This window comes from Platalea leucorodia, assembly GCF_965183815.1.
Source record: "Platalea leucorodia genome assembly, chromosome: 3".
In the NCBI taxonomy this organism is placed as follows: Eukaryota; Metazoa; Chordata; class Aves; order Pelecaniformes; family Threskiornithidae; genus Platalea; species Platalea leucorodia.
Window position 1 is genome coordinate 46067077 of NC_138825.1, and position 144179 is coordinate 46211255.

Sequence of the window (144179 nt, forward strand, 5' to 3'; positions counted from 1 at the left end):
AGTGTATTATTTGAGAAATGTGGCTATAGATTTGTCTTCAATTTTCTGCAAAGACTAACAAATTGGTCTGCTACCTCTTGCTGTGACTAATACTGTTAGTTCTATCTAATTGGCATTTGTTTGCGAGGAGTAATATTTGGCTTAGTTTCAAATATTTTAGGACTTCCACATTGATTATTGGAATGGAAGAACTGATTGACTCATGAGTTGATAGGCCTTTATTTCTTTCATGTGGAGTTTTATTAGTAAGCATAGAGAGAGCCCCATTTTCATTTAATCAGTGGAGGAATTGTTTTGACTGGAACACCAAGTCTAGTCCTTATTATTATTAAAAGGTATTTTTGAAGTGTCTTAGCAAGAAAAAACTAATTCCAGTTAACACATTACTCCTTTTATGAAACGCAGTTTTCAGGAAGATGTGGCAAAATAATATAGCATTCCCATTTCATCTACAAGATGAGCTCTTGCATTCATAAAGTACTTTGATCAACAACAGTTATTTCAGTTATTCTCTTGATACAGGTGTTATTACTCTTTTTTCTCCATACATGTTCCATTTGTTCAAATTATTTTGTGGCTTTGATATGCATCTTTGAGGTTTGTACATAGTAATCTGTGTTTAAAATCAAAGGTTAATTGAACACTTGCAAGTAGCTTTAGTCAGCTTCTAAAGTATTTAATTATTATTATTTTTTAAAAGCAAAGGCTAAATATTGCTATTATATTTCCTCTAAAAATAATAGCTGAAAAGTGAAACAGTTGTTTTTAAAAATAATTCTAGTTTAAAAAAAATGTATGATACAGTACCACAGGGCTACTATACATTCTGTTTTCCATAGTAATGTCTCAGTTTAGTTTATCTGTACTAAAAATGTGTAATTTGTGATCTTTAAGATCTTATTTGTGTTTACTCATTTTCTCACTAGGCTTAACAGTTTTCGTAATTGAAGGAGGGTTGCTGACAGTGTTCTCTGAGGGGCTTTGTTCCATGGAATTCTCTCTAGGCTATTGTTTGAAGTAGATCATTTGCAGACTTTAAGGACAAATTGAGGTACATATTTGTTTTGCCTTGGTTTTGACAGGAGATGGATGGATGGATTAGTACCTAAGTGCAATGCATGGTATTAACTGTTGAGCGCAGGTACACACCCTTCTTATCAAAGGAAAAGAAACAACATTTAAATACTCATAAAGGATAGTGGACATTTTAAAAAGTTCCATAGCTTCCTTACTCTCCTGGAAAGAAGGATAGAGGAAAGTAACGTAATTGATGCTAGTAATGTTGTGCAGTATCTCATCTGACTGTCTTGGGTACCACAAAGATCTATCCTGGTAGAATAGAAAGGACTGATGAATGATACTTTAGGAAGATATTAATAAGAAGGAAAAAAGTATTGAGATAAAGGAAGCAGCAGTAGAGGAACAATAGTGACACCAAAGAGGACAGAGCATTCAGTGAGGAAACTAGTAGTAAAACTGCAGAATGAAATAGAACCTGAAGTGGATGTTTCTAGATAAGAAAGCTAAAACAAAGAGATGTGCTTTTAAAGTCAGCTGAACTTAAATGTTCTGTTGGAAAGCTGGACTTTTGTCAGGGTAGTAGACCTGGGAAAGGACAAGGAAAAGGATATTTATAAAAGAGGAAGAAATGGGCTTAGGGGAAGACAATGATGTAGGCTGCTTCTTTTGATTTCAAGATGTTATAGGAGGCTGAACTTGCCAGGACGAGAGAGATCACTTCTTGATAACAGATGATTTTGAACAAGGGGTTGGATTAATTCTGAGTTTTCCTGGATGGTTTTGGGAATCAGTGAGCAGAAACCAATTGATTTGGGTGGAAAACAGAAAGAAGATAGTGTGGATGTGTGGGAGCTTTTGGCTGCTAATTAGCAAAGCTGCTAGCTTTTGCCGTCTCCCTAATTGCCTGCAAATTAAATAAATGGTTGATGACAACCATTACCATCCTAACTTTGCCTGGCATCTTAATTTACCTTATTGGCCTGTTTGCATTCTCAATAGCTATGCCTCAATAACTGTAATCTGTGAATGCTCTCATTCCATACCAAAGGGTGTTATGGTCCCAACACATGTAGACTAGCTGGTTTGTGCTCCTTGAAAGGAGGATGATATAAGTATGGATTGAGAAGGAAAATGTTGTGTGAATTGGGTATGAGTTGGTGAATACATGGTTCCTAGTATATGGAAATAGAGAAAAGGGGAAGTGAAGAAGCACAGAGCATCCTCAACATACAAGATAAAAATGGGAGACTGAAAGACTCCTGCATTAGAAGGAAAATACTGGAATAAATACAGATGGGAGCTACATCATGAGAGGCAAAGAATTCCTGGTGTATGCAGCAAACATGGCATGCTGATGCACACCGTCACTTTTATGGAAAGTTAACAAATCCTTAGAATGGAAGGAAAACCGTATATATGCTATTTGTTTTATAAATATAAATTTGCATAATGGTATCTTCGTAGTGAAATGTGGACAACCTTGTTAATGATGTGATGAAAGGCTGCTATATGCTGAAACTGCAATTCATGAGACTTTGGCACTGTTTTTTTCCCTCAAGACTTGGCATTTTGGATAGAAAATGTGAGTGGATTCCCGAATAAGACTAATAAGAAAAATAAGACTGAAACTGTGCAACCTTCTTTTAAGCGGAATGACATGGTTCCTTAAAACATAGTTTTAGCGGGTGTCCCCCACACCACCATTCTCAGAGCAGTCTGCTACAATTTACTAATTTAAATTTGTGTCACTGCCAATGCAGACCTCATGTAATTAAGCCTTCTGAAGTGCAAGTAGCCTTTTAATTTTTCTAAATATGGCTTTAGATGATTACTTAACAAGTTTGCACCCCTCTGTTTTGGCCCAGATTGCTGCCTAGCTTTTTATTTTAACATAGCTCTCTAGCTAAGGAGGGGAGGGGCAGGGGGAAGTTTTGCTTCATGTAAAATCAACACTGTTGACCAGAAATTTAGTCTGCATTTTCAGAAAGCTATCCATCCTCTAGGAAGAAGAGGTGTTTTTCCTCCTAGATACCATAGTCTTAAAAATATTCTAGAGTCTATAAAATCTCTGCTTAGTTCAATTTAAGCCTATAAAACAGTGCTTAGAGTAGTTAAAGAATAAGATGAGAGGGTATTTGTGATTATATTTAAAGATGGTACTATAATTTACATATACTTTTTTTGCAAAGTCATTGTTAACATGGACTTACAGACTAATGAGAGTATGGATGCATTTGTACACAAAAATGTTTTTGCTTACTTTATGCATATGCTGTAGCATGAGTGTCTGTATTGAGGAATGCAGCCTTGAACATGCACAAAAATTTGCTCCCATACAGTTCAGCTGGAAGAAATTCAAACAACTGAACTATACACTTGCATAGAAACATAAGTATTTATTAAAATTCTGGATATCTTTGGGTTTTTTGTTTTGTTTTGCTTTTTAAAGTGAAAAATAATTTATCACAATTGATGGTTAGTAAGTTTCACACTATTTTGATTTTATTGCCTTTTGCATTACAAAAGACTACTGGTCATACTTTATTCAAGCCAGTACAAATTCATATTAAGTTATTGTATGGATATTTTAGTGCATCTTTAATTGCCTTGTTTTTTTGGGTTTTGTTTGTTTTGTTTTGTTTTTTATTCTCAGGTACATTTATTTGTTGAAAAATGCAGAAAAGCTAGCTGAACAGATTCTGTAGAAAATCCTTTAAAATCACTCACATTATGAATTGCTCTAGATAAGGATGCTTTTCTTAAAGGGTCATACATAATGTTGACGCGAATAGCTAAGACCTTTTGTAAGCAGTTTATAATTTGTTGACAAATATGCAGTCAGAGTTTGGTTTAGGGGAAGACATTTCTCTAGGTCATAAAGAAAATAGGATTTATTTGATAATGTCCTGAATTTTGGGGAAAAATAATCTGTGGATTTTACTGATAAAGTAGGTGAGTATACATTGGGAAGGAGAAGGAATGCCATTTACTTTGGTTATATGTCAAATGTGTAATTTCTCTTATAATCTAATACAAGCTTTCTAAGAGTCAGAAACTTAGCAAATGTGGTTGTTCCTTTCTAAATTCGGATTTTGAAATAAATCTGTAGCTTCTGTAATGCAAATATGCTGCAAAAAAGAGGGAGATATACACTGACACCAAGTAAAAACACAGTTCCAGAAATGTGCAGTCTGTGTGAATGATATACAGTTTGTTGGCTGACCAGAAACTTTGCGCTAAATCAGGGCCAATAATGAAATTCAGAGGCAGTTTTTTTTACAATGCCTACACCACATTACTATGCCTGTGTGTGAACACTTTGGATCGGTTAATTATACCCTCCTATTTGAACGTTTTCATTTACATAAGGAGCAGAACTTGATAAATCAAATATAAAATTCAGTGTCTGAATTATTGGATGGGGTGTTATGTAATCAGAATTTTAAAAGCAAAAGTTAAAACAAAATTGGCCCTATAAAAGCACCATTCCAGATGAATGTGAATTTATAATTAACATTCTCCATGCTTACCAACAGTGGACGACAGTTATATTTTTCATACTTCCTAACAGTGTTATTTCTTATTAGGGTGTTTAGAGCTATATAAAGGTAAATTACTGATTATTAAATCACTGAGTATTTCAGTAAGTCATCTTAAAGCAAGACTTCTTTTTCTAAAATTTTTGCCTTTTGGCCCTTTGTCATAAAGCAGTAAAGACAGGAAGATAATCACACGCTTTTGATAGCTTGTGGCTATCATCTCATGTGTCACCCCATACAAGATTTTTTTTCAGAATCCAAAGAAAGAGATAAGACAGAGTAGCATGGGTGGAGGAGCAAAGAAGTAAGATTCCTGAATTACTAAAAACTTCTTTTTAGGGTTGTAGCTTTTAAAAGGCTAGTTTACTCCATTGTCATCAGGCTAAGAATCAAGAAAGGCCTATAGACATTTATTTAATGTCTTTCTAACAGGACGGAATACAACATTGAATCTGCATTCATTAACCCCAGTTATGATGATGACTTTGTCTGGAAAATGCATATATATGATGAAGTCTTCTTTTCAATTTAGGAAAATGAAGTCTTGCTGATCTGGCTTACAATTTTTGAAAGATGTGTTTCCACACTATAATTTTGAAGACAATTATTTTCTTCCTGTTGCAAATGAAAATATATGGCATATTTTCTCCGCAGGACAACTCCAGAGAGTTCTTTGACGTGTGCTTTAACTTAACAAACTAAAGGCAAACCTGTAGAGCAATGATTAAGCTATCTCTTTTTTGTTGTTTTTTTTGTTTTGGGTTGGGTTTTTTTGAGGGGGGAGCGAACGGAAGTGCTCCATAAAGTTTACATAAAACTTCAACCAAAATTATTTTCTGTTACGACCCTTCTAAGTGTCACTGATAACAAGTTTTTTAGTTTGAGAGCAATCTGATTCTAGAAAAGATATCAAATGATCACTGAACAGATGGCAATGACTTTTTATTGCTGTCAAGTTGTGCTGAATTTGAGTGGACTGCTGAAAAATGAAGAATACCATTCCGCTAGCAACACACTCACTCTGGCTGCTGTTCTTCTGTTTATGTCTAGAATTATGTGAAAAGGTTTTATTCATCAAAAAAGAACTGTGACTCTACAAAGCTGTAGAACAACTGGCCTATAGGTTGGCTGTCTCAGAGAGGCGCTTCTTTGCCCAAGCTGTGTTGTTCAGTGCCAGGTGGTCCAGGCTCAATTGCATGTGCTTGGAAATGTCACGTGGACACAAGTTACCAAGTTATTTGGTAACGACCAAGATATTTAATGTATTTTGTTAATATTACGAAATATGCTTTCCAAATTTACGTTGTCAAATTAAGTACAAAATTGTTTTTTATGTAGTAGGATTGTATGAATTAATTGTATTATGGTCACCGTAGATTTCAACATATTTTCTTTCTATATGGAATTTCTGCTCTTTTGATTCAGAGAGAAGCAATAGAAAAAAGTCAAGTCTCTGTTCTCAAAAAATAACTTCTTGAAAAGATTTTGATGCGCAGTGATGTGAAATAATACTTCAGAGTTCCAAAGCGATGCAAAAGTATGTGGGAAGTTACATGCTGACATCTGAAACTGCAGAACCCCAGTCAGTTTGAAAGATTCAGAAAACTGGCTGGTAATATTAGGTTATGGTACCTCACAGTTCATGTCAGTTAATAAAGAACCAAGGTCAAACTAAAAGTTTCCATAAAAAACAACAAAGATAAAGGCTAATGTTCCCTTTTTCTTTAAAACTTATTTTACTTTAATCAACCACTTCCTTCATTATTACTAAAAATGATTCAGAACTATGACATCAGAGACATTCTACTGCCAAATGACGTGGCATGAAACTTGTTTTCTGTTTTACTTTCTTGAAAACATAAGAAACAGAAGCAAAGCTAGGATTTCTAGTTTTTCCACAAAATGTGCCTCTGTACTCTCTTGTTAGTGAATATTTTAGATGTCTTCCACACTAGAATGTTCTGAGTTTTTGAACACTTCATCTGTTGTCATAGGCAGTGTTCAATGTTTCTTTATTAATTAGTGGGAGAGCATGTTCTTTTAGTTTTTTTTATTGTTGTGATGTTTTATGATGGGTGAGATTATTCAAATTCTCCTTTGCTTTAACAGTGAAGTGGGCTTAAGCTCTTTTTTTTTTTCCCCTAGAAATAACTTGAACCTCTAAAACTGCATTTATCCACTTTGTACTTCCCTCTTTGCCCAGAGGTTGCAAAGTGTTAGAAAAAGTGGTGTTAGCTGCAGCAGCTCCAGAGCGTGTGAGTGAGTGTCTACAGTTGCATTTAGTAATTACAGGCTATTTTCATCTATCCTGGAGGAACGCAGCTGGTCAGGATGGCAACAAGGCAGGGCTTTTAGCAGAAGCCACACTCTGAAAAATTTTGAGAAACCCTGTGTTCATTATTGTAAATACTCACTTGGTAAGAACTAGGTAATCACGGTATGAAGCTGTAGAACAACTGGCCTGTAGGCTGGCTGTCTCAAAGGTGCTTTTTCAGCCTCGCTGTATTATTCAGTGCCAGGTGGTCGGGGCTTACTTGCATGGGTTTGGAAATGTCAGGTGAATGCAATAGGTCTAGCAGAAGAAGGGAAGGGAATCAACACATTGCTTTTGTACATTTTGTTTGGAAACTGTAGAATGTTTGAGGAATCACTGGATGATGCTGCATATATGCAGCGAGGCTGTATAGTGCATTTGTGATTTGCCTACTCACATGACAGGGTAGGAGCTGGAGGATGACCCTCTGCTGTCACAGGCCTACAGTTGTAAGGCCTGTCTATAGGACTTCTCTAGACCATCACCAAAATAGTGTTTTTCTGGAATAATATTTTTTTCCTAAAATAAGCTGTAATAATTAACTTTGTGTGCGCCTTTCTAATAGGTACAGAAATTACAGTCCTGTGGTAGACCAACTTGAGTATCATCAGGTAGCTTTATTACAGGAAAACTCAAAAAGAACACGAACATATCTCTGATGCTTCTTATATTGGGGCAAAATCTAAACAAAATCTATATCTAGCAAGGTTTCTCAAGTCTAATTCTAATCATTGCCGTTTCCTGTCAAATACCTGCATACGACAGGGAATGGGATAAAATAGTATGTGTAATAAAATAGTATAACTTTGCAGACACAGAGCATTAATGTCATACGCAGATGTTCTGTGCTATGCAAAGTTTTATACAGTTGATGGACCTTTGAAAGTTTATTTATAAAATCTATTCTTGTACATATGCCTTCAATGCAAAAATCTGATTATTTTGAGCCAGCAAGGTCTGTTGCAAGTAAGTATATGGAGGCCTGTAGTATGCCATATCCATTTCTCATGAAGATAAGTAGAATGAGTTCAACCTTTTCTCAGTTATCACTTACAGTCCTTACCATTTATACCTTTGAAGCCACTCTGGTATCTCTTTCTTTCAGGCACTAACAGTCTTATTGATGGTAATTTGTCAAAACAGAAGATTTTTGGAACGGAACAAGAAGTTTATTTCTCAGACTTAAGCTGTTGTGTCCCCATGATTAAAGTCCATGCACCCTCTTTTGTTATCTCTTTTACTGATGGATGTACTGGGTGTGTCTTTTGCTTTAAGTAGGCTCTTTCTACTTCAAAAAATTAGATGCCCTTAAAAGTTATATGCAGTAAGTCTTGAGAGAGTATTTCTGGTGGAAGTAGCATTAATATTGTTCTTGTGATGAGTGTTTTGCTGTTTAGAGGAATTTGATGATCTCTGGAGATGATGTCCCATGTCTGGGTTTGTGAGCCAGTACCATGGAATCCAAGTACCTGCTTAGGACAATGCAAATAGTCTGACCTCTCCAAAGTGAACACGGCAGGCTTAATATCTGCTCCTGCCTGGAGCAGCATTTTACTATGAAACACAGTTATAATAGAAACATATAAAAGAACTTTCTTGTTCTGGCTAAAAATGGCTTTGTACATCTCAAAAGCTCTTTTGAGTCCTGTGTCAGAATCTGAAACCTGCTTCATGGAATAGGCAGCCTCAGCTGTTTAATAGATTTATTGTTTTGTCTTTTTACTGAGTGGATGAAAAAGCTTTATTTTGGGCCTTACTGTAGTAGACCTCTAAAAAGTGGAATTGCCTCATGAATTTTTGTGGCATAGTGGCTCTGAAAAGTCAAGGCTTGCAGTCTATTTCTCTCCTTACTGAACAGTTTATCCTCTTCCATTACTTGACTTCTTATTCAGCTTCAGTACAGCCTCTGAACCTGCTGCCAAATTTGTACCTGCAAATGTGAAATAACAGTCAAAATGTTAGCACATTTCTCCTTTCTTATCAACCTTTCATTAAAAACCATTTCTTCAGGTACCTCAGGAGGCTCCAACTCCAATATTCTTATTTTTTTTCAGAATAATTGAAAATAATTGTATGCAGTATGTGAAAATAGCGTTACACGCATATCCCAAAACAGATGTGAGACACTTTCTCTAGAAAAAACAGTGCTAACACAGTCAGAAATTTATCTAAACATATTTTCTATTAGAAATCACCTTTTGTTCCTGAAGTTTTAAATTTCTGTAGATTGACTTAGATATGTATAGATAATGATGTTATTTAACTACTTTAATTTTTCTGTATCATCATTCCATCTGTTGCAATTTTTTATATATTATGAGGGCAAAAATTCCTGCACTGTTACTTTTTTCTTTTATGAAACTGGACAGGACATTTCTTAATATTGTGTGGGGTTTGGGGTTTTTTTTTCTGGTTTTCTCTATGCCTGCTCTTGGGCAGAGTGCTTTTCTATTGAATTTCAGTAACCATTTTGTGCACTTAGCTAGAATTATAACAAAAAAGATAATTTCTGATGTGACTAATTCTGGCAGAAGGTAGACTATGTTCTTTTCATTGTTTTAAAATAATGGAATATACTTCCATTATTTCTTCTAAATTGCTGAGTTGCTCTTTGTTTCTGCCAGTATTTTACAAGAACGATATTAAAAACTTTTAGCATTCTTAGTATTCGTTAATGTGTTTTAACAACTTGAAGGTAAAAGGTTTTGAAACGAAACACGTGTAGTATGTTCCTTTGTCAATATATAATATGAATATTCTCCTTCCTGTGTAATCTTCTGCTATTCATCTTACAGATGCTGAATTTCTCTTTTCAGCGTTATCCCAATGCATACAATTGGCTGTCAAAAGCTCATTTTCGTGCGACAGGTTATTCAGCAACTACTGACTTTCCTTTTGGATTATGCAAATGGTTGCTTAGAGTTGTGTTTGAATAATGTGAATGTGGTGCAGAAGTCCTGTCTTTATCTTTCTAAGCTTTGCCTCTGAAAGTGGCTTGGTACACTTGTTGTTTACCAACTGGATTATCATAGTATTTAGCATCCTGTACAGTGGGGTCATCATAGGAGGATCCCATTGGGACAGGACAAAGACATAGTCCCTGCTGTGGGGATTGTAAAATTTAAATTAGAATACATGTGTTCAATCAGGAAGGGGCAATTCAAAAACCAGTGGATGTATGACAATTTCTGAGCCTGTAGACAGTACTGTTTTTACTGAGGGTTCCAAGGTTGCTAAACTTGCTTGAGAAGACCACTGAAAATTACTTGTTTTGTTGTTTTGATTGCAACTTGCTTCAATACAATATTTCAGTATTGTAACTGAAAGTTATTCTGGAAGAGTAAAGATGATTCATTCGCGCTTTGTCTAATCTGAACTCTCTTACTGAATAGGTTCTACTAGCTGAGGAAAAGTATATGTCATGCAAACAGCCGTTAACTCCCTACTTTGTAAGCTCTTGAACTGCACTGTAAAGTATTATACAAAAATTACCCACGTTTATCTGCTGACTGGTATTTCTTTGTATGAATCTTGTTTATGACACACCTATATCATTATGTGTTAAAGACTCTTCATTCTCAAAGATGAAACTGGAATGAAAATTCTATATTAATTATCAGTGTTTTAAGGACAAATATATTTACAAGGAAATTGTAATTACTATGAAATGTTGCAGGCACAGAGATAAGTACATCTAAATACTTTAAGGTAGGGAAATGTCTTAGAGTCATTCAGTCTGCCATACTTCTTTCTGTCCTGAAGAGATAATGTGCATGCATGTAAATTATGTTCTGGATGTCATTTTAGTTTCCCTGTATAAAACAGATTATTTAATGCTCAGTAAGTAGTGTTCTTTTTTTGTTATCCTGCCTTTTGACACCTAGATTCATGAATGGAAAGAATGAAAGGAAACAAAGACACTTTGTTCTGTTTATTTAAAATTTTCACTGATACAAGAACTTGACTGACGGGTATATAGCTTCTATTTGTGATTAGTAAAGAATCAGACTGCCAAAAAATGGTATTGGTTAATAATAATCTATGAGGAGTTTGGTGGCTTTTTTTTTTTTTTTTTTAATCCTCTCTCATGGGATAATAAGTGATCAGTGCTTGCAGACGTTTTTTCAACCCTTCTCTTGAAAAATTCCTTGGTCTAAGAATTTCATGTTAAGATCTTTCCTTTTTACCTCATTAATTTTATTATGTTGTAGGCTTCAATGTATTTTGTTAGGTTCCAGAATTTCAGTTAAAAATGGCTGAACTGAATTAGAAGAGTAAAAATGAAAGATCCTCAGTTTGTGTCAGTGGTAGTTTTGCTATTGATTTCTACATAATTGTGATTTCACTCTGCTGCTTTACATGGTTCAACCTGAACAAGGCACAACTTCAATTCCAGTTTCGTAGGTAAACTCTGCATAGGCTGCATAATTGAACTGTTTATAATAGAGCTGTAAGAATAGGAGGATATCCAGTTTGTTCTGGAAATCGAATTAGCCTTAATGCATCTCAGTGTCAAAACTTGTGCTAATGGAACAATAGAATACTGGTATTAATACTCTAAGAAAATACGGTGCTAAAACAGTCACAAAATTATCTAAACATATTTTTCAGTAACAGAAGGTGATTTCTAACAGAAATTTCAAAATCAGTGACAGTAATACTAGAGTCAGTAATAGCTTTATGTAAAACATGGGTATTCACTGAGAGAGAACCTAGGTTGCTTGATGAAGAACTTCAACAGTGTTTTTTAATGAAACAGCATGAATTAAGATATAATGTGTAAGACCAAATATTCAGGGAAAGTAATAGAAGATATACTAAAGAGAAGCTGCTGGAACTTCATGATAGGTATTCTTTGGTATAATGAGTTACACCAAAGAAAGTATATATTTGGTAACTGCCTTTTTAGTTCTTTTTAATAAATGGCTGTAGTATATTAAAAACAAAAACAAAAAACAAATTAAGAGTAGTGAGTTTCGTAGTTGGAAGGTGTGATTTTTATCAAATGATTTTCTCTGGAAAAGCCAAGATGACAGGGTGAGGGATCTTGACCATAACACAAACTCAAGTCTAACATTTTTGAGGGGTCTGTGTTTTACTGTTAAATCTTATACAATTATTCCTGTAGATGCTGGTGAGATTTTTTCCTCAATCTGTGACTGAAGGAGAGCAGGTATGATTGGAGGTCTTTCTTTCTTAAAAATAAAACACCTTTCATTGAACAATACCAAACAGCCATGGAATTCAAAGTTCTGTTCTAAAGATCCATTGCTCCAAAATTACATGTTGCATCTCTGTCTCAATATTTACATGTAGCTGCCATTTTCTTTGCTGGAGAAGGGAACTGTATTTGAAGAACAGAGTATAACTTCTTTTTTTTTTTTTACCCTGAATCTTGCACCAGTCCCAAACTGGTGCAATTCCACTGTTTTGATAAGAAACGTGATGGTCTTACAGCAGCATTGAGAATCATGTAGGCTGTTGTCACTCTTAGTTGTAGCTTCTTCCCGCCAACCCCCAAATCAGCTAAGCTGTGGTATGATTGTTGGTGAATTCTTCTGTAGATACATTTCTGTAACTATGTCATTTCAACAAAGGGTTCTTTTCAGTTTCAACTCGTTGTATTTCTCTGGCAGGCAAAGACTGTAAATATGAAGAAATACAGCACAACTAAGGAAGTGTGCAACAAATACTCACTACGCAGCAGCTCATATGTATTTCCATTAGTCAAATGAGGAGCTTCCCACCCTTCTTCTGCCTCTTGTCTATATCTGCATATTAATCAAGTATCTGAAATATGCATATGAGAAGTAACCATTTATACTGTAATAGTTATAGCTGTAATTGTAAATTTGATGTATAATAATTTGAACCATTTTTTTCATGAGCTGTGCTCATAATTTGTTCATTGTATTATTTCCAATCCATTTTCCACAGCTGCAATCTGAATACGTGGCTCAATTATAGTTACTGTTATCCTTTAATATCCACTGTGCCTCATGAAAAACTTTGAAAGAAATATTCTATTTAAAGACAATTATGCTTAAATATCATGGTTTTCTAAAGACATTTGCATGAAAACAAATGCATGAAGAACTCATTTTCCTCTTCCATACTCCTGTCTGCAGTAATAATTCTCCCATGTGACATCATAATCGACTGTCATATGATATATCACATCACAGTTCAGTGTGACCAGAATTTTCTGGCTTGGGCACAAAAATACGTAGCATGGCATGAAAACCAGGCATAGCCATCATTTTGCTTCTGAAAATTGGGTAGTTCTGATTTAGGAATTATTAAGAACTAAGTGCTGTTAATAGACACACTGAAAATACATCAGTCTAAAAACATTTGTTAATGTAGTCTGTTTTTTTTAAAAATAAGCAAACAGAAACAAGTTTGAACTTGTATGAAAAAACTTCTTTGTGTGATCTTCTTCTTTTTAAAAAATTAGTTACTTTTTTCCTAGTGGCAACCATAGTTTTAGGAAATGATACCTTGTGACAGATTTGTTCAGTGGGTTATCTGGTCCAGAACTTGTGATAATACAGGCAGTTTATGAACCATGTTCATTTTGCACTGTTCTTTTTCGTTGCACTTACAAGTATGGACCTGAAGGCAGAATTTTCTTGCAGACTTTGGATTCCCATAAAGTAGCCGTTGTGTAACTGCTGCTCTTGCTATACTGCAAAATACAGAACACTGCTACGCTACTATGTGTTTCTTTGAAGAGTGGAAACTACCCAGACCCTGAGCACACAGAAGATGCTGTGTAGAATCAGTTGAATGCAAATTAAATGCCTGATCTTCAGCTTTTGGCATATGATTCCTGCCTATACTCCTATTTTATCAAATTGCACTTCACATTTTTTAAGATTAGTAGAGCTTGAGAGTCATGGTTTATAGAATTGTCATCTTGATAAATACTAGAGATTAATGCTTTCATCCAAATTATGCATTCTTTTTAGGATGATAACATTACATAATAATAGGGGCAGATTTCCAAAGTCTTGATCAACAAAATGATCACAGAAAGGCTTCTTAAATAATTCATTTCCATCTATCAAGGCTGACATGAGGCAGCGTTACCAAACAGCCTCCTTTTGACAGGATAGTCCAATAGTACAGTTCTTATTCATTGCTCTGCTACTGGCACAGGAACATTTGTGGGCATGTATCCAGGTCCCCAGGAAACTTGGAATCATTCCATGTTAAAGAACTGTAACTGGGCCTAACAAACCAGCTGCTGTATTGAGCTCAGAAGGAAGTCTTTGTAGCTCTGTGGAAGGAACTTAAGTTATTTGCATAACATCCAGCAGCCTTAGTGGGAAGGATTGGCTCCAGCTTTTCTTTTCTGACCATATCTGTCAGTGATTCCAGTCTTAAATGGTACAAGGAGACAAAAAGAGAGAGAAGTGAAGAACTTGACCAAAAGGACTGTACAGGTCTGAAGAGAAGGGTGCTCATGATCATATTGACAGCATTCTTTGTGGAAGTAATAGTTTATTGAATTCAGCTAACAAAATGGTTTATAATAAATAGTATCAACAACTATAGGGGAATGTTTGTGAGTGGCTAAATTCTTACTATGGACAGAGAAAAAAACTTTAAAGAACAAAGAGTACAGGAGAATAAAGTGCTGTTCATCAGCATAGGTCAACTGTCAACCAAAACATGCTGTTGTACTGAGTTACAGGAATTTACAGGAATGGTCAGTACCAAAACACACACATTTATATTAAAAATAGGCAGATCTTGTCAATTAGGCCACCTTCAGATTTAGGAAAAAAAAAATTACTAGTATACCTGAAATATACTGCATCACATCTTCAAATATTAGTATTTTCAATAAAATGTCAATCTGCAGTTCCAAAACAGGCATTTATTTGGTCTTCTGTCACACCAGTTTTACACTGTAAAGAAAAATAATTCTCTCTTTAAATACTACCTTTTGCAATGTACCTTTGTTTTAAAATACTCAGGCCATTCTTGTATCAAGTATTTAAACTACCACTACCAAAAAAAAAAAAAAGTCTTGCTTTCCTGTGGTCTTCAGGCTCTCTCCTGCCTTCCACAAATACAGCCGTTTGTGAGGCCAAACAGTAAATCGCATTGTGGATTTGGATTGAAAATAAATGGGGTGGTAGTGTGCATTTGTTTGTTTAAAAAATCCTACAGGCAGCTTTTGGAATATTGTTTCTCTGAGCACATCAGTTGCTTAAACAATCTTCTGGACTCCTGTAAGAAAACAAAACCTTTGGTTTAATTGACACCGTTGTCCATCAAACAGGAGTTCTGAGGACCTCGTATGTAGCAAAAGTAAGCTGCAATGCTATATTTTTATCCCACTACCGTAAGTCTAACTTGTGTTTATTAACTCATTTCAGTAGAAGAGTCCTAAAGTTTGCTGTATCAAACACAACTTTGTGTTGATTTCTGACAAGCAGAAAAAATAATCTGTCAAGTTTTAATGTATATTATTCCTTTGCCCCCCTGCCTTTTTTTTTTTTTTTTTTTTTTTTTTTTTTTTTTCTCCTTGAGAATTTTTATGGCATTAAATGTAGGGGAAAAAAACACTTATCTTCTGAGCTCTTCTTACCACCTCATATCTTCAATGAAATAAGGGGAGAATTCATATTCCAGGCTAATTTGACCTGACCTTTTTTTAAACTCTGGTAAATGCTTATTGTGCTTATTTGCAACATCTTAAAACATCATTATGTTGGCATAATACATGTTCCATGTACAAGGAACAAAAACTGAAAAGGAAGTATATAACATACCATCTTGTCTCTTATTTTAGTCTAGCTTCACAGCATGAGTCATGGTCATTCCTAAGGCTATTAAAGCCACCGAAGAATATTTTTATATCCTAACAATTCCGATTTTGTAAGCAAATTAACACTTATCAATAGGGCTACTATCTTTTCTTATTTGTGAAGGCAGCTGACATGTTCTTTAGCACAGTAACTGGGTTAACAGTCTAAGTTTCCAGCCAGAGGAATATAATGTAACAGAAACAACTCTAACTGTTTTACACAGCTAAGTAATAGTTTACACTCCAAATAAAGGAATGGAAGTAAATCCCCCTTTGGGGAGAGAGAGAGAAGAAAAAAAAAAAAAAAAGGCGAAATACATTTATTCACTGAACTAATCATAGTGGAGAGATTACTTACCTTTAAAATGTTCTTTTAAATGGGACAAAACACTTTTCATTGTCTAAGGTCCTATCTGTTTCATATATTTTGCTTACATTTTCTACCAATCTTGCCCCAGTAACTCCTGTGTGTATTAGACCTTTTTCAAGTTTGCTTGAAACTGGATCTTAGAGATGGCTGTGTTCTTTCATGTTACGTAAAAACCCCTAGTGATTAAACAGAGAACAGACATCTAAGTTGCTGTCAGCATTGAAGGAAACGCAGAGAGAATTGTAAGTGGCTATTCTGCTTGGCAGGACCTGGTCTGCTGTTCAGTGTGTGTGTACTGGTTAGCCCATGAGAGATATGCAGGTTCAAACCGCTTGTGTCCTGTGGGCATCATATGGGAAACTGGGATTATTGCATTTTTTGACTCTTAAGAGGGCAGAGGATAGAAAACCATAGAAGACAAGTCTCCAGTTTCATGGGGTGTTGTGTATATCCAAGCAACATTGGAAGCTTACCGTTATTGATTATAAACATTTTAATACACTTTCTCTTTTTTTTTTATGAACAGATAAAAGAAATTTGTCTGGATTAATATTGAACTGCATGCGTCTGAACTGAAGGAAATGTTTTAAGATTGCTCTCCTGACAGAAGTACAACAATGGTACACTGAGGTTTCTGCTTGCACTTCTGGGAAGACTGTAACTGTATTTTTATATTGCAGTTTATTGGCCCATAAAAGACAATGTAATAACAAAAATAACAGTAAATTTATGCAATAGTAGCGGTTCCCCTCCCACTGACTGGACATGAGTGATCAAAGGTCTTTGCAAGAAGATAAGCACAAAGTTAGCAGAACTTCCTCAAAGTTCAGGGAGTCTTCAAGAAGCATGCAATCTGACGATTATTTTGCTAGAAAACTTAAAGCTTTGAATGGTAGCATGGGTCCTCCTGTTTCTTCAAATGCATCCAGCAAAAATGAAAATAATCAAACAAATGGTACACCAGCTGTGCCTAAAATGGGTGTTCGAGCAAGGGTATCTGAATGGCCTCCTAAAAAGGATTGCTCTAAAGAGCTGAGTAAAGCTGCTTGGGAAAACAGACCTCCAACCAGTTATGAAAGTGTTGGCTCAGTACTTCCAAATGGACAAAATGACCAAAGTGATGGACAGCAAGAAGAGCTAGAATTGGAATTTACGGAGGGAAAATATTCGATTGGAGATCTTTTTGTTCATTCCCCTCAACGGGGACTTCATCCCATAAGGCAAAGAAGCAACAGTGATGTGACAATAAGTGATATTGATGCTGAAGATGTGTTAGACCAGAATGCTGTTAACCCAAATACTGGAGCAGCTCTTCATAGAGAATATGGCAGTACCTCTTCAATTGATAGACAAGGCTTGTCTGGAGAAAATTTTTTTGCAATGCTAAGAGGGTACCGAGTGGAAAATTTTGAACATAAAACCCTTGCTCCATTTGGATTTTCTGAGTTTTTCCACTGTGATCCTACAGTTTCTCCAAGTCTACACGCTGCTGCGCAGATTTCCAGGGGAGAATTTGTCAGGATTTCTGGCTTGGATTATATGGATAGTGCCCTACTTATTGGTCGAGACAGGGAGAAATCTTTCAAGAGGAGACTAAAATCAGAAGCAGTAGAAACATCTCTATTTAGAAAATTACGAACAGTTAAAAGTGAGCATGAAACTTTTAAGTTTTCAGCTGATCTGGATGATAGACTTGACAGAAATGTTCGTTCTTGGAACTGCCAGAAATGTTTTGCACATTATGATGTTCAGAGCGTTTTGTTTAACATAAATGAAGCAATGGCTACCAGAGTAAATGTAGGAAAACGAAAAAATATAACCACTGGGGCTTCAGCTGCGTCACAAACTCAGATGCCAGCAGGCCAAACGGGAAACTGTGAATCTCCTTTGGGAAGCAAAGAGGACCTCAATTCAAAAGAGAATTTAGATGCTGATGAGGGTGATGGGAAAAGCAATGATTTAGTATTGAGTTGCCCTTACTTCAGGAATGAAACTGGTGGGGAAGGAGATAGACGGATTGCACTTTCTAGGGCGAATTCAGCATCTTTTTCTTCAGGTGAAAGTTGTTCTTTCGAGTCCTCTCTAAGTTCCCATTGCACAAATGCTGGTGTTTCAGTACTGGAAGTACCAAGAGAAAACCAGTCCATTCACAGAGAGAAAGTGAAGCGTTACATCATAGAACACATTGATCTTGGAGCATATTATTACCGCAAGTTCTTCTATGGAAAAGGTAAATTTTTCTAATGCAACTGTTCTGAGATATTCATGCATTAGATTTAAGTTGCTTTGTAAAGATTCTTTTTTTTTTTCTTCCTTCTCTATAGAGAGACCTAAGTATTACAGGGGATCCTTTACTAAAATTAAGCCTGTTATTCTTGCTTTCCCAGAGGGATATTCAACAACCAGTGGGTTATGTATAAAGATGTGCAATACTTGTGTAAGTTGACTAAGTGTGGGGTCATTTAAATTAGTGCATAAACTAACTTCTCTGAACTTCAAACTTTCTCGGTGGGCAGGAGGAAAAGATGACATTTATATCCGGTAAATGCATTGGAAATACTGATACCCAGATTGGAAATAGTTATTTCCTAAAAGGTGCCTCCAGAAGAGAAGATTTTATTATTGAGGCTTCTGACTCCCTTCTTCTAGATTCTGCTGTCTTCAAGTGTCTCTTGGGGCCTTTCATACTGTATGCACATATACGTACTTCTTAAACAGAGAGCTTCTGATTATATTTAGTTTTTCAGCTTAAAGAAGGTTGGTTTATGCCTTTTTCCTAACCTTTTACCCTATTCTTTTGGGGTATGTTCAGTGCCAGGGTACTGTTTTCAGCAGAGTAATTATCTCGGCTTGAATTGTTATTCAGATAAACTATTTCCACTTCGTGATCTACTTTGGCTATCTGTATTCAGTACTGCATTGTGCAATGTGTGTGAAATCTCTGTTTTTGTGGGGAGAACTCCAAAATACCTGTCTCGGTCCTTTCAGTGTTACGAATTACAGCTCAGTCTTTTTGCTGTTATTAAAAGAAAAGAAAAAAAAAAATCTGCTTCTGTCCTTAAAACTGTTTGTTACTGCCTGAGTCTTCCTGAAACCATACATCCGCTGCTTTCTAACTATGTTTGAACAGCAGGAAATAAGTACTGTTCTGTACTGTACTCCTTCCTCCTGTGACCCTTTACAAGGGACGTGAAAGAGGATCCAGTCCAGTGCTTGTATTCACAATACGTAGACACCTACAACGTATTGGCTGTAAAACCACTGTATATAAAAGGCAAGGAAGAAAAGAATCTGGATCTGTCATGGAAGAGGAGAAAAAAGACCCAGAGCTAAGCAAGGAAGGGGCAGTAAATTCAGAGGTTCAAAATGGCTTTTAAGCTAGGCAGGCTGTAAAGGATCAAAAAGTGCTGAGGGAGTCAGAGTGGAAGAGAATGAAGGAAAACTTGTAACAGAAGGGTGGCATATTTTTTGAGGGGCAGAGAAAAGAAAGGATTTGCATAGACAGAAATGAGAGGAAGATTGTCAATGGACAAAGGTGCTGGCAGGACGGGGGGGGGGGGGGGGGGGGAAAGATGGACAACATTAAGCCAAATGAAAGAGGACTTATTTGTGAAATGCTTTTATCATGGATGAGTTACAGGTTCTGAAGGGCTGAACATTTTTTGTGAAGAAAAATCTTGTCAGAGAGATTAAAAAAAGAAAATACGAACAGTATTGAAAAACGCTTTAAATAATATACTATAAACAAGCCTAATGACTTTTCTGGAAAGTTGATGCGAATGTAATTAGTTTTAATTAACTTCTGATATTATGTATATATGATCTCTTGATTAAAAGTAAAGTATGTTTATAGTGTTAAAAAGTTAAGAAATAGTATCTGAGAGTTTTATCCCACATTGTATAATACTAGCAAACTTGAGTTGTTATTGTCCTTGTTACTAATTGTTCTGTAGGTAGAGTTCTTCAAAAGTAAATACGATGTGATGCATTTGATATCCAGTGATAAATCATTACCCTCTTACCTTTACGATGATATATAAGCCATGCCCTGTTCCACATTATCTTTCTATAGAGCTGTAACAGAAGCTGTGTGAGAGAAATCTGTATTGGATGGCTCTTATGAGACAGATAGCAAGTCAGGGCAAACATGTTGATGGAACCGAAAACTTAATTTTCGATACCTGTTATCTCGAGGGATCAAGCATGTAAGGAATCTCCAGATTATTTCCAGCTGAACACAATTCTCACCTAAGCAAAGTTTATTGTGGGTAGAAGAAATAAAACAAGCATTTTGCCTTGGCCACCAAAATGTCTTGTTGCTGTGCTGATATCCCATGTAAGAAAAAGTGACATTTATATGCATACTGAGTCTTACTTGATGCTCTTCCATGACAGTGACCTCTCCTAGCTGATTGTTCATTGAATCATAGATTTAATAGCAGAGTAGAATTTAGCAAAATAATTGTGGAAGGATGAAATAAAAATTTAGCAAACAATAGTCACTTGTATATAGAGACACATGTAATGCCACCGATTTTCTTTGCCTTTAACAAGATATCTATGAAAAAGAAATAACTTTCTGAATATTTGATTTAGTTCACAGTTTTATAATTGGCACTTGTCAGCATACAAGTTTTATTTCTGTTTTAAGATGCATGGAAGAAACACCCTGGCATGTGTAGCACTAATTATTCCATTCCCTTTCAAGAAATGAGAGATTTGGAATTCAATGTCTTCTGAAATGAGCTGTAGTTTTATACTGCATATTTATAAGCTTTCTAACTATTGTTAAAATCAAATCCAACACGACTGATGTAAAATATGTTAATGTTTATGGAAAATATCTTCTCAGTTTTCAGTTAAGGTTTGTAAAAGCTAGAATATTTTATTTTATCTCATGGTTTTGATTTATTAATGGTGTCCTCTAGTGAACTGTATTTTTGTGGGATAAAAGGGGATGAGAAGGGAAAAAAGCTATGTTGATTTTTAAAAAGGACAATTGAAATATGCTTTTATTATTGTTGATTTGTCCTTTTCACCTTGTGCAGTTATCCTCATAATACCTTGAGACTTGACTATTACTACCATGCTTTTTATCTGAGGGATTCTTGCAACCATTTCTTAATATATCATTGTATCTATCTGCTGATATGAAACTGAAAAAATGTCCTAGAAGAAGTATACAGGCTTAGTAAGCTTTTGGTATTGACTCAGTTTTGTATAAGTAAGACTTTTGTATTAGAAGAAAAGTTGACAATTATTCCTTAAAATGAAAAAGTAAAAAATGAGGAATATTTTACCATGTCTCTTTAAACAGCTAGAAAATAGCACTTATTTTCTTCTCTTATCTCCAGTCAATACTTTTAAATCAACATAAATACATCTAAATGAGCTTAATGAGTTTGTACGTTATGAGATCTAAAAAAAAAAAAGGCGCCTTGAATTAAAAATGTTTTCCCCAATTCCCAGAATATCAGTAGCCATGCTATTCTTTCATTTACATCAGCTTCTTTAACTCCCATTCTTGAAACTGTTGTATCTGTTTTATTTTTAATGTACATAAATAACATCTTTGGTTTTGTGTCTTTCATATTGTGCAAGAAATAAGAAGATATCTGCCAAGCTTGCATTTTTCTGCTCAGAAATACTGCAGCCAAGAAATCTAGTAACTGTGTAATAGATTTACATCAAAATGGAAGGCTATAGAAACCCTAACTGAGAACTTTACCTTTTGTCAAAGCCTGAATATACAGCTGTGGGGAGTTTTTATGTTGTTGAAGGTGTTTGGCCTCTGAATCTCTCTCTGATCTGTAAAATCCTGTTCCATTTGATAAATTTGCCCATTAAGGCTCAAAGTTTTAATTTAATACTGGGAAATCCATGAGGTATAATTTATCCATGTAGGTACAGTGCTCAGGCTGGGGAAGGAATGTAGTTGGTGAGCATGAGCAAATAATGTCTGTGCCCCTTTGATCCCAGGTGCTCCAAAAAAAGGGTGTTAGTTGTAATGTGCTGCTACTCATTTTCTCTCTACTGGGAGATGGACTGTAACCACCAAGATACTTTATGGATAGATTTTTGAAAGTCTACTGGAAGCTCAATTTAAACTTGATTTGACAAATAAGACTGTCATTTATGTAGAGGTAACTTTATTTTTTTTGTATCCATTTGGAGAGTATGGTTGACTTCTCAGTGGAAGACATTTTGTGAAAACCTCCTTACACATTTCTATAAATACATTGTAAAAAAAAAAAAGTATCAAACTAGCTCAAAAATGCTAGCAAAGTGGTTTTTAATCCAGACAATCTTAAAAGGAGAAATTAGTCTATTACTTCATTGTTATTTAAAGTATGGAATTATAGCATAAATTGGATTGGAACACATTTCTGGAGGTCATCCAGCCTAATTCCCTGTTTAAAGCTGCCTTTAAAGGTAGGTTCTGAATAAATTGCTCAGAACCTGTTCCCCTTCAGCTGTACCTTTAGCTTTTGACCATCTCTAAGGATGGAGGTTTCACAAACTCTCCTGGCAACCTGTTCCTGTGTTTGGTTCCCTTCAGTGAGGGACTGCATCTTGTGACGGTTGCATCTTGTCCTTTCTCTCTGTACCTTGGAGAAGAGTCTGGCTCGCCCTTCTCTATAGCCCCCCCATCAGCTAGTGGGATCCTGCAATTATTTGCCCCCCTTAACCTGCTCTTCTCCAGGCTGCACAAGGCTTCATCTCCTTTAACCTCTCCTCATCTGTTACATGTTCCAGCCCCCTAATTGTCTTGGTAGTTGTCTGCTGGCCTCGTCCCACTCTGTCCAAAACTGGACACTACTCCTTATGTGGCCTCAAAAGTGACAAATAGAGAGGCATAATGTCATCTCCTGACCTGCTGGTATGCTCTTGCTAGTGCAGCCCAGAGTGTGGTTAGCCTTCATCTCTGCCAAGGGGTTCTGCTGGTTGCTGTGCAGTGTGTTGCTCACCAGGGTCCCCAGTACTTTTCTACACAGCTGTTCCTGAGGCAGTGGGTCCCCATCCTGTGCTGTTGTATGAGCTTGCTCTGTTCCAGGTACAAATCTATGTTGGTCTTCATAAGGTTTTTGTCAGTCCATTTTCTCAGACTGTCAGAGGGAGAGTTTGTTTTAACATGTCAGGTTGAAAACTTCACTGGTTTAGGAGTTGCTTCACATGCAGCTCAGCTGTCCCATCTCAGCAGCAGCTGCCTCCAGGGGAAGGGGAGAGTGGGCAGTGAAGCAGAGAGACCCTACAGCTATAGGACTCAACCTGTGTGGATGAGTTAACCTCCTTTGCCTACTTTTGTAAAATACTGCAAGGTTTATGCATTTCAGTATCTGCCCTATGCACATATTACTCATTTGTTAAAAACCTGACGGTTACTCACCTGGTTATTGCACCCAACTACAGCCCTAACCTCCAATACAGAACTGTTCTGCTTGAGCTTGGTCATGTACATGAACTTGTTGAGGATGCATTCCATTCCACCATTTAGATAATTTAAAAAAAAATATTAAACAGTAACAGCTCCACTATCAACTTTTGATAAACCTTTTAATAACTGGCCACTAGTTGGAATTTGTATTACTGATCACAGTCCTTTGAGGCCAGCTCTTCAGCCACTTTACGTCGACCTTGTAATTTGGATGTCCAAACCATGTCTTTTCAGTTTAGCTACACGGATACTATGGGAGACTGTGTAAAAAGCATTGCTAAAGTATAAGTAAGTGACATTCATTGCTCCTTCCTCATCCATAAAGCCAGTCATCTTATTGTAGAAAGCAACTGGGTTGGTCATGCACGATTTGCATTTGGTAAATCTATTCAGGATGTTTCCAAGCATCTTTTTGTCCTGCATGTGCCTGGAAATGTCTTCCATGAGAATTTAGTCCTTAATCTCCCTGGGAACTAAGGTTTATGGTGACTAGTCTATAGCTTCCCAGACCCTCATTCTTGCCCTTTTTGAAGGTGGGTGTAACCACTCACTATAGTTCTCTCAACATGTTGACCTGTTTGGTCCCTTGGACTTGAGTGTGTCTAGTCTGCTTAAGTGGTCTCCAACTTGATCTTCCTCTTCTGTCAGTAGTGCTTTACTCTCCCAGACTGGGCCAGTTGACTCAAGGATGAATGTAACTATTCATCAAAGACTAAAGAGTTACTAGCCTCAGTTTTCACTTGTTAAAACCGAGTTGCTGCTTTGAATGTAAAGCTTTAAATAAGAATAAGAACAAATTGAATGAAATGAAGGAAGCTACTTAGTGCCTTATTTGTTTAAAGACTGTTAGCTTTTGTTGAAGACTTTATGTATATAGTTTCTCCAAAGTAGTTTCTTACACCATCAAGCAAAATGATTAATTTCTTAGTAACAAAGAATACAAAAAATTATTATCTCATAGTAGCAGCAGTTGCAGTAATTTGAGTTATGTGATATGAGTGATAATTCTGCTCATTAAAATTAGCATTTTGTGATTTATGTACTTATTGTGCAGTTCAGAAGATCACAAGCCAGTGTATTTACAGATCTCATAGCTCAATTAAAAATAATTTTTTTTTCTTGCTGCATTAATGAGATTTGATGGACATTTTCTAGGAGACTCATACTTCATTATTCTCTTGTCTCTTCATTCACCTTTGTGCAAAAGAGCATCAGAACTACTTTGGAATAGATGAAAATCTTGGACCTGTAGCAGTCAGCATCCGGAGGGAGAAGGTTGAAGATGCCAAGGAGAAAGAAGGATCTCAATTCAACTATCGTATAGTTTTCAGGACAAGTGAGGTAATGGTCTTTCAGTAATGGAAAAGTTAACTTAGAGCTTAGGATACTACCTCTTCGTCTGTGGATATGTTACTAACTTTGGAAGTAAATCTGTTAATGGAAAGTGATGTTTCTTGTACTGTTAGTAAATGTAGTTGCTCCTGGAACAAAGTTTTCCTCTTGTGTAGTGCATAAAATTTTTCTATTTTTGAGCAGGCACCTAAAAGGAGGTAGGTTGGCTGAAGGGAACTGCAGGGGGCAAGCAAGGGAACAGATGATAAGAACAAAGCTGAAGATAAATTTGTATCAAGCTGTTTGATGTTAAGTTTCTAATGATAGAAATAAAAGATTAAGAAGTGTAGGGGAAAAGGGAGGGGAAAAATATGGAAGCTAGTTCTATGGCTTATTTGTATTTTTGTGTTTTGTTTCAAAATACTTTCTTAGAAGCTTTTTTCTGTACTTCTACATACATGATTTGTGGAAGGAATATTAATATGTTGGTAAAAATAATTGTCTTATTTGGAAAAATAGCTTGCTTGTAATCGTTGTGGAAGGACATGTCTCATAACTTCCGTTTCAAGTTAATTAGTATCTCTTGCAAACTAATTTCTTTATCACAGCAACTAGCTTTGATTTGTATGAAAATACACGATGTTATCATTGTAACAAGCACCTATACGTTTTCATGATCCTTAGGACTATTGCTTTTTATTGTGATTAGGACATAAAGAAGTGTTAGCTAGACCTCCTGATATCTCTGGGCTCATGTGCTTTTACAAATAAATATAGAAACAGATATACAGAAAATTTTTTTTAGGCTAGGTTTTTCTTTCATTGCCAGAAAAAGGGGTGTCTGTGCATGTATGTGTGGAGAGGTGATTCAGCTGACTCACTCCCAAGAAACTACTCTCTTTTTGCCAAATCCAATGAAGCTAAAGCAGCATGGTTTAAAAAATAGGTGGATGGGTTAAATGAAGGTGCCATTAGCTGTAGCTTACCTCACCTGTCCAGCCTCACATTCAACTACTGTCTCTGCTAGGGTAGTATGGCATTAACAATTTTTAGTTTTCCTGGTGTTTTAAATATTTTTTTCCAAAAAAAGTAAGTCTTAGGAATTAGAATAAGTTAATAAGATCATCAGTGAATTTCTTTAAACAAAAAATATATTTGTCACTGAGACAATAAAAGCCTGTCTCCTCTTTAAAAATTATTTAATAATCTTTTTGCTGGTTAAAAAAATTAAAAATAGGGATCTTTTTCTTCCCATTCTTTCTTCCATGCTTTTGCTAAAGTTTGTATCTTTAAAAGTCATTGTAGTACTAGAATTAAAATTTTTTTGTGTCTTTTACCTTTACTGCAGCTTACTACACTTAGAGGAGCAATTTTAGAAGATGCTATACCATCCACTGCTCGGCATGGCACAGCAAGAGGTCTGCCTCTCAAAGAGGTACTGGAGTATGTAATACCAGAGCTGAGCATTCAGTGCCTGAGGCAGGCTTCCAACTCACCCAAAGTACCTGAACAGCTGCTTAAACTGGATGAACAAGGGGTATGTAGCACATGACTTTTCTTTAAAGACTAGTCATTTAAAAAAAAAAAAAAATCTTAAATATTTTGCAGGCAATGTTAATAAACATGGGTCTCTAATGGAAACCATTCACTTTCTTGGTTTTGGAGATACTTGTGCATTTTCATTTACAAAATGATGTTTGCTTTCCTAAGCAAATTATTTTTAAAATACATTGCAGCTTAGAAAAAAAATTATTGGTCTATGGAGATTCTCTTTAGATGACTGAGTGAGAGAAAGATTATAACTAAACTTTTAACATCAGTAAGAAGTGATTTTCGCAATCTGTATTTGCACTTTAATGTATACAAATGCTGGATGTAAATGAAAATAAATCTAACATTTTATTAATATTGTGTATAAGGAAGGAGGCAAAAGGATATAATGTATCAAGTCTCTACATCTAATATTTTGGGTTGTTTTTTACAATAACATTTTCTAATTAACTTGCAGTAGTTGTCTAGAATAGAATGCTTCTGGATTCAAACAACTGAAATTGTGATTGAGACTAATGAATTAACTGCATGGCAATGAAATATTCATATAGCTTAAATTTGGTCAGAAAATAGTGAGGCTTATTGGGTTCAATAAAGTGAATCTGCTTAATTCAAAGCTAGTGACTAAACCTATAGTTTCTGAATATTTTGTGAAGGACAGGCTTGTGATGGCTTTTAAATCAACTTTAAAACCATGTTTTTAAAAAAATGTTCATTTAAAGTGAAGATTGCACTTTCTAGGCAAAAGTCATTATTCAACTTCATATTATTGAAGTTGAATCAGCTAATGGATCCGGTTGATTATGATGGGGGTATAATTAATTTTTTTAATGCTAATTTGGTTTCGAATGTAGTGATTGTGTCTAACATTGGTGGTGACTACCAGAATTCTTCTGTCTTCTCTTGTGGCTGTAACAATTGCTCAAAACCAAGTAAACGTAGACAGGGGAAGAGAATTGCTTTTTTGGGTGGATTGTTAAGCTAGTTTTGTATGTATATTTTACTACTCTCTCTGACTGTAGTCTTTGAGGAGGACTTTTAATTGAAAATTCATTTTGCCAAATGTCCTTACTTTTTCCTGTGTTTGTCAGTTCTTCTGGTAAAACAATAAAGGGAAATGAGAAGCACTCAGTTCTGAATCTAAGCGTTCCTGATACACTGTTGCTCTCTGTCTTTCCTCTTGGAGCTCCAGAGTGAGTTTAGGTTAATCTAATAAATAATACTCACTTCTCAGAGGGGCAGTATGTTCTAGGCAGCATAGAGTACTACTTTATTTGACCTGACCTGAATATTTCCCAAACTCACTACAAATATTTCCCAAAAATTGGAAACGGGGATTGTCCATTGAACTGATCAAAGTAGTTCTTTCATCATCAACTCCTAATTTTGAGAAACAGCAGTACGTAGCACTTCTTTTTATTTTGGGTGATCAATTCTGAAAATTCAATGCTGTTGTGAAATGGGCTGTCACCAGGAAAAATGTAATATTAATGTATCTTATGTGCTGCTTATTATGAGGTAATTACTTGAACATAGACAGAAAGCTGTGCATGTAACTGGCATGAGATCCATTTATGCTTTTAATCCTCTTATGTACTTGATGCTTTCAGTTTATTAATCAAGCAAATAAAAAGAGTTATGCTTGGCAACTGAAGGTGGTGACTGGCTGAAGTGTCATGAATTTAAAAATATGAATCATGATCTAGAGGATTAATACTGTCATCAAAACAATATTCATTTGGTGTAGCAGTGTATTAAATGTTTGCATAGTTCCTCAGCAGACTGAAGACTGTTTCAGTGTTTTGATTTCATTTTCTACCTGTTTCATAGTTTTCAGTGAAATCTGGTATGGATTATGGAGGAAACATGTGGGTAAAACTTTCTCTCTAAAATGACAGTAGAAAGTAGATGCAAATTGGATGGTTGAGCTAATTTGAATATATAAATAATCTGAATTTTCCTAATTTCTTCTGGCATATGATGATCAGCATTAGATTTGACTGTAAATTTACAAGAAAAGTCAACTATTTATCTATAATCTGGACAAGTTTTTTTTTGGGGGGGGGGGGGGGTGTTGTCTTGTTTTGTTTTTTTCAATCTCTCTCTAATTCCCCCCTAGCTCCCCCTCCCCATTTCTGCCAATGGTTGTTTATTGTATATATGCTTTTTGGTTCCCCTCACATCCCCCTGGGAATGTTCACTTCTCTCTAGGCCAAAGGCTGAAGCTTACAAAAAGCCCAAAGAAATTGGGAGCTTTGATTGCAGTAATATCTAATGGCTATTGAGTGTCTAATATCTTGAGGTTCCCTCCCAGAAGAACTCTAAAATCTTCACATGATGAAAGTCAACAACTTGTTACATAATAAAGAATCTATACTGTACAAGAAGACAAGAAGCCAAGATTCAATAGTGACTGATTCTGAGTAGAGCATAGTCATTTTGACTGAGGAAGGACTGCTATGCACCTTTAATACATATCATATACCCAATGAGCTAAATAGGTTTAGAAATTATTTTCTGATGTCACGTTATTAAATTGTTCTCAGTGTTAGATTAAATGTAAAATTTCTAATTTAGAAATCATCAAATCAGAACCATGTCTGCAATTATTTACTTAAAAAGACTTGAGTAAGCATGCGGTACCATTTCAAAACTGGCAAACTTTATCAGTTTTAAATATTTTGGTAGTTTTTCATGGCAGTTAAATGTACCACACAAGAAGATCCTGCCAAACTTATTTAGTTACTTCTTTCTTAGGCATTGACGTTCTAAAGGTACCTTGATTTCTGCTTCTGCACAGTCCCCATGATCTTGGCATGCGAGTTCTTAAGTCTTCTAATTTCATAGTCATGATCGCTCCTAGCACATGGGTAGGAGGTTCAGATTACTGCAAATGAGCTTGCATAGGAATAATGGTATTGGTAGAATCAAATTTGTACATAATCGCCTAGTGTTTACAGTACTTGTCCATGAAGTGAAAACCCAGGATTAATTCTTTCCTTGGGCTGAGGAGTTTCAGATCCTCCTCTTCAATGTCGCCTAGGCCAATGTTTAAACCATGAGATGGTAGGTTGTTTTGGAAGATAGAGATATACTTCACTCCTGTTCGGAATTATATTGATATTAATGAACAAATTCAGGAATGACTGGTGCCCTCAGAAAGAATGAAGGAGTGTGACTGCATATTTCTAGACTGAATATTTTGCCCAGGTGCTTCTTTACTGTTAGTTGTTGCCCCTGTTGTTGGTGGCTCAGTTAGCATTTAACTTCTCCATTCCTCAACTCTAGTGTGAAGTCAAGGAAATTAACTTAAATTCCCGGTGGTTTAAGCTAAACTATTTGACCCAGGTCTGGGACAGAGGTGGCAGTGTGCTCACAATCATTTTAAGTCTCTGCTGGGAAGCGTCAAGTAACGGTAGTGCTTCCTGTGCCCTAATGTTTATATGACCAGTTCTCTTCCAGTTTCCTCCATGAAATGTTCATGCTAGCTTTCCACTGAATAAAATAGTCACCGGTGTGCAATCTAGAACCTTTTGTTAAATACCTAACTCTTTCCAGACAGTGCTTCAAAATGGGGATCAAACAAGGAAGCACTCTGGATGGATAGCATCTCATGCCAGTCAAAAGGAAATGACAAGAACAAGCTGGTATCGTAACCCTGCCCTGCTCCAGAGTTCAGCAGTCTGACTCAGGCAGCTCCTACAGTGCATCCATAACCCAGAATCTTCTTTTATTTCAGATGGTCACCCCTCCCATTCCACATCAAACTTTGGCACAGCTCCTAGTTCTTCTGTGTTCTGTGCTGCCCAGGTGAAACCTTATTGCAGCACCATTCCTCATTCCTGTCCTTTCTAAGACTGTTCTTTGTTCCTAACTGCTCCCTGGTCAATGGCCTCCTGCCAGAGTATGTTCCACAAGGGCTCACCCCTACATAAAGCAGTTGTCAAAGGGAGAGGATGGATTGGGGCTCACCAGAGAGGCGGGAGGGCTGCCATCATACATTGCTCTTATTCCTGCTGTGCTGCAGGTTTTCTACACCAGTAGACCAAATTCTGTACTGTGTGTTGCTGTGAAAATAGATCTACTAAAATCATGGAGCTAGGCCTCTTATAATGAGAAGAAATTGTCCTACTGGTAGGCTTAACTTCAGAGTAAGAAAAGAACTCCAGGCCCAATTGATGTTATGAAGTGTTTTGCTATTGACTTTAATAGTCTAGCATTTCCCTGTTACTTCATTTTAATACATTTACCTTTCGGGCACGAGATTCTTAGTGTCAATGATTCTATCTATGGCCTTCAAAAGTCTTCATTAACTTGGACATCATGGGGATTTTTTGTGTGTTGGTTGTGCATGAAGCTAAATAGTTAAACCAAGAATGCCGTCAAGTTAAATCTTGAATTGCATGGGAGACAAAGAAAGAATACTAGCTTAAAAAAGCAGTAGCATCATGAAAACACAGAAGACTAGGTTAGTCAAAGCATAGTGAAAGCTTTTATTTCTCCAGGGATGATGACGATTTGGGTAGTGGTTTTCTTTTTTTTTTGTTTGTTTGTTTTTTTTTTTTTTAATTGACTGTTGGCAACTGCCTTATATACAACTCTCCACTTACAATGGAGAAACGCAGCATTTATTGAAGAGGGAAGGTTAAGGATTATTTGAAGTCTGAAACGATATTTTTGACACCTTCTTTCATTTATGTTTGTTTTCTTGATTCAACCTTTTAGTATTCTCATAGCTTTTCGTCAAAACTGCTGTGGTAAAACATCGGTACAGTAGCATTTCTATGGATTTGAGTTTTACAATATACTTAACTTGGCAGACTATGTGTTACATACGACTAAGGTGAAGTAGAGTGTTCTTGTTGCTTTTGCTCTAATAGGAATATATGCAGTCTTTGCATAACACACGTTTTAGACACTAATGCTGAAGTTTGATTAAGAGAAGTCTACAGCTGGAGAGCTGATTTGAGTCATGAATATAGATAACTGTCTTAAGGGAATCTGGTGTGACTGATGGTCTCTGTTTGTGAAGCTCTAAAAGTTGTTACTTAAGAATAATAGGACTAATCCATTCACATGGAGGTTTCCTGTTTGTCATCTTAAGTATGCATAAAAGCTAAGAAAACAAGACGATACTCTCTGCTCAAGAAGTAATCATCTCTTTTTTTATACTTAACTTTTTATCGTTTTTATACTTTTTTAATAGAAGTAATTTGTCTCTTTTTAATGTTCTAGAATTGAGACTCTAGTTTGTTTAACTGCAATCTGGTTTATAGCTGGAAGTATACTTTTGAAAATGGGGAATAATTTTTAACAATGGACAATTTTATGGAGAGGGCAAAAGATTACATATAACAGAAATTACTGTTCTGAGGGCCTGTTTTAAGTGAACTGCACTGAACTTTAAAGGGTAGAAATAAGGGAAAATAAACTCACCTTGTTTGACTCTGAGAAAGAAGATAGTTATGCAAAAATTGCCAATTAAAGTTCTCATAATATACAGTAGAGTGTGCTTTTATAGATAACTAAGTAAAAAGACTTCATGTATTGCTTTTATCTGTGTTTGGATAGTGACAAACCAGTTTTCTTTCAAGATGGTTGTTGGGGTTTTTTGGTTTGGTTTTTGGTTTGGTTTTCATTTGTTGGTTTGTTTTTTTCTTTCTGTGGTGACTTAATTTACCAAATCAGAACACTCTTTCACTTTCAGATAACTTCTGCCAGGGGTTATAACAGTGTTAATATTTTAATTGTTAATATTTGTTCTAGTATTGACTTTCCTTTCCTTCTGTAATTTTTCCTTTCTTTTATTTATTTTTTTTTCCTTTTTATTTCAGCTGAGTTTTCAACATAAGATTGGTATCCTTTACTGCAAAGCAGGCCAAAGCACAGAGGAAGAAATGTATAACAATGAGATGGCAGGACCAGCTTTTGAAGAGTTCCTTGATCTGCTGGGCCAGAGAGTACGGCTAAAAGGATTTAGTAAATACAGGGCTCAGCTAGATAATAAAAGTAAGTTACGTTTCCAGCCTGTGGTAGAAAATATAATTATCCAGTTGATCTTCTGCAAATCCTGTTTTGTCTTTTCATTCTCTTGACTTTGGGTTTTGGTTAGTGAGATTATATGGTAAATAAGAAAGATAAAGCATATGATAAAAGCATGCGTTACACCTTGTCTGAAAGGTTATTTACTTTTTCCGTGGCATTAGTAGAAGTGAAAATCAAAGCAACTTATTGCATTTGTTTGCACTTAGTTAAAATCCTACTATGTGAGTGATATGTTTCATATATTTCAGAATTTCCCAGCTATACTTTAACATCTTACCCTTAAAAAGGCAAAAGAAATGTATTTCAAAATATGGAGTCATGACAAGGGACCATTTTCCTTATTTCAACTAAACTTTTGTGCTTCTTTTTAATCAACATACATACTGATGTTTGTATTTGAGGAGCAATCAAGTTTTCTCAGTTTTCTAGTTTTTCACACATGCACAGTAAGCATGTTATCATTTGGCAGCTGATAAACATTCATCTACCTAACCATTGTGTTATTACTGCCGTTTCCTCAGGTCTTTCAGTTTCCCTAAGTGCAATAGCATAATAATTTAATTGTACAAATTTGTTGGGTTTTGTAGCAAAAACAGGAGCTTAAGTATTGCTGTTAAAAAAGTCAATGATATGTTAACACACTTCTTTATTAGCACTGCTTTTCACTGCGCTTAAATTGAACTTAACTCATTCTTAGTTTAATGTAGTTTTAACGGGATTTTGACAACTGATCAGTATGAGCTGTGATCTAAGGATATCTAGGTATTCATTATTATTCTTTATTGTAAAAAGCTATTTTTATAGGTATAAAGACTAGATATAAGGAAGAAATTTTTTACAATGAGGGTGGTGAAACACTAGAACAGGTTGCCCAGAGAGGTGGTAGATGCCCCATCCCTGGAAACATTCAAGGTCAGGCTGGACGGGGCTCTGAGCAACCTGCTCTGGTTGAAGATGTCCCTGCCCATTGCAGGGGGGTTGGACCAGATGGCTGTGAAAGGTCCCTTCCAACCCAAACCATTCTATGATTCTATGATTTGATTTGTATCCTTATTTTTGCTGTAGTTTGCATATTGCATCCTGAAAATAGAACTTTTTTATATATACTGTGTATGGACTGTGTATAACAGAAAAGGAATATTTTTGTTAGCGAAGTACATCTTTTTAAACTGTTAAATCCTACTACTGTGTGTGTATTCTACTTACTCTTTTAATCAAATGGGAAAGGTCCTTGAACTGTTAGATAAGCTGCCAGGAAGGAAGCTTAGAAAGATGCACTTAATTTAAGGGAAGATCTTCTTTTCTTGCAAGGGATATTCTGCCTTTCAGATAGTCACAGAGATCTAGGAATCATTAAGTCCTCTTACTTGCTTCTCTGTTCCTCCTGCCACTTATCCACGTGATCTAACCTGATTCTTAGGAATCTCTTGCATGTTTTTGCTACTTTAACATCAGTCTTCATTTAACTGGAATACATCTGGATTTTTATTTTTTTTTAATGGTACATTTGAACACTGATCAGTGTCATAGTCATAAAAGGATTTCTCTTTTGTTATCAAACTGGTAGTACCATGATGGACTGTCATCTCCTGTACAGCATTAGGAGAGAAACTTAGTGATTCATATTAGAAGTTTTTGGAAATGTCTAGTGCGTATACATTGTGGTTGGTACCCGTTGCAGATAAACTGTCCATAGGCCAATTTCCAGTGGGAAATGAGATATGCGAAGTTGGTGATAAAACCTCATGCATTTGCAATGAAGGGAGACCAGCTTTCCAACTCAAGAAAACTTTCACATTCTCCGTATCTAGTAGTGGTGGGAAATGGTGAAAAAAAGTGAGCTGAATCCTATGACAGATTCTAATTTATGACTTACAAGGTGGGAAAACTGCAATTCCGTAGCCCTGTCAATCTGCATAAGCACCACATTTATTTTTATTAACATTATTGCCTCTTTGCTTAAATCCATGCTTGTTTCACTTTAATAATTCAGGCTTGATAGAGACTATTGCATGCTATTTCAGTACAGAATAATAACTCATTCTTCAAATTAATGAAGAAATATTTATTAACACACTATGGATGTCAGACTTCTGGGATGAATTGATAAATAAGGATGAAAAATTCAAAGGAGTAAGGGGTGTTATGGTTTGGGGTTCCCCCCCCCCCCCCAATCGGAGCGTGACCAAATATCACCTAGTAATTTTTACATATGAAAATACATGCTGATCTGTCAAGCAAATTCAGTGTCTATATTTGCCGTGCTTCAGTATGAATGTACATTGCTGATTGGCATTATATACATATCATTTAGTAACATAATTTTAATGTTTTACTAATGCTGTGTGCCATTAATAATATTGGCCTGTCATAATATGTTCTCATAGTTTGCAACAAACAGAATGGAATTAAGAGAGTTCACAAAGATATCAAGTCTTCAGTTTTACATTAAGTGTAAAATACTGACTTAATTATCATCTTTTTTGTGTTATTCTTGTTATGCTATTATATTAAAAAACCCAAGTATTACTGTATGTCATATTTATAGTTGGGTAATACATTGATCTGACTGCCTGCAGGTTCAGAACAGTGTAATAATTTCATCTCTAGTAGCTACATTTTTGGTTGGCATAAGGTTTCAGTAATATTTCTTGCTTAGTTTTTGTAGGGTTCACATTTATTAAGTTTTTCTATTCTCAGATGTTTGACTAGCTGTGGCTTTTTTCTTTTAAAAGTTTTTTTAATTTTGTTGTTTCTTTAACATTTTGATAAGTAATTAATTGGTCCATTTCTTATGGAATATAGAATGTAGAATATTGTGGTGGAATGACTTGTCTGACAGGTAAGCCCCCACCCACTTGCTTGCTCACTCACCCCCAAAAAGGATGGGGGAGAAAATCAGAAGGGGAAAAGCAAGAAAAACTTGTGTGTTGAGATTAAGGCAGTTCAATAAATGAAGGAAAGAAAGGAAAAAACCAAACATGGCCCCATGCAAAAAAAAGAAAAAAACAAACCACCACCAAAACAAAAAATAACAAAAAAACCCCCAAACCAAAAAACCCACAACACCAAAAACACAACTCACACCAAAAAAACAACCCACCACCACAACAATCAACCAACAAAAAACCCCCACAAAAACAAGTGATGCAAAGGCAATGACTTGCCACCTCCCATCAGCAGACTGATGCCCAGCCAGATTCTGAGCAAGAGCCACCGTGGAAAAACTCCCCCCTGCTCCAGGTTTACTGCAGAGCATGACGTTATATGGTATGGAATATGTCTTTGGTCAATTTGAGTCAGCTGTCTTGGCTGCGTCCCCTCCCAAACTCCTGGCCACCCCTAACACACTCCGCGGGGCTGGGGGACAGTGTGAGAAATGGAGAGAGCCCTGATGCTGTGCAAGCACTATTCAGCAATAACTAAAACATTGGTGTGTTATCAATGGTGTTTTGATCACATCTGAAAAACACAGCACCATATGGGCTGCTATGAAGAAAATTAACTCCATCCAAGCCAGATCCCATGCAAATGTGAAGAACATGTGGAATATATTAACTACAAACTCTTTTCTGCCCTTCTTTAGTGCATTTTTAATGGCATGCAATTCTAAATCCCAAGATCAAGAAATAAGAAAATTAGAGGAAACTTTACCAATTCAACACTATATAACTTATCTAGTATACATTTTAAAACATATCAACCTACCAGAAATGAGGAATTAAAATATTATTATTGGAACATTAATACTCTCATTTGTAATGTTCAGACTTTAATTATGAATTATATTATGGATATGTTTGCATTGATTTCCTTATGCCTGCAAAGAGAGAAATGAAGGTGAAAGAAATTGAGGAAACATTGCAATTTTATATCTACAGAGAAATAGTGCTGTTTTACTTTCTTTTGGTAAAAGGTGCTTTTCTGCAAAAAAGCAGGAATGTTTCATAACTGAAAAAAAAGTTTAGCCAATTTTTCTCACGTTTTGTGAAATAAAAAATGTTTAGAAAGGAATGAGGTGCAAAAATGTCAGCCCAGGTATAATTTTTTTTCACTAAAATTGTCAGCAGAGTAATGTTTGTGGTAGCCACCGCTATGTAAATTTAATCACAGTGGGCCTTAGTGGGTGTTCAGTAAAGCATCTGTTGAGTTAGAAGATTTCAGCTTGCATAGTGTAAGGGACTAAATTTCAGAAGAAAAACTTGCCAGCTCGTTTCCAAAGTCAAGGTGCTAAATCAAAAGTGTTCAACTAAGTAGGATGTTGTATTAGGAAAGCATTGATTTAAGGGTGAGGAATCTGCCTTTCTGTAATAAGCATTTAAAGGGAATGTTTTGTACAATATCTGTTCAAGATAATTTGACCTTATTTAATATCTAATTGCAAGAGGGGTCAGGGAGTAGGGTTACTCAGATCGGTGTAGTTTAGGCAGATATTTGTATTTCACAATATAATTTTCCTCCTTCTGTCTTTCAGAATTCTGTTTTTCTAAAATGCCATGGAAAGGTTATAATGGAATTACATTTTCAACAAAGATTTTAAAATAGAGGAGTGCAATAATGTTTGCTTTTTTTTTTTTTGCAACATTTAAGTAAGAAACTTCAGTGGAAATTATGCTTCCTGTTTCTTATTTAACTGTAATTTATATTACATCAATATTAATAAATGAGTTAATTTTATTATTGTTCAAACATGACTGATGAAGCCAGTTGTAATATGAATGTGTTCAAAATTATACACGCACATAAATATTTTCAGATTTAGGGCTGCAGGTACAGTATGGTTACTGTTGAATTTTACACTTTACGTGTATGTTTATATACTTTTAACTGGAGAACTAACATGGCCAATCAGTTTCTTTTTGGAATACAGTTACTATTTAAAACAAAACAAAACCCCAAAAGCTTAAACAGTGTGTGGAAGAGAGTGCTGGAGAATGTTTATTGGTGTAGGTAATATAAAATTGTATTAAAAATGAGTGAACATGGAGAAAGAGAAGCAAAATTGATAGTTGTTTTGACTCAATAGGGTGCTTCCAACCTCCTGCTTTAAAGTTAATTGTACTTACTTAAATAATCCAGACATATTAAACAAGGTGGATAAAAAGGATTAATTTATGACTACAGAGTAAAACTCATCTAATTTGCTGTAAACATTCTGAAATGCTAAGTCTATTAATAAACTTCCTAAATAAATAAAAACATTAAGTCATATCATAAATGAAATGTATTTTAATAATTTTAAAAGGTCCTAAAATTCCCAATAAAATTATTTGACATTGTACTACAATGTATTATGTACATATTTTATGTTTTAAAAATGTCTGATCTGCAGGACATGTTTTAATGTCAGATTTGAAGTAGCATTATCAGTTTATTTTTGGTAAAGTATGGGGTTGGTCAATTGTCCTTATTAATGTTTTAAATAACAAAAGTATATATAATATAAAACTATACTTGAGTCACTAAGTGTTTGTTCTTTTTTTCATGAAATGCCATTATATTAAAAATTAGATCATTTAGGCCTTATAGACAGCAAACTCTTTGGGCAATTTCTTGCAGGACGCTTCTATGTCATAATATGAAACTAAAGAGTAGATCTTTATCTGATGCAAACTGGTTTTGTTCTATTGAAAAAATTTTTAAATTGCATTAATAGATTTAAATCATAGCATGCAAAGAGTGGTGTCCTAAAAAGTAGTATGAATGTTCTATTTTACTGACCTTCTTGCAATTAAATTCATTTTCAGCTGATTCAACAGGAACTCACTCCCTCTATACTACCTATAAAGATTATGAGTTAATGTTTCATGTATCAACAATGCTTCCATACATGCCCAGTAACAGGCAACAGGTATGTTTTTTAACTTTTCATCGTAATCTTACGTTAGAAATGTTTGACATTGAGGGTTTTTTAAAAGTAATACTGATTTAAAACCCAATTGTTTTATATGAAATATGACTCAAATTGTATTTTTTTCCTTGAAATATAACAAGGCATTAGAAATCTCATAGGATTTTTATACTATATAATTCAGGAACTTCTATCTCCCCCATTTCATTATGTTATTAAAAGGAATTGTTGCCTGTTGTGAATGAGTTATTTTCAGTTTGGACTGGATTTACATCTTATGTATGTTTGAAACATTGAATGGAATGAAGCTTGAAAATAGTCTTATGGTTAAAATATGCATGTAATAAGATTTTAAAAACGATTACGCTTAATCCTTATATTATAGATCTTGAAATGTTCATGAATGTGTCAGCTTAGTAATAAATGCTTAACTGTATCTTGAAGGTGTCTGCTTGTGAAGACAGAAAACTGTACTTACTTATTTTATTTTTAGAGAATTCCCTTTGCTTATATAATAATTCAGAATATCTTTAAAGCATTAAGGATGGCTAAAAGACAGCACAGCATCCAAAGTGTGCGGTGCACCAGTAAGGTTACTCTGTCTTGCCTGTCTTGGATATTTCTTGCAACTGAATTAAAAAGTACAAGCACATTTGGTATACTATATCAACATTAACACTTAAAAAAAAAAAAAAAAAGGCAGTTGAATTGCTCATAGGTCAGACTGATGATAGTTTGTAACTTTCTACATTACTACTCTGCATTTTTCTAGGTCTGCAGAAATAAGTGTTGGATTTATTTAGTTTTAGAATATTCTTTCATTGCCATGCAAGATATAAAGATTTCAGTCATTTTGGAGGGTTGTCATGAAATAAAGATGCTATCTCACTTTCTTTTTGATCAGCATACGAAAGATGGTTACTGATTGTTAAACCATATGCGAGTTGTATCTTTCATGTCTACCCTATCAATGCGTCTTGTGGGAAGAAAAAGAGATGTGGCAAGGCAACAAGAAAAAGATAAAAAGATTAAAATTCTTGAGAAAGGATAAATGAAAATCGAAATGGAAGAATATAGCATAATGTTCTGAACTGTTTGAAGAACTGTTTCAACTGAACAGTTAAGACAACTGCAAATTTTACTTCATTACACTTAGGATTTAGATGTAGTTTAAAGAAACTAAATTAGGAATCAAAAGACAGAAACTCTTCACCATATGAATAATATGAATGTTTAGATGACTCAGATCTTAAAATGTGTGGCTTTCAGGAGACAGAATGTTCAGCTGTATCACATGCTCAACTGTGCCAATAGCTAGTAATCAAAGTATTGGATCATCGTCACTGATTTGAGATTGTTCCACTTCTCTAAACTTTAATTTACACCTTATTACAATACAGGATTAATTTAGTAAACACAGTAGGAGTTATTCTGTCTGTAATCAGTCATAACAATCTTTGACTGAAAAGCACATGTAAATAGGGAAAAGCGTACACTATTAAGAAGATATAATACACTGAATGAGCTTGCCTTAAAAGGAAAAAAGTAATATTTTCATAGTTAATCACAGGCACTGACAGTAAATATGTCCTTACTTGGAGTTTATTACTTCTGTTGTTGTCTTTCATGACTTTCCCTTGTTTGCGAACAGGATAGCCTCTTACCACGATCCACTAATTTTCATAATTGTTTGCTGTTTGTCAACTTCACTGCTGTGTTGCTCAGCCATCCCCCATTACTGTCCTTTCATGTCTTCGTGTGCCTTCCTTTCATTCTCATAATTTCCATATGTGTCTGTCTTTTTAGTCAGGTGCCAAATCTTGTGTACAGCAAAATCGTCCAATTTCAACTCCATGTTTTTCCCGAGCAACAAGCACTTCTTTCCACAGTGTTTTAGTAAACTCTCATCACTGTCACTTTAACAGGTTCAGTATTTAGTAGAAGCACCATGTTACTATTCATGGCTTTCTTGGGATCAAAATAATGTGGCAGTTTTCCAAGTTCAAGTAGTAAGCCTATCTGAAGACCTACCACATTATTTTTTTTAGGTGCTGGGATCTAGCAGTATTTGCACAGCATGGGCACCGTGTTAATGAAATGTGACAAGTGCACCCAAATGACCAGAATTTAGCCAGCCTTAATGTGCAAAAGGGATCTATAATCATTGTTTAATTTTCTTCTGTTACTGTTTAGTTCCAAAATACATACTGAAGCGTGAAATGTAGCAACAGTATCATTTTTCACAAGCTGGGACAAAATTCGATTAGGTCTTTTTCCTTGAGACATTTTAGTGCTGAAGACCACAGATGCAGTTGCATCAGTTGTACTCAAGATAGAGAGAGACTTACAGGTGCTGTGAAATATGAATGTTGTTCGTCTCCTCAGGGTTTGGCTCACTAACTCTACGTACCCAAGTAAGAGGGAGTTAGGGACCATGGTAATTTTCCTTTTAGGTTATGTTAGCAATGAAGACCCCCATTCAATAGTTATTTTTTCCTAGCATATTGTGTATGTACGGGTGAAGAGGTTATTGCATCCTATCCCTATGTCCCTTGTTTGGTAATGACTGGACAAGGTATTGAGTCACTCTTCATCATCTAGGACTACGACCTTCAATGAGCAAGCACTGAGCATTGCTTATATTCCAAATACCCGTGAGCCAAAAATAGGCCACACCAGAACTGTTTGTTGCTTCTTCCAGGACATAACTACGCCCTGCTTGGTCCCTGATCAGGACATCCCTCTAGTTTTAGAGCCAGCAGGAGATCCAAAGAGCAAGGTAATTTTCACTTTGGCTGCAACATAGGCTGGGAACTTCCAAGTCAGCTGCTCCTTCCCTAGGACAGAAAAGACTACCAGCCCTGGTGTGGCCAGTTCCTTTTCCTTTACTGGCCTTTTCTTCAAATCATAGTTCAAGGCTTTCCCCTTTAAACTTTACCTTTGTGACATCCCGTTCCAAATCATTCCCTTGCAAGTTTCCCATTTGCACATTTGCAGTCTGCTTGTGTACACATAGTCAGACATGATTAACCCAAATCAGTTCAACTAATCAGTTTTCACCTGGTTTAATGAAAACTTAAAAATGAAACAGATATGCAATACTGAAATAAACTTGCTGAATTTAAGCTACTGTTAAAACGGATGGCATAACGAGATGTGGTTATACCAAACTCAGTTTAACCAGATCTGATGAAATATCTTTTGCCATTTATTTCTGGTTTTGGTACTGGTTAAGAACACAAATTGAAAAGAAGACTTTTGAAACCACTTCTTTTAGAAATATACTAAAATAAGTTTGAAGATTTTCTTATCTGACTCTGAACATTTCATCGTTTAATTGAATGAAGAATATATTTCACTGCTATTTCAACAAGAATTCCTTGTTGTTTCACAGTTTGACTAGGCAATTAAAATTCCACAGAAGTGGGTAGACTTTTATGGCTAGGCATAACTTGTAAATATGCTAAGTTTTAAGACAGTACTTCTCTTCAGAGATGCATATCTGAAAATTAAGAATTGAGTAGTTAAAATCTCAAAATTAATACAGTAACTATTATTCGGTATAAATAATTTTAATCTAATGGATTCTGCTTTTCTAACATATTTTCCTTACCAGACTCCCCTTTACGTGTCTTGTAGTCTTACATAAAACTTCACTGATTTCCTTTTGGCTGCCTATTGTACTTGATTGGGTTCATTTTCAAATTCTACCATGCCAATTTAGATTGATACTAGAATGATGTCAAAGTGTGTTTGATATCTTCTTACTGTAAGTAATCCTCTGTAATCTGTGCACCATGTTGAGAGTTCCTGTTATGCTCTGCATTGGCATGAGACTCTTTAGAGTATGTTAGAAAGGCAGATTAAAAAAAAAAATTAATAATACAACAACCCCCAAAAAACCCAAACCTGAGCAGACCTCAAAATGGGAGAGGAAGGGGAAACTGAGAACCTGAAAAAAAAACTAGGAGGTAAAAGTGGGGAGGAAAATCTAGGTTATAGAATGGAAACTAGAAAAGGGTTTCTTATAAATTTTTTTTGCTTAGTTCCGGTTTCCTTCAATTCCTTTTTCATTTTCAGTATGCTATCCTTATCTTCCCAGGGAAGTATGTGTTCCCTCCTCTTCTCCATTCAATACTTTATTCTTTTCCTATTCCTTTATCCTGTCCAGAGCACTTCTTTCCGTCTTCCAGATCACCCCAGTTTACTTCTCTCCCCTTTCGAAGTTCTTTGCATTATGATACTCTGTGCACAGCCATGACTGCTTTGCCTTTGCATTGTGTTGAAGTTCACTGACCACTTATGCATGACAGTTATTTATAACAGTGTTACACTGATTTTATTTTAAAATGTTGAAGAAGTCACTAAGATCTCTGCAAGCTTGGTAAGGTTCTTAAAAATTATGACCTGACTTCCTGTTTCCTATTTTTGTGCCTCTTAGAGGTTTAAGCTCTTGAAAAATACTTTAGGGATAGGATATGGGAACTGCCGTAATTTTGAAAAGACTATTTTTGCTAGTAAAATTTCAAACATTTCTAAGACTTACCTCTTAAGTGACTGGTATTCTTGCTTAAGCAATCTATAATGGCAAGCAGAACTTCCTAAAGAGGTCTACAAAAGCAGGAAATATTCTTTGAAACAGTGACTGTCTTGAGAAATAAATAAAACTTTAAACAGGATGTCGCTTTCTAATTTTTGTAATTTTGCTGTGTGGAAATGTATAGGCATAGGAATGAACCACTGTAGCAAGAAAGAGTAATTGGGCAGTTAGTTATATAACAAAGGCAGAAGTGAATCACCGTGTACCTCAGAATTGGAAGGTTTCTTACAAATTTAACTGCGGTGTAAATTCCAACCTGTGAGATAATAATAACCTCTAAACATGAACTTGTGCTTCACTACTACGATCTAATTGTATGGTTGACTAGCTCAGCAAATTAAAGTATCCCTGACACGCTTAGTTCTGTGATCAGTTCCATGTAATGTCCTACTTCTGTAATTTGTACGCAACAGGATGTATATCTTAAATTGCTCAAATAGCCAGTTATTTTGATTTTAGTCTTAAAAACCTGAAAACTTGACTGAGCCATGTCACTTATACCAAAACTATTTTCTATTCTTGTATCTGTTCTAAAGTTTCATCAGAAGTCTTATTTCTTTAATCTGCATTTGAGATTTTGATTGTGTTTAAAATAATATAGATGTACTGAGTGCTTTAAAATTGTAGCTTTGGCCCTTCTTACTATCTTTAGAATACCATCCTTTGTGTCATTTTAGGAGATACAGTGAAACATATGCGTCTTAAGCTTTAGCATGTGCAACTTCTTTGCTTTTTTTGTTGGTAGCTGAAATACTAACTTTTAACTGAGAAAATACGAGCAAATACTCTTTTATTAGAAAGATTATGTTCTGTAAAATCAGCTCGATAGAGACATTTTTACTTATTCTGTTATGAAGTTTTCAAATAAATTTATTCTTGTATCCTTTTTAGTTACACATGAACTACAGTAAAGCTTTAAGTGTCTGTATGCTATTAGTTGGCAATGCAAGGTCTTTAAAATGTAGCACATGCTAGACTACTTTTTTCCATCTGGTAATATATATGGATGTTTTATAAGCAAAGTTATTTAAGAAAAAATGTAAAAAAAAAAATTGAGAGGTACAATATACTTGTGAGGAAAGCGAACATCATTTTACTGTGTTGTTTTGTTGGGGGTTTTTTTGGGAGAGAGAGAAGTGGTCCCTTATTGCTGCATGTGTTTTGTAGTTTTTATTAAGTTTCAGGCTGTAACAATGCTTTAGTACTTTAAATTATTCCTTAAATGTATTTTAAGGATAAAAGCTACCAATTACAAGAATAAGTTTTTAATTAATGGGTGTCTAATAGCTAGTGTTTCTCTATGAGTATTCTGTCTCAGCTCTGCTCCTCAAGTATGCAGTTGTTAAAATTTGATAAGTATTCATGATAATCTATTTAAAAAAAAAAAAAGGATCATAATATTAAGGACAATGTTTAATAAAAATGCAACATGAAAAAGGAAGGTTATTGAGAAAGACAAGAAATATCCTATTTTTCATATAGAAGCAAATATTACACTGTAGAGAGGGAACTGATGTACAGTTCTCTGGATAGTGAGAAATGTCAAGTGATATAACATTTTTTATTACTAAAGTGCTACACTAAGAGAAATATATATTTCTCATGGAATAAAACAGAAATGAGCAGAAACTATGCAGAACTAGTGTGGGGATGCAAGAGAACTCACTAGTATTTTTGTGAACTTAGCCCAATTTCTTTTCCCTATCTTTTTGCAGTTCAGACTGATATCCTTTATCTGTAGCTATCCAGGATATGATTAATTAACAGTTATTTCTGAAAAATTAAGCTTCATTTATTTTGGTTTGTTTTTTGGTTTGTTTTTTTTTCTTGCTAAAATGAAAAAATTGTGATTATTTTTTATAACTAATTTTTCAATGCATGTTTCTTGTCTAGCTGCTAAGGAAAAGGCATATAGGAAATGACATAGTTACCATTGTCTTCCAAGAGCCAGGAGCACTTCCTTTTACTCCAAAAAATATTCGTTCCCACTTTCAACATGTATTTGTCATAGTCAAAGTGCATAATCCTTGCACTGAAAATGTGTGCTATAGGTGAGTAGAGCCTTATAACTCTTTGTTATTAAGACTATAATGGAACTGCTGCTTCTAACAGTTTTGTATTTCCTAGAAATATTGTGTATACAATTTTAAAATTTATGCTACATTTTCTGTGAGTTTGAAACCCCAGTGTCTCCCTTGCATACATCTAGAGTTACGGGACGCAGTTTGTAGACTTAAATGGGTATAGGTAGAACTCTGTGTTGCTGATTTATGGGCACAAAGTGGGGATATAACAAGTTAGTGAAAATAAGACTTGCAGACACAGCAATAGAAATTAATTTAGAATTTGTATTGCACATTTCCTTTTTCAAAGAAAGTGATTTAAAATAAAGTATTTTAGAAGGCTGTTAACCTGTATAAATCCCTGAGTATGACAATATGACACTGGGACGAGTCATGGCCTTTAAGCACATGAATGAGGACTTTTGGGGGTTATAAAAACATCTCAAATTTCAGATGACCTTAACTCTCACATTTAAATTACTGCATCATGAATTCTAGCAAGGTAACTGGGGTGGAAGCATAGTTCTGACCTGATTGGGAATTCTGCAAATAATGAGAAGGACTTGAAGCATAATGGTGCAGGTTTAGCAGGTATAAATGTTATTTATTCATTGTTTAGGATGGAATTAAAGTACCTCATGAGATCAGGTCATATTACTGTCTTCTAGCTGTTGTTTAGAACTTAAGCTATCTTTTAGAACTTCATTTTGTTTCAGTAGCTCTTCTGTGTTTAATAATACATGACATTTCATAAGTTACATTTTTCTTGCTACTAAATGTCTGTCTGTCATCCCAAATGTGACTGCATTTCAGTCAAACTAGTAGTAGTTGTATGTAGTTTGCACAGTATTTTGAAATCCTTTCAGTTGAAATACATTATGTAGATATCAATTGTAGGTATAATTGCATCAATGAGAAAATATTCCTATTTCTTTTACATCTGGCTGTGAACTGTCCATATCAAGAATTGCAGGTATTTTGAAATTTATGAACATAGAGTAGGCAACCTAAACAGGTGCAGAATGCTCCAATTATAGACACATTTGACACCAATATTTTTTCTTTGTCTTCACACTTCATTGTAGGGAACAGTCTGAGGATTAAAATCAATTCTGTTTCTATTTATGTATTTCTTAGTTTTAAGATCATCCAACTGACAGCTGAAAATGATAGTCAGACTTACATAAAAAATAATTCTTAAAAATACTTCTCTCATTTATATCTCACAAAGCATTTTTATATTTATTCCATTAAAGAAAGGAGACAGTGATGACCTAAGAAGTCATCCTTGATATTTTTTGTTAGTAAGATACATCCATAATGTCTTTTATATATTTAAAAGGAAAAAGCCATTTTAAAACAGACAACCCAATCAGTTTTCTTTGACATGTCTAAAATGTCTGAAAATTGACATGTCAAAGCTAAAGCCAACTGTGTAAATGGGCTGCACGGATCACAGTTCTGCTTATCATCTGATCTTTTTTTTTTTTTAGGAATTAACCATTGTATTTTTTTCTTTCTGTTTCCAGTGTTGGTGTTTCACGATCAAAAGATGTACCTCCGTTTGGTCCACCCATTCCCAAAGGAGTAACTTTCCCCAAATCAGCAGTCTTTAGGGACTTCCTTTTAGCCAAAGTTATTAATGCTGAAAATGCGGCACATAAGTCAGAAAAATTTCGAGCCATGGCCACAAGGACACGTCAAGAATACTTGAAAGATCTGGCAGAAAATTTTGTTACCACAGCTACAGTGGATACTTCAGCAAAGTTTAGCTTTATTACTTTAGGGGCAAAAAAAAAGGAAAAAGTGAAACCAAGGAAAGATGCCCATCTGTTTAGTGTTGGAGCAATTATGTGGAATGTGATTGCACGAGATTTTGGCCAGTCTGCTGACATTGAATGTCTCCTTGGAATCTCCAATGAGTTTATCATGTTGATTGAAAAGGAATCAAAAAATGTTGTGTTTAACTGCTCCTGCAGAGATGTTATTGGATGGACGTCTGGATTAATGAGCATCAAAATATTTTATGAAAGAGGAGAATGTATTCTTCTGTCTGCAGCAGATAATTGTACTGAAGACATCAGAGAAATTGTTCAAAGACTTGAAGTAAGTACAGTTTCTAAACTGGAATTCTAAATTTTTTTTACAAGAGTTACTCGTCTACATCTCCTTTGAGATATAATTAAAAATGTCCTATGTTTATACTTCAGGAATGTTTTCAGTCTTCAGAGAGAATTACAAACAATTATCTTCACAACAGCAAATGAGATAAGGGTTATCGACCTATTTTCAGGGATGAGGAATCTGATACCAATAATCTGATAGACTTGCCCAAGGCCATGGATGGTTTCAGTGTTGAAATCAGGATTGAAAGGCTAAGCTTTTATCTTCTCTTGCTGTAGCCTATTCTCAAATCACACCTTTGTAGGTAGAAAATATACCTTAATTTAAAAATATACAAAATCTTAATGTGTAAAATAGACTCACTTGGACTTTTTATAATAACCCATGTGAGTATTAGCAGAAAAAATTGTGTAAGTGATTGTGCTGATTTGTTCCTCTATACTGAGCAACTGCAGGCAGTAAAGACAACTAGACCAATTAATGCCAGTTTTTACAGCTGACTGGATAAAGTTTTTCAGATGTTTGATGTTAGCACAACTGTCCTGTAACTATTTCAGTCAGTACAAACGAACTGACAGGAGCTCCAAGGTAAAAGTGCTGATGCATCTGCTTCATGTGGTTACATTTCACCCTTTGGTCATAATTTAAGTGATCTAGATGGTCTCAGTTTTGTTTATATTAGAAAACCTGGTACTGAAAAGAAATCATTATGCTTACCATTTTCACACTGGAACAGCTGGATTGCAGCTGATGTTTTAGGGCCTCTGTAGTTCTGCAGTCACATTCAGCATTGCTCAGTATCATGCTCTAAATAATAACCTTTTTCTTCCAAAGTACAATTAATCTTTCAATAGATGAATGTCTTTAAACTCTTCTTGCCACTGTTATACTATCCTTTTCATTGAGGTCTTCAGTTTCATTTTCCTTAGACAGGTATTTCCCTTCTGAAAAATAGCGTACATGTTGTTCACTCCTAGTAAGTATTGCTAAATGAATAATATAAATTGCTTAACACAGATGGGAAACAAAATTCAAAGTTCTAGTGAAGACTTGTGCTGTCATCAGTGACGACAATTTCTTTTGCTGTTTTTTACTTCTGTTTTACAAAACATGGAAATATCTCAGTTGCTGGAGATAGATCTTTAAAATTCAGTAATTAAAAACACAAAATGAAATGGTTATCTATATTTACTTGAATACTTCCTCTTTTTTTTATAGTCAGATTTTGGGTTAAATAATGACAAATAGGCTTTAAGCCTCAAAAATTTAGCATCAGTTACTGCCAAGTTAACCCAAATATTAGCTTCAACTATCTGTTCCAATGAACCCTGGCCGCCTTCTCTCTTTCATGGCCACCTATCCAACTTTTACATTACTTAAAAGAATTAGCTGTCATTACTTGTTTTAAAACTTTTTTATCCCCGTTTCTTACCTCATATTTTTCTCCTTTTTCCCTGCTTCTTCCTCTCTTTTGAAAGCTGCATATTAATGTTATTCCCTAGTTGGTTTATGATGTTGAATTCTTTCTAAGCAGTCCTTATATACATTTTGATATAGACGCTCAGAGGTGACCATTACAACCACTAAAAAGTATTTAAAACTCTGATTCCACACTTCATCCTGTAAAAACCTTTTCAGTAACTCGGAACATGCCTAAGATCAACAACCACATGTGCTAGCAGATGCTAAAGATGAAAGCTCAAACTGTGACGTAATATCAAACTTCAGTGACTGGATTATTAACCTTTTCTGTCACTAGTAAAAGCATTTCTTAAAACCAGTGAGTAAAATGTTGCAGTTAACTAAATGAGACTGTCAAAGAAATAACTACATTTTATTGCCTGGGTTTAAATCATGCAGATGAATAGGAAACATATCTGAATATCCAGATAAAGCAAAGATGTGAAAAGCTGAGACTGTGATTTTTGGTTTGAACCAAAACAATCAGTTTAGGACTAAAAAAGAGCTGGGATTTGTTAGTCTAGAGTTAGATCTGTATTTGTGGGGGAGAATATCTAGTGATATAAAGTAGAAAGAGCAGCAAAAGTAAACTGTAGATTAACGTGGCAGGCTGTGTTTGAAGGCAGAAAAAGCAGTGGTTCTGAGCTTTAGGTTAACAGAGAATGGCAGAGTGATAGAAGATTAAACTAAAACCCTGAATGGATCTTTAGACAAGAATCTGAGTAGACAAAATTTCCTTAGAAGCTTGTATACTAAAAAAACTCTTCACCCTTCTTCATGGGACTTAGAGGATCTTTGCCTTTTAATTCCGTCCGTATTAAGTGCATTCAGAGAAGCTGGCTCTTAGTTCACACACAGCCACACGTTCAGTGAAATGGCAACCAAGTAAGCAGAATGACCTGTTTTGAAGTGGAGCAGCACTGTGTTTCATGTGGCATTACTATGTAACATGCAGTGTCACCTTTTAGGCGATATACTTGTGGAGGACTTGGTCTCCTGGAATCCTTTCCATTGGGAACAGATGAGTCTTTGGCAGGAATGTTTATCTTCCTTCTCTTTTAACCTTTGAATATTTAACTAACTTGAAGAAGAGCTTTTGAGTGCTCCGAGTTGGGGAAATCCATATACTTTGGCTGGTGCATTCATGCTGCAGTATTCTATAATCGTGACATGATAAAGAGGAGTCTGCCCCCCCAAAAGAATATTGTATAATTTCATAAGGATAAAATTCCATCCCTCAGCTGGGCTCCTGACTCTAATAGCGTATTCTTCTTTCCACTACATGACTAAATATTGTATGTATTTTAGAAACTTGTGACAAGTGTAGGGAAACTGATAAAGAGCAGAAAATTTCATTTTCACTTATCTAGTTCATAAATTATGAAAGCCTTGTTGAAAACTAGTCGTGACTGAAAATGAACCTCGGAGTTGGAAAAAAAAAGATTTAAAGCTTAGTGCTTTCAAGCATGCCATATAGCTCTAATACTATATGCACAGTTATAAACACAACAGAAATTTCTGTTTAAAATGGAAAGCTGCTAAAAGATACCAAAACTCAGAGCTGAATAATGACAAAGGAAATAGCCGCTTTTTTTGATAGGAAGCCTCAGAAGGTGATTTTGTAGCAAAACGGCCAGAGTACATTTTGGACATCTCAAGAATGACTTTCACATTTTAACTTTGAAGCCTGCATCTTCAGAAATAACTGGAAGGTTTATGAAGTCAAAGTGCTACAGTTTAAGTAGCCTAAATTTGCCAGGCAATGATTCTCAGAATATCAGATCCTTGCAAGATCTTGTTCCAGTGTTTCACAGCTCAATGAAGATCAGCCTTTAATGAATGAGAGCTACCTGTATTTCATTACCTTGAGTTTATTGCAGGTTAGAAGTACGAGCATGGACCAGCTCCCTCAGATCAGCAAACTTAGAATAACTGATGGTTTTGTGGCACTTTGTTCTCATGTGTGCAAGTTCTATTTTTTCTTCTGAGTGACAGATACCCATATAGAAATATTCTATAAAGGCAATAAGGCTTTAAAACTTACTAAGGTACAAAACCTGTGACTTTCAGTCACTGACCAAGTTGCAAGCATAAGTTACACAAATATTCCAAAGTTTTTCCAGTCAGCCGTTGGCTTGAGAAGGGAGTAGAAGTTACTCCTCTCATCCCTGACTCTGTAACAAGCTTGGACAAAAGATTTGTCTGAGCAGGAAGTGTAAAAGGGAAGCTACAAACGTGACTTACCGCATAGTATTTGCTATGCGTTAAGATCCTTTGTTGATGATGGAGACCTGTTTTCATATTAGTTGCCGGTGAAGGAGACGGTCCCATCCATTCCCTGCCTGCCACCCCTTTGGAACACTATTTTTAAAAGCACCCTGTTTTTCAGCTGTATTATGTCTCTGATCTGTCTGCATGGCTGCACAAGTGCTAATGCCATACAAGGGACAGCATAGTGGTAATAGGGTCTTAGATCAGTTTAAACCTCCCATGAAACTGCGCCTAGTCAACTGCATCTGACTTGGGTACTGAAAGGAGTGGTTTTGTGACAGCTTTAGCCAGTCACAGTGCCAACATCTCACTAGCCACACAGTCCCACTCCCTCACCATGCAGCCCTGAATGAGGTTGGGTCATGCTTCTGTGGGACGCACACAATAAACTCGTGAGCTAGGCTGCCCAGATTCAGGCTCAAGTAGTCAATGGAGGGGGAGAATGACTCTTCCAAAATATCCTCCTGAAATAAGCTCAAGCTATAAAGCAACCTCTGCAAAGACCTGTCCTATACAACTGACTGTACAGGACACTAGCCTCCTAACTTAAGCACCTTAAATTAGATGCCTAAAGTTGACTAATGTGTGCATCTTTGTAATGCACGCTAAAAGCAACCATAAACAGTGTGAACACCTTTGTGGAACAAGGTGCACTGTCGAACTGCTCTTAATGCAGCGTGACCTTGGGAAGATCCCTTGATCTGTATTGTAACATATGCGTCTTTAAAGGGCAGATATTTGGCTTGCTGGAGTGTTATAAAGCACTGTGAGATCTTTGAATGGTATGCATTATGAACAAAAATTTTTGATAATGTTGTTTCACAGTGGTTAAATTTTTTTTCTAATTGTACTAATGGAGCTAAAATACATACTGGTTTTGTGATGCTGACAGAAGGGAATGTTAGGGTAACTCACAAACTTACCTTGTAATGTGGACTAGATTTTGGTCTTCTGAGTCTGGTGCAGTATCGCATCATACACACTATTGTATGATTATTTTTTACTGGGCAAAACTGTTGAGGACTTGTTATGTAGTATATAGAAATGAGCCCACTTAGAGACTGAATTTGAAGGATTTTGGCTACTCTGTATAATGATGACAGAATTACTTTTCATTGAATATGAAGAAAGTAATTTTTTTGTTTCTGAATCTCCCAGTGACATGAAAACTCTTATCCCATTTTAGTGATGTCCACCTCTGGAGATAGTGGTAGTTAGGAATCTGACTACAAGGCAAAATAAATCAAAATTATCTTCATTGCTATGTTCTCGAGGAAGAAAAGCTGCTAGAACTGAAGCATTTCACTCAATTTGGCTCATGTTATATCTCAAGTTTAATACTGTCTAGGACTGAAATAAAAAATGCCTGCACACCTGCAGTCAGTCAGCCAACAAGAATGAAGTAACTGGCAGGACAGCAGTTTGCTTGATTTGTGTTTTGAAACTCGAGCAGCTGTTAAGTTTTCAATAAAATATAAATGGTATTGTGTTAATGTTGGGCAAGGGGGAAGGAACTTGACACGGGTCAGCAGCTTGCTCTGGGGATGTAAGATTTTTAGCATTGTGAAATGTTTTGTTCATTTTTTTTTATGCAGAAACCTTCATTCAACCACAAATGTTAAAATAATTGTTAGTATTAGTGTATTAAAGATATTTAATGTCAAGCCATACATGGCTTTATAGTGTTTGAAAACGTATCTGTTGGTGTGTCCAAAGAAGTGAGTGTCCTGACAATAGCGTAACAATCTGATACTTCTTTAGATAGTGACCAGAGGATGTGAAACCACGGAAATGACCCTTCGGAGGAATGGGTTGGGCCAACTTGGATTCCATGTGAACTTTGAAGGAATAGTGGCAGATGTGGAGCCCTTTGGTTTTGCATGGAAGGCAGGCCTACGGCAAGGGAGCCGCCTTGTTGAGATCTGTAAAGTGGCTGTGGCAACTTTAACTCATGAACAAATGATTGACCTTTTACGTACATCGGTGACAGTAAAAGTGGTGATTATTCAACCACACGAGGATGGAGCACCTAGAAGGTAACGAGCAACAGTTCTCAATGTGACATTTGTATCTGTTTGGGTTTTTTCTCTGCTACTGGTTAAACAATGGCTCAGGACATGGATATTGTCTCTCATGTTTGGTGGTAATATTATTGAGGCTCTTAAAGCAATCTTTTCCCCAAAACACCTATTGGCTTGTAATAGAAGCTAAAATGGCATCCCATAAGAAATGTAATGGGAAATTTACTTTTATATGGCTTTGAAAGAGTAAGAAGTAAACTTTAGTGCATCATGACTGAACTGTTATGAAAGCTGATGTGACTTCTTTTGTTCCACAGGACAATCTTATATTTTAATATTAAATTTGAAAATTGGGAGTCCTCTGAAAACTGTCCGTCTTTGACATTTCTCTGACTCCTGACTGTTGAAAAAGATTTGGTTTTATTTTTTCTTATGTTGAAATTTTAACAAAAGTAGTGAAATACTGGGTTCTGGACATATATGGTACCACAGCTTAGAGTCCTCCTCACTTCCTACAGGTATCTAATTTAGTCATATTAAATAGTGAATTACATCAATGAAATCATCAGTTAAAGCAAAGAAATCTTGCTGCAACATGAAATAAATGCTCACACACTCAGAAAAAGACTGTAATAAACATTATTATAGTGACTGTACCATTGTTTTCGAGGATGAAACACAATTTTCTTTCCTCAGTGTTCCTTTTTTGGTGACAAAAAGATTTTTGCTCTTCTCTCCATTTTTTAATATTATGAGGTAGAGAAGAAGTAGGGAAAAATTAAAACTTTATGGTAATGTGACTTTATTTCTCACGTACCTTGTCTAGCTACTGTTAATTTGGCTCATTCTAAATGAGAACTGTACCAGAGTAAATTGAATTACTTGTCTTATTGTAGAAGGCCAACTTTAAATCTCTTGTTGATTTTTAATTTAACAGAAAAAACATTAGATGTGTTGCTTTTGGCAAGACAACAAGCCGTAAAATTTTACGTAGCGTGCAGCACTATGAAGTTGGTGCCAACTGTACACGAATACTGTTTAATTGGTGGCAATTCTCCAAGTAGTCATTGGCCTGATGAATGACACAGAAGTGCCCTCCCCTGCCTCAACCTGCATGTCGATGTGTTGGGTTCCTTTTCTGAAGAAAATGCCTGTGAATGTAGAATACCACCGTTTTGCTTAGTTGGATAGAATTTGCAATTAAGCCTCTCTTTGCTTAGCTTTGCTATTCTCACCATCTGCTTCTGGGTATGAATTTTCACTGACTTGTTTGGTATACATTTCCAAGCTGTTTACAGAATATGAGCCTAATGAGCTGATCCTATTATATTGAAGGTAAAAACATGTATTTTATATGCCCTGGTGGAAAAATACATACTGTATGAATTGTTTATATCTTCTTTGATACGTTTTTAGGAATAAAATGTTAAAATCCCAAATCAGTGTGATACATGGCACTCAGTCTATATGTACAAGGAGTTTTAACTGAGTGCCACCAAACTGGAAAAAATCTGCAAAAGCTGTCCTCATTTATAAATTTTTTATGTTTTTAAAACTGTGTGACTAATTACTAAGGAAAATTAAAATTTTTTTAAACTATGTTTCTATTCTAAAATATCAAAAACACCAAAGCATTTATGTTGAAGTTCTTTTCAGCCTCATCCCTGTAGTATAAAAATCTTCATTAGTGCCTCTTTCTCTCAAATACCAACTTCTCACTGAAACAGAAAGCTCCTAATTGTCCCCTTTATATCCCCAAAATATGATTAGTGATTTTGATTGCCCAACTTGAAAGGGACCCAATATCCAGAGAGTTTTGAGCTTGCTTTTTCTCGATGTTTATAATCTAAACAGAGTCGACAGAAAGCAATATAGATACTAGGTGACAAGACTGAGAATTGCAGTTGATAAACATGACCTATGACATTTTTTGTAAAATATATTAATGAGCAGGGGAATGATGAGGAGGCAAAAAGGCATAAATTACCAGAGGTCTGGAGAAAGAAGATAGTCTATCAAAACTACTTACTAGTTAAAACTTCTGCAAATCCATCTCCCTGTCTCCTACTCAATTGCTTGTCTTCGCCATCTTCAATGTCTTATCTTGCAGAATCATAGAAACAGAGAATAGTTGAGGTTGGAAGGGACCTCTGAAGATTGTTGAGTCCAACCCCATTGCTCAAAGCAAGGTCACCTAGAGCAGACTGCTCAGGGACATGTTCACTGGGTTTTGAATATCCCCAAGGATGGAGCCTCCACAGTTTCGATTCCAGTGTTCGATCATCCTTACAGTAACAAATGCTTTTACTTAAAGGAATTTCCTGCATTTCAGTTTGTGCACCTTGCCTCCTGTGCTTTCACTGAGTACAACTCTGAATTCAGAGTCTTACTCTGTCATCTTTTCTCCCCGTCATCCCATGAGGTATTTATACACATTGATAAGGTCCTTCCTGAGCCTTCTCTTTCCCAGGTTGAACAATCCCAGTGCTCTCAGCCTCTCCTTGTGTGTCAGATGCTCTGATCCCTTAATCATCTTTGTAGCCCTTTGCTGGACTTGCTCCAGTATGTTCATATCTCTTTTGTACTCTAGTAGAGGCAGTAGTTTTGGATGTAAAACAGGAGTATCTGGGGAACTAGAATCCATTTTACCTTCATTTGACAAGAAATGTCACTGTCCTTGGAGAATCCATGCGTGGCTATATAGGATAGAATAGGGTCTCTGAGTGATTTCCAACACACATCTGTAAGCAACAGTTAAGGCAGGTGTACCAGTTCATCAGGAGAGAACTTTTTTACTGTCAAGTAGCACTAATAATTATCAAATAACACTCAAAACAAACATACAGATATTTCCTTCAAAGTTGGGGTCCCTTAATCCTTGATCCACATGCTCCACATGTCTAGAATGATGGTTCAAAAACAGGAGAAAGCTTCACATGTATGCTCCGATAATTATTGCTGTAATTCACAGCTGCTTTTAGAGATTTTCTTCTAAGAAATGATACTTCGGTCTATCTGACGTATGTAGAACAGTAGATTTGGAGGCTGAAATAAGTACCTTGAAAGTTTGACTCATCCTACAGAGCATATGATCTTCTGACAGTTAGGGTTTTTTTCCTCTGTATTTCAGCCTTATTTCTTAGGATAGATATTGGGAGTTTAAAAAAATTTTTACTTTAAATGCCATAATCTGGGGTTTCAAGTTCAGCCACTAAGTTTTTATCCACAGTGCATAGATATAAAAATACATTCATCTTTGTTTCTACAAGAATCAGTTGCATTAAAAATCTACATACATTTGCAAGAATGTAAGTATAATTTTAGCAAAAAAATTATTCATAGTTTCATGAAAAATCCCCATGTATCATTTTGTTAATGCCTGTTTTTCATTTACGGAGATAATCAGCTGATTTCCACTGCTTGAAAGAGTAGTTTCTGCTTAGCTCTGTCTGCTGGGTTTTACGAATATGAAGCAATGAGGACTTTCTCTTTAGGTTGCTTATTAGCACTGATTCCTTGCTGGGATCAAATTCTGAAGTGAGTTTACACAGATTGGACGTGAGTGCCATGGTTTGTCTTGGGAATTATACCCTTCAAATGAAAATGAGTTTCAAGTGTGCAAGGGTGTTTCCAAAGCAGTCCCAGTCCCTTGGAAAAATATCAGCTGAAGTGGAGATCCTTAATCAAGTTCTTAACTTGATTTTTTTTTTCTCTGTTAGCTTACCCACAAATCATCCTCAGTCCATCAGCCCTTTGTATTTTAAAAGAAAACCAACAAAGTGTTAAGTGTTCGTACACTGAGAATATTAGCAATGAACTATTAACAATGAAATTTTTTTTTGCTGCAAACTGTCTTGTATTAATTTATTTCTGCATGAAAATAAATTATTTGGAATGTTGAAGGTGCTTACAAAGGAATGTTACAGAGTGATTAGGAAATTACAGAGGAAAATTCTGCCCAATAAACGTGTTCCGTTACTTAATGTAGAACCTTCTGCCTATAGTCTTGATAGCAGTATATGCAAAAGCAATCATGGAATAAGGCCTTTCATTTACTATCCTGTAAATTAATGAACTTGAGACAAAGCTCCTGCTGTTTTCAGTTTGCTCCAGCAATTAAATAATCATGCACAAATTGAGAAATCATAATTATTTGCATGGCACCAGGCTGGTATTTAGATAGATAGATTTAGAAAGAAGAAATTGCTATTTGAAACATAAATTCTTTAAATTACAAAGCAGTGTTAGAACAAACGTGCTGGTCAGTGTATTCAGATCTGAATAAGTATCCTTGTGTCATATTTGTTTCTATGCTATGTCTCTCCCTTCAGAATTGTTGATTTGTTCTTCTGTTGTCAATACTACCTAGTACTGCAGTGCAGTGCTGGAATTATACACATTTTAACAGGAGAATAATGATGTTCATTCTAATTTGCTTTCACTGGTGGTGTCACAGTAATGCTCAAGGACACTATATCTTTAATCAGTCAAATCCAATCAAGGAATTCAAGTACTTCTAAATCCCTTTTAAACTGTAGATTCTTCTAGAATCTTACTCACTATACTGAAACTTATATGTCTCTCTTAGTTCAGCTACCATTATACATATAAAAAGAAACTGCTTAAGAAACAATTTCTAGAAAGTTTAGAAAACGAACAAAACTTTAAACAAAATTTCCAGGGATGGGCGAGAAACAGAAGCTCAAGTACGACCACTGTAAGAGATGTAGCAGTGGTAGTTTCCACCTGTTGGTCTGAACAAGTAATAGACTTTTTTCCTGCTGTTGTGGGTAATTTTGAAAATGGAAGTATTTTAGTAACTATGACTGAAACTGCCTGTGGGCCATTATTAAGTACTACTGCATTTCTGTTGAGGTTGTTTTATTCTCTTGAACTTTGCAAACTCTTTCTTACAAATAAAATAGGTGTAATGACTTTCTGTATTTTCCAGTCTTCATGCTTGTTTCTCTTAAATGGTTATGACCTTATTAGACAATTGTGTTTCTAGGACTTTTTTTAAGTAACACATAACCAGCAGAGTATAGAATGTTTGGAAAAATGTTTTTAGAAAGTGGAAGGGTTTACTGTGTGGAGGAGTTCAGATCTTCTCCCAAGGGTGTTTGCCATAAGCTGGTGGGATAGTTCATAAGATTATTTAATTTTTTTTTTTTTTTAATTAAGCCTTCTCAGCCAGAAAGAAATCAGATCTAGAATTCCTGGCAGGATACTGACAGACTAACAACACTTGAGGCAGGTTAAAGCAGAAAAACCTGAAACTGAACTTTTGGTTATAAAAGTAGAATTTGGATGTTGCCACCCCTGCTACTAATGTAAGAAGGCTGCAAATACCTGAAAACTCTAGATTATGATGGTTTTTAGAGGTAACTGAAAGAACAAGCACTAAGAAAATATGATATTAGTTGGAAGCCATATCACTTGCAAAAGTTAATCCTCTGTACCCAACGAGAAATAAAATGGTAGAAAATGCTTAACTTTCTTCACCGTCAGAATTACTGTACTTCTTACAACATAATTAGATTCAGGGAATGAGACACATGCACTGTGACTTAGCCTGATGGAGACTCTTGGCAAAAACAAACTCTGTCAGAACTCTGATTAATACCAGAGATTTTAGCCTAGGCTGTTAGTGGAAGTCCTAATAGAAGGTCAATGTCACAGTAAGACCTTTTGGCTCTCCCCCTCACTGTGAAGTCTCTGCCAATCCTTCTGCCTTTGGAAGGGTGGCAGCACCAGCAAACAACAGAGCTTAGGCATAAGGTATAGGCTCCCCTCTTCCCCATCTTTAATATGTCACGTGCCATGTGCTTTGTCTCGTCTCTAAATAACAAAAACATCATGGTTTTCTTCTGCATAAAAGAAAAAGACTTTTTTTATTGTTTAAAAAAATAAACAAATTGTTTTCTGTCACTTTTTATAAATTCTTTTGAGCTTTATTCTTCCCAATATAGTTTTCAAATAAAAGGATGTGTAAACTTGGCCTTTGCCAGTATATTCAATTTGCATTTTAGTATCTTTCCTTAAATTCATTATACTTAAGAGAGTAATGCTAAATATGCAGTGTTACTATAATCCTTGGGAAGCTGAAACTTTATTGTACAAGCATCTTTTTCTATTATGATTTGCATCAAAACAAAGGAAAACCTAGGCAATGTATGTAATATATGGCCTCCACCCAGAAACAGTCTTAACAAAAGAACTATAAACTAAAAAGGTACAAAGTTGAAAACAATTCTCTGATGCTTATCTTATTTCTCAGCCAAGTAAATAGTCTTTGAGTTTTTCTTACATTTAGTTAGGAATGAATTCATAGCAGGAGTTAATTGCCAAAGTTTATTATGTGTACAGTTGTTACAGTCAAGAAGAAAAAACACAAAAATGCCAGGCAAATCTCTGATTGTCTCTATGGAGAGATGTAAATAGGAATTCCAGACTCTTTCCCCCACCCCCTATTGTTCAACATGATTGAAAAAAACCACATGTTTTTTGGCATTTTGAAGCTTAATATATTGCCCACTCCATTCTGGGTCAGCAAAGAAGTTTTTCATTGTAAATAACTTGGGGTATATATACACCTACTATTATATAAAACATTTTTTAGGATCCATTTTTGTTATGTCTGGGTTGGAATGAGCAATATCTCTGCAGAAATTGCAAGTGGTTTGGTCTTTACCTTGTTGAAAACCTTTTGGGTTCATGGAATCATAGGATAATTCGGATTGGAAAGGACTGCAGGGGACTATCTGGTTCAACCTCCTGCTAAAAACAGTCAGCTGTGAGGTCAAGCCAGGTTATTCAGGGCTTTATCCAGTCAGGGATTCAAAACCTTCAGGGATGGAGCCTGCATAACCACTCTTTGGGAAACATACTCGACTTGGTATTCTTTGATGAGGATCATTTGTGTTTTCCTATATCTCCTCATGTGTGGTCTTATTCCTAATCTTCTCTCCAGTATCTTAAAGACTACTTCAAAATCAGGATTCATTCTGAACTCAGTTCTTTCAGAGCTCAAAGACTTAGACCTCCATTTGGTACTGTTCCCTCTACTTCATTTGTCCTCTGTGTTACTTGTCATTTCCATTTCTTAAGTTGGGGCATAATATAACTTTTACATCCCAGCTGTTGGTTCTCCAGCTCTTCTTCATCTTACAATCTTACGGTATATTTTGAAGGCTTTCTCTTTAATGTCACAAAAATCTCTCCTATTTATCTATTTTTCCCAGTGATTCTTCCTTCTTGCCAGTAGCTTCGCAAGCCTTTATTCCCCGTAATTGTTGTCTTTTGATCGAGCTGTTTTCCTGTTCTCTGGGATCTGGAAATGTGACTTGCTCTGCTCTTGTCCTAATTTCTATCAGCAGAGACTGCGGGGGTTGTTAGTGCCTTACCTATCATACAAGTAAGCCAAACACCTTGATTGGTTTTGGGTTTTTTCCCCTCTCATTTCCTGACTAGCTCCTTTCATCCAGGGTCCTGGCTGTATTTCTCTTGTCTTTTTCATATGACAGTGCAGGCATAGAGGCTCTTAGGAGGCCTCTAAATTGTTTGTCAGCTCACCAACACAAAGATTCTGTTTAAAACTGAATAGTAACAAAGATCAGAAGGACAATGAGCGTATCTTCATAAAGGAGGGATTGTCAGCTTCAGCTCTTCAGCTCTGTGAAGGGACTGCCAGAGAGTTATCACTCGCCTTAAACCAGTAATGATAAAGTGGGCAGCAGCCTTATCTGAGGTTGCTGTAAGCAATCGCATACATCTATTGTGCTATGAAATTATTTTAAAGTAAAACTGATTTATTGTTTTTCAAATGACATCGCTTTCTTTTTGGATGCAGTGTGACTACTGTTAATAGGTTTCTAAGATGTCAGAACTTGGAATTTTTATCTTGACTTTTTCACCAGAGTTCTCTTAGACCATTTGAATCTTATCAAATGTCCTGGACTTGCACTGCAGTCGATACAGGGAGTCAGCGGAGTTGAGGGGTTACCTCCAGGAGGGGGCACTTCAAAGGGTCAGAGAAGGGGAAATGTATGGATGTCTTATTTAACTACATGGTGCATCTAAGCAAAACTAAGCGACTAAATTCTGCTTTTCAGTTAAGTCCCTACAATTATGTGAAACTAATCTATGTTTTATTATGTGGATTTAATAGATTGCATAATGGGTCCCCAGTCTTACTGTGACACCTTGTGGGAACTGCTGTAGTGTAGGAACAAACATGCACTGTAAAAGAAGTGATCACTTCCAAATGCAAAGTTTGAGTTAGAAGAATGCAATTACTTATTGTACTGCTTGATATAGATAAAGACTCCTTGTTGAGCAAGACTAAATGTTTTGAATTGAAATGGTGATAATACAGGATAATTTATTGGTGTAATACAACTGGTGAACACCAATGATTACTTCTCTATCCCTATGTCCCCCTTAATGATTCAGATCTGTGATACATTGAACTAAAGTTAAATTGTAATCAGTAATTCTAGTTTTGTTATTACCCTAACAAATCATGACGGATGAAATCTGTAGATAGTTGGGGTCCGAATACCAAAGTCATACCAAGTAGTTGATAGTGGTAGGATATAACTGAAAAGAAGGCTTCCATGTAGTTATCAAGGTGGCAAATTGCTGATCATAGTATATGAAAGCTTCTAACTTTTCTGTGGAGATTAACATTTACCTTTTTTAACTAGCAGCCTTCCCTAATGTAGGCCCTGCACAGAGCCTTTTACAGAACCTTTATATGGAATCTTAAATTAATATTGAAAGGTTTGGTTAACATAGTTTGAAAAATTTAATGGACTGCTTGATAATTGTTTCAGAACATAGTGCTCCTTGCAGTAACATTTGAATATTGCAGATTTTTATAGTGGGCTCTTAAATTTTAATATGCAGTCATGACCTGCTAGCTGTATCATAGAGTCATGCTCTGGGTAATTGCAGAGTAAGTTTTATTAACCAAATTTTTTATAGGATAATATGGCTCTTGAACCAAAGACATTAGTCGGAGTCTGTGCTTTGTGTTGAAAGATTGATTTAATTAATACCAAGCTACAGTGAAGGACAGGCAGTGCTATCATTTCTGATGTGTGGTTAAGACTTGGTCATACTTTCTTGATAAATAACGTGAGTCTGTTTTTCAAAATGTTGTATTGAATATAATAGGGAAAGATGTTTGATATCCTATACTTGTTTGACATAAATTTAAGTATCTTTTTACGACCATAGAATATAGGTTTGTCTTTACGTATTCTCTAAAGTGAATTTTAAAAAAAACTAAAAATTAAAATTAAGAAGGGAATTAAAAGCTATCATTCAATACCAGTGCCAATGCATATTCTTTATCCAGTGGAAAAAGTAACAATATTATGAATAGAAGTTAGATAATTGTCCAATTAAATATTTAATAGGAAATCACATTTAATTTGGTGGTTTTTTTTTTTCATGCAAGATAACTTGCAGTTTGATCCATGGCAGGGAGATGGGACCCTTATTGGATTGTAGGTATAAATTAATTGATTCTCTTTGTTTCTGATATTGGAGGTAGCTACAATTATGACTTTACATATCTCAGTATACTGCAGTATCTCTTCTTTAGGCAGTGCTTGTGAAGCAGTGAAGCATAATTTTTCATATAAATGTTGAACTGATTGGTTTGGCACTTTAACATTAAAATTAAAAAGTCTGTGTGACAAAAGAAGCCATATAAAGTAGTTCCATTTTAACCATGGAAATTGGAGGGGCGGGGGGGCAGTTACAGCAGCCATGTTGAGGCTCCATTTTGAATTTAAAAGTAACGTTGTTAGATTTTTATAGTGATTTGAAATAGGGTTGTTTTGTAAGCCTTTTTTTTGCAGGAACAGTGCCCTGAATCATTTTTTCATTCATCAGAGGAATACATTTTAGTGATGTAAACAAACACAAAATTTTACAAAATTTTGAATTCTTATTCTTTGCAGGAAAGCTGCTTGTTTGCTATTTTTGTATCATGCTTTAGTTATTCAGTTAGCAAGCTGAGTCAAACTGAATAGTAGTAACAATCCCTTTTGCCTTCAAAACCCATGGCTATTTTTACAGCACTTAAAGTGCTTTATGGGGGGTATCTAATAAGGGATGCAATGACAATTACATGCTATAACTTTCCCAATTACCAAGACAAACTGTGAAATCAATATCCTAATAATTAAAGTTGGGGAGGGGATGGTTTGTTTCTAACACTTAAGGTCTATCAGAATGAAGAAGGGAGTGAAACAAGACTAAGAAATCAGCAGAAGGATGATTGAAATTGTGGCCTATATAATTATTCAACTTCCTAGTCAAATAATGACAAACTGTGCATATATGGCCACATGAAAAATTATGCAGTGCACTAATATTAACCTTGCTATGTCATCTGGGCTTTCTTTGTTCTGTTTGTTTTGTATATAAAGCTTTATGAAAGTCTTTAATTGAATAATCAATCTTAGGCTATTTTTTCCTTTAAGAACTTTCTATGTTCACATAACATGGAGCTGCTCTGGAAATGAATCAAGGTTACGCTGCTAGAGGCTATTGTCTCTTGCACCTTGGTGTCATTTCTTGCAGGCATTGAATGAGGCAGGGAACTTTATGAAGAGAAGAATGGTCTTGGGATATAAGGAGTTGAATATTGCACTGGAGAAATATCTACATTTGCTTCTGCAGTAGAAATGTCTGTGTGATTCTATGCAATTTGCTTAACTCAACCTTTCTGCAGCGTTCATCATTCTAGGAGCCCAACACGTGTTTTGTGGTTTTCAGAAGTGTGAAAGAATTTTAAAAAATAGATAAATGAACTGAAGCAGTTTGAAGTGGTGGTCAGAATAAATGTGGCAGTTTTGGGGCAGGGGGAAAGCTATAGATGTATCAAATTGACCTTCTGGAATTAACTGATAATTTTATAACATTGGTTTCTCTGTAGTTCCATTCCTTGTCTGTGGGAGAGACTATTAGGGTCTTCTTACCTCCATAGGGAAGCTACAACTAGAAAATCATTCTTGTGAAACTCCCTGTTGCTGTGAGATAAGAGGAGCTGGAAAGAAATGAGTTTTATACTCAGTGAAAGTATGCAGCCATCAAATAATTTCTTATCACAAATCAGTGCAGAAAAATGCAACTGAATATCTTGCCCATACGAAAACATAATGGTAGTTATATATTGAGTAGTATCTCTTCAATGAATGCTATCTTCTATATGCATGGAATGAGGTAGGGAGTTCTATGCTAAAAGCAAACAAGAAAGTATACGATTTTACTCCACTGACAGAAAGAGGACAGATTAAAGTTACGTGTGCAACAAAAATAATTCTGAAATTTCTTACCTTCTGAGTTCTTAAGCTTGCAACTTTAGTGTTCTTTTGATGTACAGTTTTAGCATGATCCTTTAGATTAAAAAACCAAAAACCAAAAACAAAACAAAACAAAAAAACCCCAACCAAAACCCACACAAATATAAGAAATTCCAGCATGTCTAACTATGCTTTGTCAGCAGAGTTTACTCATGTCAAATTTTACTGGTGAGTTTAATACTGATATTTCTGATCACAGAATAACCTTGAAAAACCAGGAATTCTGAGTTCTTTTTTTGGAGCATTCTACTGACCCCTCTTCAGCTCATCTTCATCACGATGTCTTCTACCCTACATTGGCTACTAATCTCCACTCTCAATGCTTTACCTTCTATATTTTATAGTTCTTTATTTACCTTTTTTCATCTGTTTGAGTGCCAGCAGGGTCTGAGATTTAATGCTACAGGATAAACTGCCTGTTAGTACCACGAAATTCAGCAGCCTGGAGCATTTGGCAGGATCAGACTGGGCATATACAGAGTATCTACTGTGTAACTGCTACAGTTGCACATGCATCTTCTCTTCAACAACCTTGAATAACATAGTTAGCATTTTTATAATATCTTTTTTTTTTTTTATCTGCTTACCAGAACACTGACAGTGAAAATGTTCTTTTGGTGTTTGGTTCAGAAACTTTGGGGCACAGCAATTTAATGTATGAGGATCTATACAATTTATTTGAACTGCACATTTGTGCTAAGTCATTTGTGCCAAAGTATTTTCTGGATTAAGACTGTTAACACTTTACACACACTCTATTACACTTTCTCTAGGTGATTTTAATTTAGTTGGAAATGGTGAATGTTGAGTATTCAACAAAAGCAAAGCTTGATCAAGACTCAGCTCAAGGTATAGAGCAGAATTGTAAGCGAGACAGAGAGGCAAATTTTCACTATTTCTTCCTTAAACTTTATGCGTTGCATTAGAATTTTTTAGGGTATTTTTTTATAGACATTAATTTAGTATACACTGCCTATCAGACAAATAAGGGAGACAGTATGTGAGAATATAAAATATCCGCAATGATAATCAGTGCTGCCTTAAAGTGGGTGTTAAGCTTCTATTAACTGATTTCTGAAACAGGAGCCCTTAATTCAAGTCCAGCCTGAGTCCATAGCAAATATGCCACTGGCAGACTGATCTTTTGGGAAACACTGTCACTACTTAGTTACCTGAGTTTACACTTGCTGGGAATGCTGTTAGTATTTAACCACACTGTAAGGTTCAAGCAGAGGTTGTAAGCCAGACTTGTTTCTGATTCATCTCTTCCTTCCGCCTCCCCATTTCTCTTCCAGGCATAGAGACCCCCAGGAAGAGAGAGAATAGAAAGTACACTTTGAAAACAAACAGAACAATATTTAGATGCCACTTAATCATTTGTATCCCAGTGTATATGCTCTGTCATTCCGTGGGGACAAGGCGGGATTCTAAAGGAAAGTTCTCAATACCACTAAGAAACGTTCAGTTTGCTGCAAAGCAGCAAAACATGTTTTGTAATTTTGCATATGTAAATTTTTACATTAAGAAATTATTTGTATTTATGAAATTTAAACAAACTAAAGCTGTTCTAGAATTTTATGTTTGCTGACTTCTGAATGCTTTGCTTCTACTAATTTTTATTATGTAAAATTCAAGCTGCAGATTAATTTATAAGAGCTTAATATTTTCTCCTTTTTGTAAGGGTAAGGAGAGAGTTCAAGAACCTTTGAGCTCATGAGGGCAAATCCTTTAGATTGAAATGTTTCCTACCTGGGTGGCATGATAGTTCTGAAGCATTGGAGGGGCTGTACAGTGCTATATGAACACTTCAGGCACCTGGAAGAAAAAATATGCCTATACTTCTAACTGTAGAATGCAAGATTTCTTTTTCTGTTCCCTCCAGTGAGACTGATCAGCATTTTTATTTGTCCCGCAGGGGTTGTTCAGAACTTTGTCGTATACCCATGGTGGAATACAAACTTGACAGTGAAGGCACCCCATGTGAGTATAAAACCCCTTTCAGAAGGAATACCACTTGGCATCGGGTGCCGACTCCCGCTGGGCAGCCTCTCTCTCGTGCCTCTCCAATCCTAGGAACATCTGACAGACTGCAGTGCCAGCAGCTTCTCCAGCAGGCTCAGACAGCCATTCCTCGCAGCACTTCCTTTGATAGAAAACTGCCAGATGGTGCAAGGTAATATACTCCCCGTTTAATGCCTGTCATTTTCCTAATGTGCCTTACTTTAGATATCTCTGCTTTCTAGAACTTTGGTATACTTATATTTAAACTTTATTTTGTTGAGTTTTGACAGTAATTTTAATTCTGAGGTTGTATTAAAGAGCATTCACTGAGCCCAGTTCCCTCTACTTGAAACAAGTGACTTTTGTTGTTTGTGATGAAAGTGGACTGTACTACTGCTCCTACTGCTAACCTTTCCCTTTAGTCCCAGATCAATAAAGTGGGAAACTGCCTTGTGACTTTTTGATCTGAACAACATCCTGTCCCCCACCTTTTGGGATCCTATTTAAACAAATAATGAGCATAAATAAAATGAACTCATCCCTTTAAAAATGAATTATTTAATCTCATTACCAAGCTATTGGCATAGTTTCAAAGGTTCTGTAACTCATTACCAGTCCTTATGCTTTGCTTTGCTTTTAATTAAACAAAGCAGAGCTTGTGATTTGAATATGTAACACCTCTTAAATGATGGGATGTTATCCTTAAATGTTAGCTCTGTTCTAATTTAATCATAATTCTTCATAAGATAAAAATTTATTTTTAAAGTTAAAAATTTGTAAATACATTTGACCTTTGAATTATTTAGGAAAACCATATGTCTTGAGCAGAACTCTGTCTTTTATTGTTTGCAATTATTTCTGCTTATGCCCTTTTTCCATGGGGTGATGTGGTCCTAATTTCCAAGGAAAAAATTACTGCATGTTGAAAATACCTAATTGATATGAAAATCTAAAATAGTAGTCTTAAATAGCTTTAAAAAATTCTGGATGAAATCATGAAATACCGCTATTGCTACACTATCTGTGTTATTTAGCAGAATAGATTTAGTGACTTTTTACATTGTTTGAAATTTATACAGCTAACAGTAGTACATATTTGAAAATATGTCTATATCATGGTCTGGGGAAGGCAGACTCCCAGTTATGACCATTTGATCATTTGTATTCTTCTTGTCCCCTACCCTCCTCCTCACCCCCTGAAAAAAGGAGAGGTGCATTTCTGTAAGCATGTATATACCATTATAGGACTTAAGCTTTCCCTTATGGAAAAGGAGCGTTATTAAGCATACTGTATGCCTATACAGAGAAAAAATGAAAGCTTTCTGACATACTACTCATTTCCAAAAAAACTTTGCAAACATAAGTTGCACTTCTCCTAACACTCAGTGAAGCATGTGGAAAAAATGCTAGGACAGAGGCTATCTCTTGTCATGAAGAAATTGCTGTATCACTTAAACAAAACAAGTGCAACGCAGAAGTGCTATTCTGGGGAAGACATGGTACAGAGTATAAATAATGAAAAGAGAGGAAAATGATGAACTGTGACATGTGGGTCTTGAAACATGAAAAGAAAGTTACCTAATTGGCAAGGTCTTTCCGCATGGGAAGAGGCATAGTTGATGGCTTGGCAGAGAGATGGGCTTAAAGCAAGAGAGTTTGAAGTAAGGTTGGTTAGTACTTATAAGTAGTCTTGCAAGGGTGAAAATGTATGCTCAGGCTAGGAAAATGAAAAAAAGATTTTAGAGGGTCAGAGACCCAATATCAATTTCGACAAATTTAAGAGTGCAGGCAGGGAGAAGCAGGTTGATAAAACAGGGAAGTTATAGCAACCGATCTGAAAATGAGCTAACATTGAGACGTTGAAGTCGGTGATAAAGTAGTTGTTTTTAGAGATAAAAAGAGAAAGAAGCAACAGAAATGTGGGCTAGATATAGTAAAAGACTTAAGCAGCAACAGTTCAACTACTGTGGCATGTAACAGTTAGATGCCCAGTCCCTGGAGTGAAATTAAAAACTGGGAGCTGAACACCTATGCTCCTAGTAGAGTTCCCAAGGAGAGTTAAGTGCTTTGAGAAGGCAGTCGAAATGTTTTTGTATTGATCAAGGAGTTTCCTCTAATTAGTCACTAAGAAATACAAGGATATCCTTGAGCTCTACTTGTGTTTTTACAAAATGCCTGATTCTGTGACAGCTGCTCATAGCGAGTTCCTAAGAGTGAAGCTTCAGTCAGACTCACTCTTCTGTTTTTTCACATCAAGAAGTCTCCATGTGCTTTAGTCCTTGAGCCACACTTGTAGGCAAGTGCATCCTTTCACCTGGAGTCTGGAATCCATTCCTGAGAGCAGGCAGCTGCAGCTCTTGTGTAAAGGAACTGCATGAGGCATTCACTGGCTGGATTTCTGTGGTTCTCCTTTTGTAGCCACCTTTTGTTTAGTAGGCTAATGGCTAGACACGTGTCCAGCAAATGGGAGGCTTGGGATCTAGACATTCTTCAGCCTGGGATAGTACAAACCAATGGTCCCAGTTTTGAGGACGTTGTCTTAAACATCAGTCTGGAGGCTGGAAACACGTGGGATCATAACTTACCCATTCCTTAATGCTGGTTCACTTAAGCTGTGCAAGAAATGCAAAGTTCTTGGTGGTAAGAAGCAAGAACGTGCAAATAAATTCAACTGTAGCCTATAGACTATTTCACTTAACTGAGAGAGGCTCAGTCCTGTCAATAGTTATCAGAGAGAGACATGCTGAAAAACTAGGCACTACACTGTCTACTTATTGTATATGTGCTTGGCTGTTAGACAAAATATAATAGCTAATGTCTTTAAAATTTTCAAGTTGAACAGTAAAGTTACTTATTGAATGTCATGTTCTTGGGGAAGTGTTGCGCATAAATCCAAAACTACCTCTTTTCACCTCTTCGCTGAGTACATACATTTATTTCTACATATAGCCTTTAAAAAAAATACAAAAAAAAAGAAGGGAAATACAGGGAATTCGAGGTAGTATCACTGAGGGTGTTGTAGCTATGGACTGATGTACACTGAAGGGAAGCATAGTAGAGTGATCAAAACCAAATTTGAACATTGCATTTCAATTGTCTGGAAATCCAAGAGTAATTAGAGACTTCGTTAAGACATGAGGCTCAATAGTTTAAATAGTAAGTACAAAATAATACTATTCATGACAATGTTTTCTTGTTGCTCTTCTATGTCACAGAATTAATAAAACAAAAAAGTATTGGTATCACCTCTTCTAAATTACTATGTTGAAAACTGGAATAAATGCAAAGCAACTAACAATCATTTCTGATCCATCATGAGAGCTCCCCACATGTAAATTTAGAGACCTAATCCAGCTGCTCTGACTCCTGAGTAATCCCACTTGTTCAGAAGTAAAGCTAGATGTTAAGGAAAATAGGATTTGGCACTTAGTCTTTCTCTTTTTATGCCTTTTTTATATATTCAGTTGGAAATATTTTATTAGTGATGAAATAAATAATATAGCTTAAAAATTCTTGTTGAAGTTCTGTGAAACTGAGATAAAGCTGTAAATTCCCAAAATGAATGTAATTCAGTGTTCATACTGCGTCTGCATTATTTGTGAAAATGAATGTATTTTATAAAAGAAGCACAGCCGAGTTCAAATCTGAAACCCCACAAATACCTCAGTGCACTGTTAATAACTCTAGTCAACATTACAGAAGTTCTCCGAGCAACCAGTCCTCCTCCAGTGACCCAGGACCCAGCGGGAGCAGCCAGTGGAGACAGCAAGTGGGATATGACGGGTATTGGTGATTTTTTTTTAATTTTTTTTTAAATCTTGCTCTAGCTCCCATGCATCTTCTTGCTGAAGCAAAATTTATGTAGCTGTTCTATATCATAGATTTATTTGCAAAATCTGTTAGTATATTTTAAGACATACAAGTTTACTGATCTTTAATGTAACATGTATGCCAATACAATTTTAAAGCCATACTGCTTTAATTCTTTAGGACCAAATTGTTAATTTACAATTTAGGTAAATAACAAACAGTCCTTAGGTTTGCTTTCCTAGAAACAGGCCAGAAAACAGCTAGTAACTCAGAACTGGAATAAAATAATAATTTCTCCTCCTTTTGCTTCAGTGGAAGGGTATTTGATTAAAAACTTACCTTTATGGTCTTTGAAGGTTTTGTTTCCTGCTGTGCTTGTTCCAGTGGCATCCATTCCTTAGCATCTCTCCTCAAAAAAGTACCACTCTTTCAGAAGTTTCTTCTCCCTAAAAGGTTGCTGCGGTATATAGATGGTTCTTTCATATCCCTGTTAATCCCTTGGTGCTGAAGTTTCAGAAGTTAGCTATCTGTGTATAAAAGACCACCCCAATATACTGTCCATGTTGTAAGAATATTATGTGAGACATCTGTTCTAAATTACTTTAAACTTATCACTTTGTTGTATAAATACAGCTGCTGAAAACGCTCCTGTTATAAAATGTTAAGCTATGGCAGTATCTCCATAGCATAATATAAAAGCATTCCAGACTTGCCACTTGGCTTTCAGAAGCTACTTTTCAGGAAAAAATGTGAATATTGAAAACATCAGCTTGACTCCTTTTCTGTAAGCTTAATATTGCTTTGGCATGACTGTTTGTGGATAAGATATTCCATGTAGCAGATATATATGCAATATCTTGGAGACTCCTCAAGGAATTTCAGAATACACTGAAATCTCTGGCAGCTAAATAAATGCTAATAATTCAAATAAAACTATGGCAATTTTTTTGACAGTAAATGCATGAAAATGCATCTTGTGTCATTTTTCCGGCACTGTTATTTCTAATAGCAACCTTGATTTTAGTGTGTTGCTTTGTGAAATAATTTAACTTCTGCAATACAATACAAAGCAATGGGTCGGGTACTAGCTTACATGTTCTGAGTGTGAAAATCTGAAAAACTACAGAGTTACTTTCTGTGGGGCTTAGTTCATAAAGCAGTTCAGCATACCTTACCATAGTTCCCCATTGCAAAAACCTTTGGATATATAGCCCCAAGAATGCATTTCTTCTTAAAGTTCAGTGTTTTCTTGGCCTGTTCCCACTTAAGATATAACAGTGTGCTGTTGAAAAAATTGCATGTAAATATTTCCATGCAGTGTTTGGAAATGTTACTATACTTGCTTGATGGGGGGGTGGGGGGGGTGGGTGTTAAACAAATCACTTTAAAAATATTTGCTTTTAAGAGTAAAAATTATTGTTGTTCATCATGTAAGTAGTTCTCCAGGAAAAAAACCCAAACAGCTTAATTTTCTGCTTACATTAAAAGGTGCCAGTCCCCTTTGCTCCATGAACACCACCAAGGTTCAGGCTCACTGGAGTGTGAAGGAGGCAGAGAACGAGAGGAAACTTTGGAAGGAACTAGACATTCTGGTAATAAAAAACACTGTATCTTAAAAATAATTGTTCTTTGCAATGCAGTGCCTGTTGAAGTGCAGCCACCTTCTGATGCGGAGGTTTGATACACAAAGAACATGTAATATGACAGTAAAAGTGGGGACTGTTACAGACAGTCTAACAGAATATGGTGTAGAATATTTAGATAATACTTGGAACAAACTACTGCTGAACTTCAGAAAGCTTCATGAATGATGAAAAGCAGGTTGAACTTCATTTAATTATCATTGAAAAATGAGATCTTAGGAAATTCTGCAAAGATACACGTCTCTGATTCCAAAGAGTGTACAGGTTTGAAACCTGATGCTAAGCCATGTGCCTTTTTTCTTTGTACAGTATACTCATCTTTTTAGCACTCAGAAATTAAAACACAATTATTTATGGCAGAAACCAAGTGGCATGCACCGTCGACCAAAGTCCTGAGCTCCTACAAAGACCGGGCTTTACAGAAAGAAGGCAGTGGCAAGGAGTCGCCAAACAAACTTTCACATGTAAGTCTTTCACTTGGATGTCATACAAAACTGTAAAACAAAAACAAAAAAAAACAAAAAAAACAAAAAACAAACAAAAAAAAAACACCAAAAAACCCACAAAAAAAAAACCAACCAAAACAAAACAAAAACAAAAAAGAAAACCTACCCTGGGCTTAAAGAAATATATCTTAAAAATACATTTTAGTAATTTATGAAGACCACTGTGTGTTTTGGGAGGCAAAGTGTATGCTCACCTACATGTGGGGTGAATTGAGTGTGCTTAATCTGTGTTTATAAACTAAGAACTCCAAGAGGGCTTGGGTCTGGGGCATTGAGGAGATAAAACTAATATAGTCTACACTCAGCTGTGTATTTACAGCTTCATTTATACTGGCTTGCTTAATCAGTGAAGTATTTCATATCCTTTTGTCCTGGTTTCAGCTGGGATAGAGTTAATTTTCTTCCTAGTAGCTGGAATAGTGCTGTGTTTTGGATTTAGTATGAGAATAATGTTGGTAACACACTGATGTTTTAGTTGATGCTAAGTAGTGCTTACACTAAGTCAAGGACTTTTCAGCTTCCCATGCTCTGCCCGGTGCACAAGAAGCTGGGAGGGGGCACAGCCGGGGCAGCTGACCCAGACTGGCCACAGGGCTGTTCCATGCTCAGTATATAAACTGGGGGGAGTTGGCTGGAGGGCAGTGATTGCTGCTCAGGAACTGGCTGGGCACTAGTCAGCAGGTGGTGAGCAATTGCATTGTGCATCACTTGTTTTGTATATTCTTTTATCACTACTTCTACTATTATTATTATTATTATTATTATTATTATTATTATTATTATTATTATTATTATTATTTTCTCTTCCTCTGCTGTCCTATTAAACTGTTTTTATCTCAACCCATGGGTTTTACTTTTTTTTCCAATTCTCTGCCCCACCAGGGGCGGGGAGGGTGAGCAAGCAGCTGTGTGGTGCTTGGTTGCCGACTGGGGTTAAACCAAGACACCTTTTAAAAAAAAAAAAGAAATTCTACTCACCATACTACCCGTCATGTTCTGTGAAATACCCATGTAGTATAATTGTCAATAAGCACTATAAAAATGTAGTTCGTATGTTGGGAATGCTGAACAGATTTCTAGTCTGCCTAGTTTAGTGGCTTGTCTTCAGTAATGGCAAAAGCCTCAATGACTTGGTGATGGAAAGTACACTAATGATATGCATGGTCTTTTTTTTTTTTTTTTTTTGTGTGTTTGTTACATGGGAAAACCCGCTATACATAGTAAGAATCTGTACACTTATTTTGTAGACTTGTATTGGTAAGAACATGAGACCAGTTTCTCATCTTATGTACATTGATACCTTATGAGAATCTAGCTTGACACTTCTCGAAAAAAGTACTATCATAAACAGAATCATGCTGTAGAATTATGCACATGAAGACAAAAATACTTGCTTTTACCTTAAGCCAAAGTTGACAGGAAGCTAGAATCAGTGTATGTAACAATCACTATTAAACAGAGCACCATACCAAAGTTAAATGGTGAGTGTGCTTAACTTCAATCAGAGTTTAACGGCAGCTCTCATGCTTTCAGGATGGTGGGGACCTAGACAGAAAATTTCATAATGGGCTTATGTTTGTGTTTGCCTGCCTATGTATATATGTAGTACAGGTGCAAAAGAACTATATTGTACAAAGTAAGAACCAGCATTATTATAAAGATAGTACTAATAAAATGAGGCTATTTTGTTGTTAGATGCTGTAAAACAGAAAAAAAATGGTCATCACCTTGTAAAGGACCTTTTAATGTTCTCTTGTGCATCCCCTTTTTGTTCAGCTAAATTTGCCATATGACTCTCTGCCCACCAGTGAAATTCACACTGAGGGCTACAGCAAATGTACAAGAACTCTGTAAAATATTTAACCATTAGAAAAAAAAGTCTATGCTGTCTTTTTATCAGTTTTAACGTGGGGGAAGGAGGGTGGGGGGAATTTCACTGGCTGTCTTCAAGCTCTCTTTGTTCTCCTGGAATAAATATCCTATTCCTGCAGATTTTTTTTTTTTTTTTTTTTTTTTTAAATCTTGCTCAATGACACAATCTTTAACAACAGGTAACAATTAGGGCCACGCTGAGCTTTCATACAATAATTTCTCTTGGCACAAGGAAATGCATAAAATGATCCTAAGCTATGTCCATAGTGAACTTTGAGCAGTTCAAGATGTCTTTATCAATAGCTGTTGCCCAGATTCTCTGCTGCTTGCAGGGTCAGGAAGATGCCTAAGCATGTATGTTCAGCAACATACAGGAAATTCTTGGGAAGGTTCATACATGCAATATGTCTTTTGGGGTTAATTTTATGCCTTTGAGCTTCCTGCCCCCCACACCTTGTTTCTTTCCACTTTCATTCCATTTTACATTTACAGTAAGAAGTGACATGCCTTTTCTCCTGACACCTTACTGTAATCCCTCTTCTTGGAAAACCTGCTCATTGTATTTTTGCCAATTCTTCCATTGTTTTTAAGGTGACAGCCATCTTGTAAAGGTTAGAATGAATGCAAATGTAACACCTCCTTTTTTTCTAAAATAATTTTCTCAAATTTTGAGGCCTGTTAATTTCCATATGGAATAGAAGTATCATTTCTGGAAAGGCTGACTTGTCTAACTGCTTTAATGTGTGAGCAACACCTATGTTTATATGCGTCTGCTAGGAGGGCGATCTCATAAAAAAGTTGGTCACCCTTCCCACTTACATTCTATGTAAGAGAAGTCCATCTACCCTTATTCTGGCTACTCTGTCACAAAGATAAGTTAATCCGATTCTATAAAATTTCTTTTTAAAAAAAAACAAGAAAAAACCCCAACTTTATTGACACAAATGCCTGACATAATTATTCCACTTCAATAGCCATGCTTAGCTTAGGGCCCTGTGACTTAAGTTACTTTCATCTGGTACACATACATCGCAATTGGCTTCAATTTAACTAGCCACACATCCAATTGGATTTGATCCAATAAGCTGCATATTTCACCCACGCTGAGAAAAAGCCAAGGATAATTCAGTCTTTGGTGTTTTTCAGATTTGCAGTAGAACTTGTTTAAACAAATAATGACCAATGCTTCTAGCTTTGACAAATGCTTATTTTAACTGTTCAGAAAGGCAATTTCATGGATGTTAAGCAGGTCCTATAATCAGAAAAATTCAAGTGTGATCTTAAGATTTGCCGTAGAGGATGGAACTAGAGCCTTTTTATTAGCAGTGACATCAGCCTTTCATGTGTCTAGCCAGTTGTGCAATTCACTTCATAGAAACTGTTGGTATAATTAGCCCTTTTCACACTTTGCAGTTGTATTATAGCATACTGTAAAAAAAAATAATAAAATGGTCTTCCAATGGCACAAATTCAGTAATTTATATGAAAATAAATATTTTGCTATTTAATTTGAGAGGGGTCTTTTCTTGTTTGTTTTCTTGTTGTTAAGATTGGAGACAAAAGCTGTTCAAGCCACTCGAGCAGCAACACCCTATCCAGTAATACATCCAGCAACAGTGATGAAAAACACTTTGGTTCTGGAGATCTGATGGATCCTGAGCTGCTTGGATTAACATATATAAAGGGGGCTTCTACTGACAGTGGAATTGATACAGCTCCCTGCATGCCTGCTCCTCTTCTGGCCCCTTTGCACCTTGCTGGCAGCAGGTCCGGAGTACATTGTCGCGCTGAGCAGTGGACCGAGTCTTCTGAAACTCCTGGGCCAGATGATGATCCAGCTAAAATCTATGCTGTTCATAGCTATGCCTCTGCTATTTCTACCAGTCATACAGCTGAAGGCAGTATGGGAGACCTAAGTGAAATCTCCTCTCATTCCAGGTATGCGTTTCTTACAAATTAGGGATTATGGATTAACATACAGAGAACTCTTTTTTTCATTGTTGTTATTTTGTTTACTGTTCTTTGAAAGTTCACTGAATAAAAATTTTGATTTTTTTGTTGTTGTTGTATTTAAATGCCTGTATCAGCAATTTTCAGGCAATTTGTTATGAGTCTGCCTAAAAAGCATAGCTAGTCCTACTCCCAGATCTGATGGAGACTTTATATGTGACCTTGTGCACATTGCTTAGGTTTTTAAAGTTGGGAAACATCCCTGAGTAAAAGTGAAGTTTACACCTAGAACTTATTTCACACACTTTTTTTTTAGTACAGTGCAACAAATTACCTGGGAGTTAATTCTGAGGGTAATCAGAGAGATTGCAATGGACAATTTTTACATATATTGAAACTGCATTGCATACCATCCCCCCTAATTTACATTATTGTGATGTATGTGTTACAATTTTGTTTGCTGAACTGAATTTCTGATTGATTTTCCGCTCTTCTTTTTGTTACCAATGTGTGCATGGTACATCTGTTGTAAAGCAAACTTTGAAAGTACACTTTTACAGCTGGTTGCCTTTATCTCCCAGTTCCCATTTATGTTTTCCCATTCAACTTTGAAGTTGAAGCTTTGGTCTATGTGTTAAGGCTTTTACTCTGTAAAGGATGGAAGGAAATTGTTTGTTCTTCTTTCCCTCTGATTTTTCTGTTTCCAATGTCAATCAGTACAGGAAAATAACCAAATAATATCCTGTATCCTCATTTCTTGATATGCCTGACATGAGTGAATTAGTCTTGTATACTTTGACTTCTAGATTTTTTTTTTCCACAAGTTATGGAAGATAGTGTAGACTATTTTACAGACTATTATGAAAAGTAGGTAAACACGTCCACATTAAGCTTTCACTACCCCTGTGATAATATAGAAGCTCCAGATTTACTCTGCTTTGTGTGTGTTGAGATTTAATTTTATATATTGAGACTTCTAAGGTGCTAGAAATAAGCTCTATGCTTCTAGGACTTCATCATTATGAGCTGAAATAGATTTCTAATGACTAGAATATGTATTCTCAGTGTTTGTGTGACAGCTGTCATATTTACAGTGCCAGGCAGCCGTTAAGTAGTATGCTGCTCACTTCTATGGAATAAGCATTTTATGGATTAAGTAAAAATTTTAAAAAAGCATATAGATTGTAAGTGATTTACCCAGGCATTTCCAAAGTAGTAATTGTTGCTGAGATGACAACTCACATTAGGATTGCCCAATTCCACTTTGGCAATAGCAATGTTTTCAAATGATCACCTTCTAATTTGTGTGCCAAATCCTTTTGCTATAGAAAAATGTCAGGCTTATGTTATGTGAACCAACTGTTTTATTTAAACTTTGCTTAAAAGTCCTTCAAATTATGTTGGAGTGATAAATAATTTTGCAGTTGGGTTTAAAAGCTGGCATCACCTATATAGCACCCACAGGCATGCATTATTAAAAAATATCTCATTTTATAGCTGTGAAGCTGCAACACTGACATGTTCAAATAGACATAAGAAAGTTGAGTTGGCATATAAGCATGTGATATCTACAGCTGAATCCTACATATATTTTCCAGCTGGTCAGACACTGAGTTTGTATTTCTGCATAATCTGTAACAATGAAATTCTAACACTATTGAGGCATTCATTCACCATTATTTTGTGAATGTTAAATAGTAAACTTGTCCTGCAGTAGCAAAACAATGTAAAACTTCAAGAAACAAGCCCACAGACTGGTGGAAAGTCATTGATCTCTAAATGCAATGTTTCTTTATTAAAATTGTATTCTGTTTACTGAATAAAGTGCAATGCACAGGAAAGATGTTGGTTGGTTGAAAGGTACTGGTCTGATTCTATAACATCATCAGATAAAGAACCCTCTGAAAAAGCTTAATACTATAGTGCCTGAGTAAGGTTTACAGAATTAAACCTGCTGTGTGAAACAGTATCTCAAACTACAAGACTGACTTGAGCTGTGCACAATGTTGTTTCACAGCTCTGTTGTTAATGGTTCTATCATCTCTCCTATTTTATATTAATTATGTACATGAATTATCAAATACCTTCATGTTATGTAGCTGAAACAGCTTAGCTTCATTGCCTTTAGTATTGCTTTGTTTCTTACATAGACCATCTTTTGAATCCTAAAAATATATACTGCTTGTTCCAGCCATTGCATTGAACTCATTACCTAAAACCAAGCTTTTATAGGCATTTTATTTCTTTACTTGAAAAAATATTCCCTTATTTAAAACCTACAGAATGAGGCTGGATGCACAGTTTTTCTTAAATTTAGTTACAAATAGAAGTCTAAAATCCTCTGTATAATGTCCTTGCTGTTGATCTGTGTTTTACACTGTGCTTCAATGATTGCTTCATCTTTAGATTTCAATTTTTCATAACTGAATTATCTTCTTCACCACATCTTTACATCATTTCTTTGTATATTTGCAAGGATAGCAAGCAAAAAAAGCTTTTAACATCATCTGCATTATTTTCTTCCCCTGAAACCTCATGATCTTGTTTCTACTTTTTGGGGAGGAAAAGGGAGGAAAGGAGAGAAAATAAATCGTTTTTAAGATTAAATGCAGATTTGCTTTAATGATTCAACTTCCTTCCAGAGTAGGCATTTTAATTTGATCTAATGACATCTATGCATGTGCATTGCTTGTATTTGACTCTGCATGGACAGCAAAGTACACGTCTGTTACATTTTCAGCAACACTTTCTGGTCCTCTGTGAATTAATCCAGTACTCTTGGGATTAGATTAAAAGATAGCACTGTGTTTTGTATTCGTAAACCAACAATGAAACTTAGGAGCTGCTGCTTCAAGTTCCAGCCTCTGATTTTAGGCAAGGCACTTGGTTTATGAATGTTTCGGTTACCTCACCTGCAAGATGAAAAGAAGGCATTTATTCTTCAAGAAAGTGTTTGCTTTAGTTCATTTTAAATCATTTGAAGAGTCTTCAGTAAAAGGTTTCATTAGTCCCTACTAGTGCTATTATTCATAATAAAAGAGGCTATTAAAATTATCTAGAGGACTGGTTTTGTTAAAATGAAATTTACTTCTCTTAATATTAAATTCTCAACGATACTGAATGAAAGACATGGTTTAAACTGGCATGAACTGGCAAAATTAACATGAAGTGGAAAGGCACAGAAGTTTTATAATTAGAGAGATATTTGGGGTAATTCCCTGTGTAGTTCTTGATGTAAAAATTATGCTGTTAATAATGTGTGTGTACATATTTACTTAAAATTGCATGCACGAATTCTATATATGTCTTGAACTTAGTCTTTTAATTTTAATTCATATCAGTTTGCATTGGCATTTCAGCAAGTTGAATTATATACATTACTTGTTTTAGAAACTCATCACAATTCTGTTCTCAAAGAACTTTAATGTATACGCTGCTGGTATGTGGAAAATTACTGTAGCAATATTGCTACCTTGTTTTTAACCTTGAGAAAAACTTAACATTAAGAATTATAGCTGCATACCAGGCGAAGCGTTTCTGATTTGTTGTTGTATAGCAAATTTCATTTCTGCTTTTGTGTATTTTCTTTACTTTTTCAGTGGGTCACATCATTCAGGAAGCCCGTCAACACATTGCTCTAAAAAGAGTGGCTCCCTAGATACCTCCAAAGTCTATATAGTGTCACAGAATAGCAGTCAACAGATTTCTGGGTCAGTTTCAAAACCGTACCACAGACAAGGAGCAGTGAGTAAATATGTCATCGGATGGAAAAAATCAGAAGGAAGTCCTACACCTGAAGAATCTGAAGTTTCTGAATGCCATGAGTAAGAACTCTGTTTACAAACTTTCTTGGGGGAAGAAGGGTAATGAAAATAAATTCTAAAACAGGATAGAAAGATGAAAAATTACAAATTCCATTTCACTTTAAATGTTTGGGTTTTTTTCTGTACCTTTGTGTATCAGAGGTACATCCAAAAAAAGAAAAAAAGACAGTAACTGCAGGATACTGTTTTCTCCTCTGTTCTATCCACCATCTTTTTCCCCATGTGTCAAATAAAGCAAGCTGACAGAAATTTCTGAAAGCACGCGTAGGCAAAAACGTATGGCTATGTCAGAAATCCTGAATTTCCATTTTGAATCTCTGGGAAGCAATTGGGAAGGTACAATTTTATTAAGGTCTTAAAGACCTGTTCTAGAAATCTCCAGGACCTTTAGTTAGTTGGAAGATGCTTACTTCCTGACATTTCTGTATTAAACCTTACTAACTTGTTGCCTGTTACATCAGCTAATACGTTACAGATGAGAGAGATGACCATAAACTTATCAGTGATCTATGGTAGATAATTTTAAAAAAAATAATGCCAGTTGGAGGTATTTTAGTGGTTCTTTGGTATCTTTTTCTGACTATGTTTTTAATGAGCAGGTACGAATTGGTGGTTAGGACCCCACAAGAAAAAGATTTAAGTGTGGATATATCTGGCCCTCTCTTCACGAGACCCTACAAAATGTGCAGGCTTCAATAAAACTACTTATTTTTCTGGAAAGTGACATTTAGACAAAAATATTCAGAGCAGTTCTAACAAACAGCTGTATGCACAGCTTAACACAGGAATAGCTCACGAGAAATGTGTTCTTCTTAAGTGGAAGAAGAAGGCTTGCCCTCAAAAGATACAGTATCTCAAATAGAGATAGAGATGCTACTTTCCCAGTGCTGCAGCAGTAATAAGTAATGCTTGAATCTGCTATTTAAAACTAACTTTTAAATTCCTGTTATCTTCAAAATCATCTTCTCTGATAACCTCCTTGCTTTCTTTTTGTGCATAAGTGATTCAGTTCTATCTCTCAATAAATCATATTCAGCCCTATATATCTTGATAAATTGACAAGATGATATGCAGTACCTGATTTTCAAATGTTTAATATGGGATTACTTTGTTTAATGGGAATGGGTTATTTGCATCTAATATCTCATATTGCATATATGTCCATATTTATGGCAAGATTCACATTTAAAAATATAAGCTAGAGTATATGTGCTATGAAATATGAGCATGAAGTTAAGCTCTTAAATTCCTAATTTTCAAAAGCAGATGATGTTACTACCTTCCTGTCCTGGTTATTTGTGTTTCTTTGTGTTATTGTACTGGTGATTTCATTTTTTTTCCTCCCAATGTTTTAATTACTTAAATTTTTCAGTCGTAGTAGTATTTGCACTTAAAAAGTGGTAACTTCATTGATTCCCACAAGTTTTTGCATTTAGAAGTTGATGAACTCCTGAAACAATTTTTCTTTATTTTGAATGGAACCCTTAAACCAAAATTACATAATGAATCATGGTATTTAGACTGAAACCACAGCAATTCAGAAAAGTATCTTCAAGAGCTAGTTCTGTTTAAGAAATATTAATTGAATATGGCAGCACTTCATAGATCAGAAAATATTTTCAGATTTTTCCGTGGCGTACAGCATTGCTTCACCTCTTTCTTTCTAGGAAAGCTTTCTGTACGTCACAGAGAGGAAATATCTCTCTGAGGATAATTATGTTGAAATAGAATAACATCTCTAATTAGCAATGATGATGAAAATCAGGTCAATTGCTGAATGTTGTGCCACTATAGGATATAATTCACTGAGAATTACACTTTACCGTAGCAAAGCTTGTTTTGCACTTGACAGTAAGTAATGGCTTCAAATGTATGTTCTGTGTGATTGGGAATCTCTAGTTCCCTCGATTGCATTTCCAGAGTAAACCTGTTAAAATTCTCTCTCTCCTTTCTCACTGGAAGGAAGCTGAAAGATAATAATTGAGTTTGACAGTCTTTTGTTGACTGTAAATACATTTTTATATGCTGATAATTAAGGAAGACAGTTGTTTTAGTTATCTAAAGATCTTTATAAAATTGCTGATAATAAAACACACTTGGCACATGGCACAATCAATTATCAATACACTTCAAACATTGCCATTGATGACCGTAGTCATTTTGCCAGATTGTCACGCTGGATACAATATCACACTATAAAATATTGATTTTCTTATTTGCTAAGGAAATAAAAGTTAAAATATTTTGTGATGAACTATTGGAAATGTTGATATAAATACAGCTTTAACAATAGAGAAGTGTGGTGTGTAAAAAAGAGAGAGGCAAGCTAGGAGAAACAAGCATTATGCTTTTTTAAATTGTTATTTAGAATTCCTATAAATTGATTTTTTCAGTGGTTTTAGAATTTCATTTTGGACCCACAAGCAATTTCATAAATACAAAATCAAAAAAATGTTCTAAATAAGAGTATGCTGTGTCAGGGGATAATTCTATGAGTTTTTACTTTGTGACATAAAACGAATGCAGTCTTTCAAATCTAAAAGCACTATTGCTTCTCTTGCTAAAAACACCAATTGTCTCAACAGAGTGTATGATGATATTGATGCTGTGTCTGCATCGAGTCCACTCCAAACTTCTGTGAGGAATGCCATTGTTGAAAGCCAGCAAGTCTTGTCCAAAGAAGATTTTCTGAAGTTGATGCTGCCAGACAGTCTCTCTATGGAAGAGGGGAGAAGAAAGGTTAGCTCTTTCTTCAGCTCTGTGTATCTTAGACACAGTTACCTTAAAAATGAATTTCTGGTATTCCTAACATTGCTATAGAGAAGGCAGTATCATTTTGTACAAGCAAAGTATATTCCATGGGAATGCTATAAATACTGACCGTAAGTCCCAAAATATCATTTCCCAGGTGCAGGTTGAGCAATTTAATTACAATTTCAAAGATTAAAAGTAACATTTTCAAGGTTGGATGCCTAAATTCATACACCTCACATGATGTTAAGGCACATGAATACAGGTAGCTCACTTTCCCCAACCCTGTGATACTCAGTACCAACAATTCTGTTTGAAGTCTGAATCACAATTTCATGTTGGTATCGGTGACAACTGCTTAAAAGGCATAATTGTCAGTGCTAGTGGAGAGCATACATCTAATCTTTATAGTATGAAGGCAATCTGTAATATTTAAAAGTTCACAAAACGTAGATAGAGAACGGAAAATTTACTACTCCACAAAGTATACATGATTCTGAATTCTGTGCTTAATGTGGAATAACGCACAAAGCAGTGAAATTACTTGAGATAATTGTCACGCTTCGATATTAACTCAATGCTCTCTTAACCCGCTGTGTTTATACAGTGTGCTAAATAGCATAATCATGATGTCTGAACAAAAGTAATGCATGGGAATCCTCTAAGTGCAGAGTTGAATTTACAATTCAGATCGTATATATATTTTTTAACATGCAGTACATTAAGTATGCGTTATATGTGTTTGAATTCTCATGAATAATGTCCTAGAGGTTTTTATGATTTATGATTGATACAATAGTTGGTTTTCTCTGATGATTTCAAGAGCTGCCAGTGTTTCTGGCTACCTAAATAGGAAACAACAAGGAGTGAGGAGGTGTGGCCATCCTGAGATAAATTACTGCTGTCCCCTTCCCCTCCCAAGACACCCAAACAAAAACTCACTAAGTGAGAGGGACCATGGGCCCTGACTTGCAGGGGATCCCCAGCTGTAGGACTCGGCAGTATCCAGTCTTTGATTATGCCTTCATAGAAGGTAGTAATCGTGGTATAGGTGAGTCAGTTGTCTTTGAAAGCGAAGCCAGAAAGGAATTTTCTGAATACGTAAGGGTCTACAGAATTGAATCACATCTTTGGTTTGGTTTGGGTTTACCTTCTTCATAGATCAGGGAATAATGAGCCCTCTAGGTAATGTTTAAGTTTTGTCACACCCTGAAAGGAAAGTCTGTAAAGCTCCAACAATTAACATTCAACATGCTTGGATAGCTAGTGAACAACCTTTATAGATAGAAGACACAGTATAAGGTTGAGGAGACTTGAGTAACAGCCAAGAATTGCAGCAGGATGCTTGCTGGGAGTCTTGAGGATCAGAGACCCTTCAATTCAGAGGGTGAAGGCTTTTAACCTTTTGCCCAGTGTGGTCCCTAATTAGGCTCAGGGTCTTTTGGTATTCTTTAACCACTGGTTATAGAAGGATACCATATATCCATTCATCTAAGGATGCTGCGTATGTCCTCTATCCATTCCTTTAGGGATGCTGCTTATGTCTATTATTGTGATCCTTTTACATATGTGTTAAAATAAAGTTTCGGGTGGTGTTTATTCCCACGGCCTGGATGTTTTCAGGCACATCTCTAGAACCAATGCAATATTTTGATGCTTTCCTAGATTAGAATCTGAATATCTCCCTCAATTTTCTCTGGGACACAGTTAAGCATTCTAACAGTCGAGCATGCCCTGTATTGTCATCAAGAGAGATGCTTTCCTGAACTAGCACTCTGAAGTGTATTTAAGTATTTTGTGAAGACTGTGTCTTGTGGCATGATTGAGTGTTTCTGTGTATTCCCTTTAGAAGTATTCATCGGTGAGCAAGTTTTGTCAGAAATGTAACAATGTAGATATCTTTAATTCTATGTTATATTGACTGTTTTAAAAAGCTACTGCTCTTACACATACATTCTACACAGGGAGTGTGCAACTCATAATTAATTACAAAGAAGACAGGACAGGATATTAAATTGTTATATCCAGGACAAACTAGTTAAAATAATTATGGCAATAACTGACATTTGTAGATGTGAAGAATAACTGGATTTGCAGTGCTGAAGAATGACTTATGAAGTGGAATGGCCCAGTTTTACAATACAGTAACATCTTGTTTTACTGTAGATATTTGGGTTGTGGTTTAAGAAACTTTGTGAAATGCATAAACAATTTCCCTGAACTCTATTATCCTCTTTTCTAAGCCTATTTCATGATATCTGGAGAGATGCAGTGTCTCAAGTCACTTTTATCATCCAATGAATTATATTGTACCATGTATCAGTTCAGAATTTTTAACATTAAAGCATAGTCATTTCAAATTAAAATCAAACAGTTCTATGTATAGTCTTCAATAAATGTTGCCAGAGTTGGTAACCTTATATATATTTCTGGAAAACATTGCTGTCATAAGGCTATGAAGGTTTCATTTAACATTTCAGAATGAATAAAACTATACAGTATCTGATAAATTCATGGTGATATGTTCAAAAATATTAAGAGGAAGTATGAAAATCCAGTTCAGTAACTCTTTTGAGGCCCCAGTAGATCTGATACAGTGGAACAAATCTCTAATCTTCTGTATTAGCTCAAGAATTCCAGAGTGCCTGCCCAATAAAATACTCCCAAGAACTGATGAAGGGATATGATTGTGTGAATTATTTTGACTGGTAATACATGCTCTTATATCTTCATATTTTGATGTTTAGTTTTCATTTTATGGAAACCTTTCTCCACGGAGGACACTTTACCGTACCCTATCTGATGAGAGTATCTGTAGCAATCGAAGAGGATCTTCATACGCTAGCTCTCGAAGTTCAATGCTAGACCAGGCCTTGCCAAATGATATCTTATTCAGCACTACTCCACCGTATCACAGCACATTGCCTCCCAGAATGAGTCTGACTCCTGGAATGGGAAATCTGAGAAGTAAGTGATTGTTGCTGTCATTGCTGAGTTTGGAATATTTGTAATAAACTCAAACAAATCACCAAATATTAAGTTAGATTTTACTTTTAAGGTGAAATTATGAAATGTCAAATCAGTGTTCTAGATATCCTAGTAAAAGCATATTTGGTCAGCAGTACATGCTTATGCTCGTCTTAGTCATCAGTTCAGATTTATCATGTTTGGAGATAGCATTCACTTCCCAAAAAAATTTTCATGATAACAGTGACAGGCAACAACATTTGACTGAAGATACTTCTTGTTATAATTTTATTTTTATTAATTAAGCCAAGCTGGCAAATTATATTTTAATATTTTTATTTGGGGTTTTTTTGTGTGCATTCAAGTTACTAAAATATTCACGAATATATTCAAAATAATAACTAAACTGGACAGCTTCTATTTAGATGATCCTTTTGGTAACGTCTTAAAAGGAACTGTGCAATAGTTGTTGTTGTCATCTCCAATTTCAAAACTGAATTCCATATTTTTACATATCCATATTTATATATTTATGGATATTTACATATCCATATTTATATATATTTATATATTTAATAAGAGTGAATTGTTTTTTAAAAAACGCTAAATTTCTTCACTTTTCAATTATTTTAGGCTAACACCCAATCTAGAAAAAAAAAAAAAGGCACTTTTAGTGAGCTACTTCAATATTACATCACAGCTGACTGCAATTTGAAAAAATAATAGAGCAATTGTGGACTCTGAAGTCCATTGTTAAGAAGCTGTGGGTGGATTTCTTGAAAGCGTTAAGGAGTTTTGTAGCCGCATGTCCAGAGAGAACGCAGACAGATGACTTAAAAGAAATAGTAATAAAAAGGGCTCTGTCATTCATCGTGTCCTTCAGGAACTAGCAGTCACTTGCTAGCTTTCAGAATTAAGCCTTATATGCAAAACACTTTTCTAGTTACAGTGGCCTCAGCTACGAGAGTGAGTTTTAGTCACTAACCAGTGGTTAATTTTAAACTGGTGTTACAAACAAGTGCTACATTCCTGCTTCAGATGGGAATGCATGCTTGGTGTACCTTTCGCCATTCTAAAAATATTCTTCTATCAGAGTGAAACTCTTTAGTATAAATTTAATGTGAAAAGATCCTTTGCTTTTACTCACAGAGAATGAAGACCAATTTTGTTTCATCTGAGGCTAATTCAGTAGATTTTGTAGTCTATGAAGGAGCTATGTATATAATCAGGCATCCTGATTGTATTTTTTTCTTTCACAATGTTAGGCCTGTGTTTTTAGAGCCATTTCTTGTAAAAGTAAATGTGCAATGGGGTCAAACCTTTAGCATGCTTTTATTTTGGAGATTGACACAAGGCAATTGATGGTGTACACTCAAGCTGTATACTGCTCCTTCAGCACTGAAATTTCGGTGTTTTGTGTATTAGTTCTGTCTTAAACACCTTATTTTCCATTCTTGCTGCTTCTTAGATACAGAAAGTTATTTATACACATAGCTGGAAAAAACCACGAAACTAGCATCCTGTCAGTCAAAATGAAGCTGATTGATTGTTAATATCCAAGGTAGTTCATGCTATTTTCATATACAACCTCTATTTTCTGCTTCTGGTTTTGTGTTAATAAAAGTGCCTTTCAATGCCAGCAATATAGGATCTTTTCATGATAGCTGTTTCAAGGAAGATTTAATTGGTTATCTGTAATTACACTCTGAAAACAAACACATCATGACTTGCCCACCTTTGTGTTCAAAATAAGATTAGTCAGTATCTCCATATCAGAAACTGACTTTGGCTCTTGCTAGGAAGGTTTTTGTAATCAGTGCATAGCAGGTATTTACATTCTATAGCAGTGGTGACGTGAGAGGTTTCTTTTTCATTTATAATTTTAGCTTGAGGTCGTAGTTTCAGATACCAGGATTCTTAGCTGTCATAGTAATGTCTTTCGTAAAATACGTATGTTTGTGATCTTAAAACATTTTAACTTTGCTAATACTTAATGTTTACAGAAATCAGTGGAAATAGTGTGGTTTTGGCTGGAATTCATTTTAGAAAGATACGGTATTGCATGTTATTACTCAGCATGTGGTACATGAAATATTGTGGCAGCATCAAGTCTTGTGAGATCCCTCTAGCAAGGAAAAGAGTGGGCTTACTAGGTGAGCAAGGCAGCACCAAAACCAAAGCATAATAGGCAACCTGAAAGGTTTCAGTTTACTGGGAAATCAGAATTATCAGACAGAACAACCATGCAAATATGGAAACAGGAACTTCAGCTGTGTGCAATATTGACTGTGGGAAGGAGATGAGAAAATGAAGCTATAGGATTTTTTTTTATTATTTTATCACTGGGGGAAGTGAAGTGAAGGAAGCGTTGCTTTCAATAAAGCCTGAAATGCAGGCTCTGACAGTTGAGTGCTGTTGATTGCACACGGTGCACAAATGTAGAAAGGTTTGTTTCATTTTATCTTATTTTTAACTTAACCCAGAAAGCAGAACTCATGTAGCTGAGAACTCTGGAATTTTACCTTAGGGACATTAAAGATTCCCTAACTAAGACAGTGCTGTTCACTTTGAGTGATTCTAGCATGCCATACATGGTTGCAGGTACAAATCTATCCCCGTCTTGCAAATTCATGGCAGCTGAACTAGCAGGGAAAGAATGAACACAATGAGAACTGCTGATACAGGACTAGTGTACTAACACAAGTCAGAAACCCAGAAAGGCACATGGAGGCAGTCTGATTGACATTGCAGGCACCGTGGGCCACTCCTATTATGAAACACAAGAAGAAAGGGGAAAGAAAGAGACCCTAAGGGATACACTGGCATGACATTCCTGTGCTGTGAGGAAGGGAGCAAGGTGCAGGATACTTGCAGTGAAGAGGGTCATAAGGAAGGGAATATTTTACAATGATACACTAACAAATTCTGAAAGTTATCAGATTGTACATGCCATAGGGAAGAGGCTGCCAGAAGTGCAGCTGATACATCTGCAACAATGTTATTAGATGAAAGTCTGTCTTAAAACTGGCTTACTACCAGTGTTAGTTTCAATCCGAACCTAACCTCATTGATAAGAAGCAGTATTAAAACGGAAGAGCATCAGCATGTATTGATGATGTACAACGTGAACAATTTAGAAATCAGTTTTTTCAGTGAGCAAATAAAGGTTGTTGATGAAATAATTCACGCAACCAAAGGAGTATATATGTTGTCTGTTACAGACTCTCACACAGGGAATAATCCACCATGCCAGAACATGAGACTATTTTCAATAACAAAAGGGAAGGGAAGAGCAGTTATTGAGTAGTTACATGTCTGCTATTTTGACAGTAATGTGAGCATATGGCCATGAGGAAGTCTACTAGCAGGCTGACATCTTTGAAGGGGAGGCTTCGAGCAACCCTAGGTAATACTGAAGAAGGGAGGGGTTTGGCAAGCAGAAGCTGTTGTTTAAGAGGACCATCGAGATATAATCGGTGATTGCAGGAAAGAAGAACAGGACAGTGGGATTTATGTCTGCAGATGACTTGATATGTTGCTTCAGCTGCAGCCTCTTTTGAGATAATCTTGTTAAATGACGTCTAGTGTGAGCACAGTAAGTGAGGAGTACTTAGCAGATATTTTTTCATGATCTACAGTCTCTGCATAAAAGTAGCAGTTCCAACTGAAGCAGGATACTTGTCTTGGAAGTAGAAAAGGTTAAGACAGGTGAATCTTTCTTCTTTCTGTATAACTAGTTACTCTTTGAATACAGAGGTATGTGGGACTGATGACAGTCAATTTGAGGAGCTCTGTTGGAAACTGAACTGACCATATAATTTTGGTGAAAATAAGAACTCTTCAAAATGCTTTATACTTTTATGTATCAATAATAAAAATAAAGAAAATAAAGAAAGCGTAGGAAGAGAGTGACATAACTGAAAGGACCAGAAACCACAAGATCAATGATTTTGTGCCAAAAGGAGTACAGCAAATAAAATAATCTTTAAAACTGAAACTTAACACATTGTTTCGTCAAAGGAAATAAGGGGAAAGTCTGTGTTGCTTCAAAGCCAGTCTTGTGGGCAATGAAGATAGCGGCCTACAAGATTAGGCATATCCTCCTAGACAAGCAGAGGTGGGCATGCTAAAGCGTAACTTGCCACCTTTGCACAAATCAAAAAGGAAGAAAACAGGTAGCCTGCAGCTGCTAACGTGGCAGTCATACAGGGAAAAAGTGGGGGTAACAGCGAGCTAAGAGGAGCAGGGAGGAAATGCAAATACAGGAGGCTAGAAATAATTCATCTCACCTAGAGCATTCCTGAAATACAAACGATATTCTCTGAAATTCAAAAACACAGAGAGGCCTATATCATTAGAGCTCCTTTTTTTTTTTTTCTTTGTTCTTTTTTTTTATTTTTCCTCTCCCCTCCCCCCGCCCTCATCGCACAAGAACACATAATTTATATCTTGAAAATTAATTATTCTGTTGTGGCATACTCATGCCTGTTCAGTTATTCCGCTTATAATTTCAGCCATCAGCATGAGCGCTTGTGTTTTCAGAGCTATCAATATTCAAATCTCTACTCTGGCAGGCTTTCTGCAGTTGAGTTGCTCTGTCAGGTCTCATGCAGGACTGAATAGGATCCACCCTAAGGTGAACTGAGGTTCTCACAAAGACAATGCATAATGAAGGATGACTACTGGTGAATATATCACTCCTACACTTTAATTTGGAAAGCCAGGAGAATCACACTGGGAACAGGCGTCTTCCTGACAGATTTCACAATCAGCCTCTGTAGGTTGATCACACAAAAGCAAGGGCTGTCGCTTAGGGCCTGCCTGCTGGTCTAGAACCAAAAGCTGGCTTGCCAGCCTTTCAAATAAGGCATCCTGACTGTTTTCCACAACAGGGGTGTATAAAACATTTGTACTTGCATAAATAAGGTTCTTATAACTCCCAGGTCATATACAAAAGTTCAGAGATTGCTCTGATATTGAGCTTCCAATGTATTTGCACCCCAAGGTAACCTTAGATAAGATTTTGTGTATGTTTATAAGGAGATGAAAATAAAATCTTAGTACAGATAGATGGGTAGAATATATTTGTATATTGCATTTTCCATTTCATATAACATCCACTTTTGCATTCTAAGAGTGGGTATTGAGCAAGATATTTCTACAGAGGTTTGTCAAGTCACTTCCAATCGTAATATAATAATACTGCATCTCTCATATAAGTTGTAGAACAAGATACATTCCACAGTAAACAGGATTTCTACCTCTTCTGCATTGTTTTTGTTTTGTAGAACTCCTAATTTTTGACAGAGGATTACAAACCTCCTTCACTTTCCTGCTCCTCTTTGGTTTTTTTTAAAACAAACTTTCTGCAAAGAATATGATATGCTCTAATCGTTGCTCTGTGCAGTAGAATGCTCTGTAACAGGCTACTGCTTTTTGGACTTACAGATCAGAAATCTTTCATTCAAATGGACTTTGGTATTCTTTTTCATTGGTATCAGGACAATGACAACATGCCATTTTCTTAAACTATAATGTATCTTCCACTTGTATGTGTGCATTTTTTCCTTCATTGATTTTTGTGTTTGGTGTTTTCCTGGAAAAAATGTTCCTCGTGTATATTATAGTCTGAATCACTGGAATAACTAGATGGAAATTTCCTTCTGAAACATTTGAGGAAAAATTACTATTTTGACCTTTTTATTTAATAGAAGTAGATACATCTGAAGCAAAATTTCGTTTTTCCTGACTATACTATGTAATAAAAGTACAATATTGTATCACTAGCTTTATGGTTAAGATGAAATGTGATTATAAAGACTGTATTTGTTTATGTTCAGTTTTAAGAACCTCTGTGTGCCTGTTCAGCAGTATTCATTTTAATGTGTTCACATTGGTCAGAGTGAAGATTGCTATGGATAGATAAGGAAAATGTAAAACTATTTAAGATAATTATGAAAATTGGCATCTTCTCTACTAAGATGTATGTTCACGGTACCTCTCTAAAAGACTGCATAACTGAAAGCTGTGTTTGAACTAACTTTATAGCGTATACATTTCAATTAATATACAATCTATCTGCAGTATACAATGTGTTACAGCTCAGTCTGGAGCTTAGAGATCGGCACACAAGTCTTATGTCCTTGGATACACAACTACAAATATTAAACTAATAGGGTAGTATTTTCAATGTGAAAGTGAGTTTTGGATATAGGCTAGAATTTACAAATGCATCAAAAGAAAAGCAGGTGATATTTTTTAAGTTACTTCTGGAACTGAAATATTTAAGTTTCAGAATAAAACTCTGCATATAAATATCTCGTATGTTGTTTCACAGCCTTCTGAAAAATATAACTTTGTGTACCTAGCAACTTTTCTGCTCAGTGCTCAGGTTTAACATGGTATGCTTTAAGAATGGATGCTGCCTACTCGCACAGCATTCACATGAAAATGCGAAGAACACATCATGTGCAAAGTGGCACAAAAACCCCTTTAGAGACCCTTCCCATCTTATTCTGCCGAAGTTTAAAAATTGTTCCACCCATACTGAGTATTGAACAGGAAAAGACAGAAACAAGAGAAATAAAGATAAGCACTCTTCGCTTACACATTTTTTACAGTTCATTATAATAGCTTCAAAATTAATTGTACATCATTGTTATAGGAAGACTAATTATTGTGTTTATTGTTTAGATGAATTCTGGTTCTCAGATGGGTCCTTATCTGATAAAGCCAAATTCAATGATCCTGGCCTGATGCCCCTGCCAGACACTGCCACAGGGCTAGACTGGTCCCACCTGGTAGATGCTGCACGAGCGTTTGAAGGTAACAGGAAAGTTCGAATAAAGATCAATGTTCAGTACACAAACTTTTTTTTAAAAATATATATTGTATAGCCACATTTTGAATTACAGAAATCCAGTGTTTGCCTCCGTAGCCCTTTAGTTCTTTTGGCAGTATCACTTCTCAGTGCAGATTGTCACTGAAAATTTGGGGTATTCGTGATGCTTTCAGTATCTATCTTAGATACAATTCATCCACCTAGGGCCTAAGTTCCTTCTGTAATCAATGGGAAAAATCAGGTGCTTTGAAAAAGAGATTCAAAGTATTCAAGTTAGATGTTTAAAATGAAACTGGGAGTTTGTTGTGTTGTGTGTATAAATTTGTATGTGTGGTCCAAATGAAGTTTCAGTCCCTCTCAGTTTTCGTAATAAGCCCTTGAAAAACAGCAAAAATGTATGCTATAGTTTCCAGTAGCAGAACTTGAGGTGCAGGATATAGACCAGGTTTGCCTTATTAAATTATAAGACCAGGTTGAGTACGAAAAATCCTCGTTCACCTCTCTGAGAGCTAAACCTACACATAATGTATAAGCACAGAAAGGTGGATGTTGGTTTCAGTGTATATATGAATATATACAGTTGAATGTTTGTCTTTTGTTGTTTCTGAGGGGTGTTTTTGTTAGGTTGCTGTGCTGTCCTAAAATTTCCAACATTTCTTAACTGGTGTTACTCTCATTAGTGAATGTATGGGAAGTCAGAGGTATCTGTGAATAAGTCATCATTATATAAGATACAGGTCTTAACTTTATGAGGAGAACTGGTTGTGAAGTTAGCGATTAGATGTTCTTCTGTTTTTTTAACTAAAAGCAACCATGGGAATCAGTTTTCTGGTACCTGATTCCTTCCCTAAATGTGAAGTGATTAAATTTCAATTGGATCAAAAGCTCTTCAGAACTACTTTACTATACTAATTTAAATGGCATTGTTAAAAACCCAAACCAACAGTGATGATTAGCAATCTAAAGTACAGTATTATTTCTTAACTTGATTAACTGTATGTGCATTCATTACTGTTCAGTACTGCTCAAAGACGCCTGTTGTAGCTGGCAGGGAGTACTGTGACGCTGAGAATCTGACAACTGTTCCCATGTATGTCTATGTTTGATTGCTCAGGGAACATCCTGCTATTTGTTATTGACATCTTAATCAACTGAAAATAGATTTGGATCAGTAAACGACTAACTCTATAACTTTGTGCTTATTTTTAAATGCTAATAAGAATTTTGAATTCAGCTGACTAAAAGGTCATTCTGTACCAGTTATGCTCCTGTATTTTTAGCTTTCTTTGAAAACTTTAATAGAGTTTCATTATTTTTACTACTTAATATCGTGATGAAAATAATTTCACTTTGGTAAGTCTTATATGAGTGTAATTACCATTTGAATTTGAGAGAGAGGTAGAACAATGTAGCTATCCACAGTACCCTATCCTAGGGAGAAGGAGTATTCACTTATTGGGTTTTAATTGCAAAAATCTTAGCTATATCTGTAGATAACACTGAAGAACTGATGGTCTGAGTCACAAGATAGAAACTTTTTTTTTTTTAATTATTGTACGAATTTGAGTAGTGAATAATAATATAGTTTTGTAAGAAGGAATGTAATTCTTTTCTGTTTAGGACTCTGCAACAGAGACATTTGTGTATATGTTAGATGATTTATAAAATGTTTTGACTAAATTCATAGTACTGCAATTTGAAATTTTTACAAGGAATGGAATTTTTAAGCCTTTGTTCAACTTTATCCTATGTCCTGCAATTTGAAAGTCATTTAAAAAAGAATAATTGATAGGCATGTCATAAAAAAATCACTGGGAGGGAGTGCGTTGGATATGAATTAGCAGATGCAGTTTCCTTATGTATCTTAATGTTGTTGACTTAGGAGTTGCTTCAACTTACTATTTAAAAATAGCTTGGAACTACTGTTCTGCATTCTATCAACGTGAAAAAGAGAGTGGATGATTCTAAAATGTGTCCACTTCTGAATAGAAAACTGCTTCGTTCTTTTTATTAAACTGACTGAAAATGTGATCATATTTTATATAGGACCATCTCAAAAAAACCCAAAACAACCAGCCACCCCCACCCCTCCAGCCTTCAATGAAAAAGATCACAAAATAGATAGGACTTGTTTAATACTGATTTAAGAAATTAATGTTAGAGTTGTTCTCTAGTTTGGCTTTGCCAACCTGATATTTCAAAGTTGTGTTCTGTTCTAGAACCTAGATACAAGACTTAATTTTAGGTTTTTTCTTTGTACAAGGTCTTTTCTTAACATCAGTTTATTAGAACTACTGATCTGATTCCAAGGTCACGGTTTTTCCCCTGTGATCTCTCTAGACTGTATGTTGACAACTTACATATTTTGATCAGTTCAACATCCATAATGTGGGCCTCACAATCCCACATCTGTCTGTCTTAAAATGCAATTGTATCTCAATTAATGTTAAATACAGCCTTTTTAGGTACTTATAATGTTGGCATTAATTGGATTAATAATTAAATATAGTAGCAAGATTTTTGATACCATCATCTGTGCTCAGAGTTTACTCATGGATGTAACAAGAACATTTTTAGCTTCTCCTCCTCCCCCCAAAATGAACAGTTGACTAGGTTGTTTATTAATTAGCATTAGCTTTTATCCGGCTGAAGCCTTGGCCCTATGTAGAACAGCAGTTTTTAAACTGTGGTCCATGAAGGTGGAGTAAGTCATTACTTTGTTGTTGTTGGTTTGTTTTTTACTGAAAGTATGATGATAATGCTTTTCACTTTGTGAGGATTTCATTTTCACTGCTTTTGCTTGGCAAGAACTTTTGTGGGAAGCTGAATATTTACTTCAAACTTCTCCTGAAAATCCTCTCTTATTCCTAAGACAGGTCCTCACAGTGCAATGGAGAGCTGTGCAGGTGTTAACTCCACAGGCCCCAGAAGCTGCATCAGTAAGGGATTTTGCTTGAGCTGTGTCTGTTGAGGGTCAGTGTCTGTAAGCTGGAGCACAACGCAACGTTATTTTAAGTCTTCGCACTGCCTTCCTTTGCAGGACATAGTTTTGACTCTGATATTTATCCAGAGCTCGTCTTTAGCACTCATGTATTCAAAAGCAAGGGGTATCCTTCCATTTCTTTCATACACGGATAGGCTACTTCCAGTTCCCTTCTCTTATTTCGGTGGGAGCTGCAGAGAGACAGTAACTAGGGAGCAGCTGACATGCTAGAAGTACACTGTTGTAATATTTTTGTATCCATCCCTGAAGCAAACAATAAAAAATAGATAGAACTAGATGTGACTGTACAGCAAAAGAGGTGGCGCTTTAGGGAGGGCAGTTGGGGTGAAAAAGGAGAAGTTAAAGAAGCAAAAAGAAAGAATGTTGAACTGAGTAAAGATAAAGATATGGGGAATTATAGAATAAATTGGAAAGCCAAATTAGAAAAAGGAGAACAAAGAAATCTGAGAAAAGAATAAGGGAAAAGGAGAGAATGTATTTTTTAACTCTCTTTTTGTATTATCCTTCCAATAGATCTTCAAGTTAGGGAAGAAAGACTGGCTTTCAACATGTGTATTATGTTGCTGATGGCTAACTTTGGATCTTTTCGATGTTTCAGGGAACAACAAGAGAAGCATTTCTAGATGTCCATATCTGTTACTGTCACTACAGAAGAGAATTGACACAAACATAAATATTGATTATTATTATTATGAATAGAACTTTCTACTATTTGTGCTAATTTAAAGTGGGTTTATTGTGCTTAAAAAAGGCTGTTTAGTGTTTGGTAAATCATATTGTGGGAATTAACGGCCTAAGAAAGTCCCTCTGATGTCTTTGATTTACTTCATTAAAATAGGTGGTTTCAACTTCTGATTTTTTCCAGGTTATTTTTATGAACATCTACTAGTGCCAATCAGAATGCAGTGTTTCTTAATGCCAATTTATCTTTGCAGAAACATCTGTGCTACTATAATTAATATTATTTTAATACTTCCATTTAAAATCTTTATAGCATAATGCAAGTAATGCTACGCATAACGTAATGAGAAAGAAGTGAAGCATTCAGCATGAGAGATAATTATTTTAACCAAATTAGTATGTTAAACTGCTAGAAAAAGAAAAAATGAAAATATTTAGTTAACATTTGGTCATTTCTAGTGCACGTACATGTAACTCTTTTTGCTTCAGTGCATATGTCAGTGTATGTTTGTGGGTAGACTTTGCCTTAATAATGAGAGAGCGGCTTGATGCGCTATACTCACTTTAGCCTTTTCTGCTCTCCAGTACATCAAAATTGTCTGGAGGTTTTTCTGGCCTCTGTTAGTGGTCTGGAACAATGAAAATCCAGATTCAAATTCTTAGTGGTTACAACTGTACAATTCTATTACTTTAAAGTGAGACACGAATTTTGTCTCATCTTTGGTCTTGCTAAGTCAACTGTTGCTTAAACTTTTGATATAAACACCAGCATATTTTTGCAAATAGTTTTCTATGCATGGGTCCTATGTGGGGTTTGGCAAGGATGTCCCAGATAAAAAATAAGACCTCTGTGATTTACATGTATTTTCTTCGATTTAGTGTGCACGTGTCACTTGAATTGAATAGGAGGTGGCCCTGTAGTTTGGAGGAAGCAGAACCTATGACTACAGCATCATAGTCAGCAATACACTTGATTTTTCTTTCAAAAAATAAACTGTCCGTGAAGATAGCTTCGATTTAATTTTCATGAATATAGACTCAAGCCAATTCTGTTAAGAACAAATAAAACAAAAATCAGCAGCAAGATTTTGCTCTTTGAAGCACGAGTTCAACCTTCACCACAATTCAGGTTTAAAAACAGTTCTGATTTAAATGGGAAATTGGTGAAACTATTGCTAAGCATGAATACTTATGGGGAGATCAGTGAGATTTGATATAGTTACTGAAAATAAAAATGTGTCTTTAAAAGTACTTGAAAAGTATTCAAAGGCAAAATATTTTGCTATTCCAGGATCTTGTTAATGTACTAGTTATTACAGAGATTTATTGTGTTACTAACTTGTTCAGAGAATGATTTTGACACTAACTTGGCTTTTGAAAATTAAGGAACTACTCTTTGAAGAGCAGCACAGCAACTTATGTAGTTTGTTATATGATTGGAGACTTCTGGTTATTAGTGGCCATGTAGTGACTTTATTCCTCACCTGATGAATGTGAGAATATGGTTTCATATTTTATAGACATGAATATTGGAACAATATGTTTAAGTTATTCTAGGAAAATAGAAAAGGTTTAACAATTAATTTCCTACTCTAAGTGTTCATATTATTTTTAAATTATGTGGAGTTGAAATTCATTAGGGATTACACAAGGAGGAAAAAGTTAATGCACACATTATACTTCATTGCAAGCACCCATGTTTTTATATTTTTGTTGTGTCTTGAAATAATATGAAAATATTTTAAAATATTGTGTTTAAAAATGGCGTCACATGATTTCATTAACAGCTGTATGTACCTGGTTTTGCACCTGCTTTTATCCATTAAGAAAAAGATGCTTTCAAATACTGCTGGGGTGATCAAACTGACAAAACGTTTTCTCAGCTGACAAAATAAACCAGACAAGTGGCCATTCACTTTAATTAAGCTTACTCGCCAGAGGGAGAAAAATGCAGATTTTTTTTTTTTTTTTTTTTTTTTTTTGTATTACAGTAGAATTGCCTCTGAGACACAATGTCACATGTCACGTATTGTTGGCCATAGAAAAAATAGCAACACCATAACATTTGGTGCTGGCTTTGTTTTCTTCTATCAAGTGGCAATGAAAATGTGAACGGTATAAAGGTGAAAACAATAATTAGATATGTCGTTCAAACTGGTTGTTTACACCGTCCTGTTTCTGGCCTACATACTGCATTTGATCAGGGAAACTAGTTTTAGTTTATCTGTACTAATTAAATCTATTCAACTTAATAAGTTTCAAATCTGTAAATGATGTGATTGATTATGTGTTTAAAATTATATTACCTTATTGTCAGCAGATATGAAAAAGTCATGTTCATAATTGCAGAGATCCATCGTTAGTCAGGAGTAAGGACAAAAGCAGAGGAAATGAGCTGTGGTCTTCAAAATTGGACAAAAAATGACATGCAACTTTTCTTCCTTATAGAGTGACTTGTGAATCTGCTGTTTCTTAAAACTATTCATTTAAAAAAATCCTTTAAAGAGCTTTTTAGTGTTTTCCTATTTTTGTTTGGTAGAACTTTTAAACCAAAATTTCCTTCCTAGTTAAAATGATCTGGCCTGTATTCACTGTTCGGGTGCTTAGCATTTGGAGCATTGTCTTTTTATGTATCATGCCAAGTTGTCGTGCTGTGTCGCAATACTGGATACTACTGTTAGGGACACGGGGCATGACACCTCGTGCTTTACTGCAATGTCGGTGTTGTGTAAAAATGGCGTTGCAAGGATGAGAATGAGAGCCAGCATGAGTTGCACGGGGACTATTCCACTGTGTGTGCTGTACGTGAGGGCCACAGCTGCTCCAGTGGAGATGGACTGTCTTGTTTATAGGAACATTCTAAATCTTATTCCAGGTTTTGACTCAGATGAAGAATTTGGGCCGTTCTGTCATCACACGCCGTTTCTAGGTGATGGTCTGGGATTGATGACTTTTGCCTTTTGTAAACTTTCTTTAATATCTCCTATGTTTGCACGTTTGCATGATAATGCAAGCTTTGGGCCTGTGGGGTGGCAGAGCAAGGGGAGAAAGGGCAAGGCAGGCATGTTGTCGCCAGAATTTCTACAAGCCTACAGACATGGATTTTGTTTGACAGAAATAAGTTAAATCAATCTCCACAGAATATGGTTTGTTTGGTTTTTTTTTTTAAAGAAGACAAATTAAATCCTAATGAATGCATCATTTACTCCTGTTCTGTGCAATGATGATCTGCATGGCATTCTATTATGTGGTGACTGATGTATTTTGGCAACCACACTGTATATCCATAGGTAATTACTTCTGTGCTTGTTAGATTATGTTCTAGTGGAATCCAATGTAAATAACAGCGTGCCTTGGTAATATATAACAAAAACTCAATTGATAAAAATAGTGTCAATTTATTGTTTTTCAAGTATGCAGATTACCATTAGGTTCTGCAAATGCTTGAGACAGTAAAACAGTACGAAATGAACAGTGCAGATTTCTGAGGAATCTGATGGCTTTAAGTCCATGGAAAATGCAAACCTTTTCACTGAATTATATTGTTTTTAGTTGTGGCCCTGAATTCTCAAATGGGTTTTCTGTAGTTTTCATCAAGACCAATTTACTGTTCATATCAGCATTAACTGGTCTAAGCAAATCTGTCTTACTTTGCTGATAGACATGAAAAATTGCTTTGGGGTTGCCTTTGGATGCAGATGTGGGGAAGCCAACTAGTTGGAATATACTTTACATCTGCTGATCATCTTCAGAGCTGTGATGTAGAAACCTACATCCATTTCTCTAACTGAACCAGGATAATGGCTTTAATATAGCCTTTTATTTTGTATGCATGTCCAGCTTTAAACGTATCCTTACATTACTTTTTTTACAGATCAGAGAGTAGCATCTTTTTGCACCTTGAATGATATGCAGCAAGCTCAGGGCTTGGAAGGAACACAAGAGTTACCTTTGGATGAGAGTCCCACAGATGGAAAAGATTTCCTTGAGGCCACTGGGTATGTCAGAATTAAAGCATATTTCTTACAAAAATATTTTAAGAAAATATTTTCTCTTAATGTTGCATGTCAAATTGCCTGTATACATGTTTCACTGCTATTTGATAGCAGACCTGTTACCTTGACTGATCATGTCTATAATTTTGAAAAATGTTGTTTCTTGGAATCAACCTCTCAGCAGTTCTATCTAGAAAATTTGTAGTATAGTCAGATAAAGTGCTCTCACTAGAATAGGCCTCTAAAGCGGAGTATGGTTAGATGCAGAGTTTCAGCTAATCAAATTTTTCACTGTATTCCTCCTATACAATAATAATTGGTGTTACGCTTTTTTCCATTTTCATTTGAATAGAACCTATAACAGGAGCTCAACTCTGTAGTATGCAAGAACCTTATCTGCAACAAATGTCTCAGACCTCGGAACAGGTGTTCCTACCTATCTTTTGCAACTATCTGCTACTTTCAAATCCATCATTTTTTTATTTATACAGAGGTAAATTAATCAAGAGAACCTGTAACTGAGGACTGCAGGAAACTTTTATGCTAAAGTGCCCAGTTCTTCGAAGTCTTCCCAGTGCTCTGGAAGAGATTATTCTCTCTTTTTTTTTTTTTTTTTTTTTTTTCCTTCTCTTTTTTTTTCTTCTCCTTTCCTCCCGCCCCCCCCCATCTTCCCTGCTGTGAGGAGCATATTGGTTAAAAACACAGATTCAGCAGTATAATCTGTCCAGTAGCATGCTTTAAAATAAAAACACATCTTTGATTAGTTTTGCTCTTCAGCTGCAGGGATGGAAGAACAGGAAAAGAAGGGAAAAGTCTTCTTGCTTGTTAGACAATCACATTTTAATTTGAACTAATTTTATACAAATTAACTTACTTACATGGTAAAGCGCATTTATTGTAATGACTGCTAAGTCCACATCTTTCCCCAGCCTAGTGACCAGTAAGGATTGCAAAAGACTGTTAAAGATGTTCCACTTCTAGCATCAGCAAATCTGTCAGATTTGTGCACTTGCATGAAGCAGCTGATTCAGCTTTGTATATAAAGCTTCTCTCTTCAGCTTCTCTCTTCTGGACAAAATGATTCACATTATGGCTAATTTCATCTATAATGTATATGAAGCTGTCTCCCACAGCGCTCCTTGTCATACAGGAAACAGAAGCTATTCTCAGTGTTTTCCTTCAGTCATGCATTTGATGAACCTGTGGCAATATTTCATATGTTTTGACCTTTAAACAAAATATTTGTCTCCATAAAGCCATAGGTTTATCCTTTACTGGAAATGACTCGACTGAAGACCAGACAAAAGAACTCTTAACACCTCTGTTGGTTTACAATAATTGCTGCTGCAGCTTCCTTCAGATTAGTACAGTCCTTATCAGAAAGCAGCTTGTTAACAAATGTGCTCAGCACACCATTTAGCAGCAAGTTTGACTTGCACTGTGAGGGTATGTGCAAATAATTCCTAAAACGTTCCTTCTTAAAATCATTGTAATTTCTGCCTGATTTGCATGAGAGGTAGTGTCATATTTCAGACATTGCAGCAATGGGCTTATGTTCCAGTAACAGTCTTTTGCTGATGCTGGTTTTGTCTGTGTTTTCCTAACTGTGCCTAAACTGATTTGTTGCCTTTGCTATCGCTAAAAGTGTTACTGTGCAAAAGCTAGGGGAGAAAATGTTTTTAACTAACCCAGAGTGAAGGCAGTGGTTTACTTTACAGGGAACATGCTCCAAGTACTCTGACTGGAAAAGTAAACCAGCTAGAAGTCATCCTCCGGCAACTACAAACCGACCTGAGAAAGGTAAGAGATCATTAGCGATACTATTACTCTCCAGTTCTAATAGTTATATTTTTATGCAGATTTCATCAAGGGCTTGAAAATAGTACATCAGTTAAACTGGATAGTGTAATTAATGAATGGCACAGCCCAGTGGTTGCCCAGAACACTGAGGTGCAGAAGGTCCTGTGGGAATGGTTATGTGAACAAGCTGCCCCAAGGCTAACTAGTTTATGGGTCTTTACTCGAGAATAACTGTCCTACATATGGTCATACCCCAGAAAGAACAAGGCACTTTATCTCCATTTATGGTACCTTGGATTTAACCAAGAATAGGGATATGGACACGGGCACTATTGCTAAGTAGTTAACGCTCCAGATTTGTCATCCTTGTTGCCTTGTGGTATCTTGCTCATGTAACAATGACTTGCTTTGTGTCTCATTTGCTGTCTAATATCTGAGCTGGAGACAATGCCAGGACTGGTACAAATGAGACTGCTTTTGGTAAGAAAATAATCATGTAAGGGAAAATTTTGAAATTAGATACTTTTCTTCCTTAACATATGCTTGAAATCAATTCCTTATGATGTGGGCTTTCACATATGATTTGTAATAGCTAAAAGCTTCTTATCCTTTTAGTGCTTGAATCTTTTTGTGAAACGGAGTAAACTATAATTTTTGTATTAAAGTAGCATCTAGTTTTCTTTTTTAGCTTGCAATATTTTCTCAGAATGAATGAGGTAGTTGGAGCATATTTGGGGAATTAACTTACACTTAGTAATTGTCAGAATGGATTAGGGAGCTCAACAAAATATAACTATATGACTTGCACAGAAATATTAACAACAAAAATAAATGCTGTCATCACGACTACTCACTTTATTCAATTTGTATCTTTGTTAACCAGGAAAAACAGGACAAGGCAGTTCTCCAAGCAGAGGTACAGCATCTGAGACAAGATAATATGAGACTTCAGGAGGAGTCTCAAACAGCAGCTGCTCAACTGAGGAAATTTACAGAATGGTTTTTCAATACGATAGACAAAAAATCCTAATGACTGGGCCACTGGAAAGTACTTATTTGAATAATGTAACAGCTGTATTTTTTGAATTAGCAGGATAATAATTTCACTGTGTTCACGGTCCATTTTAGGTGTTTCTGCTACATTCTCTATCCAGCTTTATTCATTTGAAAAGGAGAGAGAACTGGGGTAATCCGTCTTTAAATTCATATGAAGAAAGCAGAGAATAGCAGATATTTGTTTGTGTGCAGATGAATGTAAAAAATCCTTAGTGTCATTTTAGACATTTTTAGAAGATGCTCTGGCTGGGGCTTGCCTGAAGAGGAATATTTGGGGGTTTAGTTCCTGCATTTCAGGTGCGCTGGTGAAGATGTTAAAGCAATTTACATTAGCTTGGGCTTGAGTATTGTAAGATAAAAAGAATAACCAGACATATACTTTAATGTTTAAAAGGTGCTCTATTTTTTTGTATGTACAGTAGTTTTATTTCCACAGTCCACATTGTCATAGCAATAACAATGGAGGTATAGTGAATAGTCACAAAGCTGTGTTTATAAAATGTTAGCACTGATGTGTTTAACACTAGTTTGGATGCAGATACATTAGAGATTATTTATTTGCAGGAACAAATGGTGCCTGAATATAAACAGTGTTCTGATTTTCTAAAAATACACATGCCTTGTAAATGGCTCACTGGGGTTAGCCCACTCCCAAGTTCAGTTACTTTTGTATAGGTGATGTTCAGCTCAACAGTTATACTGCTTAACTATTGAAATCATGTATGGTGTGAGCCAGCCAATCAATTGTACAATGCCAAATTTCTTTATCTTTGTACAGAAGCTTTGATCAAGTGTCTTGTATTTAACACCTTTATTTAAGCTTATTTAACCTAAATTGTTGTTTTTATAAAGTTTGTTTTATCTGCACTATGGCGAGGTCAGTTGGTTGCAAGTTGTAATATTTTTAGCTTGCCAAGACCGTACTGAGGAGTTCTAGAAAATTCTAACAATTGGATGCTGCTAGTACACAATTGATTTGTTCGTATGCTTTAACATTTTTAACTGTTTAATTTGAAATGAACATACATCCTGCTTTTTTAATAAATGTTAAAAATCTAAACCTGAATTACTTTATCTTGTATTATCTATAAGGTTCTCAGTCTGGAGACAGTCCAGCCCCGCAGAGCTCTCATGATTCCTTGTTACCATCGAGGGCCTGTCAACACTATCAAAGTTCATCTCTTTGGTGTGTCCTCTGCTATAACTGAGGAGGTAGCTTCACGGGTCAAGGAACAGAAGCTGTTTTGACTGTTCACGGGCATTGATTAGTGACCTAGGAGAAAAACTGCTTTACCCCAAAATACATCCTAAAGACAGTTTTCAAAAGGGGTCTAGTTTTCTTATATTATTTTACACTAATTGTAGCAGCAAATAGCTTGCCATCTTCTTGTGCCAGCAATCGAGGATTGCAGTGTTAGCATATGTGAGATGTTTTGTGTATAGTACTGAGCTTAAAGGCTATGCCAAAAAAGTACAGTTTTGCAAAGTGAAATGAAGCCAATGGGCACGTTTGATGGTATCCTTCTGAGAGAAAAAAAAAAAGTTCAAGATCATGGTTGTATTCCAGTTTCCTTTCAGCATCTGAATGCATTCAGGCAAACCTACAGAAAATCGTCGAACAGTTAAAAAACATATTCAGCTGATGCAAGTAAAATTCTGTATCTGTTGTTAGTGTATATTGGCTAAGAAATGTTTTCTAAGTTGAACAAATGTCTGTCCCTGCTATAATAATTTTTCTGAATGACTGCTCCTAGGAAAGGTTATACATGGGCAGAGAATCAAGGCTTTGGTATCCTTACATTCAAATGAAAGAGACTATTTTGTCTTTGTATTTTTCATCAAAAACTCTGACTCTTACATGCCAAACAATATCCATTAAGCTGTATTAACTTAGAGTAATTAAACATGGCAGTCATGTGTTACACTAGATTCTGATTTAAACACCTTACAGGAGTCATTAGCAAACCCATCTGGCTGGAGACCTTGCCAAATAACAGTGCTGAACAACTTGGGCAATTTGTCCGTGAACATGTTTCTGTGAGGACTGGTTTGTCTGCTTTGCAAAGCCGTGCTGACTGGAATGAACTTCAGAATAAGCTTGTTCTGAAGGGGCGCTATTAGGTTTGTATAACTTTATAGTCCAATATTCATTTTAGCTCTTTATCAGTTACTGAAACAAATACCTACCTGCACAAAAAGGATTTTCAGTAGTTATCTTCTTTTTCCCATCCAACTGAAAACATTTTATTTCCAAAAGTGACAGAAAACTTTGCCTACAAATCTCTTGTTCCCTTTGCTGACAAAAGCAGTTGTGTCAGAGGCACGTGGTTCTTCCTTAAGTAACTTTCACCATGGGAAACGGTTTCTAGTCTGGCTGCTATTGTTTTAATGACATGTGAATATAATATTTATCAGAGACCGTAATATGGTTTTGGCATAGGTAAAGGCCATTTAACTGGACGTTTTAATTAACTGGTTTTTAAGAATAATCCTCTTGGAGACATTTTGCTAACAAAAATGTCTGGTTTAGACACGTGTAGGGAAAGGCTAATTCTACATAAGAAGCTGGTGTGGAGCACTAGGAGTATTTAGAGCGTTGCTAACCCAGGTTTTGGCAGCGGAAGGAGATCTTTTAGGCTCGCTCTTGTCCAGTCCCATGACTGGACACCTCTTGGTGGCTGAACTCGTATGTTAGGTGGGCTCTGGCTTAGCTTCATCTGGAAGCTCTGTGCTGTAAAACCAAACCATATGAACCAAAGCAGAGTGAGTGGGGATGACTGAGAAATTGACTTCAAAGATGTGTTTGTGATCTGAATGAAAACAGTAACAGGGAAGTGTTTTAAATGTCAACAAAGTCTTCCCAGCACAGCAGGCCGTGCTGTGAAGTACTGAGATGCAGAAAGCAAACCTGGGTGCCAACACGGATGTTTACTTCTGTAAAAGGGACAAATACAAATCATGGCAAAATTACAAAATGCTCTCGTTCTGCCTTAAAAGTGGGACCCTAATTTATATATCTTTATTGAAGGGTTCCTTACTAAGACACTTCTCACAATGTGGACTGTATTTTGTTATGTATAGTTTTTTCTGAGACCACTATTACAAACATAAGGGGTAATTTTTGGTATTTTTTCTGTTCCTGAGAGTGTAGTCATACTGTGGTTTAGGCATGTGATAGCTTTATACAGAAGCTTTATACATCCTCTGCATATTATTTAATATACATTCTAAAATTAGTTCATCTTTTGTGCCCAAAATCCAGTTATGTGGGAAAAATGTTTAAAATATTTGTAATATAAACTCACTTGTTGTAGAGCAGTTGCTTAGAAAAACAATTTTCAGTCTGGAAAAGAAGAGAGTTGCTATGTGCATTATGTTGTTGTTGCAGCGTTTCTTGAGCCCTCTCTGCTGTCTGGTTCTAATATCTAAGAAATTCTGTGAGACTTAGGAATTGGTGTTATATGATTTGAAATAATCAGAACTATTAATTATTGCCAAAACAAGTTGTTTTGAAACAGCTTCTCTCTTCCACAGCAAAGACTGGAAGAAAAAGAATGTCTTTTAACTCAAAAGCAAAGAAAATCTTGCTTCTGCATGTTTGGGAGCAGATTATGCAAACTGAGGGGCAAAGGTATACTTTAGCAATCCTGGAAATAAATTTACCAAGAATATAAATCTTAATCTCAGCTCTTTTCTCTATGCACACAGATTGTATTTTTCATTCGATTCCTTGCACTTCCTTTATTTCACTCCCTTACCATGTTCCCTTGCTTTTCCCTCAAGAAGAATCCAGTGGCACATGAGCCAGAAGGACAATTTCTGCAATAGATCCCTGGTCTGGACAGCCAGGGACAAGTCTGTGTGGATTTAGACAAAGCCATAGAGAGTGAGGGCCTAAACATTTTGCAGTCTTTGCTCCTATGTTGTTCTCCACAGTGGGTGCAGAACAGAAAGTGAGGCAGGTACAATTCCATCCAGCCGTGCAAATGTAAATCTTTGCTATTTTGCAGACTCTGAAGTCACTCACTGTCGTACCAAAGTATTAGCTTTCTGAATCAGTTCTTGAGTCATGGGTAAAGTAAGCAGGCAAGAATGCGTATTTCCAAAATAACTGTGTCTAGCAGATTTCCAAAACCTTTACCAGGGAAGCAATTAAGGGAAGCAAAAAAAAAAAAAAAAAAAAAGAAAAAAACCAAAGGGTGTGGGGGATAGAGAGGACGTTTTCTTAGGTTTTATTTTGATTCTCCTTTCAGACAGACAACCAACATTGCTGGCTGTTGCACCAACTTATGGGGACATGGCAGGACCAGAGAATGGAATGAACAGGCCAAATTGCTCATAGCCTTCCATGTTAGAAACCACCGGAAGGTTTGAAACGTATCAGTGTTGGAATCCTATTTATTTTATGGACTTCTCTAAGGAAATCGTTTTATGTATGTCCTTTGTTCCATTTTTTTAACATGTGAGCCTTTTTGCTCCAATGAGCATCAATATTTAAAGGCTTCTTTGCTATATAGCATCACAGGATTAATCTAGTAATAGTCATATTGACCTTGTCCTCATTGGAAGAAACTGGGGCTGATGATAGGTGAATAACACAAATGTGTTAGTTTTGCAGAAAGGCTATAAATGATCTTTTCTTATTATTATTCCCGCTATACAATAGCAAATCATTAAATCTCAAAAGCGGAAAAACAGCCGATGGCCATTTTCTGACCAATGTCATAAGAAGAAAAAATTCTTGAATATGCTGTTGGATATCAGTTCAGGTGTCCTTGTGTCCAGACATCAGCTGGAGGTGTTTAAAATAGATCTGAGGAGAGATGATGGAGAGTACGGAGACAAAAAGATGCCATGTCAGAAAGCGGGACATGCGAAGTGCACCAGTAGTAATCATGGGCAATATATGAGTTCTGCTTTTATTGATGACAGATGACTCTATGTCCAGAGACTATAACTTTAATATAATAGGAAATTTTCACATAAGTTGTCTATCTTTTGTAAATCCACTGTTTGGAACCCAGAAAGCAATTGTGAGAATACCTTGGAAGAAACTTTTGTCATGCATTGACCCTGACCAGAAATCTGGGAGAAGGTCTGCAGTACTTGGATAGTTACGACTTAATAGCTAAGCGGTGGGGCTTGGTTATACTGAGCCCAAATTTAAAGCGTTGGAAGCTCACTCCTGTTCATCTTTGTGTCCTGTTCTGAAGCTGATGAAAGTGTGTGACTATTTGGGTGACCAAAGCTGTTACTAATAGAATACATAAGTGACCCTAGGGTTGGCTGGTAGTAAATACTTGTCTAGCCATCTGAGGTTCTCTTTACCGCTAACACCGTAGTCTCACTTTCAGCTCAGGCATAACTTTGATAGATAATATTTTCTGAAGAATTTTTTGTGGAAACCTTTGATATCTGCGTTCTCCTCAAATGCTGTGTTTCTCCCTCTACATAGGCATTTTATTCAAGATGATGGATGTTCCTTTCACAAACCCAAGACACAGTGTTTCTTTTCAACAAGAAATATTGCTCGTGTGTGTAAGAGCAGTGCTCCAGGAGGCGCATTCTAGCAGTAGTGCAACTTTAAGCTGCTTGTGCTCAAGGTTAGCTGTCTTCTGCCATGCAGCTCCCAGGTTCTTGGTCTTCCCTTCCTTTGCTAAGAGCTGGGTTTCTCACTAGGGTTTCAGTAAAAATGAATACAAACCAAAAAGCTCCTTCAGACTTGCGATGTCTTCATTTGGTACCTTTAAACTGTATTTCCTACAAATATCCTATGTTGTTCTTTTCTGTGCCTTCTCCTGTCAGAAAGCTTAAAAAGGAACTTGAGGGTGGCTCAGCACTTGAACAATTCAAAGCCTGTTTGCTGAAATGCTTGTGTATGGGTAGGGGATCTTAAACATAAGCACTAATTAACACAAAAATTTGTTCAATATGCTTTCAGTCTGCATGGAGACCAGAAACAACCTTGTTTGCAATAAGGGAAATGCCGTTCCATCAATTCCAGTCCACGTTGCCTTGGACAATGAGGAATGAGTGATCTGCCATTCGAAGGAGAAAGCAAGCAATGGGCTCATTCCTTTGTATTTTAGTGTTACATAGCCACCAGAAGCTCTATATCATTTAGCCAGAAAAGCTCCAAATGGCACCATTAAATTGGATTGTGCTTTGTGGGCTGGGTGGCTTATTTCTTTGAAAATATCAGCAAATGTATTCAATTCCCCTGGTCTAAATCAGGTTTAATATCATTGAGATTACTGAAGAGAGTAAAACAGGGAAAAAGAATCCTTCTCTTTATGTGGAATGGTGAATTACATCCAGACCATGTTTAAAAATGAGGTCAAGTGATGAGGCCAAAAACAGGATATGAAAATAAAATTGAAGTCTGTCTTTATTAACCATGACCTCAGTAGTCCACAGTTTTTTGGCTCATTGATTTCTAACGTTAATGTGGTTTAAACCTCTTACTAAGCTCTGAAGAATGTTCTTTCAACAGAACCATATCTATTAAATGAGTCATTTGCTCTTTAAAACTAGATAGCTTCACAGCACAGCATGCAGTAAGCCTCCTAACGTCTCGCCAATTGTCCGGCAAAATTGTTGATATTTATACAGAGAAACTTTAAAGGGATGCTGACAGGAGAGTTTTGTCATCTGTAAATAGTCTTATTAAGGTTCATGCATAACATCCTCTTGGATTCTTGAAGTGTGAATCCTTGCTAGGACTGTGTGTCGGTACCTTCCTTCCCCATCTGTCCTGGTTTGTTATTGCAGAGCAACCCAGGGTTGTTCAGCTGCTGGTTGTTTTGGGTTTTTTTTTGTATAAACTAAACATGAAATAGAAGAGACTCTCACAGAAACTTAAGGAGAGAAAGTGAAATCAATACTCAAACTAGCACAGATGAGCATCCTTTTTAAATGTTTTTATAATGTCATAGAGATGTTTTAATAATCCTCTTAGAGAGAAAAAGAGAGAAATAACTAGGCTTGCATATTTAACAGAGCAGTGTATAATTCCTGAATGCACCACAGTTTCTCTGTCAAGCCGTGCAGACAGCAAACCACGCTGCGGTGAATGGCTAACAATATGGTAATAATGACTTGTCCACATGTTTTACAAGAAATGTTACAAATTCCCTTCATAAAAATCACTATTTTTCACCTCTAGGAAAGTTCTCAGAAAAACCCAAGCTGCATTTTTTTAAAGTGATGTGGAAATGCTCACTTACTGTTAATGGCACGTATGCCTTAGTGGTGTGAATGAGATGGCTAAGCTGTGCTGATAGGAAACGGAGATGCTCAGGGGCATCAGAGGCGCAGGTATACCTGCACCTTTTCCTTGAAGGGACGGTGCCTGATATCACAAGGGCTTCCAGTTCCTTATGCTTGATTTGATGAGAATCCAGATGAGAGCGAGGTAAGTGCTGACAGAGATACTCTGATCTTCTGATGGAGACAGATTTTTTTTTTTCTTCGTTCACAACCAAATCTCTGCCCCCTGCCCATGAGGTCTGGCTTTTTCCTCTTGCTTGTACTGTGGAGCTTTGAGCAGCTTCCCGGATTGCATGGTCCCGCTTGACACCCGAGGAAAGTGTCATTTCCCCTGGCAGCCTGCAGGTTATTTGTGAGTCTTTTTGTTACAGGCAAATCTCCTGCTCCTTGTGGGAGTCCCCAGCCAGCCCGCAGGCTCCCTGCTCTTCCAGTGGCTTTCACCTGCCCCGTGTGCCGCAGCAAGCTGCCGGCTTGCGTGCCAGAGCAGAGCCGCCTGCCTTTCTGCTGTCCTCCTGTAGCCTTTTAAACTGTCCATAACACACAACATGCACGCAGTAAACAGTGAACAAACAAATACAAGAGATGCTATCTATCCTTCCCACTCACCTAAGTGTTTTTGAAACATTTGCTTGCGGTCATATAATGATAACTCTGGAAAATCTGGTGGTACCAGTACTGAGCACAAACTGTGGATTGCAGCTGGAAATGCAGGAAATAAAGTGGGTTTGAAAAAATGTAAACAGCTTAGTCTCATTAAAGTCATCTACAGGGAGAAGCAGCACAAGAAACTTCAGATATTTTGAGGAAAAACTGTATTCCTCGGCCAGCTGGTCTTCACTGGCTGAACAGGATTCCTTTTTTCTTTTTTTATGTGGTTTTACTTTTTAACAAACTATCACAGAAGCCCTGAAACGATCCAAAACTTGCTTGTAGAACTTCAGCTAGTGGCAAACAAATAGTTTCAGGGTTCCTAGGTTATTTTGGAAATATCCACAGGAGTTATATTCAATGTGCATGAAGTATCTTTTCTGGTCTCCAAAGCAGTCGATTGCACAGCTGAAGAGCTATCACTTTGAAAGTATATTTAACCCCCAATATGTATAAGGTATTGTATTGTCTAAAAAAGCCCTCATCTATGACCCTTGTGTGCCTGGGGCTTTATATTCCAGCTCTGAGCAGGAAATACGGAGAACTCCGATTTTTAGTGAGGCTGCTTTTTGTTCTGTTCGAATTACCCGATTACCTTAAACTCGCTGAGGCACCATTGCCAGAAAAGTAAATGGTCTCTTTCATCTCTAAGTGCATTTTCTTCATTTGGCCTGTATGGATTTGCAGGGCCCGGAGTCCATTTATCATATATGTATAGACATTTTCCCCTCCCTGTGAGCAACCACATTTCCTTTTGAAGCTGTTGCAGTTACTGTCAATTAGCAGGACGTATAGTTTGTGACAGAAATGTTGTCTGGAAGGAATGTCCGGAGGTCGTCTTGTCCAACCTCCTGAAGTAGCACTGCCACTATACCAGGTTAGGTATGGCTTTGTCCAGCCAAGTCTCATAAACCTCCAAGGACAGCGATTCCACAACCTCCCTGGGTACCCCGTGTTATCCCCCACTAAAGTGTTTTTTTTTCCTAATGTCCACCCAAGCCACAAACCGTGGTTGTTGCCCCTTGTTATTATCTGACAGTACCAAGATTTTGGCAGTTTCATGTGTGTAAATAACCCTACAAATAGTTGTAGACTACTATTAAACCATCCCTTAGTCTCTTCTTTATCAGATGAAACAAGATTAAACAAGCCCAATTCTCTCAGCTGCCCCTTTTAGGCCATATGCTTAAGCCCCCTGACCATCTTAGCACTCTCTGCTGCTCTCTCTCCAGTTTATTACCACCCATCTCGTACTGGGAGTCCAAAACTGAACACAATATTCCAGTTGAAGCCTTACCAGTACAGTTATTTACCCCATACATCCAGGGGCATGCAGCGTAACTGTTTTTTCTGCCACTTTCCTTCCTTTTCCCCCCAACCCCAATGCTCTTTGGAGATGCAGCAATGTTTTTTTTTCTTTTTGTTACATCTGGGATTTTGTCTGGCTATGGTTTGAGGACAGGAGGTGCTTTGCTATTTATGTCATCTGTGGAGGTGGCGACAAGGGTAAAGACATCCGCAGATGCACACACGGTCCTGATGACAGACACGGTCAAAAGTGTTGGTGTTGGGCAGAAGCTGAAGTAAAAAACACATACGTACACCTTCTGTGAGATCCACATTAGCTGGAACTCCCCAGAGGAGTGTGGTTACTGAAAGGAAAATAACCTTTAGTTTAAGACTGTTTTCAAACATGCTGTTGCTATTTGCTGCAAATCCAAGAAGGGTTCTGGGTAGCAATCCCCTCACTTGTCTTTCTACTACAGATTCCCAAGGAAGACCTGTCCGGATGAAGCCTCCTACGTCTGAACTCATCATGTGCATCTTCTTAATAGCTGGAGAAGGAAAACAAGGGTTTGCAGAGGGTGGTTCAGCTGAACAGTATCACGGAGCTTCTCTGCTGTGGGTCACCCACTGACAGGCCCTCTTTCTCTCTCTTCAACATGAGAGGAGCACGGAGAAAGGAGCTCAGGTTCTGCAGTACAGTCTGTTTTCCAGAGGTTTCACTGTTCATTGCTTTTGTTGCCTTTAATGTTTAAATGAATGTTTATGAATGTCTTGAACAAAATGAGAAACACCTTGGCCTGCTTTAGCTAGCAAGCAAGATCGGTGTTTGGATTATTTGAAGTCAGTCCTGGTTTGTGTTCTACACAAGGTGTTATCCCTCAAAGGTGATTTTTCATTTTGAATAAATGAGAACAGGTGATGTAAGATGTACTCACCTAACTTAGCTTGGCCGAGACAAGTTTGAAGGGTTGAAGGGTTGTTGGACGCCTCAGTAAATGATATATGATCATCTGGAAACAGATTTTTATAACGCAGAATTTCTGTCCGTTTTGGACAGGTTATTATGAGGAGCAGAGTTCAGCCGGCCTCAAGCTGGTGTTAAAGTAAAATCTAGTAGAGGCTCTAATAGAGTATCTAACAAAGAAAGAGACTTAGAGCCTGATCTACCAGAGCGTTATTCTAGTTTACTTCTAGAGTAACTCAATTCACTTAATGTTATTATACTTTATATTAGCTTCAAACTAGAGCTGCTCATTGTTGAATCAATTCCTGTGTTTTGATCAAGATACAGAGAACTGTGTTTTTAAAAGTGCTGAAGTCTTTGTTTGTTTGTTTTGGAAGATGTTAAAACATGTTAAAGAAAATTAGTTCTAGGCTGAATATTTTTATGACAAGTTCTGCCTGCAGCAAATCTCTATGACTGAGCTGCAGATCTCTAAAAATAAGATTTAAAATTGGAATGTTTATGCAAGTCTTAACACTTGTGGTACCAGTCCATGTTACCATAATAATAAGTGGAATAACAGAGTGTTGTCACATTGCATTGAATTTCTGACCTCTGATTCATCTTGTGAGACAAATTGATCCTCGAACATTAAGGCCATAAAGGATTATCTGAATAGAAATGTCTTCTGGATACTTGTAATGAAACTCAATATGCTACATGATTCAAGTAACCAATAAATGAATTCATTATTATGATCAGTTTGTAAGTAAGTGACATCATTAGCAGCAAAGCAGAAGCACCATCAAAGAAAAAAGTAGGCAATAACAGGGATTTTTTTCCTATGCCTTTGTCTTACGCCCCACAGATGAAAGTTTCTATAGAGCAAAAATATACAAAACCCAATAATTGTGTGTGGAAATTAACTCCTGCAGTTCCAGAGGATGTTATTTCTAACGCACAGCAATGTGAAACAGTGAAAGGTTTCTGGGTTTGCCCTCTCCAAAGGGGGCCATCAGTGGCCAATTACAGCAATTGTAGAAAGCATGTTAAGGGGAGTTGGGCTTTCTTTCTGTTACTGCAAGGGGAGCTGGTGCCCAGGGCCCCTCCAGCGGCACCGCCGGCTGCGTGGGAGGCAGGGGAGAAGGGGGACGATTGAGGTACGTCAGTACATTTATGCCTCTGTGGCACCAACATACTGAATCACCTCTGGAACTTTTTCATACTCTTTTGATCATGCTACTGGAGTTGTTTGGATCGTTCTTCAAGGTAATGGAAATTATGCTGGGGAACAGAGCCAGGATCTCAAGAGCCAGAGTAGCTGAAAGAGCAATAGCTCTGCTTGCCTCTCCCTCGTCGTGCTAGGGGCTCCCTTGCTGCAGCCTGGGATATGTGCCACAGATTTGAATCCCAGGAGGCTGGAGTGCCTTAGCCACTGATCTGTAGAGAGATTGAAGGCTCCTCTCCCGATTATACCTATGGAAGAGTCTGCCTGGGAATGTCGTTATTTTGACTTACTACCGTGGGGCTTTGCTTGGGGCAGGCCACGCTGCTGCACTGGCTGAGTTTAGTTTCCTTTCTCCATAGCCTGGAGAGAACTACGTGCCTTTATTCCCTAAATAAAAACAGGCATCGAAAGGCACTGCCTTCACTCTGGCCGGAGAGATCATCATGCCTTTGATGTAAACTGGCGCTGTAGCAGGAAAACTAGCCCAGCTCTGTGGAGCCCGGGGTTCTGTCACTCCCTCCCGAAACCAGAGGGCAGAGCATCTTTGGTTTTGCTGACAGAGCCCCTTATCCCAGGGGTGAATGTACTGGTGCCGGGCACTGGCTTCAGGAGTACAAACGACCCAAAAGCCAAAGGTGATTTTGAGAGCAGTGTGAAGAGACCTGTGAAAAGACCATATTCATTTCTCCAAAATGAGTTGCTTTTTGCAAGACTACCCTTAGCTTATAAGTATTCCTTCATTTACGTATATTTCTCCAGTAGCTTACCCAGGGCAGGGTTTAGGAACAGTGATGTTATGAGATAGATAGTGCAACTGTTTATATGTCAGACCTCGCAGAAGAATCTCCTTTTGGGGCTATGCAGTATTTCAGATCACTTGGCCTTCCTTCCATGTGCTCCACAGACTCAGAAATGAAGGCCCTTCTGCACTTAAAGGTTCCAGGGCCTAGATCTGATAACCAATGTAGAGAATGAAATCTTGTATTAGGTGAATGTCTTAGGGAGAATCTTACATCATTTTAAGCAACCACAACTCAAGGAGCTTCTAAAAGAACTGGGGTTTCTGTTGCTCTCTGTTTTCTCTGATAATGTCCAAGGCAGAGTTGGGAGCTTCAAAAGTGGAGGAGTCTGTCTTTGCTTGTTCTGCTCGTCACTCCACAGAAAAACTTTCACCTTTCGTCCTTACCCCTCAAATGAAATCCCAGCGCTCTTGGTCAGGTGATCTACTTTGATTCGCTTGCAAAGTGAAATCAATAATCCCATTTAAAAAACTTGCTGAAGGCAGGGAATCTCCCTCACATTGGACACGCTATCAGAGAAGAATCTGTCATTCTGGGTGCAACCTGACCTCCAGCCTGCAAGGATAAGTAGCCTGAGAAAGCAGGAGTGGAGAAATTGTGATAAGAACTATGTAAGGTTACTGCAGAGTTATTAGGATTATACCACGTTTCAGTTTTTCGGTCACACTTTTTCCACAGGTTTTCTAAATAATTGTGTTCGGGCCAATATACACAGGATGATGTAAGATATATAGGTGAATATGTTGACACATTGAAAGCATAAGTAGCAGAAGACATGCTGTTTCTATTGTTTGCCTCATTATACACAGATGACAGTCAAAGTCACAGTGTCTCTGTGAAATCATGAGTTTCTTTGATTATCACTGAGAAACTGCCCATTTCCCTTTTTCAGAAGGCTGTTTCAGGCACTGCTGCGGAAGAAAACCAAACCAGCTGAAGCCTGAATTGCTATATTTTGGGTTCCCAACACAGAAAAAAACCAGATTTTGTTGGTAAGTACGAATACACGCTGCTAGTCTCATGGCAGAGGAGACCTGTTTTCAGAATGGGAAACCATGCAGTCCCTGACTTCCAATCTATATCTGGTTCTTATCCTTTAAGGGAAGGAATACAAAAGTTTTCCAAGACTAGGTGTGGGACCAGACATGTATGTTTTATAATAAACCCAAACCATATATCAAATGTCCTTTTAGATTTAAAGAATGCAGGATTTCATAGAGTGACTTCATCTCCTGAGGCCTTAAAAAATGCTCATCAATAGTCTTGGAGTAAGTGGCACCACTGCCAAGGGAAAAGGGCCACTCGAAGATAAAGGAGAGTGCAAACTGAAAAAAACCCTGCTCTATGAACCTGTAAATGATCAGACAGATTTACTGAGGTGCAATCTCCACCTCTCCCATTAAATGTGTTGTGGGAGGGTGCGGGGTCCCATGCACTTCCCGTGCTGCTATTGCAGGCACGCAGCCTGTGTGGCCCCAGGTGAGTAACTTCATCACGTGTCACCTACCAGATCTGAGGAGCCCCATGGTGATCCTGAGGAGTCACGTGAAGCCCCGTAGCACATGTTACAGCAGGAGCATTTGAACTCTGTGGTCCTCCTTACCTAACCTCCACTGAGTGTAGTGGAGTTGGGTACCTCCCTGCTTGCTGTGACTTTGAGCTCCTTCATACACCACATCAGTTCTTGAGATCTGGGGTCGAGCTGGCAACTGATGTAAACCAGTAGAGCCACTGATGGGCAATGATAGCAGATACCTCAGCACAGAGTCATGGTTACATGTCCTTGGGATGTTCTGCAATGCAAACACTCTGCCTCCACTTTGCCTGTCTGTAGGGTGCTCATCTGGGTTTTTGCCGAGCTGATATTGTGCTTGCTAATGACTTGGATGAACTCCCTTCTTAGGTCAGGGATTGAAGACACTAAAGGGTATTTTGTGAAGATCCCAGTGGTTGGCAGGGAATATGGGTTACCCCACCCATGGCTGCAAACAACGCGAGACCCTCTGATGTTGCCATCATCCAGGGGAAATTAGAAAGGTACAAACTGAAGCAAATAGGGAGAGCAAAGCATGATATTCATCACCTTGAGCATGCTTTTGCTCAGTGTTGTTCATGGATGAGCGAAGTTTGGATATCTATCTGGGACATAAGGACAAGTGGGAAAAAAATATGAAGAATCCCTAGAAACATGGTGAGACTGTGATCTCCCCATGGAGAATGAAGAAGAATGATATTTTCCTGGCAGGAATGGCATTTTCCTACCACTTAAATAGAACTGCTGCAGTGAAGACGCCTGACCTGGGTGCTCACACTGCAGACCACTGACTTCATCATTTCAGACACCAGCAAGAGTTGTGTATGCATGGGGAGGTCAGGGGAGCTTCAAAGGCAACTGCCTGTGAATGTCTAGAGCTTTTTAAAAAATAGAAGGTAGGGACTAAGGGGACGTGAGTGTAGCTACAGCAACAGGGAGGAGATGGAGAGCATGGGAGTGACGGGCTCTGTGCAGTTATTCCTCCTGGAGCTCTGGGCTGATGTATTTTTACATCTGCTGGTGGTCCCATGTGGCTTCCCATCCCAGGTGGAGCAGGCTGTTACACCTCCCAGGAGTGCCCAACATGCAGATTGCCATGGCCAGATGTGACTCCAGAACCATCACAGTGCATGAAGGCATATCAATTTTTGTTTTAAGAATGAAAAACCAGTGACACAACTCATTAATGTCAGAGATCTGACTTATTTCCAGAGGTCTACCCCTTTCCTGAGCAGCTGATTTCTGCTGCTTCAAGCTGCAGACAGCTGGGGTAGAGATGGTCTTAAAATGAGTGTTGTCTCAGTGTTTTCTCTGCTTCTGCCAGAGCCCTGGACAGCCAGACCTGGGAGAGGGACTTGGGTTAAATTGAGCAGAAGGTGGGGAGACCTGGAAGCCAGAGTCACTGCCATCCCCACCATGTATTCTGCTGACAGCCAGCTCCAAGCCCGATCCTTAGGGCTCTCTCTTGACCCTGGAGAAGCCTTGAGTCAGATTTGGTTGTTCCATTGGTCTAAGTATGTCATTAAGTCTCAATTTGTTAGCAGGTTCAATGGCACTTTGATATGAATTGGAGCCAGAGAAATGTTAAGTTGAAATCTGTTTATTTCGCTTCCACACTGATAAAAGATGAACAATGCATAAAGCTTTGTTCCCTCTGTAGTGCAGGAAGTGAACAACAAACTCAATTTCACCCGAGAGCAGCCAAGAAAAAGGAGCTGAATTTGTCTTTGAAGCCTAAGCACTGATCACAAAATATATGATACTATTACAGTGCATGCTTCCTCCAGGTGCATGGAGGGAGTCTCTGTAGCCACAATGTAAGGGACGTCCTGTTGTTTCTTGGTTATTTCATGTTGTACAAGGCAACTACTCCTATTTATAACGTGTGAAATGTTCAGCCACTGGAGTTTTCTGCCTGGCTGATTCTGCCTTAATTTACAATGAATATTAGCCTTGTGATTTACGGACTGCCAGATTCCCTGAGTAGGAAAACTCCCTTGAAGAAAGCATCTCACCCATAGAATGGCTCAGACAGAGACTTTTGCCTGCCTCTGCCAGCTCCAGCCTGGCATCTTGCAAGAAGAAAAGGGAAGGCAGGCAGGATTGGCAGGTGAAGCAGCAGTCTTGGCACAGCAGATGGCATTTGCTTTGGGTGAAAGATCTAACATGGGTTCACTCCTCCTCTCTCTTGTTACTTACTTCCAGGTGCCTCCCTTGAACACATGGCTTCTGGCCAGCCCCAAAGTGAAATTGCAGGTCTGTATGTCTTCTGAATCTTTTGTATGGGGGAATTCATCAAATGGTTTGCACTTCTATAGCTCAAGGGCTTGCGCCTGCTCCTCTGAGGAGCTGAGGTGGAATGTCTTCATTCGGGAGCCTGGGCCTAAGGTCACTCACAGTCAGGCATTACCATTGACTTACACAGGGATATAAAAGCACAGTCAGATGCCAGATCCCACAGCCTGCAAATCCCTGGGAACTGGTTCTCCTGTTCAGTTACCTGGTTTGGTGTCAGCATCGTGCTTTGACGAGGCAATGGCTCCAGAGGAGCACCGCTCAAAGGAACTCCAACTTCAGTGAGCAATTTGGCAGGCGCAACGCCTTTGATGACTTAACATTGTGCTCAGAAAGAGAGTAACTACTTCTGGCTTAAGAATAAAGTAAAGGACAGGGAAAGAGGAGGATTCAGGGGTTTGGTTGTAGCTTACATGCTTATAGCAGCAGTCGTCCCTCCTCCTCCCTGCCCCATTCCCTGCACTCCTCCCTGAGCTGCAGGGAGCGAAGAAAGCAACAGGTTTTTTGGTATCCTAGATGTGGTGAGGCAGTATGTTGTCATACTCCAATTAGGTACTTAGAAATGTCTCTAAAAGGTATTAATACCACAGCTGATGCTAGCAGGCACTTTTGTTGTCAGTCTTGAAAGAGAGGCAAAAGGCTGAGTTACAGACAGGAGACTCAACCCAAATGTGCTTCGTCCAGTTCAGACGTGAAATGTGATCATTGCACGGAGTGAGGGAACTCATACTCTGGCTGCTCAAGCTCCACATGTCCCGTGTGACAGTGCGCAGTGCTGCTGTGTCAGGACTGGCAGTGGGGATGCTTTCACAAGCTCCAAATCCATGTCAGTAAAACAAAACAAAAGTGAAGGCTGCTGGTGTGTTTACCAGCCTAAATGCCCATAGCACTGGGAACCGGAGGCTCTGATCAGATGTTTATGATGGTTCATTGTGCTTGTAAAGAGGTGAACATCACATGTGTCAAGAGAGATTATCTGGGGTAGCTTCTCTTACTAATCCAACTAGACGCAATCAGCTCATGAGAATTTCTTCCAAAGCAAATTGCCAGGGCTATGGCAGATGCCTGGGGTTCACGGGACTACTTTGTGGATGAAAAGGCCTTGCTGTTTGAACACTTCAGGAAACTATCTATCTGACTTCCTCCTGGAAATTTCCAAAGACTGGAGGGCAGTTTTATTATTTTGGCCACCTGACGTGTCCTCCATTTCCAGGTGTCTGCATCTCATGAGACTGAGCTGTATGGTGTGCCCAGCTCCCTGTTGGGAAAAAAATTGTTCATGATGGTCTTTTGCCAGATTCCTAAGAGCTTGGGGTCTGAGAAAACACGATTATAGTCCTGGATGCTGATCAGGTGAGGGTTGGACTCGATGATCTTAAGGGTCTTTTCCAACCTTAATGATTCTATGATTCTAGGGGCTAAAATGCAAGGACACCAAAATGGGAGGCGGAAAAAATGAGAATATTCTCACTGCCGTGTTATTCAAATCAGGCCAAAAATGCCGTGAATCTTGGAGGAAATTCTATTTACAGCAGTTTCCCTAAACCAAGGTGGTGGGCATACCTTGAAAAGACTTAGTGACCAACCTTTAGAAATTTCACCCATCTCTTTGGCTTGTGCTTTAACTGTGTTTCCATTGTCTGGGCAAGTTTTCACATCCCAGAAACTAGGACTTATTAGCGTAACTGGCTTATCCATGTGATCCTGTAACTTTACTGAATCATCTCTTGTCACTGGATTAGGCTTTGATAAACATAAGAAATATGCTATTTTATAGGAGAAGCCCAAAGACACCTCTCGCGTTGCCTATTGCTAGGAGAATTTTTCTCCAAGTGTCAATTATGAAATTATTTTCATTAGTGTAAGAATGTCTTGATTAAAAAACAGTTTTCAAACAAGGCTTTTGTCCTGGCTGAGGTAGCATCAAATGAACAGACTTGTGCTGAGGGCCCTCTTTGTATCCTGTACGTATGAAGTATCCAGAGGTTTGAAACAAAACAATCATCAGCCGCGCACACAAGCCTGTTTTGGTGGACTTCAGCCAGGCCATTAACATAACAAAGAAAATATGTGCTTATTCAGATTCTATTCATGAACCATATTTCATAACTTCTAAAGAAGGAATTGCTTGAATAATGGCAGTAATAATACATTAGTAAAGTTACTTGTAATCTTCAATGCAATCTGACAACTACAGAAAAATACAGCATGCTGTTGACTGTCTTAAAGTGTGTGTATGTATGTGGGGGGGGCGGGATATGCAGAAAGGTGTATCTGCCACAAACGTCATAGGAATCCTTGTAAAAATGCTGTTAAGTGCTTAGTGACGTACAATTCACAAGAATATTTTTCTTCTTTTTCCTTCTTTTTCTTCTTTTTTCGGTCTTCTTCATGGCCAGCCTGAAGAGTCCCTCTCCAGTTTTCTAGTTCGGCACCGTGGACTTTGTGCACAGACGTCTCTGCAACAGTGAAAGCCCTGTAGACCACATGAGGGTTTTGCCACCACTCACGTGGGAGTACTGCCTCCTCAGCGCTGGCGTGACATAGCTGCCCAGCACTTAGTGCATAGCTACAGAGGTAACTCAAAAGAAGGCTATTGAAAAGAGCCAGTGGGCTGCAATAAAAAGATTCAAATCTACATGATAATGCCCTGGAATAATGTCTATATTCCAGCAATGACAACACATTCACTAGCTTGACTTGCGTTTCTTTAAAAATAAATATCCAAGTAACTTTTCATTGACAGGTTTTCATATCATTCTTCTGCCTGGTACTGGAAACACAGAAACATAAAGCAAGAGCTTTTTCAGGTGCTTTCTCTTCAGTTTGCTAAGTTTTGTTTTAAGTACAGCCTGGAGGTTGCTGATATCTACCAATATAGTTGGGCTGCCACGTGCTTTACCGTACAAGAGATTATGGTTTTTTTAAGGATTTTTTTTCTGTCATTGCCAATAACAGATGTTTAGAATTTGGCATCTGGAGAGATGTTGATCTACAGATATACCTTGTCTTCGCCCACAAAAATCTGTTTTAGAATTAGCTCACTTATAAACTGCTATGGATGTTGTTTTCCTTCATTAGCCTTCTCCAAAGTTGGCAGCATCCCAAAATAATAAGCAAACGTGGCTGTTGTGAGGTGCAGGTTCCAGCACCTGCAGGTACAAGGGGTGGTGAAGGATGGAGAGAGAGCTAAGCCTGCCCGCACCTCTCAGACCTTCCAGGTAGCTGCGTTGTGGTTTGAGCATCTGGGTTGCCTTTCAGAGGTAGCAGCCTTTGCTGCGGTGGGGCATTGCTGTCAGGGGGCTGGTCCGGAGAGCGCCACTCTGCCTGCGAATACAGGAGCCCAGCCCCGCAGGGGCAGATGGGGGGCATGGGAGGGGAGGCTCACTGCTGTCAAATGGAATAAATTGTTTGAACCCTCTTCTGCTTAAAAATATAGAAAACTGCATGGTTAAGCTGATAGGGTTCCCAGAAGAAAGGACTGGCCGTTTTTGGTCACTTCTGCCCTGGTGGAGATGTGGGCGTGTTGTGGTCTGGTCACACGTGGTTTTGTCCCAGGGCCTTTGCCTCCTGCAGTGCAGTGGCTGGCCAGGTAGAAGTGCAGAAATAACATAGCCAAGGACAGGCTCTGTATTTTGTTTTAACTTTTAATGACTTTGTGGTACAACACTAACAATTGTCTTCAACATGGCTTAACAGCATGCAGTATGGTAAAGTGGATGAAACGAAGAGAATAACCTCAAAAAATAATAATCTCTCTTCCCAATCAAGTAGCTTCCTACGCAATACCTGAAGAGATACCAGGGAGACAATAGCTATAATCTATGTGAATTCCTTACAGGTACAATTTATAATGCACCTTAATAAATTTAAAGGCCTTATTTTTGTTCTTTCACTGATTCAGAATGTTATTTTCTTCATCTAGGAGGAGTAATTCACCCTTGTACACTGTGCTGCTTCTCAGGCTGGCCAGGTCCCAGGGACTAGGTCTCTTGCTGTGCAAGGAAAACTCCCCTAGGAAACTCCATCTGTTTTAGCTTGTACAGGATCTTCTCAATCGTCCCTTTGTAAGAGAGGGAAGGGTAGAGAGTAGGATTTGGAGTGATGTTTGAAACAGGGGTCACGGTGCGGTTAGTAGGTATGCAGACTTAGAGAAATTAAAAACATCAGCTTAGAACCTGAAACACCCCAAAATAAAAAGCCCTGTTTGCAGGGCGCTGCTGGCCACGCTCCTTTGCCACCTGGTGTAATGGACACACAAAAATGGGCATGTGGGAAAAAGTATGCCTGGCTAAAGGATCCTTGTTTTATTTTCAGAATGGAAGTGGTGATCCCAACATACACTGCTGAGGTCGGCAGTCAAGAGGGTGGGGTCAGGTCTTTCTGGTGGTATCTTTCTAGTGGTGTTGGGTAAATATAGCTCTGTATGATGACTAGTGACCAACAAACAATAACCAAGTGTATATTTTTATTGACTAATTAATTAATTACACGCCTCTGTCTCAGAGGAGCCCTCAGGCTGAGTGCGTGAGCAGGCTAGCGTGTGCATTTGAGCTGGCTGAGGCTTGAACTGTGGCAGCTGCAGCAGCGTGCTGATGCCCGCATTACTTTCCTCACATCCCCGCACGTATCTTCTCCTGATCCAAGTACTTTGCCATTCCGATATGCTGCCTCAAAGCCAACCAAAGCTGACACAGCTGAGGAGACAGTTGTGTTTGACCCCACTGACTGCAAAGCACGCACCAGCCCAGGCGTGGGGAGGCTTTCATCCCTGTACTCCAGCGTTCCTCCTTGCATGCCCAGGGTGAGGGCCTGGGATAAGAAGCCTTTGCTCATTCAAAACTGATTCAGAGCACAGTGTGGACTGAAAATTAGTTCCTCCAAGTCTCTGATTTCAGCCTGGTATAAAACGGGTGTATCTTAGCTGAGAAGAAGATTGTGGAAATAACAAAATTCTTGTGCTTAATACCTGTATGCTTTGCACTTCATAAACGCAGGCATGGTAACTCTGTATGGTAAACAACTGCCATATACAAATATATCAGAAAACAGTGGTGTTTCATCTCTCTGTTAACCCTATAGATTTACCATGATGCTGTCCTTGTCACTTTTTGCTGACAGAAGGAGTCAGAGGTACAGTATCATCAGAACCGTCAGCTCAGGCTGCGGCTGTACATCTGACAGCAGCAGCTCGGATCGCCATCAGCTCCATCAGTGTGCCTGGCAAGACGCGCATTGCATGAATGGGTAGCACAAGTCAACATTTTAAACAGACAAGCAGGAATGAAGCCCCAGTCCCTGTCACAGTGGGCAGGAGCTCGTATCCCACCTAGCACTAATTGGCACCTTTGCTTTCGCACTCTCTCTCCTCGGCTCTGCCCCACATCACCACGATAGCGAAGCACTGATTAATGACCCCAGTGGAAATGTGGGACCCTGCATGGCGTGGGGCTGAATGCTTTAGGCAGCCCCTGGGTGTCAGAGCTGAGGCATGCTGGAGGGGGTTTTCTGCTGCCCTTAGACCACTGATAAACAATGTCGTTCTTGGAGTCTCTTGAGTGGGATCTCTGTGTGGTTTTATGCAAATAAGTTGGTAAGAACTAATGATCAGCCCCTTTTTGGCTTTAGCAATAGAGGATAGTATGTGCATTGCATGTGAGGCTGGTACTTGCTGAAACAACTGTCATGTTTTTTGTATTTCTTAGGAACTTTTGATGTCTCCTGCCGATGGTGTTAATAAACCAGAAGGGAATTGCACAGGCAGTGCTGCCAGACTTACAAATGAAGATGTTACTTTAAAGGAAAAACATGTGATGTTGGGATACATTTGCACATTCTGTCAGCCATTTTCCCCACCTTCACATGCAATACTAACCAGGTAAAAGACTACACATGGAGGAAAATAGAAATTGGAAGAGACAAGAGGAGGACATCAAGACAGCTTCTTCTGGTTGGACCATCAGGGTGAAAGGGTAGTGCTCAACAGTTCAAAGTCTAACTGGCAACGTGTTATGAGCAGGCATCTTCAAGGATTGATACTGGGGCTGATACTATTTAGCATCATCATCAACAGCCAGGATGATGGGATGGAGTGCACCCTCAACAAATCTGTGGATGACACCAAATTGTGGTGGTGTGGAGTGGTCACCATATTGGACGTTAGGGCTGCCGTTCAGAGGGACTTCAACAATCTGAGAAAATGGACTGACAAAAACCTTATGATGAAGACCAACATAGACCCATATTTAGAGCAGAGCAAGCTCATACAACAGCACAGGATGGGGACCCACTGCCTCAGGAACAGCTGTGTAGAAAAGTACTGGGGACCCTGGTGAGCAACACACTGCACAGCAACCAGCAGAACCCCTTGGCAGAGGTGAAGGCTAACCACACTCTGGGCTGCACTAGCAAGAGCATACCAGCAGGTCAGGAGATGACATTATGCCTCTCTATTTGTCACTTTTGAAGCCACATAAGGAGTAGTGTCCAGTTTTGGACAGAGTGGGACGAGGCCAGCAGACAACTACCAAGACAATTAGGGGGCTGGAGCACGTAACAGATGAGGAGAGGTTGAAGGAGATGAAGCCTTGTGCAGCCTGGAGAAGAGCAGGTTAAGGCAGGGAAATAACTGCAGGATCCCACTAGCTGATGGGGGGTTACAGAGAAGGGAGAGCCAGACTCTTCTCCAAGGTACAGAAAGGAAAAGATGCAATTGTCACAAGATGCAACAAGGGACATTTGGGTTAGGTATCAGGAAAAAAAATTGCAGTGAGAATGGTTCATCACTGGGACATGTTGCCCCTGGAGGTGGCTGGACCTCCATCTCTGGAGGAGATGATGTTCAGTGGTCAACTTGTCAAGGCCCTAAGAAACCTGGTCTCACTTTGAAGTTGGGCCTGCTTTGAGAGGTGGATTGGACTAGGTGAACTCCACAGGCTCCTTCAAGGCAAAATTACTCCATGGCTGTGTTGTTCGGACTGTCACTTCCTATTCAACTTGCAGCCTGCATATCTCAGTCTTTTCTCTTCTCCTTCTTCTAGCTCACCCTTCATGTGTCAGGAGTACCTTGGCTTGTATGCCTTGGCCTTGGGATGAAGAAATTCAGTTTAGTCTTCAGTCAGCTCTGCCTTTTCACACTGCTGCACATCTGGTCAGACATTTGTGTAGAGGGGTCATATGGTTTTGCTGATTTGCCACCATTACTGCAAGGGTAACGTGAGCCGAGGAGCTGCTTCTGACAGCTGGATTGCAGCCATTGAAGGAAAACTGGTAGTCGTGGGGCAGTTGGATCTTCGAGTTGCTTACAGAAACTTCTGTGAGTTATAAAATGTGATTGATTTCAATCACTCTGTCCCTCAGAATGTATCAACTGCTGTTCTCAAAGCCCAGATTCTCATTTCAGGTAGATTAATAGGCTTTTCTGTCATCTTCAAGATAACATCAATAAACCAGGACCTGACCATTCTGGCAGAAAAGATAACAAATGTTCCTGCTGCCTTTCCAAACAGGATGTCAGCTACTGTTAAAATTGTTATTGTTTTTCTTCAAAATAGCTATTGCCTGTCTTTCTTCAGTCTAATTGTGCTTTCTTCTCCCTCAGTATTTGTACGAACCCTCACCCTCTTTCAGTTGCCAAAGGCACCTCAATGTTACCTACTGTGGGATGAAGATGTGCATAAATATACATAAAAAAGCATGCACAGACAGGGGGATATTACCAACCAGCACTCCATAGCCGGCTACCCCAGCTGCTGTGGAGCTTTGAGCCTCAGCAGAGTCGCAAAACTGCCGAGCTGTGGGGAAGAAAGCAGTGGCACTTACAGCAACATTAAGTTCATCCCAGGCCTTCCCTGAGTGAGCCTTGATTCTCTCCCAAAAAAGAGAGGTACTGATGTCTGGGGGTCAGGGATTTCAGGCCTGAAATCTGCCACACTGGTGTTACCACACAGGTGCTGCCATCTCCTTGGGCTCAACCCACACCAGGAAGCCAACATGGCTTCGATCACCACCTTCCCTGGGAGCTGCATGCAGACCACGTGCAACGGTGTTTGTTCAGCTGTAGACAAAGGCTGCAATAATGAATGGTGTGAAGCTCATTAAGAGCTTGCAGAGACCTGAACTTTTCAAATGCGGTGCTACAGAGGTACCAAGTACCATTTAAACACAGTGTGAAAAACTTTCTGCTCCTCCCAAGCTGTCTTCCCCTCTCCTTCCTACATACGTTGCCCCCGCAGAGGTGCCGGGCACCTTCGAGGTCACTGCTCCTGCTCTCCTCTGGTGTTTTCTGAGCTATTTCTTTGAAGTGAGGCCCAGAGGGACCTCTCCTCCTCGGGCCTGATGGCTGGGCTGTTACTCATACCTTCACTTTCTTGTCTGCCTCTCCTCTGTGAAACAAGACTCTTGTCCCCCGGAAAGAACAGCAGTCGTTTGTGCTTTTAGGGAAACGGCACTTCTAATGGCAGCAAAGAAAGTCCGCAGGAAAGGGAAGATATGAAACACTAATTCAGCAGAGTTCAGGGACATGGGCAGGCTCTGCGTTTAACCTCTGCACCAGCGGTGAGGAGCAGGTGAGCATCAGTGGGGGCTCTGCACGGGATCCCCTCATCATTTGAAGGAGCTGCTATTATCCGGAGCTGGAGGTACAGGCCAGCTCCTGGGGCAGAGTTAACACCATCACAGCAAGTAAGGCTCCGGCTCTGCAATCCTTGAATCCTGGGAACAGCAGAAAAAGGGTAACGCTTTCCATAGTTACTTTCTTTGAAATCATCAGTGACTGACTACTCCACCCAAGAAGCTGTTCGTGCAGTTTGCCCTGCTCATCCCCGGGACAGGGGAGGCCCGCCGGGAGTCAGAGGCTGCCTGCTCACAGCTGCAGCCTGCCTGCGCCTGCCTGCTGTGGGGCTCGTGGGGAAGCACTGCACCTGTCCTTCCAAACGCTGCCTTTGCCCTGCCGTCCTCCCCTCCGGGGACATTCCCACAGCCAGCTCTTACCCTGAGCTCTGTTGTGGTGAGCTCGCCTTTCATTTATGGTGTTAAAAGCTTTCTAAATCTGTTTTTTTCCTTGCAGTTTTCCCTAAGGTAAACACCTCAATTTCAGGCTGAGTCATATCTCCTTACGCTACTTGTGCTGACATGCTGGGGTAAGTGGTGTGAAGTACCTGTCTCCGGCTAGATGCTGCAGCCCAGCATCCCACAAGTGTGAGAGCCTTCAAAGTGATATAACAGCCCGGGAGCTGAAGCTATCCAGTATTTTTAAGACTGAGATGCAGACAACAGCTCATCATTAGCACTGCAGTCATGGTGAAATGCCACACTGGTTCACACAATGCCACAGAGCAGGCACTGCTCTCCCACCCTCCTCTTTCTGCCTGACAGTGGGGACATCACTCACAGGGTTTCCTTTTCTTTTGCAGTAATAAATAGCTGCTGTAGCTGCTTCATGGGACTATTGGCAGCCCACAATAACTTATAGCAGCCTTCAGGTATCTGTGACTTATGCCAGGGCATGGCCTTTGTCGGGGCAGCATGGGATCAAGGGTGCACAAGTCAGGTGGCCTCTGACTGCAGCGTGAACTTTTCTTGCTCCTCCCTATATTTCACTGGTTTTGTCCACCCATCACCTCTTCCTTCCTTGGTTTCCCTTGTTTCAACTTGTCTTTCTTAGTTAAAAGCTTATTTGTTCCCTGCAAAGTCACCCTATAACTGTATTGCACTTGGGTCCCTCATGGAGGGCTCTGAAGGAGAAGTGTCCAGGACACAAGAGGCGTCCTGAGTGCAGCCCCACAGAGGGTGGTGAGACACAGCACCTGCTGCTCCTCCCATTGGAGTGAAAGCCCAAGGATCCTGCACCACAGACTCCTTAGGAGGGTGCAGAAGAGGGAAGCTCCCAGTGAAAGAAGTACAGCGAAGAGGAGAGAAGACCATGTCACCACCAAGAAAGGCAGGTGGCCTTTTCTGCTTAGGTGTCTACACTCAGCAACAGTCCAGTGAGTGCAAAACTTGATGTAGGCAAACTGTGCTATAAAGTGAGTATTTCGAGTCCAAAGAGAGGGAGGAACATTAAGAAGCAGCTTTTGCTGTCTTGCCACCTTCCGTCTGTGTACTCAAAGCCTTGCCTTTCTCATCTCCAGTTCCTGAGCCGGCTCTTCCCAGGAGCACCTCGGTGGTATGCAGACAAGGAGTGGGTCCACGCTCTGCCTTGTGACAGCTGTGGACTCATGGCAGCTCTTTTCCAGTCCCATGTACATCTCTGGCTATAGACTCAGGAGCAGCAATATTATTACATTAGATCAATATTATACAGATTATCTCTTTTCCCAAGGTCTTATTTAGAGAAGAATTGAGAAGGTTTTCATACTGGCTTGTGTTTCTCGCAGCTGATCCCTCACAGTCTGGTGTTTCTCTTGATTTCTTCACTTTCCTTGTGCAGCTGCCAGGTTTTCTGAGCTACCTCAGAAGCTAATTGGTCTGGATTTTGCCTTTCTGTCCTTAAGTAGACTTGCTGATGACTTTCTTCTGCTGTGCATGCCAGTGTGACTGCAATGGCAATGCTAAGTCCACACATGTTGCTCTCTTAAGTTTCTCTGCTGTGTGATGCCATTTTCCCAAGGCAAATAGAAAGCATTTTGGTTTGTCACTAACCCAGCAGGTGTCCTGAGGGTTTTTAGCAAGCAGAACAAATGGAAACCTCTTCTCTTTTCTTTGCTATTTATTTGATTTTGCAGTCATTTAACTGTTCTTCCTTATTTTAGAGGAGGTGAAGAAGACTGTCCAATATAGAGAGCTTATTTTGTCACTCTATACTCATTCCCATGAGACTGCAGGTGGTCAGTGAAAAACTGCATGGAGGTCTCAGAGACACAGCCCGTGTTTGATCTTTTTTTACCTACAGACACCCTCTTAGCTTCTTGGACTTATTTTCTGAAGCTTGTTCTCTCACCAGCCCACCCAGGGTCATCTTAATAAAATAGGTTATTAAAATGGGTGGCATATATTGACTTCTAGAAGTCAATGTCTGTCATTCTCCCTTGACTGTTAAGGGCGCCCATGCAGACTAGCTAAGACTAACACTTAAACCCCTAAAAGGAGAGAGGTGAATTCCAGCCTCAAGTGCTCAAACCTGAGTGTTACTCCTGGCCCAGGGAGAGGTGGCTGTGTTACCTCCAAGGCCCGGGGGGAAATACAGAAACAGGCAGAGCTGGTGGGGGAACTGGTGCTTTCCCCATCTCTCATCCTTTTGTCTCCATTTGGCGACCCTACCACTCCTCCCTTTGCTGTACTACTAAATATGTAGCCTCAGGGGAGCTGTAGCCTAGAAGCCTGATGCTTGGAAATCTTTCAGCCCGTGGGGCCTGTTTTCCTGGCAGGAGTCACACGGCAGAAATCCTTATTAAACACTTATAACTCCTAGTTCAAGGAGTTGTGGGCTGCAGTACTGTGTCCTTCCAGCATTCAGCAATCTCGGATCTTTTTGTAGCTGGAAAAACTAGACAGTAATTTGATTCTGCAAGATTTCAGTGGTGTTTTGCCTGAGACCATAAGGAGGAGCCATCATTATCCAAACAGCAGATTTACCTCCCATTTATTGAGCTATGCACATCAGATACTTACTGAGCCACTATTCTGCCTATTAGACACTTGGCCCTGGGCTTGTCCTGGGTCCCTACTCAACTCAGTTCCCACAACACTGGTGGGAGACTTGGTGGACCCATGGGGTGCCCGGTGGCTAGTGGTACTTCCCAGGAGTCCTGCACATGCATGGGGCCACAGAGGCGGGTGGCTCCCAGAGTGGGCAAGGCTATAGATCTGTGGGTGCTGGAAGACAGATCCCTGCAGCAGGAAGGGCGGTGGCACCTCTGGGGCCATACAGTGGGTATAAAACATAAATGAAACCTGAATAATGAAAAATAAATAAGTAATAAGTGAAACGGAAAGCTCATCCTAAGGAGGTGCCATGACACAGCACTGATTTTATTCGGACCTTATTCTCTTATGCTCTTCTAACAATTCAGTTCCTTTGTCCTTACCTTACCAGGACTGGAAGAGATGCATTTTCCATGCAGCAGTTCCCGTGAGGTTTGGAAACATATCTTGTTTTCCTGCTCCCTCCCTGCTTCTTGATGCTTCCCATGGGCCTGATCCTGTGCCACGCTGTGCATCTGGGTGCTCTTGGGGCAAAAGACAGGCTCCTCACCTGAGTAGCAGCAAGACAACGCGGGAACATTGATGTGTAGATTTAATGAATGGTGAGACAGAAGTAACATCTGCTAGGAGGTCTTGTGACTCAGATTTCTGGTGTATATTTGGCTTATATCTGCTACAATAGTTTAATGCATATTTGCCATAATATACTTCTGCTAAAAAGAAAAAAAAAAAAAAAAGGAATAGAAGGAGATTATTCTTGAAAATCTTACAGTTTTTTACGCTTCTCCGCCAGCCACTTTATTTTGGTCCCATTGAGGCAGTGATCTCACTGAAGCTGTGGTATTGGCCAAGGGCCAGCTCGTGAGGCCGGCTACAGCTGCAGCCTCCCCGAAAAGAACACCTTGAGGGAGGTGGGGGGATGAGCCCGCCCACCCCTCCGTGCCGCTATCCAGCTGTGAGCACGGCAAGAGCCAGGCAACACAGCAGCACCGAGCCCATCGCGTAGGGCGATGGTGGGACCTGGGGGCAGGGGGGCCGTGGCAGGACTCTCAAGGACACTGTGGCCTGGATATTTTTCCCAGCAAAACCGGTGTATTTATCAGCAGCCCCACAATGTGCCAAGTCCGTAGCTCTGTCCAAGAAGCAGAGACGCGGCGATGCAGTGAACTCGCAGCATAGTCTGTCTCCTTGCAGTGGCCTGGCCGTCTCTGATAATCTTGGTGGCAGTGCGTAGGCATCAGCCTCACACAGAAGTGGTGGATCAGCAGTTTCACTGGACACCCTGGTTGCACAAGGGGATATGTAATGGACATTCCTGTAAACAGTGTGGTCTGGATCCTGCCATTGCCCTAGCAAAACTGAAAAGAAAAAGAAAAGAGGTGCAAAACCTCATTGTATTGCATTGTGCAAGGCCAACCTTTCTGCGAAGACAGAGGAAAGCAAAACTCTCTTTTCTCCCTTTGCTCTGGTGTTAAAGGATCCTGCCTCCCCGCCTGACTTCCATTACCGCCTGTCTCTCTCTTGGCTTAAAGCCATAGGGTTTTCCCAGTTAGAAGCACTGCTGGAATAGTACCTCCGGGAGGAACGGTAAGCACAGCTGGATCCTGCCAGTGTTTTATGCACAAGCATATATATGTGTGCACACGCACGTTTGCCTGGCTGTGTCTGGGGACATGGTCTCCTGTTGGAGACTTTTTTTGCCATGTTACTCCTCTCCTCCCCACCCTCTCACATGAGACGTGTGACACGTGACAGGACCGCCGCTTCATTACATGATGATAACCCCTTCACACAGCTCCCCTTCTCCCATTTCAATTGAAAAGTTCTTAAAATACTTAGTAGGTGGAAAAAAAAGTCCTTTTGCGTGAGATGATACACAAATTTCAGCCTGTAACTAAAGGAGTAATTGCACATGTGCCATTTGCACATGACCTAACCCCCTCTCTGTGTTGCCAAAACAGTCTTTGCTGTGACTGATGTTCTCAGCTGCTGTTTTGTTTCCTTAAAAAATCTGAGCCCAGGCAATGCATTTCAGTCCATTTGGGAGCTGCCAAGGGTCACTTTGAGAAACGCCTAGAAGCTAGTTAGGGGAGGGGGGTTTGCTCCTGTTGTTTCAACATTTCTGGGCCAAGATTTTCAAATGCATTTAGAAACCTAAGGGTTTAAAGCAGGTGCCTAGGGGATTTTCAAGAAAACCTGCACTTCTTATCTGTAAATTGCAACCTTTAAGTATTTCTGAAAATCCGATCATAATTCGTGGGCTGAATGAAAGCAGAGCCACCGTGACAGGCATCAGCAGAGCTCTTGGTGATGCCTGGGTGTAGCACCATGAGGCACGCCAGGAAAATTTTTTCCCTGTGGAGCAGCACATCTGACTTTGCGGTGGCTTGCCAGGACAAAGCACCACACCAAGGCAGGCAGAGAGTGAGGAACTGCAAAGGGAGGGGTTTTTGTTGATAATCTGGAAGGGGAGAAGTGTTTTGGGTCAGATCAGAGCTGTTGCGTTCCTTGACATAAGGCTGGACAGGAAGGGCAACTGCGTATTTTTAAGACAAACAACCAGTTCACCAATTGAGGTGGTGCCTTAGCAGAGCAAGCACAGCTGTCTGTAGGTGGTTGTTTGAGAACAGCATTGAGATCCCTGCAAGGGGAGGGGGGACCCTTCCTCCCACTGCTGTTTTCCTGGTCTTGCCATGGAGGGAAAGCAGGTCTCTCCGCCTGGCAGTCTCACCCCTCCCAAATCCACAGCACGGTCACTGTACACCACCCAAAAAATATGGGACCCTCTCCGGTTGCTGGATCCATGCATTGCTACCAAAGCTGTGACACTTGTCTCTCTCCCCTCCTGCTTAGTACCTGTGCCTGTATTGCAATATTCCCAAATCCCATCCCACCTGCTCTGTCCCACCGAGCCGTAGCTCCTGGTGATGTCTTCCCTTCCTTTCTTTTTTGGGAAGGGCCAGCAGCCCTTTGTGTGCCCCAGCTTACTCTCGTCTTTAGTGCAAAAGCTCTCACGCCCCAGCCCCCTGGGAACTGCAGACAAAATGTAGTTTCCACTTCAGAGCACACACATGCTCTTGAAAAGCCTCCCTGGCTGTTTGTCTGGGGTTTTGTTTGGAGGAGGCTCTTGGGATGTCAGGGAGCATGGGAGGAAATAATGTCCCCAGGTGTTACGTGAGGAGCCCTGAGCTGGGCTGCACGCTCAGGATGCACTCTGCAAAATGGAAAATAATTTGGAAATTATTATCATTCCCAGAGGCAAAAATCCTGGACTCCACACCGGTGAGCAGCCGCCAAGAGTACACTGAGGGGAAGGAGTCTTGCTACTGAGTGGAAGAGAAATTTCTTCACCACCGTTAGGTCAGCCTGGGGATGAGGGAGAAAAACAGGTGCCCTATTTAAGCACTGCCAACAAGATTTTTACATCCTGGAAGGGGAAGCACTGATTCAGATCAGAGCACTGTTATTCAAGCCTGGGCCTCTGAAAGCACCTTCCTCCGCCTGCTTTCTGCAAAGGGATGAGTTGCCTCTGACATCCCTCAGCCACGGGCTTTTCCCTGGTCTGAAGCGCAAAGCCGCTGCGAGACACATCCTGCTCTTCTTGCTAAGGAAAGGCAAAGTTTCCCTGTGGGCTCCTTGAGAGCGGAGAGGCTTGTTCCAAACATGCTGCCCCTTGCTGGGTGTGTGGGCAGGGGCAGACGTGGCACTCCCTCCCATAAACTGTTCAGTGCAAAGCGAACAGAGCGTGACATCCCACGCTGCCCGAGCAAGCATCCCGGGGAGCTTGTGTCAGGGGATGACTCTGCTACACGGCATCTTTTTCAGCAAAGAAAGCTAATCCTTGTGCCACCCGCAGCTCTCCCAGAAGAAATAGCACTGGTGAGAGGCACGCTGGGGGAGCACTCGCCGGCACTCTGCAGGAGTGGGCAGGAGGGCACCCTGCCTGCAGGGAGAAGGGAAGCCCTGATGCCTGGGAAGGGAAATAGGCTTGTAGAAACACACTCACACAGGTGGCAGGGAGACATGGTGGGAAAAAATAGGTTGTTGAAAGAGACAGGAGTCAATTCAGCAAACAGCAAGCAGCACGGGACAGAAAAAACCAAAGCCTCGCCTCACCTCGACTCTCCTTTCCTCTCTTCAGGGTTCAAGCAAGATGGAGAGGGGGTAGAAACGCACTTGTTGCACTGGCTTGGATATTTCTGGCATGAGTATTTTCCCATTGCTGGTGTCCATTAGCTGACCGAGGGGAGGGAGGTGGGAACGCAGCCCCGGTGAAGAGCACGGGCCCTTTTGCGTACCTGGCTGCTGCGCGTGACAGCCCATTTTGCGCATGAAGGCAGACAGGCTGCAGGAAACGGGGAGAAGCAACGAGGTCCTGCTTTGCTGGTGCAACAGCTTGACGAGTGTTGGAGAGGAAACGCTTCGATGACAAGGGCAGGGTGAGGCAGAGGCCAGAGGGCACATTTTTCATGCTGCGAGGGCTTTTTGGTGTCAGCACTGCACTAGCACAATAAAGCTCAGCACAGGGCAGTGCTCGGCTGGTGGGGTCAGTGCCTCTCGGCAGGGGGGGCACGGGGTTCCCAGTTTGAGAACTGGGGAAGAGTACAGGAAAACAAGCCTTCGGGGTTGTCCCTGAGAAGGGACAAGCAGCCCCTGTGAGAGGTGGCAATGCTGCCTCCTTGTGCAAATCTGAGCTGGAGACAACATAGCCCCAGAAGTCATCTTCTAGCAGAGAAAAGGAGGCACTGCCAAAGGCCCAGTGCAGGTCTGGGGCTGCATTCAGCACCCATCTGAAAATCTGATTCATGCTGAGGCATTTCAGGGGGAATTAAATGCTTTAGAAGCTAGCCTGAATTACAAGTGCCCATCTCCTTCAGCTCTGCCCCTACCGAGCCTTTAACTTCCCCACCCAGCTCGGGATGGTATTACGAGGGTGAAATTGTTGACATTTATGAAGTGTTTTGAAGATAAAAAGAGATGTTAAGTTTTACTGGGCCAAAACGTGAAGCCCATGTTTAATCTTCCTCAAGCTGTCAGACACAAGTCTCACACCAGGACTTTACCTCATGCTGCTTGTAAGCAGCACAAGGAGCTGCCCCCCGTTCCCATGCCCACCCCCCTGCTGCAGCCCTGTGCCCTGTCAGCTCTCCCATCACAACTCTTTCCCAGGCTGGCTGTAAGCCAGAGCACTGAGATGATCCCAGTTACAACATCGCAGAACTGCAGCCTCACTAAAACAAAGAGGGAAAACAGGAGGCGAAGAGGAAGCTACACAAGAGAGAGGGAAGACTGGCACGAAGTTTGTGTACATGTTTATGTTATCCCAGTCATTTAGGATACATGTTGAAGTAGCCTCTGAAACTTGTTTTTGGCTGGGGCTCCCACTATGCTCAGAGCTGTATCAACGCAAGCCATCCCCTGCCCCTCCCTGCCCCAAAGTGGTAGACAAGGCAAATGGTGGATCTGAATACACGAGGGAGCAGAGGAAAAAAGCACCCGTCAACAGCAAGCCGGAAGCCTAGAGCACCAGACTCCTTATCTCTCTCTGTCAAATTTCCTACAGGCATTGCAGGGAAGAGGAGTTTTAAATTGCTTTTACACACCCCTGCCTGCTTGAGTGCACAGAAAAGACAGAAGTGGCTTCAGAAGCAATGGCTGGTATTTTGTTCAGTATGTGGCCCCATGCCTTATTTGCAGTTTGCCTTGTAAGCGCTGTTGTCAAGCGGGAGCTATTAATTTCCTCCAGGCTTTTCTATGGGACTCATCACTATGACATGGGAGGACTTCAGACATCAATTAAATTCTTTCCAGAACAACCCCATGAGACTGAGGAAGGGAAAACAAGAGGAAAAGCTTTGTGGCTCTAAGGGCTCATCTCTGCTGCAAACGAAGCCCAAATTTCAAGTTAGGTACATGAAAACAAGAAACGGTGATGACCTTTGAGTTAAGTGACTTGCCCAGCTTTGTGCGGGAATCTTGTGGCAAAGACTGGACTAACATCTAGTGCTCCTGGACAGTATTCAGATCAGTTAACCCCGATGAAATTGCTCCTTCTCCTGAAGTCCCTTCCCTCACTCATTCACTACACAGCTTCTTCACCAAAAGACACTCCCTCTCTACCCAACCATGATGCATCCACAAGGTGTCCATATACTGTGTGATACAGAGACTAAAAAAATGGCTCTAAAGACTGTATGCAATTAATACATGAAGAAAAAGGGAAACTGAGTTCACACAGGTGTCTTCTAGACTTTGAGTACCTGGAATTTATGCTCCGAATCCCTTTTTCTGAGCTGAGGGATGTATGTGGGGAACGTGTGGCGGAGCGTACAATCTTTTTAGTTTTCCTGCCTGCCCTGCTCCTTCTCCCAAGCAACTCTCCTTGCCCATTTTGCTTGGAGTTGGGCAGCACCCTCCCAGCCTCGCATTGCCTGCACCCAGCAGTGACACCACCGAAGTTTTAGCTATGTGACCCAGGGATGCCTCCCTGCTCCTGAGGCTAAGTGATACAGCACAGCTTGCGTTACTCACCAAAGCTTTCTCCCACCCCTGGGCAGGCTTTGCCTGTGAGGAACCATCCCTGCCATGTGCCACTGAACCATGCCCAGACACTGTTGGCCATGGACCAACGCTGTGCCAAGGAGCATGCAAATTATTTGTGTGCAGATGATCAAAGGCTGATGTTTGAGCCCACACCCTGGCCTTGTTTCATATACTAGCATAAAGGTAGCTGGAGAGGCCAGGAGAGGCAAGCTTCTCATTTCTAGTGACCATGACCCAAAGAAGAGGTAAGTGGGGGGATAGGACTTCTGGAGGACGAGGGTCATCTGCCACAGCTCAGTCTCCTGTTTCCCCTTGCAGCACTGAGGAAGTGTTGCGGTCTGTGAGGCACTGCAGGGTCTCACAAGCTCTTCCAGAGCCTCAGAGGTGCAGAGGCTTTGCACTAAAACCTGCTGTGCAGGAGCTGTGCCCCCTCTGCCCTGCTGGGGCCACGCAGAGCAGGGCAGGGGACTCGGTGTGGGGCACGATGCTGGTGTAAGGCAGCCAGATGTTGTGGGGGAGGCCAGGGCTTGCCATTGCCTGCCACAGCTGCTGTGAGAGCAGACCCACCACCGCGGGAACGTCATGCTCTCCCTGGGCAAGACGCTGCCCACAGCTAACCAAACAGCTAGCAGTCTTTAATGAGCTTCGTCAAACTGACATTATGGTCTAATGGAGGCAGCTTTTTATAGGGGTGATAAAACGAAAATTGTCCCTGACAAAAGGCAACTCCTGTTGCAGGTTTCAGGCTTCGACTTTGAACTATGCTGCTGTGGGTTCTTTAAACCAAACTAAAAATAGGTAATTTTTAGCGGAATATTTTTGCTTGAATATGCTCTTTTGGGCTTTGGGTTTCTTTTCCAAAAACAGGTAAGATTTTTTGGCTGAAGCTCTCCCTAACTGTGGGAAGGACGCAGGGGCATGGAAAAATTTCAGGACCTAAAGTCTTAAAGCATTTGTTAAAATTATAATCAGCAGACAAAAAGGGCTTATACCAGGAAGCATGAGGCGGTCTCAACAATAAGTGACACTACCAATTCAGCTTAAGAAACAGCTAAAATATATTTTATAAGGCCTCATACACTCCGTTAGATTGTGTTTCTACAGTACTAATGTACTTCACCCCTGAGAGAAGTGTGTGGGCTTCTGGCAGGAGAGGAAGCAAGAGCTAGGAGGAAAGGATGTGAAAGAAGAGCTAGACGCCTTCTTGCTTTTCAGTCAGCCAGCTCTCCCCAGTCCCTACAGCTGCCAAGAACTTTTGTATGACAATAGTAATAACACAAAAACCTGTTAAATACAGATTCAACTGAATTTAAATTGAGGAGAAGCATCTATAGTAATCAAGGTTTGCTGGATGTGTCTTGAATATGGCATTGTTCTTAATTGTCGAGCTCTGCACACCTGCAGCAAATATATTAAAAGAAAAAAAGTTTTCCAGCACGCTGCTGCTTGCAAAGTGAAGTGAAGGCATGACAGCTCTGGTTTTGCCTTTACAAACTCAAGACAGTGAAAGTTTACTAGTTCTGCTGCCAGCTTTTTACTTCCCAAGATGCCAGTTATGACATAGGTCTCCAACACATTCCAGACTCTTTTGTACTCTGTTTTTAAAAAACCTTTATGAGAAGGGACACAACAGCTTATCAAGATCCTCGTGAGCTGTGACATGCAGGATGAAAACTAGAGCTGAATAGATCTGAGAAGAGCCAGACCCTTTGTGTGATTTGGCAAATAGCAGCTACAGACAACAGTCAAGGCAGAGCTGTGTGCATACTTGAAACACTTTCCTGGGGCTTCGCAAAGACCACCACGATGTGCTGAGGAGCTCCAGCAACGCTGTTGGGTCTCCACACCAGGGGCAGCTCGTGGGTGTGTTGGAGGACAGAGGGATGGAAATTCTGTGCAAGATGGTGTGCCCCCTCCACTTGCCTGAAAGTCGCAGCACAAGCTCTTTCCTCCCCCCAGGGATGGGGGGAAGGTGACTATGCTTTTCCCTTGCTGCTTTTCCCTTGCTGCCAAGGCCACATCTCCTGGAGATAACCCTGCTCTCACCTTTGATCTCAGAAGGCCTCCTGACCCTACAACACAGGTGGGTTGGGGAAAGCAATGGAGATCTGGTGTGGGGGTGCTCCCCATGCCACCAAGCTGTGCACTCCTGCAACACTCGGCTGGGGCAGGCAGTACTTTTGGCTGTATCTACACAGACATGGCCACAGTTTAGTGTGCAAATTCCTGAGCCAGGACTAATTTAACTGGCTTTAGCAGTGCTAATTGTGTAGCTTGAGTGGCACAGATCTTGGTGCTGGCCAAAGCAGCCCATAGGGAAGTCTGTTGCATGACAGCAATGAAGTTACACTTTTACTTTAGGAGTAACCTATAAATACTTTTTCAGGGAAAAAAAACAGAAGTACAATATGCTAAAAAGCAAATGTTTGCAGTAAGGTGTTCTCTCCAGGAGGCCCCTGAAACAGCTTAAGATAGCATGACAGGCACATGAACTCATCACTCCTTTCATTGCCAGGGTTACTGTGCAGAAAGTACATGGAGTAAAAATGGAGAAGAAATGCTCCAAGTAAAACAACTGATCTGAGAACACGCAGGCCTGAAGCCATGTATTAATGCATGGCTTGCTTCACTGGATGGTGCTGGGCATGGAAAGGCTTGGCTTTGTTTCCCCCTTTTTTTTTTCAGTCGTTGTGGCTGACAGTAACAGCATTGCCTGAGTATTCATAGAAGCATGCACATACCTCGGTACATGGATACTTCCCTTAGAAAGGAGTTCCTTCACCTTAGTCTGCGACGGGGGTGGATCTGGTTTCGGCCACTGTGCAAACTGCTAGGCACCGTGGTTACTTCTGCAGCTCTCTCATGCAATGGGACTGGGGCATAAGCCTTTACTCTTCTGCATGGGAAGAGAAAACAAGCCCTGGAGGGTGACTTTGCTGGACGTGCCTGCCTTTCTGATTCATGCCTCCTGAGCCTACAACACAGGTGGGGTGGGGAAAGAAGCAGGGAGAGGGTGGGGATGTCTTGACTGACGTGTTGACACCGCCTACAGCAGTCTACAGCAGTCAGCAGTGCTGAGCTTGGTAGCTGGGCTTGGTAGCAGGGCTTAGCAGAGGGGAAAGCTGTCACCAGCTGGCCAAGGACAGCTGCAGAGTGGGTCCTCCAGGGATCAGAGGCAACTAGGGAGCAGACTCTGCCCTGAGGCACTTTCACATGCTGAATAGCACCTTATTTGCCCCACAGCCCAGGGGGAATCAGGAACATTGCTTGTGCCTTGTGGCAGGAATGAACAATGAAAAAAACCGATGCCTTCAGTGACTGCTTTCAGCCCAGCATCTTATTTCTATTATATCCATGCAGCAGACTTTTCACCTGTGATTGCCTCTTTTACCTCCATCTGTATGCCAGATCATCTTTTATTTTGTATCCATATGATGCTAACAATGTGGGATTTGTGAGGAGAGCTGACGGGCAATGCAAAGATACAATAACCACATACAAGTATATTATAGTGGCAGCATGAGGAACTGCAAAATTCTCTGCGCTGCCAAGTGGGGAACCAGTACAGCAGGACAATTTGGTATTTCCAGGTTATTTACAGGTGATGCTGAAAAGCTTGTGCTGGGCTGTGTTGTTAACCTGTTCGGATGCACTTATGGAGAAGAAATATGAAGCCAGAGGCTAGCACAGTTGTCATTCGTCTGATTTCTCTGTGTGGTTCCTGAAAACAGGGGAACTGAAATTTGTGTTCACGAGTACCCAGTTTATGGTACCTATGCACCTCCAGTGCTGCAAAGCTTCATATATCTACTTCCATCATGGGCACTGAAGGGCAATGAAGTGTGCAATGTGTACTCTTTTCCACCCGTTAAAAGGACAAGTGGTGATCCTGCTGCTTTTCTTTATGATGATCCTGCTCCCTGAGTCCCTTAGGAAAAATCTAGAAGGAAGAAGAAATGGTTTGCAGTTGCCATCACTGAACACAAAGAGAAGCTGTGGCAGACAGTGGGCCAGGCAAAAGTCACCCAAGACAAAATGCCATTGCAGCCGTCAGTGGTGGAGCTGAACACTCAGCTTTTGTTTCTTGTCCTGAAGTCAGGAACAAAACCATCTGAAGGAGGCTTCCAGGGTGGCTCTCAGCAGAGAGATCCTCTGAAGAGCAAAGCAATGGATGACAATATCAAACTTGCCTGTGGTCTATTTTGGAGCTGGGTAAATGCTGAAAAAGGTGTGGCAGGTTCAGATCCTTTCCAAACTGTGACCCCTCAATGCCTTCCTTGTCCTCCTCCTTTTCATTCTCTCCTCTCTGTCCACCCACATTTCCTGCAAGGCAACATGAAGGGCACAGAGCAGGGTCACTCCTCTTGAAACCTGGCTACCAAAGGCCATGATTAACCCACGGCCCTGTCCTAGTGGAACATTTGACCTTGTTGATTATTAACAGTGTGTTATGCAAGGGCTAAAACCCTGCCTCCTGGGACCAAGATCCTGTGCGCATAACAGAGCGCAGCCAGTGAGGGTGTCTCCCTCCATACGAGCGTGACTTGGCTGACCTATGGATATTTCTGACATGCAGCTGGATGTCGAGCCAGCCAAACAGCAAGAGTCACCTTCCTTTTGTTTTGCTTCATTTCAGAAAAGAAAGAATTGCAAAGACGTACAAAGAGCTTGGAGCTGTTGTTTCAATGACATTTTATTTTGCGAAGCGACATGAAATGAAGGGCTCCTTGCTAGTGCCAGGCCTTTAAAAGCCTTGGGACTGGAAATTTATGTGACTCTTAACCCCTCATGTTGTTACAGACTATGACCCTGGATAGTTTAATAAGGCAGCTCCCCTCTCCGCTCCATCAGAAGGCTGCTCAGGGGAGATAAGAAGGCAGGATTCAGTCCCAAACCTCACATTTGCTGTCAATGGCAGTGGCAGGCAGCTGGGGCTGCTGCCCTCGGGGCTGCCTGGCTGCCGGGGAGGTAGTGCTTGGCTCTCTTGGGGCACCACTTGCCTCTCTCCCACCTCAGCTCCAGCCAGCATGACCACTGGCGCCCTCGAAACTCTGCTTGGCAGTGGCTGAGCCTCTGAGGCCCTCGTTTCCACGCTCCCCATGGCTCCAAAACCATGGGGAGCTCCCCGCTCCCAGCTTGGGGAATGCAGTCGGACCACACCAGACGTCCACAGGGCTGCATCCGATGCGGGATCCCACCAGCAGCCCTGGCAAGCAGGAGCAGGCAGCACTGTCCTGCTCAGCATGCATGAATCAGAGGCCTTGCTCCCACTGAGAAGGAGGAGCAGCTTGCACACAGGTCTCTCCCGCTCAGGCAGTGCCCCAGCCCCTGGGTTCTGCTGCCTGGGGAGTCTCTCCCTATCTGCCTTGGGAATGGGTGTTCCAGAACAACCAGACCAGCCAAGTCTGCTTCCCCCTTTCCTCTGCATTTCATTCTGCCTTGGTTTGGCAGCTTCCTTCTCCCCTTGAGGGCTCCAAAGGACCCCCCACCCCACCTACTGCATTGGAGCCTCTGATTCAGCCATGCTGAGGCTACTGGTTGCAGCACATTTCCTCACCACACTCGGCAGAGGTGTGGACTGAAGCGCTGCTGGTGTTCTGTGAAGGAGGGAGAGGAGGAAAAAGGGTGATTTCCATCCATTTTTCTCCTTCTAGCAGCTTTCTTCTAGGCCTCATCAAAGCAGCAACCAGTGGATATCAGCAGTTTTGCGTAGGGTCAGAGGCAGTCACCAGGTCTGGGGAGCAGACCTGGGCAATTGCCTCGGTGGTCCCTTGCTAAGCAGCACCAGCAAATCCCATACACCAGGGCCACTCGTGCCACCATGAACCGCTGCACTATCAACCGTCCCATGCTGCAAGGTGGCACAAGATGACGCACATCAGGCTTGGCAGCACAAACACAATGCAAGCATGTGTGCCTCCTGTGTAGGCTGGTTATTGAAGCCCAGTTCTTGTTGCACAGCCAGTGATGGTTGTGCCTTTGTGTCAAATAAATCTGGTGCCTGATTGAGTTTTGAGATCACAGGAAATTGCAGAGTCCTGGGAAGAAAAATGTTGGTTCAGCTTGGAAGCAGTGAAGAGCTGGCTTGGCTGGTCGAGGCTGACTAGACTCCAGAGCCCCAGCCCCAGGCACTGAGTTTGGCCGTGGACCACGGGGGTCCACATTTCACGGCCAAGCCCCAGACCCACAATGCTTGGGACCTGGTATGGTGGGGCATATTTGGAGCTGCTGCCTTGGGAAACCCCAGGCTTGCAGGGAGCCACCAGGTGAGCTGTCAGCCCAGAGCTAACCCGGCTCTTCCACAGTTTACATGGGTTTGGCATCCTCTGGCAAACCTTGCTTTACAGGACAATCTTGGGCCAAGTCTACTTTAGCAACGTTTTTGTGGTGCTAAATACTGGTTTGAGTCTATCAAGCTTTTCAAAGTTATCTTTGCAGGGAAGAGGACTAGAAAGGTACTGTTATTTGTGTCATGTATATTTTTCAGTGGAAGTCAGATGCTTTTTTTCTGGCATTTGATATTAAATACATTTAACAAGATGTTCCCTTTCTTCATTCCACACGGTGCTCTTTGCAGCACAGCCCCTTCACCTTCATGCCAGGGAGAGGTGGCACAGGAGGAGATGGCACAGGAGGAGAAACTGGGCTGTTATTAACCATGCTTGTGTTTCTCACGGCAAAACCTGGGGCTTTGGTATTACTGTTCCTTTCCTCCACTCCCGGTTTGAACATTTTCCTCCCTCCCCAGCTTCAGAAGAAACCAGCCCTGCTTCCCATGGTGCAAACCAGCCTCACTTAAATCTCAGTCACAAAGAGCTGTGCACAAAAATCCCAAGGCACAGTGCTGAGTTGTGGGGAGGCAGGGCTGAGCTTTTCAAGAAGCAAAGGTCTGAGTGTGTTGCTGTGGCAGAAGAATACCAAATGCAATGATTTAAGGAGAAAAGATGACTTCTGACAGGTGATCTGAGCTCAGGCAGTGAGTCAGACTCCTCTGTCACTGGGGAGACAGAGCACCATATGACCAAAATCGATGTTCTGGACTTTGTGATGTAGTTATTGGGATTATTAAGATGACTGGATTTGCCCATTGGA

At 38.6% G+C, this 144179-nt stretch overlaps 1 protein-coding gene across 2 annotated transcripts; it reads left to right on the forward strand.

Moving 5' to 3' along the window:
- Positions 1–16796: 16796 nt before the first annotated feature.
- On the forward strand, positions 16797–103677 carry SIPA1L2 (signal induced proliferation associated 1 like 2). Of its 2 annotated transcripts, XM_082305791.1 has the most exons (21): positions 16797–18294; positions 24707–24840; positions 26180–26368; positions 32217–32391; positions 38175–38278; positions 44772–44929; positions 46471–47047; positions 52559–52833; positions 66112–66369; positions 69897–69980; positions 71496–71599; positions 72011–72114; positions 75578–75966; positions 79578–79802; positions 82388–82541; positions 85301–85520; positions 92214–92345; positions 98922–98975; positions 99921–100044; positions 101760–101841; positions 102725–103677. In XM_082305791.1, exons 1-21 carry the CDS (start codon positions 16830–16832, stop codon positions 102869–102871), a joined length of 5154 nt encoding a protein of 1717 aa, XP_082161917.1. In that variant the 5' UTR covers positions 16797–16829; the 3' UTR covers positions 102872–103677. The 2 variants fall into 2 exon arrangements, with proteins under 2 accessions (XP_082161917.1, XP_082161918.1); XM_082305792.1 differs by lacking the exon at positions 98922–98975.
- Positions 103678–144179: the final 40502 nt, after the last annotated feature.

Coding starts and splice junctions, on each gene's coding strand:
- SIPA1L2 (XM_082305791.1), top strand. CDS start 16,830: ATGAGTGATCAAAGGTCTTTGCAAGAAGATAAGCACAAAGTTAGCAGA. Junction 47,048..52,558: donor AAATTGTTCAAAGACTTGAA/GTAAGTACAGTT, acceptor ATACTTCTTTAG/ATAGTGACCAGAGGATGTGA. Junction 100,045..101,759: donor GATTTCCTTGAGGCCACTGG/GTATGTCAGAAT, acceptor TTTACTTTACAG/GGAACATGCTCCAAGTACTC.